Raw genomic sequence first — 119,314 nt, 5'->3', positions numbered from 1 at the left:
AACCTTGGTGGAGCTCAAAGAAAAATGAAGGAGGGCTTTGACCAAAAAGCTGAGACCCGGCTGTTTGAGCCAGGGGACCAGGTTCTGGCTTTGTTGCCTGTGATTGGTTCACCGTTTCAGGCAAGATTCAGTGGGCCTTACACAGTGAAAAGCAGGATCTCTGACCGGGACTATTTGATTGCCACACCCGAAAGGAGGAAGAAAGTACAGTGGTGTCATGTGAATTTGTTGAAACCCTTTTTGACTGCCTCTGCCATGACAGACAATGATACCCTTCCTGTAGGTGATGGTGTTAAGTCCGTGGTCACAATTGGTGCTGGGCCTTCGGATGATTTTGATGTTCCCTCTGAGGCCATTCTAACTGGAAAGCTTAAAAATTCTGAGTATTTTAACAGTCTTCCCAGTCAGTTTAGTTATCTTTCAGATACTCAACAGAAAGATCTGGTGAAACTGCTGCTGTCTCATTTGTCTCTCTTTTCAGATACACCATCACGTACTACTATGATCGAGCATGACATAGAGGTGGGGGATGCTCTGCCTGTGAGGCAGCGTGCTTACAGGCTGCCAGTGGAAAAGCGTCAGCGTATGGAGAAAGAGGTGGAGTATTTGTTGCAACATGGGTTGGCAGAACCATCAGGCTCAAGCTGGGCTTCTCCATGTCTGTTAGTAGATAAGGCGGATAGGTCAGACAGATTTTGCACAGATTTCAGGAAAGTTAATGCAGTCACCAGGCCTGACTGTTATCCACTCCCTCGCATTGAGGACTGCATTGATCAAGTGGGTGGTGCCAAATTTGTGACCAAACTGGATCTTTTGAAAGGTTATTGGCAGGTGCCACTGACAGCTAGGGCCAAGGAAATTTCATCATTTATTACACCATGGGGTTTGTTTTCTTATTCTGTCATGCCGTTTGGTCTTCGAAATGCTCTAGCAACCTTTCAGCGTCTCATGAACAAAGTGTTAGCTGGGTTAGCAGGGTGTTCAGCTTATTTGGACGACGTTGTGGTGTTCAGTGAGACGTGGGAATCTCATGTTCAACGTTTGTGTGCAGTGCTTGATCGGTTGACCCAGGCAAATTTAACTGTCGTGTGAGTTTGCTAAGGCAACTGTAACCTGTCTAGGTAAGGTGGTTGGTCAAGGTGAAGTTCGTCCAGTACAGGCTAAGGTGGAGGCCATTCTCAACTATCCAGTGCCAGCGTCCAAAAGAGAACTGATGCGGTTTCTTGGGTTGGTGGGGTATTATCGTAGCTTTTGCCCCAACTTCTCCACTGTGGTAGCTCCACTGACAAACCTACTTAAGAAGACTACGCCTTTTGACTGGTCTTCTCACTGTAATGCTGCATTTGAACGTGTAAAAAAATTGATATGCTCTGCTCCTGTGCTCTCAGCTCCAGTCTTCCACAAACCTTTTAAAATCCAGGTGGATGCTAGTGGAGTTGGTGCTGGGGCCGTCCTTCTGCAGGAAGGGGAGGGGGGAATTGACCATCCTGTATGTTTTTTCTCACGTAAGTTCAACTGTCACCAGCTGAATTATTCAGTGATTGAAAAAGAGACTCTAGCTTTGATTTGGGCCCTGAAATTTTTTGAAGTGTATGTTGGCCCCTCTCTGTCTGTGACCGTTTACACAGACCATAACCCTTTGACCTTCTTGAGCAGCATGCATAATGCCAACAGTAGGCTTATGAGGTGGTTGCTATTTCTACAGCCTTACACCCTGAACGTATATGTCACATCAAAGGTAGTGATAATGTTCTGGCTGATGCGCTCTCCCGTGCGCCCTGCTGATTTTGCACAAGACCCTGTTAGTGGGGTCTTGTGTTTATGGGGGGGGGTGTGATGGCCTCGGCCATGTTGTGTTCTGCTGGCCTCTCTGTGCTCCTCCCTTCCCAGGTTCTCCCTGCCTGTCTCCCTCCCATCTCGTCAGGGGATTCACCTCACCTGTGGCCTTGTCTATAAAGGCATGGCCATTCCAAGATGGCTCTCTCTCTCCTTCCTGGATGGCTGGGGCCTCCAGGTAACCCCAGCGTTGTTTGGTTTGGTTTGGGTTGTGTTACGTTGGCTCTTTTGGTTCCTTATGATTACACACATACACCTCATACATCCAACACCTCTCACCACACCACTGATTACTGATCTGCACTTAAATCTTATTCTTTAAATAAATTTTTGGTAAATCTAACTGGTTGCTGTGTGGTTCTCCCTCTTTTGTTGTGCTCTTAAACGAGCTGGGCATAACGACCTCTCCCCATATCTTCTATAGTAGTGTGCAGACATTGAGAAGAACCTGAGTCAGAGCCTTCCAGATGCCTTTTGGTATTTGCAGTCACCTAACCTAATGTTGACAGCTCAGATTGATCTTATCAGTTGCGTCAACATTTTACAGGTTTCCTGCATCACGTTTTTGTTCAGCTTTTGGACAACAATAGCATGTCATCGTATCACCTGCTTAGCCTATCACTAGAAGAAACAACTCACTATATTTACACTGTTAGGAAATCCTCTCTTCCTTGAGCTTCACAGAGGAAAGTCTGTCATTCTATGGCAAATGGAGTAACTGAGGAGGAGAGTGGGAGAGGATGAGGGAGGTTTAACAGGGTGTAATTGGTAAGGACTGTTAACTCAACTCTGTGCACGGTCCCCTGTAAAAACTACTCACCCTCACATCATTAATTACTCCTCACTATATATACACTGTAGTGCAAACCACATCCTTCTACTCCTCTGCAAAGCCTATGTGAAGCCTGCAATCTCCCTCACTTGGTTATTGACATGCTCTCTTCTGCACTGCCTCTTCAGGTGTGCTTTCTAATACCTTAGTATTCATTACAATTACACATGCTAAGTGGGCTGCCCTTTTGCACAACACACTTTACATTAGCCGCAATGCTTTTATATGGACTTGCCTTATAAGTGTCCTTAAGGGTCACTGTGTAGAATTTAAGGGGGATATATGAGCAGAGTATGGAATATAATAAATGTTTTCTTTAGTGTATAATCACTTGAAAAAAAGGCATTGTTGTGTTTTTGTTACCTTAGAATGTGCCACTAATACCTATATAATATCTGCACAGGCCATTCATGTTGGCCATCATAGTAGGGAGTGCCTCCGCAAAGAGCAGCGCCAGAGAAACACTTGTTTTTTAAAGTGACACTGCTTTATTCAGTGTTTTTACCACTTCAAATCACCAGATCCGTTTGTTTTGGAGAGAATGAGACCTGTGCTCAAATTTCAGCTCCAAGAAAGAACCTCCTGAGCATCTGGATCAGAAATAACCTGAATACAGATAAAAACAATAAAGGAATTCTAACCGGGAGACGTGTCAGCTGGTTGCAAAGTGCAGTCCACACTGATAGATGCCACTAAATCCCCCTAAATCCTGCATACTGTCCCTTTAATAAAGAGTGTGTTATTAATGTTCTGAAATTCTTATAATAAAAAATGCTAGCGTGAAAAATATTAACCCATAAATTTGACTTCCATTCATACCACCTTACACACCATCATCTCTCTAAATACCTCTCTATATTAAAAATTTACTGTCATATCTGCAGTTGTGTGCTTTTCCCAAGGGGAACTCCTCCTGCATACCGCAATCTTAAGTCAACCATCTGTCTTTCCATAAGCACGATACTACAATATATACTAAACCACAGTCACAACATTTGAAACTGACTTTACACTTAGGTCATATGGAATAACATTTGTGACTTTCCCTATGTTCTATCCTCCCACCCTCCCTCTCTACCCCTCTGTGTTTTTATGGGGTGACTGACTGCAGGAGAGAGAAGGAGGGCTTCCCCCTCTCCCTGACACCCCTGCTTTGAGAACATGTGGCCTGGGAATAATTGGGTTACAACTGCAGCAGTCCAACGAGTTGGCCTTGATTTGTAGAATGACTCCATTTACTTTTGTCTGACTGCCTGCTGCTTCCACAGCTGCAGCTTTTATCCTCCATTCAGGCTCAGGATTTTACTGTATAGGCCTGGCAGGCCGCCAGATGACAGAGTGGAACACAATCCGAGCATTAATATACTAACCCACATTCAGTGGGTGAGAAAAAAATGTAGTCTGATCGCCTTTCTTATGGTAGGACACCCATTAGTGTAAGAATTTATGTCGAGGCAAGACCTTCATTTTTCAAAAAATGTTTTCTTTACTTAAAAGACAGTATGAGGAAATGTTTTCACGTTGGCAGCTGTTGGCCTTTGTCCAGAGAAGGCCATATCCTGTGTCTCAGTTCTATGATATAAACTAAACAGGACACTCATGTAGAAAGTGCAATACTTTGACAGGTAAGATGGCGCTGATGTATGGTAACACTCTGCAAGCTTGTGTGTATATTGTCAACTGTGTGTTGTGTATATGTGGGAGTGCTTGGAGCAAAAGGGTTTTTTTTTTTAAACTTCGACATGAAAATGCACTAGTGGCATTTAAATGCACACGACTGCTAAGTTCCTCAACCTTGTGAGAACAACACAAAGGAGTTGGTGGTGGATTTTAGGAGACAGAGGATCTGTCTGATCCCAGTCACCATCAAGAGGACTGAGGTGGACATTGTGGATCATTAGATGATAGACAATAAGCTGACCAGGAAAAAAAAACAATGATGCTGTGTATAAGAAGAACAGAGCCACCTGTATTTTCTCAGGAGACTCGGATCTTTCAACGTCTGCAGAACTGTGTTGCAGATGTTTTATCACTCAGTGGTAGCCAGCATCATCTTCTACACTGTAGTGTGTAGGGGCAACAGAGTGAAAGCAGCTGATGCTAATAGACTCCATAAGCTCATCAGGAAAGCTGGTTCTGTCCTGGGAGTGGTACTGGAGTCTTTAGCAGAGGTGTCAGAGAGGAGGATGCTGAGAAAACTCCTCAGTATTCAGGACAACGCCTCTCACATCCTGTAAGCCAGTGTGGTCATATCAGAGCACATTCAGCTGTAGACTGAGACCACTGAGGAGCACCATGGAATGCCACAGGACCTTCTTGGCTGAATCCAAAAGTCTGCACTTGACCACACTTGCCGACTCACGGCGCATTTTTAGTAAGTCCGGGAGTTCTGAGTGCTGTCCAAATCCACAACTCAACAAGTCCACAAGGGGCCTGAAACAGACTTCCAGAGAGTCCGCCTGGGGTGCAGACTTCAGCAGACCTTATTGATTTATCAACCCACAGTTCATTGCAATACGGACGTGATGTTGTGGGGTTTTTTTTCAGCAGCCAAAAAAAAAAACCTTATGAATGTGCACAATAGTTACTGATAGTTAGGTTTATTGAAATGCTACTTGAATTGCGAAGGCCAGAAATAATATTCAACCACATCATGATAAAGGGATATGTATAAGTTTAGGCTGTACAGGGACTGACAGTGCATTTTATTTTTGTGGCCTAACAGGCTATGATGTGAGATAGGCTAAAAATTGGCTGGAAAACAACAAAAGAAGGTTTCTAATGTCAGTAATGTCCAATTTATTGAATTATAGTTAGAGATGTACTGATACCACTTTTTCCTTCCTGATACCGATTCCGATCCCTGAACCTTAGGTATCTGCCGATACCGAGTACCGATCCGATACCAGCGCGTAAAATAAAAATGGATGGGATATGAATTGTTGCATGTCTCAACTCCTTTTCCTTTTTATTATTATTATTATCCAGTGTTGACACAGATCAAGACACAGGTTAAAGTGCAGCCACACAATTTGGTAAAAAAGACATTTTAAAGGCTACAGTAGAATGCTTTTTAAACTCCGCTCCGTTTCCGTTTTGTTTGCCTGTAGCGTGCGTATGCGTAGTGACATGAGGCATTACGTGGTATCGGATTGGTCATAGGCTGTACTCGCCGATACCCGATACCGCATTTTAGGCAGTATCGGAGGCATTTCCGATACTGGTATAGGTATCGGTACAACTCTAATTATAGTCCTGTCCTTATTCACAAACATTTCTTTTTTTGAACATGTGTAGGCTGTTAGAGATGTAAATACAATTTTGTTTAGTCAAAGAAAAAGGCTATACAGGGGATTTATATCTTGTTATCTGCAGGGACAGATGAGTAGGTACTACTTATCAACTTATATGACATATGAATATGACAGCAGCGATAGTTGAAAGTTTCCACAGCAACGAGGAAAGCTGCTTGCAGTCTCTGGCCTGGCAGACTACGTAGGCCTACAACCGCAAGTCCAGAGGGTGGACATTTGGATTCAGCCCTTTTCTACCTGACTTCTATGATGTAGCCTACATTACTACTTTTCAAGATCTTGTGCAGTTTTGTCTCATGTGCAATATTACTTATCAATATCATGGTCACTTGTCAGGGCATTTCTCAATCATGGGCAATGCTACTTCTCATTGTTAGCCTATATTTTAATCAATATAACATTGATTATCAGGTGGAGTCTGTTGTCCCATTATTTTTATTTCATTTTTGAGTAACTCTTGTACTTATCTTACCCCTAGTGATACTCTATTAGGCACTGGTTTTGCTTTTACTCCTTGAAAACACTTCTTTCCCTGTATATTTGTATATTTTGCCAGATATTTAACACTTAGGCCTAACTGTTCTGAAATTTGCTCAAATAAATTCACTTTAAAAACACATTATGACAGGTGTATCCAATAGCGTTAATGGCCGTCAGTGAACAATTACATGGATTTCTCCCTAATTAACAGAATTAATCACACCTGTGCTTTCCCTGCTGGGCCTAAACTATCCATCAACTCGACACACAGACGACATTTTTGTATAAATTTCCCCATTTTTATAGGTTCGTTTTCAGTACAAGCATCAAACTCAAAACACGGTGGCCTATAACGAATTAGCTAACATTAGGTTAATGACATAGGCTAATTGGCTTTTACGGGAATTTGTAGACCTATAAGTGCACGTTCAAATTAAACTGTCATAACGGTTAGGCATATTAAAGCATTAGCATTAGCATTACTCCAAAAAATTAGCATTACTGAAACATGTCTTACTGGCAGGTGGGAGGAGAGGAGGCAGGTTTGCATTTGCCATGAGAGAATATGCCTTCAAGTAACTCCACAGTTCTCGTGTCTTCTTAGCTGACCACCTAAAAACCCTCACATACCTGGGTTTACTTCAAAGATGGATGCTGCTTTGAGCTGTGACCACGGTAACGGCAGGCCCTCAGGTGTGCGCGTGCCAGGGGCGGAGCTAATGAAACGGACCCATTCACAGAAGTGGCATCAAGATGCACACAGGAGAAGTTTCTAATAGTTTCTGGCAGGAATCTTTGAATTTTAACCCAAACCATGACCTTTTTCTTCAGCCTTACCAAGAAAGGCAAACTTCTCCCAATAGCTGATTTTAACAGATGCTGATTTAATCACAAACAGTTGATATTGGCTTGAAAAATCCCCCAAACAAAACTAAAAGCATAAGGCTACATTATTGTGGCACATGATGAAAGCATTGGATTTATTAGGTACACCTTGCTAGTACCAGCTTGGACCCCTTTTGCCTTCAGAACTGTCTTAATTCTTTGTGTCATACATTCAACAAGGTGCTGGAAATATTCCTCAGAGATTTTGGTCCATATTGACATGATAGCATCACACAGTTGCTGCAGATTTGTCGGCTGCACATCCATGATGTGAATCTCTTGTTCCACCACATCCCAAAGGTGCTCTATTGGATTGAGATCTGGTGACTGTGGAGGCCATTGGAATACAGTGAACTCATTGTCATGTTCAAGAAACCAGTTTGAGATGATTTGAGCTTTGTGACATGGTGTGTTATCCTGCTGGAAGTAGCCATCAGAAGATGGGTACACTGTGGTCATAAAGGGATGGACACGGTCAGCAACAATACTCAGGTAGGCTGTGGTGTTTAAACCATGCTCACCACCACCAGCCTGAACCATTGATACAAGGCAGGATGGATCCATGCTTTCATGTTGTTTACACCAAATTTTGACCCAAATGTCTGAATGTGGCAGCAGAAATCGAGACTCATCAGACCAGGCAACGTTTTTCCAATCTTCTATTGTCCAGTTTTGGTGAGCCTGTGTGAACTGTAGCCTCAGTTTCCTGTTGTTAGCTGACAGGAGTGGCACCTGGTGTGGTCCTCTGGTGCTGTAGCCCATCTGCTTCAAGGTTGGACGTGTTGTTCCTTCAGAGATGGTCTTCTGCATACCTTGGTTTTATCATCTTGAACCAGTCTGGCCATTCTCCTCTGACCTCTGGCATAAAAAAGGCATTTTCTCCCAGAGAACTGCCGCTCGCTGGATATTTTCTCTTTTTCGGCCCATCCTAAACCCCAGGAGCAAGGGATTTTTGTGCCTTTTAATCTGAGTGCTTTTGTATGTTGCACTTGCATGGTTGATCTAAAATTTGGATGTTATTTGTCTGCAAAATGAGCCGTTTTAGAGATGTTCAAATGGTTGCTGTGGGCAATCAGGAGACACTCAGTAGCACCGGTGAATATTGGGATTATGTCAGGTAATCTGTCCTCAACACAATCAAACACAAGTTACTGTTACTTATCAACCCTTCACTACCAAAAACCTTTAATCTGCTAATTATACTGCAATTATAATGACAATCACAATAATTACCATTATGCTATAATTTGTACAGAAAAGGCAAAAGAATAGAAGGAAAACACTAAGTTTGAATAATGAGTGAATAATTCTCACCCACTCATGTCACGCACATCCTTTGTTCAGACATGTCAAACAATATTTCTAGTTTGATGGTCCCAGAAAAATTAAATCTATTGTTCCAAACTCATAAAAATGCCTGTGTAGATGATGCTGGGTGAAATGGTCCTCGACAGCACATTTTCAGGCTGCTGTTGAAACAATAGTGGATGCACTGGTTGACCTTCCTTCAGGGCTATTACAGCAAAAGAGCTTACTTCCAGGGTCATCCTTGTTGTTTTGTAATCATGGCAACCGCTCAACAGTCCCTGACTGCTGATTGGCCTATCACACATGACTGACATCAGAGGTCAAAGTGCAGCAATTGGTCAGCAGACACCACTGGATTCTTTCAGCACGTCTCTTCCAGCAATGTGTACTTCATAAGCCAAGGTTGTGGCAAAATGTTTCCTCATGCAGTCTATCTTTCTTATCGGAAACTTCTCCACCAATCAAAATAGACCAAACCTCTCCCAACCCTCCTCCGGTTTTCCACTCGGAACACAGTAGCTATTAGTTTCTCCTCAGCTGGAAATAAGATAAAGGAGGGTCAAGGTCTGTGAACATTGTGGCATTATTCACTTTTGGACTGAGCAGTAACCGACTTTCTCTCAGTCAAATTCTCAGGGTCACTCAGACAATGAGGGCTCTTATCTCCCAACAAAGGCTCCTTGGTTAGTGAAGTAGGTGAACACCCTGACACGCCCAGCTAAGAGGCTCTTAGAGGAGGAAATGCCTGTAAGTACTGCATGTAATAAAAAATTAATGATAAAAACAGCCTTGGAGACATCGCTGACGTTAATGAAATAAACAGAAATTATTCCTGAAATGAAACATTAATTAAGTCTCTCAAAAACACTAATGTATAATCTAATTCAGGTTTGATGTGTTTCCACACCCAGCTTCAAAGCTGTGCCACCCATTATAACTTTTCACGGTCATTACCCAGCCTGAATCTCAAATGAATAAAATGGTCAAGTAAGCATTCGTGTCACTGCAGAACACAATAGGTCCAGTGTAGTCTCTGTCCAAAAAGGGAACCACTTTGACGCACAAACAGAACCTGCCGGAAAGTATTGTGTCATTGGGATTTCAGAGTAACGAGCCAGTGAATGAATTCATGTCCCAAACGTTCTCGCAGTGCACGGCAGGAATGAGACATTATGTAGCTCAGTAGGCCAAAGGGAACAGTCATTTAGACAAGCCCACACAAAATGCATGCACAAACACACATGCACATGCCCCAGTATATGCATGTTCATCTATGTAAATAGATGCACGTGCAGGCCCAGAACAAAAATATGTTCAATCAAAACACACACAGGCATACACACACGCCTCTTTTAAGCCCCCGCCATGGAAACCATGGAGATGCCAAGCAAACAAGTGCTGTCATTTGGCAGGCGGGCACCTCCCTGGCTTTGGTCTATGGGAACTGCTGCAGCAAGTTGCTGTGTCAGATGTATGATGGGACACCATAAAGGCCTGGCTCAGCCATTAAACTACAGTAAGGGTGGTGAGGTAACTGACATGGATATATTTGCCCTACATTAACTTCACTTTATGTGCCTGTTTGAAAAGCAAAAGATGAATGCCACACATTTAAAGCACGAGTTAAACAAATCGCCAACAGTAGCCCACTTGTGTTTTGATTCATAAAAATGTGTGAGCTGTGGTTGTAAGCTGTTTTGTATCCTGATCATGATAAGCTGATAAATAAAGTCAAGAATAGAATTTTAGGATTTTTGGACCTTAACATTGTCATTTTCCTAGAAACCATTATAAATACTGGCTGGTGATGCTGCGTGGGAATGTCTGGGCTTAGCATTAAAGTTTTGGATAGATTTTGATTGCTCACATACACGCAACACTGCGTTGCTTCCAACAGCCGCGGGCTTTAATAGATCTATTTTCATGCTGCATTATCTAATTTTAGCTGACAATGTGCTCACTTACATATAATACCACAGACCAAGATACTTGGCTTGTGCTAAGGAATAGTAGCATCCATTTTTTTGGCCATTTGAAGCATTTTTCTGCCCCATTATGGGCCTCAAGTTGTTTTTCTGATTGTCTGGTCTCAGCTGTGGAAAATGCTCTGCATCTTCGATCGCCAAACCAACACAGATGAGTGTTGTATCTTCCCGTTTGACTTATTTTCTCATAGTTGAGGCAGCTTGACTCGATGACTGAGGATGAAAAATTAGATATTATATCAAATGGACTCTAATTTTCGGTAATTTAACCAATGTCAGTGGCTTTTAGTAAATTGCATGGTCTCACAGAACCTCCACAATGGAAGATCTGTCTTTCTTTTAGTGATTACAGGAAAATATTGAATTTCTGGAATATGCGACTCATATTAATCAGATTGTATTCTTACCTGGTTCATATTTACTCATATTTTTCTAAGTAAAACATGATAAAATTGACTTTAAAATTTTTAAAATTCTACTTTCAGGAACACTTCACAGTCATGTCATTATCACTGTCAGTCCTGACAAATATCTAGATTGGTATCAGATACTTTTATGTCTATAGTGTAGAGCAGTGTGCTGACAGAAAGCAGAATTATAAACCTGAGCCATCAATAGATCCACTGAGGAGAGTTGAACACCTGCACCAGGGTCCAGTTGCACTGTAAAAACTAATGCTTCCTTAATTTTTAAAAAAAAAATGTGGCAAGAGTTTGCACCAATTTTATTTATTTAAATCAACATGTCTTGTTTTAAATAAAATGAATTCAAATGTCTGTATTTGAATGTGTTCACTAAATTTAAGTACTGGATAATTAGATTGGTGATGCAACTGAATCACTCAACTCAAATTAAGTAAATCCACTATTTTTTTTTTTTAATTTTTTAATTTTTAATTTTGTTTTATTTCATTTTTAGTTTAAAGCAACATCATTTTCAATATTTCTTTGTTTTGAATTAAGTTAATTTCATCATTAGGTATTTAATAGAAATTATGTACCAATGATTAGAGAAAAAATAGTTTTTCAATTACATCAACTTAATTCTGTATTTTGTGATGTGAAGAATAAGCATAATACAAAAAAACCTTCAAAACATTTATTCAAAGAGTCAGATCATGTAAAACAGAACAGCAACATGATCATATCACAAAATGGTTTTTGCTTTTTTACTGATCCACACTGATATTGACTCCCAGTGCATTTGGAAATATATCAAACACCACGGTCTCATGAAAATCACCAAATTTGATTAAAGTGCATCCAACATCACAAGTGTATACAGTACACGTGGCCCAAAAAAGTTCAGGAAGCTTCATCTGGATTAGGAAAGAGATTAGGAAATCCCATGTCTTGCTATCCAGGATCAGGTAATCCATTTTACTTTTGTGTCAGTTTTTCAAAGAGTCATTGCACTGGGTCACCCTGATCCAGACACAAGCTTTTCAAGATGACCAAAACCAGACAATAATGATCTTAATGGGAATATACTCCATCACAATGTAGGCTACTATGAGCCAGCCACATGTTCTCTTTGAAGAGACAGAAAACAGTATGGAGACTGTGTCATTGTTATAAAATGAGAGCACTTTGAACTGATATTAAAAGCTATTTGGGGAATTATTCTATGAGGATAACATCCTTTATTTATCTATTTTTACTTCATACTTAAAGGTTTAAAGTGTAATGTAAGTAATGTCTACTTTATCCACTCTACCACTGTAATGGCTGTAAGTTTTATTACATTTTGCTTCTGAAGTCCACCCTAAATCGGCCCCTCTGCTGGGATCAGGATAATCCTGATTCTTTTTGGATCAAAGTTATGCCAATCCTACTTAAAAGTTTTGATCATCACATACTGAGGGTTTGATCCAGCTGACAACCAAGACTGGATTACATGATCTAATCTGATTTCAGAATCCTCTTTTTCTTTCGAACAACCAAGATTTTATACTATCTGATAGCCAAAATCTAATCAGATTACTTCTCAACAACTGGGTCCAGTAGATTAACTGAGGCCTTTTTCAGATCCATTAGCAATTTTGAAATGGTTTATGTCCATGCATATAAAAATGCAAGTAGGGTCTCTGCTGTGGCACTGGATGTATCTGTACTGAGTGTATACTGCAATATTACTGCTGTGTCAAAGCTTTTGTCTCTTTCTTCCAGTTTACACATTGCTATTTATGGGCTTTGTCGCTCAGATGTCTTACAACACATCTGCTCGCCTGATCCCTGATCTATGATTTGTCACCCACTTCTCAGATTTGTTCTAATCTGCTTCCTTTGATGGATAGCACTTTATTCAGATGATTAAATCCCTTACACATCACCTTCCCCTCTGCATTGTGAAGTGCTGTATTTCACCAATAAATCACCTTTTGAAGTGAATATGACTTGAGGGAGAAAGACAGCAATACTGCAAGAATTTCTGTTTGTCTTTTCCAGACCATCAATCAGCAGCAGCAGAGTGTGTCGGTGCATCTGGGCCACAGATTCTGCTCCCACACATCTACGTTTATTGCCAGGGATCTGAATAGCTGGGTGAAACTGAAAGTTCACACCAGCATGATTTGCATATTGTGTAAATATATCAATATTTCCATGTAAATTGTTATAGAATGTCCAATTTACCGCAGCTGAAGCAATTGAACTTCGCACACATACAGCCTTGCAGTGTCTTTGTTGTGTGTCTGCAACAAATAATTTTACAGTCTCTGTTCCTGTTCAGTGGTTTTTAGTGTTTTAATTCATGCAAGATATTTCCCATAAAGATAAAAAAGATAAAGTTGCACAGACTGCCGACCCAGTTACTTGTGAACTCTCTGTACCTTAGTTAATGCCTAACCTGTTTTATTTGTTTTTATCTGAGCTTTTATCTGGGCCAAGTTCTGACAAGACCCACAGTTTGACATGTGAAGTCATTCGTCATTATTACAAACCCCCTTTATGCCTGATTTCAACATCCAACCCATCGGTACCTTTGAGCAATTTCACTAGAGAAACAAGACACAACATTAAAATCAAATTTCAACTGCTGTTCTTCCTCGAAGATATTTGTCTTGGTGGGGTGGGATGGCCTCTGAAATAACATTAAGATGAGGTAACATTAAACCTCTGCCCTGACAGTAATCAATATTAATGAAATTCTGTTGGCTGGGTGGCTGCCAGCTCCTCAGGGCAGGTTCAACAATGGCAACTCAATGATATTTGGAAAAACTGGTGAGCTTAATTGTATCCCTCGGTGAACCTGTGACTACTCACCCAAAGGTAATAAACATTGGTTAGACAGCATTTTGAAATAGTTTCTCGCATTTGCTTTAGACTGAGACATGCCTAAAAAGCACTTTAAAGTTAATTTGATACCCCTCTTATTTGACAACCTATGTGACACAATCCAGGCCTTCATGCTACACTGAGTCTCACCTACTTTTTACTCCAAGTAGGCTAATGGAGTTCCTTAGCTGCAAAACTCAATTTAATGTGGTGAACTGGAAGAAGAACATGAAATCTTCACTTTTGAATGCCCATTAATTGTCTTTTAAGCCCCAAGTTTGAGTCATAAGTCTGAATACGGAGATGAGATCATGTTTATAGTGACATGGTGAAGCTGCATGCTTTCATCTGGGCGGTCTGTAGAAAACCCCCGCACATCTGTGGGTGGATCGAACATTATGTCATATTAACACAACTATAATTACACAATCCCTATCATTTACACAAGGGGATTACTGTAACTTTGTGTGTGTGAGCGGGAGGTTTTGGTGTTCTCAGCGTACTTCTTTTTAATGAACTGCTCACATCGTGGTTGGTGACTTTGAGAACCACACTTTTCATCACGTTTTGCAGATGTACTTTGCAAGTTGTGAACACAGCACTGACATATCATCAGATTTAAAGTTGATACAGTGAACATCACTATTCTAAGAATCTAAGTTCAATATTTACTCTTTTTAAGATAGGCTCAAATCATCTATTTTACTGAAGCTATCACTGGAGTTGTAACAACAAGTTAAAAAAAATATGGAAGACAACATTTAAAAAAAAAAGAGTCTGGATTGAAAAAATTGTGATCTCTTAGAACAAAACCATAATAGGAAAAAAAAACCCTAGTCAGTCAAGTTGCACTTCCAGCACAAAAGCTCTATACTATCAGTATAGTATAGAGCTTGTGTATACTATCAGTACAGTTTCAAGATGGACGGATGGACATGTTCTTGAGATATCACGTTCACAAGAATGAGACAGACAAGATCATAGTGACCTTGACCCTTCACCTGTGACCACCAAAATTGAGTCAGTTCATCATTGAGTCTGAGTGGACGTTTAAACCAAATTTGAAGACATTCCCTTGATGCATTCTTGAGATATTGCATTCAAAAGTATGGGACAGACAAACAACCAAAAAATATAATGCCTCTGGCCATGGCCACACATTTTACAATACTCAAATTAACATAATACGACCTGTATTTCAGTGTGTTACAAAGCTAACTCAGAGGTGAAATGAATGCTAGCCTAGCCAGGTGATTACCAATTCACTACAGATAGTGTAATATTCAGTTTAAATGAGGTAGACCATGCTCTAAAATGATCCAAATATCAAATTATTACATTCTTGCAAGGCTGATCTCATGACATCTCATTTGTCTGTTGATATTGTATTATTTCTAATTCAATATCTCTTGCTGAGAGCAGTACAGCAGGAGTCCAGCTCTCAACAAACACTCTTAAAGGAATGCTTCACCCCCCGAAATGACTATTTGTACATCAATTACTCACCCCATGTTTTGTTGAATTCATTTGTTTTTTCTTGCATGCCTCCATGGTGAATGAAGAAATTGGAAATTGTCCTCCAAACTGAAATTGGAGGACATTCTTGATAAACTCACGGGGAGCGTATAACAACAGCAAAACTATATCAACACATCCCTTTACAAATTCTCTCACACAACTCGTGCAGTATTATCCAAGTCTCATTTACCCAGTTGTATGCTTAGTACGCCCAAACAGACCTTTCTGACAGTGAACTGAACTAAAGTGAACCTTGCCTATGCTCTCTTCAAAGCCAAACTCCATTGACGGAAATAACAATTTTACCTGGCTGAACATGCTGGTTTACCGCTGCCTCAATCATTTCGTTTGCTTGTGTTACTGACTTTGGCGTTTTGTTGGGTTTGTTCAGATTCACCAAAGTCACAAAGTAACACACACTAACTAACTGATCAAGTCAGTGGTAGACCAGCAGCTGCTGTGTTTAATGACGTAAAAGTACTTTTTTTGTCAATGGAGTCTGGCTTTGAATAGAGCATGGATAAATTTCCCTTTCAATTCAGTTCCTTGCTGTAAAAGTCCAGCACAAAAAAAAATGAAAAGTTTCATTTATATTTTATGTGGCATGAGTATTTATGTTTTTATAAAGATGACCACAGTGTTTTATTTGGTCAAAAAACTGTTTTGATTTTGGCAGCATGTTAGTCGGAGGAACCAGTCCATAACCCAGTGGTCCCAGGCTTCTGGCTGCCCTTTCGTTCTGACCTCTTGCTGAAAACTGTTTATGTCTCAGTGGGATATGAAGCAAAAAAAAAATGCGACACCGTAAGACAGAAATGGACTTGGTCAAAATTGTTTTCCAAAACTTTAACCAGTTTTAACTTTAACCAGACTCCTAGCTCTGAGTGTTTGTGCGATTCATACTGTATGGCCAAAGCCAGCAGTACAAATAACTCCAGTAGACAGGCTGGACCCACCTCTCTCCATCTCTCTGATAGAATTATGACTCTCTTTGCTCTATACTTAGACTCTCAGACGATTGTATCTCCAGCCTGCTTGCTTCATGAGGTCCAGACTGAGCTGTTTAGGAAAATAAAGCCCTTTTTCACTCAGTTAAAGATGTCGGGGAAGGATGAAAGACACAAAGGGGAAATAAAGAGAGAGAAGGAGAGCGAGCTGGCAGTCGTATCTCGCAGTGTTTGTCCTATAGTGCCAACCGCTGTGGGACTTTTCATACAGTCACTATGGTATCCGCTGGAACGCGTAGCTATTTCATCTTAGGGTATTGTCAGATGTAAAGAGGGGGTATGTAAAGAAAAGTGTGTGGGAATGTGTGTGCTTGAGTCATTAAAAGGAGTGCTAAAAAGCGCACAGGAGGAAATGAAGACAAGCAACTGAGGGGAATGTCCAAAAAAGAGAAAGACAGAGAAGGAGACAGAGAAAAAACAAGAGGTTGGCTTGTTGTGATTGGTTTAGCCTAATTGTTTCCTGTTTTCTGACAGTATCTCTCAAGCTTTGCCTTAATGTCCCAAGTTGAGAGCCTTGACAAAGAGCAGGTGTCCATATTATAATCTGAGGTACTGTTAAAGGTTGAAATTCCCAGTTTACCTGCAGTGCAGTAGTTGACAACCAAAATTGATAAGGAAATAGCTGTTGAGAAAGAGCAGCTTCTGGCAAATGGAAACAATTATTCAGTCATTATTAAATTACAGAAACAAAGATCAGAAGAGAAAACATTTTGTCAATTCTGCTATTGTATTAAAGTAAGACTGGGGAAACAACAAGCCTCTTTATGTAGTTTATATAGTTTATATAAATATATGATCATATAAAAATCCATTCATTGCTTCAATCTGTCATAACTTTGAGTTCAGTTTCCCTCATCCAGAGCCAGGTTTTGCTGAGCGCAGACATGCCTTTAAACACAAGCCATCTGTTTGCTTTTTACATCCACTTTCATTTAAACAGACTTGCGAGGGCAGAGATGTGTTGCATATGTCTCAAAACCAATAGACACCGTTGCAAGCTCTCTTTCGTGAGTAGATGAGTGGCCATTTATACTTTTTAGAGTAAACAAAAAACCTCAGCAGGGGATTTCTTTGCTGTGTTACACAGAATGTATCTTCTGTACGTCTTTAACGATGTCGTCAAGAATAAATATTGACTATAAAATAAGTCCTCTGACAGACACGTCTGCTCTTGTTTGTGCTTCTTTAGCAATGTGGATTCTGACGTGGGCTGAACCATTTGGCACACACTTTGAAACACAAATGGCATGTTGTCAACACAATTTCCAAACACATTATATTTATTCTCAGCAGAAATCATGACCCAGTTGGTGAAGATCATCCACAGACCTTGTTGTGAGCAGTTTCATGTAGGAAGTACTTTCTCTCTACCAAACTACACTTTCCAACAGTATCACTGCACTGATCCTCCACAGTTTAACATCTCGCGCTGTCACAAGCACGAGTCTCTCGTCCACAGTTTCTGGAAAGACACATTGCTGTTGAGTTTTTCGAATGTATTTTTTTCGAATGTGAGTGCCATCTAGTTGCATTACATTGGAGAGAAGTAGAACAACTCTACAGCCGATATCTTCAACACTCAGCAACTCAAACCAAAACTTTCTAGATTGATAAATAGCACTACAGGTATGAAAAACATGTTTTTGATTTTGGAGTGAACTTTCCCTTTAATAGTAGACCACTCTGATATGTTTGATCCTAGTTCAACATGGTGATAGACACCCATAACATACATGCACTCAATCATTTTTCATTCACGTTATTTTGTGAGAAGATTACAAAAGTGTTCAAAATGAATTACTTCCCTATTTGGCCCGAGATTCTAGATTCCAGCACCTTTAATTGAAATTGGTGAACATACATAATAGCTCAGGTTAGATCAGATTATGTGCTGAAAGACTTTCACTCAAAACAAAAACAACTAAATTCACAGCTGGAAATTCGTTGGCACATTTTTGCACATTGCACACTGTTATAAAGCCCCAGCAACAGTGGACCCCCTCAGTGTGGCAGCATCAGTGCCATTAAGAATTTATTGCTCCTCTGAGTGCTGCACAACTCTGAGGTCACCCTGTGGGTGTCCCAAGATCTGTGACTGTCCCTTTCTAAATCCCCTTTTAATGAGAATCAAAGCAAAGCTCAATCAAAGCTTCGTCCCTTCACAAGGCCAAACAAAACATCAGGAGGATAAAGGGGCTTCCAGTGATGTACACAAAAAATCCTTGCAAACAAACCACAGGGGTACTGTATATACACACACTGAGCACCTCTTCACAGTACACTTGTGTGTAGATTTTGTTGTCATATTTAATATAATAATACACACACATGTGCATCCAAAAATAAAGACAAAACAGAGCCACGTCAGCCTTCAGTCCATAGAGCTCTGCCAATGTTTGATTGAAAGAACCTGGAGTTATTTTTCCATGTAAGGAACACTTGTAATCTGCCTACACAGGGCCTAGTAACATTTCCACAACATTTTCTACATGATTCATAGCGTGAGTAAAAGCAGCCACATTCCTTCAACCTTACAAGGCTGTTAAATGTGATGATTTTGCATATTGTGTGCGGACGAATCATGACAGACAAGGAAATTATACTTTAAATGCTGCTTTTTCATCACAGAAATCATTTTGAAGCAGCAGATTTTGCTCTGAAGAAAGTTCTGCAGGCTACCCAAGAACAGTACGTTTGTTACAAAGGAAAAAAAAGTCTTGTGTGAAGTGAGTCGAGATTGAACTTTTCCACAACAGTCTATTACAACCAGCGGTATTGACACTGACTGACGACTTTAGACTGAACTAAACAAACTCAAAAAAGACTTGCAACTCAACTTGATCTTCTACACCTTTCTTTCGTGACTTCTAGGGCTTCCCCCTAATAGTCCACCAAACATTAGTCGACCCTTGTCAAAATAAAGCAAAACCTGTATGACTGGGAATTTAATCTGAAAGGGCAGACACAGGAAGAGGTCACGCTCAGGAGTCAGACAGGAGTCACGTTAATTTCCAGGGCCGGTACCTGCGGTTATTCCACAGGCTAGTTAATAACATGTCGGGCAGGAAATCCAAAGTGTGGGATCATTTTGAGAAGGTGAAGGACGAACCCAAGGTGATATGTAAACTCATCTTCATTGGTCGACTACAAACATGACGTATCATCTGAAACATGTCAGTAGCTACATGCCCATTAGCCACTTAGCACAATCATTACTGCTTTGCCAACAGCGTCATTAACAGGCGGCTCGCTCAGTGTGTGACCTCCACTTTATTGAGGATGGTTCATTAGTACAGTTTCGTATTTCTCTGTAATGTAGCATAGTGTTAACAATGATCAGCCACGAGAAGACCAAGGCCATGATCATCGGACAGGATCAACACCACCCACCACTCACTCTAGGCGAGTATGACATCGAGTACATTTAGAACTTCACCTATCTTGGCAGTAACATCTCGAGTACAGAAGACATGGAGAAATACGTACGAACAAGAATCTGCAAAGCTGCAGGAGTGTTCCAACGGCTCTGCAACATATGGTCGTCCAAAGCTATCACTATAACTATGGCCATCAAGCTACGCCTGTGTATGTCAGTGGTCATTCCAACAGCGACCTACACCTGCAATGAGTGGATGAGGACTGCCAGCATTACCATCATGTTGGATGTCTCCCACTGATCACGCCTCAGAACCATCTTGAGGATCTCATGGCGAGACCACATCACCAACGATAAGGTGATGAGAAGGGCAGGGTTGGCGCTACTGTCTGACATGGTCTCTGACAGGAGAAGAAGAATGGCTAGACACGTATTCCGACTGCCAAGAGAGAGACCAGCGAGTGTGGCAATGGACTGGGTGCCTGAGGGCGGCAAGAGGAAGAGAAGGAGGCCAAGGAAGACGTGGAGACAGACGTTTAAGGAATACCTAAGTGAGATGGGTGTCAGCTGGCATGGTGCAAGGAGGGCCACCAGGGACCGGAGCAGGTGGAAGGGACTCATTGCCCAATGTTCCAATAGGAACGGGAGGAACTAAGTCTAAGTAAGTAAGTTAACAATGATACTGATACTATTCTTTCTCAGACCTTGAACTCACATTGTGTTGCCCCACCCAAAATATATGATTTAATAATAAAATCAATATTGTAAACATGTGATATTAGGGAGTAATGGCCCTAAATGATGACTATTGGTTGACTAGGAAAATTCTTAGTCGGGGGCAGCCCTAGGGACTTCACTTTTGACCCAATCCCCAAAGATTGAAAAGTGTTATTCAAAAAGTGAGCAAATATTAAGCTTACATTATTACTATGCTGTTCAAATGGCATTACATTTGGTTTATGACTTGTATGGGACTCGAAACTCAAAGTTTAGAACTTGGGACTTGCCTTTCTTGAACCACCTATGACTTGCAAAACAATGTCTCGGCCCCATCTCTGACTATAACAGAGGAAGAACCCAGCAGTGTTACACACTCCATATCTGAGAGGTGCTACACTCACAGACTCTCCATGGTTCATAGCATGCATGCAGCAAGGTCATAATTTTCTCCCTCCTGTTGTGAGCTACGCACAGTAACTTTTTTGTAACATGTGAGGTCATCAAATCAATCAAAATTGCTTGCATTACTGCTTGAGTTACACCACAGCCATTAAGATGGAACTTGGTTACAAAACTGTCAGCCCTCTAATACACGCTAAATGGCCAGTGTTATTATAAAACTAAACAAGACAATTATTTCCAGACTCTTTCATCATCCACCAAATGCTCCTCTAACAGAGCTCCACGGTATCCCCTCTGAGGACCTTTACTGTAATAACTTAAGGTTTCGTGTGTTGCTTATATAGCACTTATAGGTCTTTTGAGTTATGGTACATGTCTTCAATTTACATCTAAGGAGGGGATGGCTAGATAGCTGCTCTGCTGTATGTAAAGTTCTTATATCAAGGTATAGCCGGCACTCATCCAGTAAGACTCTACAAATCATGACTGTCACAGACAACAGGTTGGTACCGTATGGCCTCACAGATCAGGAATGAACACTGAGCTCCATAAAGATAAGAGGTGCACGTATAAAACAGAGGAAATAGAGAGATCAGGTATGGTTGTTATTAACCCTTTGAAACCTGAGCAAATTAGCTTGATTTCTATAAAAACTTTAAAAACAAATAAACAAGGAAATGACCTGGGAAAGTGTTTAAAAATTATAATAATTCTGCACCTTTTCTTTCTGTAACTTTTTTATCCTGTTGGGGGTCACAGGAGGGCTGGAGCCTATCACAGCTGACATTAGGAGAGAGGCAGGGTACACCCTGGACAGGTCACCAGACTATCACAGGGCTGACACATAGAGACAGACAACCATTCACACTCACATTCACACCTACGGACAATTTAGAGTCACTAATTAACCTGCATGTCTTTGGACTGTGGGAGGAAGCAAGAGTACCTGGAGAAAACCCACGCTGACATGGGGAGAACATGCAAACTCCGCACAGAAGGGCTCCCCCACCCTGGGGTTCAAACCCCAAACTCTGGATTTGAACAGGGACCCACTTGCTGTGAGGCAACAATGCTGACCACTGCGCCACCGTGCCGCCCATCATTTGTACCATCATTTGAAACATAAATAAGAAATTAAAATTTTACTCTAAATACTTTTTAAAAATTGGGGGGAAAAGCTACAGAAAAAATATATTTACAGTTATTATTATTACATATTCATAATTCTGTGCCATATTTTTTAAATATAGTAGTTTTTTCTTTAAAAAAAAAAAATCTAAGTCTATTAATTCTTTGCAATTTGTGGGACATTTCTTACCAAGTTCATTCCTTTTCTTCCCCAATGTTTTTGAAAGAAATCACTCTAATTTGCTCAGGGTTCAAAGGTTTAAATACTTGCCAAAGGAGTCTGAAAGCAGCACAAGGAAAGTGATGTCGCTCCTGGTTTCAAAGGGTTAAACACAGAGAAGGTAAGACACTATCATAGTCTATTATTTGCAGATAGGTTATATGTGATATAAATATAATAATAGATGTACAGAGAGTAAGCAGGGCAGAGGTCAGAGGATAGATGAATGACAGATATAAAAAGAAGCAGTAGAGAAAGTGATGAGAATGAGAAATGACAGCTTGGTGTAAGCAGATCCCACATGATGGTTAGCTATATCAGCAGAAAGAACTGCTACACCCAAATCATGTCCTGGAGCAGCATACACAGTGTCAGCATGCTTACCTCTGAGAATGAAGAAAGTACATGCAAATAAGCAGACGGCCAGTGCTTTCACTTTTGTCTCAGCGACTTTTGAAATGGAGATAAGTTAAAGCAGAACTACAAGTGAAGCCTGCAAAAATATAAAGTTAAATTGATAAATATGATTTAAGTAGATTCCTTATCTAACTTTTCACAAGGTATTACTGCTCTGTTTAAAGCTAATGAGTTTCTAATGTGTCTGCAAGCATTGTTTCTTTACTTACAGGCCTGGCCATTAATGCATATTCCTTATAATCATTTTATTTCCTGGTCAAATTAGAGCACCTTTTTGTTATCGGCAACTTGCAAGATAACACATGCATGTGAACAGGAAACAAAGGTGTGGGTTTTTCTGGTGTGATTGCCAAGTGGCAACCTCTGAGGCTGGAAAATGAAGCCAATGCAAAATTCCAAAAACTGCAGTTCACCGGATGGCCACTTGAATGTGGCTCCAGGAGCAAGTCCATCCCCATGGCGACTCATGTTGAAATGCCCAACTTCACAGCAGAAATAAACATGTTAACATGTTTAACCATTTAAATTATATTAAGACTCAAAGTTACGAATAGTTAAGGGCGTAGCCGCTTTGAGTTAAGGCTGTCTGTGGGGCGTCTTCACAGTCCATGAGTCAGATCCACCCATCACTTTGCCACATCTTTAACCTCGCATTCAAACATGGTCACTTCTGGCTCCAAAAAAACAAGATGGTGGCGGCAAAATTGCCAAACTCAAAGCTTCCAAATATGAGTCCACAAACCAATGGATGATGTCACAGCGGCTGCATCCATTACTTTAATACAGACCATGGTGCATGTGTAAATAAGTCAGCGAAAGAGCAAGCCATATAGGTCACCTATTCATCTCTCCATACAGGCTGATGTGAAGAATTTGACCCCGGTTTGCTCGGGTGCTGGATTTGGAAGTGATACAGATACAGATACAGACAACTTTATTAATCCCACCAGGGGCAATTGGTTTGAACAGCTTGCATACATTATACAGACACACACACAATAGGATATAGTAGAGTGAAGGAAACTGCTTTGTCAGTGCTCATAGATGTGATGGACACTGCCCACAGTCACTGCAGTCTGCAGAGTTCTGTTTCTGTGCAACTTGAAGTGTTTATCTTTAAAGTGGACTCGGTGTTTATAGATGTGAGAGAGGCAGAATTCTTTCCATGCAGTAAAGTATCGCTTTCTCTCTCCCTGTATCTCTCATTGCCTCTGTTTTGCTTACACTTCACTGTGTGGCTCTGGTAAGTAAAGGTTTTCCACAGCAGATTTTTAGGTCATTTCGTTTCTTATGAGCAAGATATGAAAAAAAAACCTTACCCAAACACAAATAAATCAAGTTTTTAATATGTATTAAACTGAATACTGCTGATGAAGACAATAAAGAACATATCAAAGATAAATGTGCACATTCAGTGAGTCAAACTTTAAAAAACCCTCACACAGACCGTCTAAGCACTCTGCAATACGTTTGTGACTGACAGCCCAATACAACTGTCATGCACATGGGAAACATTAGCAAATGTGAGTAATGCTGATTACACAAAACACTTCAGAGGAGAAACTGTCGACCCAGACACCACCACCACAGTTTACTTCTCCCTCACTCTTGCTTTCTTTTCATGAAGGCCCCGTCTACAGTACCTCTCTCAGCATGATCTCTCTCATAGCTCACTTAAAATCTGTAGGCATTCACTACGGTTGTTGAATGAGTTATTACTGAAGGTGCAAAGTCATTTAATGGGGTATGAGGTGGCCTCTCTCGCCTCCTGGTTTTGATTACGAGAATTCCCTTGAATCTGTGCCATGTTCTGCAACTGTGCGTATCACAGAGTTGACATTCGGCTCTGTTGCTGATGCACATACAGCAATGTGAGAAGCCACAAACGTGCTGAAATTCAACACGTTTACAGTGCCATAAAGCATCACAACAAAGTGTGAGAATACTTAAACACTACAGTATTGGCCCATTTCCCAGACAGGCATTACGCTGACTGCTTGGTCAAAGTGCCCTCTTGAACCACATTAGCTCAAATTGGTTTTCTCTGATGGGGTTTGTAATGATATCATATGAAACCAAGCTTTATATACATCAATTATTGTTCCTGAAGAAAAACTGGAGTGACTGCAGAACTAAATGAGGGCTTAATTAAACCTCCTACAATGCAAGTTTGACTTAAGATCAATATCTGCAAGAACCCTTAACTGGACAAGTACTTATTAAAAAGAGCAACTATTTAATGATTCAGATTAAAAGTATGCTTTTTCTACTGTATAATTACCGGAGAAAAGGAATTGTTGTGTTTTCATTACCTTAGAATGAGCCGTGTTGATCTACATAGGAAGCAGGTTCTTGTCTACGGAGATTGCCATGTTGCACTACCATGTTTCTACAGTAGCCCAAAATGGATTAACCAAACACTGGCTCTAGACAGGGTCATTTGTGTTTCTGCGTTGGCCACGGTAGTCGGCAACCCGTCTGTGATGAGCCAAACAGTGTCAAAAAAGATAAATTAAACTACTTTATTCAGTGTTTTAAAGGAATAATACGACTTTATTTATTTTATTTTATTTTTATTTTATTATTTGCACACATAGTAAAAACTACATAGAATCCAGATAAATAATAGAAAAAAATAAGGATGTAACAGGAGAGGTCAAGAAGCTATAAGCTTATACAATGGACCTCCCCTCAACTTAAGATAGAAAACTATATGAACAAGAAAAAACAAAAGAAAAGAGAAAAGAAATATACCCCCCCCCCCCAAAAAAAAAACCCAAAATGAAACTAAACTAATATAGTTAAGCTAATCAAACAAAATAATAAATAGCAAAAACACATTAAGTAAATATAACACAAAAAACTAACCTACACGGAACAAAAACAACCACAAATACAAGAAACACAACAAGAAAAAGAAAAAAAAGTAGCCTATATATATATGTATATATATATATATATATATATATATATATGCAAACAACACATACACATAAGCAACAAAAAATAAAAAAACAAAAAATCGTGGATCAAATGTAACAACAATTTCTTTTTAAAATGAATCAAAGACAACGAGCTCTTCACTATATGTACCTTGGAGTTCCATATCTGTAAACTACGATATCTAAGAGAGTACTGGCCATGTTTTGCTTTATAAAAAGGAAGATGAAGATGGTCAGCTTATGAAACTGAGAATTGGATCTAAAAAAATTACTAAACGATGATGGTAAAGAAAAAGGTAGAAACATATTTATATATAAACACATATAGCTGACAAAAAATACAAATACTGACAAAATGTTCAGTTTTCTAAACAGGGGGGCAGACGCCTCAATAGAGTTTGATTAAGTTGTCAATCTAACAAAACATTTTTGTAATATGTAAAGCTAATGAAGATTAGAAGGATATGTGTTTGCCCAAACAATATTACCATAAATCAAATAGGGATAAATCAAAGAATAATATAAAGTCAGTAAACAAGTGACATTTTTAACGCTTCGTACTTTGCTGATGATCCCTAATGACTTCACAATTTTGTTATGAATAAAATGAACATGGGTTTTCCAATTTAAATTCTCATCAACTAAAATGCCTAAAAAACGTGTATGAGATACTTGGGAAATTTGTTTTCCATCAGCTACCACTCTAACATGACCTCTAATGTATTTCTTGCCCTTTCCTGCAAATATTATGAAATTCTCACTATTTCCTCATTTGTGTTATTTATTAGAGTGTGCAAGTCAGTATGTGATAAAATCATGTTGGTATCATCAGCAAACAAAATGGGAAAAGAAAATTTACAGACTAATGAGAAATCGTTAATATAAATTAGAAATAATAAGGGTCCTAGAATGGATCCTTGTGGTACACCACATGTTGTATGAACTGTATTTGAAACACAACCATTCATTAATACATACTGCTCTCTTTCACTCATATAATTAGTTAACCATTTTAATGTTCCACTAAAGACCTCCTGAACATTTGGATCTCAAGTTATCAGAGGAAAAAAGTGAGCAGTGAGCACACATTAAGTTATGTGCATGTAAGCATGTGCTGGACTAGCGGCCCATCATCAATTATTTGTACTGACTTTTTTATTTTGAGTTTTTACCCGTTTTAATCACCTTTTGTTTTAAGACCAATTTAGATCAACAATTCACGATGAGACAAAACCATTTTATAATGTTGCAGAGAAAAACTGCAGCGAACCGGCTGACCAAATTGCTGGCGGCTGGTTTAAGGATGCAAAGCATGTCACCTGTTTCAACAGCCAATCGGCTTGTAGTGAATTCCACTGGTCAAGTCAAAATGACCACAGATGGCGTGTTCGCTGCTGTCCCCGCCGAGCCCTCTGTCCGTCTTCATGGTGTGCCAGTGTCAGACAGGGGGTCACTGCTGCTGCTCCCTGTATGAGGTGATACACCATCCCATATAATTGCATTGAATTGGCAGGTTTTTACAACGTTGCAGAATGGTGCATTGCAAAGAGTTTCCTGTTTCAACTCGTCCCGTTGTGAATCCTTGGTCTGAACTGGGCTTTAGAGAGGAAAAGGCCTCTGCAAAAAGTTTGGCTGTAACTCTTTTGTATGCTGCTGTCTTGGCCAGGTCTGCCTTGTAGGATCGTTGATCTCAATGGGACTTACCTAGTTAAATATGGTCACATCTCATGAACAATGAAAGCTGAAGGAATCGTAACCAGAAGTTTGTGCTTGGCACATGGGAAAAGTTTCAGCTGGTTGCAATCTCCAATCCTCACCACTAGATGCCACTAAATCTGACCCTTTAATTCTCTTAAATTGTCAGTTTTTCCTTGTCTGATTCAGTCATGTCTTGGGCTTTTTAGATGCCATCCAGATTTTCTGAGCTTCATTAGGCCATCGCTGTCTGCACATACTCTCACAAATGAGGACTAAAAAGATGGGTGAAATCAGTCCAGGACTCCACCATCAGGAAGGCAACAATGTGTTTCAGATGTGTTTCAGGAAGCCACTTTTAAAACAAGGATTAGCCTTATTCCTGGTTTAATTTATACTATGTCCAGAGACAGGCCCCATTAGTTCTACTTTAATGATCACATGCAGACTGTGTGCATTACCTCACACCCTGGATTTTGAGAGAACTGAGATCTTAAGTTCAAAAACACACTTCATCTCGTGTTAAGGAAAAAAATACCTTGTCAAGACAAATTGAATCCCCTGTGTTTTTCACTGTGCAGCTCCGAAATCCTGCAGTTAATACCAGTAAAGAAAGGGAACAACTGTGTCATGGTAATGCACTTCTTATTTTATTTAGATCCTAGAAACAAAGAAGCTCCAGAACAAAAAAACAAAACAAAAACAAAAACGTGTTGGTAGAACAATAAGTTAAACACAAGAAGAAGATTTGTGTCAAGGAAATCATTTTAAAGACAAGGGGTATGCAAAGGCATGTGTGTAACATGTTACGCACTGTATGTTAAAGGAATCACGATTAAACAAATATGTACAATACCAAAGAAACGTGGTAGCAATATAATTTTCACATAATTTACAAGATAACTAGTATAGATGGCATACCAGCAGCTACACATCACCGTTGAGATCTAGAAAAGAACGAGCACTGCAAAATGTATTTTCTCATTTCAAATAAAAAAAAGTAGTTTTGTTAGAAACATTTCTATAATTAAGAATACGATCACTCTTCTCCAACCACTTTACTTCACTATTCACAATAAGCCAAGACTAATGGCCACATACTGGAGTCATAATGACACGCTTCTTTCTTCCACAAAGAATTTCTGTCAAGAAAATAAAATACATGCTGTCCTGTCATTTCTCTTTCTCGTCTCCCTCCCTTCGTGTTCCCCCTCTCTCTGAGGAAATGTAGAAGTATATTTCATTTGCTTCATGGACTTGGCTGTGAGCAGACAATTTGAGTTTATAGTAGGAGGGGAATACAGCTATGCATCCCTCCAACTTCTGTCTTTTTCTCTCTCCCAAAGAAGAACTGTAATGTATCTATGTTGTGGCTCCAAAAAGCTAAACAAGGTGAATATTACTCCCACATGTTGAAGGCTGTGGACAGTTTTCCACGGCCGTGTGTCCAGTCTCAAATGCACATGACCATTTTTTAAAAGTTGTCATGCGAGGCGAAGAGCATATTGGTGTCAAAATGGAGTGTTTTTGATAAACAGACCCCGTGAACCCCGTGCTCTTGTTTTTATGAACTGGAATTCTTCAGTGTGAACATGAGTGAGAGTTGAAATTCCTCTCACAGTCAGGTGCTGGAGAGCACTTCAGTTACAATCTTGTGTGGATGTGTATCAAAATGTCATCAATGCTTGCATGCACTGCATTAGGCGAAATCATGTCATCATTAAATTCTCGTTTCTTGCAATTAGTTGTTCATAAATTGAGGTTGTTGTGATTACATCTGGGAGAAATTCTTTTAACTGATTTTGACAATGTTCTATACACTCTTAGAAATAAAGTTGTTACCTAAAAGCATAGAAGTTCTTCAGCTTGTCCCCATAAGGGTTGTACCTAGAACCATCTGTGAAAGCTTCCATGCAGAAATCCCTATGAGAGGTTCTACAGAGACCCTTTCTATGGTATAATGGTTCCACCCAGAAACCTCTCTTGGGGTTCAGAACCTTCTAAGGGTGCTAACAAGAACCCACCCAAGGGTTTCTACTGAAAACCCTATTATATTCCAAGGGTTTTACCAAGAACTCGCCCAACAAGGCTCTAAAAACAGTAACTGACTACATTTCCCATAAATCTTTCTCCCACTAATGATGGTTTTAGTTAAACAGGTTAGTCTGGGGGCCAAAGGAACTGCGTCCATCTGCTTTGGGCTGATGTGGTCGAGCACAACCCACAACAGTCAGGGTTCATAATCATGTTTTTAGGGGGTGGAGATTTCGTGAGATCACAACTACTATAGCCTTTATTATTTCAGTGGTGCAGGGTTAGGAACCAAAACTGGGTTCCAAATTGGAACTGATTACAAAAGGCCAAGTACTGGGTACACATGGAAAATGGATTTCGCCAGACCATGCCATATTGTATGGCATAAAAAGATGGTGAAGATATCCACTATGGCAGAACACAAGTAAAATGAGTTGATTATGGGGATTCCAGATTTGAGTATAAGGATCTTTCAACAGTCCTTGAAGAAGTCTTTCTTTCAAAAAGGGCTCTTTGGATAAAAAGGCGCCTTAATGAAACCCTTAGTCTTACAAAGAACCCTTCTTCAACTTTCAACTGAAGCATTAGTCTCAGTAAGAACCCTTTTGGAACCCTTATTTCTAAGAGTGTAGTTCGTCACATGACTCTGAGGATGTCTCCTGCTGGGTTTTATTTACATTTCAGAGGGAAGTGCTTTGATAGCTGCATACGGAGGCGTTTACTATAACTTATAGTTCGGTAACCCCATTCACCAAGGCATACTGAAACACATTCCAGAAACTCACAATTACACTTGTTAAGAGATCTGCTTATAATGAATTATTGCTTATTGTTTCCCATAACTGAAAAGTAGGCAGAAAAAGTGTCTGTCAAACAGAAATGTTTGTAGAAATGAACATAGAAAGTCTGAAAAATGAACTGTATAGATGTAAATTACAAAATGCAGAAGTCCATCTGCAACAGGAGTATAATGTGTAACTGTAACATAGTTAAAAATACATTGAAACCTTTAAACCCTTAACTGAAACTAAAACAACATATCATTTGGCTGACTTGTAGTGTGGTTTGCTGAATGGGAAACTGTCCTTATAATAGTTAAATGAAAAAATAGAAGGTAGAAAAACCACTGACTTCTCTGCAAAGTTCATTACACTAATCAACTTAAAATTCTCTTGTGATAACTCATATCACACACACACACACTAGTGTAGTTATTTTAAGGCTTGAGTGAGGGTTGTCATGGGACGTTGAATATTATGCTGGTATTAAACTCATGTGCTGATTGTTACACAATCAGATAGCTGTGGTATACTGGTGTAGTCGTTTCAAACTGCAGAGACATCTTATTCTGTTATCTGTGCATTTCTTGTCTCGTGGAATATTCTAGTAATATTCTGTGCTTGTTATGTGGATTTCAAGGTCATATCTGAACATGACCTTAACTGCTGCAATATTTTTTACTCAGATGAAGACAATGTAAACACTGATTGAGAGATGAGGGCTGTAAAGTTGGGACATATAATGTCAGCTTTGTAATGGGTTTGAGTATTTCTGATATCTGTCAACATATTTCAGGCACTCAATATACCCATTTATCAAGACTGTCAGTGGAGACATGCTGATCTTGGATCACTGAAACACACATTTCATAGGGCTCTCTCAAAGGCAAAACTGATCCAAGATCGGCATTCCTGCTTGACAGAGCCTGATAAATGTAGGCCACAATACTCAGTAGCCCCTTCTCCCAGATTTTAGTTTCCCAGTTATATTAGCGTATAGCCAGCTTCTTCTCCGTCTCAGACGAGCTCCACCTTGGAGTTGGGGTAAACAGCAACAACGTCGTAACCCTCTGGGGGCTGGACGCGTGCCTTGGCGTGGGTCTCACAGTACAGATTGTCCTCAATGAAGAAGTAGCCTCTCTGCTTGAGGTTGATGCCGCAGTCATCGCACATAAAGCACTCGGGGTGGTAGAGCTTGTCTCTGGCCTTCACGATGGTGCCACTGGACGGGGAGATAAAAGATTGTTAGAAATGAAGCAGAGGGTGACCACAAAATGAAAAACAATTTAGTGAGACAAAAAGACATGAAACAGACTGGTTTGGTGCTAGCATAGGTCCAAGCCTTTCCCCTTTGATCCTATACACTGCCTGCTTGTCCCAAAGAGTTTTGCTTGGTGTTGATCATGATCTAAAGCAGCGGTTCCCAACTGGTCCAGCCATGGGATCCAGATTTCTACTTAGTGATTAGTTTAAAGTCATCACAGTTTAATGTATTCAGCGTCAAACTTGTGTTTGGCCATGTCGTTGAGCTAGTTTTCTGTCTCTGTCAAGAAGCTGTCTGTTAGTCGCTCACTCTACAGCAGGAAACGACACTTCAAATTAAAAGCTCTGTGCCAGAAATTCACTGTACTTCAATTTAAAGTGTGTGTTTTGTTTTTTTTTTACACAGTTTACACTTATGGTCCATTCAGAATGGACCCGCAACCCACTTTTGGACCACAACCTACCAGTTGGGAACCATTGATCTAAAGACCCAGGATTTAAAGGTCCAGCATGTAGGGTTTAGTGTCATCTAGCAGTGAGGTTGCAGAACTGAAACTTATTTTGTGTGCCAAGCACATAGGAGAACTATGATGGCTGAAATGAAAACACAAAAACACTATCTAAAGCCAGTGTCTGATTTGTCCGTTCTGGGCTACTGTCAAACAACATGGCGGACTCTCTGGGAGGGGACCCATTCCCTATGTAGATATAAACGGCTCATTCTAAGGTAACAAAAGCACAACAGTTCTTATTTTCAGGTGATTATAAACTAATAAAAATATTATATACAATTTCTGCCAATAGATGCCCCTAAATCCTCCACACTGGACCTTTAACTAGTCTGCTCCATGTGCTGTAGGACACTTTTTCCAAACATTATTTCCCATTATTTTACCAAGTATGATGCTCTTGACAGAGCAGCACATAAGGCTGGACTTGTTTATCGCACTGTATGATACTTTAGATCGAAATAAATTAATTTAAAGAAGCCATGTCAGGGTTTTGATTAATCCTTTCAATGGTATTGTGTGACAGTTTTCTGCCCTTAATCCCATGTCTAGCCTGAGGATCTGCAGACTTACATGCATGCTTAGTGCCAACAGATTTCTATTTATTATCTATTTCTCATATATTCCTCTTGTGGTTTCTCTTGGGACTGTTTTCTGCCGGATCCTGCGTCAGAATCTGGACTGTGTTTTTATTAACGCTGTGCAGGAGGAACACAGCCTTATATGTAGTGTAAGAGAGCAGACATTTTCCCAGTATGCATCAGTGGAACACTATAGAGTACTAAGAAGGATAAAAATGCATGAAAGCATGACTGGAAAATGATGCAATGACACAAACTGCAATATGCAGAGTGCCTTAAAAGGATAAGTGTAAGCAGTTTTTAGGGAAGTGCCATTATCGCAAAGGACAAAATATCAGGACACTTTAAAAGGAAGTGAGTGATGATGAAATGCTTCTGACTGACTCACAGTTGTCATTATCTATGCAAATCAATAATTATCATACTTTATAGCACCATGCAGGTATTTGAATATATTTCATCATATTTTAGAAAGGTTTTCTGAGAGCACATCCTGAGAGGAGTTTTAGGTGAACAGGAGGTCACACACATTCATACTGTCACACCTGGGAGCTTAGTAGTACATGTTTATTTTGCTGGCTACTGATGAATACTGTTGCATGTGGAAGTTCACTGCTTCACTCAGTCACACAGTGACGGCAGTTGTCAAGGGCGTTGTTCATTCACTGATCCCAATAAGACTTTCCCTTCTGGACTGGGGATTCGGGCCAGCAACCATTCAGTCATAGCCCGCTTCTTTTTTTAACCGCCTTCGCCATCTAACCACACGACTTGCTGGATAAACTCTTGACACAGTGCTCTACACTTGTTTAAAAGCTGTAAAATGCTCCCAGGTCATAACAGCCTTATTGTGCCCCGCAAGCTCCTACAATGTCCCCTTGTTAACGAGTAAAGTAAGCCGATGACATCACTGCTTACCTGCAGCTGCTTTTATAGAGGGGGGGATTACCGGTGCATGTAGATACTTTGGCAGAAAGGTGTATGTGCGAGTGCTCACGTTTGATGTTTAGCGCAAGTTTGTTTTTGTGCATGTGCGTGGGAAAGGGTGTGGAGGACGGCTTGGTTTAATCATTAAAATGATAAATGGGAAAAGCTTTTCCTGAGTACTTGTTAAAGGCCTGTTGGTGCAGGTAGATCTGCACAAGTTTAACCTCTTTGTTTCAGAGTCAGGAAGGAACCTTTACTCACCTCACACAGCTCAACTTTTAAACTTGATGACCACAGGCGGAGCAATAAAACCAGACAGAGACAAATAATTTCCAGATGGCGATTAAAATAGTCTATCTGATAATAAATCATTCATATTTTCAGCATCGTATTTACTGAATCTTCCGTAGTCTGTAATTGCAGACCACAGTAACCCTAACTTTTAAAACCATTAAGTTTCATGCTGGGGTATGTAATACTTTAAATTATAGAGTGACATTATACCTTAGTGTTGAAAACGAAAGCAAATTAATACTTTTAAATATTTATAAAACAAACATTTTGGTTGCATTGAGTGTTCTTTACACCTTAAGACAAAAAAAAAAGATTTACAGGCTTCTTTAAAAGGGGTCTCTGACCAATGAGACACGATCACATACATTATAACAAATAAACTACAATACTTACACAATGCCATTACAGCAGCGTGTGCACTGGGGTAACTTCTGCAGACTGGACATGGGGCTGGGGATGGGGCTTCCCAGTTTGGGAATTGGAGACCTGATTGGAGACTTTAAGTTTCTCATTCTCTCTGTTGGGGACACACCTAGAAAAGACAAAACAACCACAGAATAAATACAGGATCTTTGGAAACTGCACCATAAACCATTCACAAGACAGACCCTACAAATAAGCATATGCACAACTGAATACCAGGCACTGGCATAATATGAACAGTTCCTATACAGGCCTCTGGTAACCCAGGTAACCCATGCTCCAGGGGCCACTAGTTTCCAGGTAGTGCTTGTATGGTAAAAGGCAAAAAGCCATGCAGGGTCACGAGAGAGTGTGACTTTCACATACTAAGAAAAAGTAGACAAGAGCATGACAGGGTGGTAAATATTACAAGTTACGCACATAAATAAAAAATAATTTTTTAAAAAGAAATAAGTACTATCCATTTTCCTTTTTTCGAATCTGTACCTCTACTCTTTACTGCAGTATATCTTAAGCCAGTAATCTACTATTTACTTCACTACATTTGCCACATTTACAACCTTTACTACAATGAGTGTAGGGGGGAGAGCATGCAAGGAGCACCTCTACTGCAGATGCCAAGTTGCCAGCTGCCTGGAAGACAAAGAAGCACCATCTGCTTTTTCACTATAGACCCTTTTTACACAGAGATCCTGCTATAAGGTCAGTATGAAGTTCCTTCTTTTTGCCACCTTTGCATTTTTACGCAGAATCAAACAACGGCGGCATCACACAGACCCAGTGTGTGACTTTGGACAGCATGCTGGCATCCAGGGAGGCTTGATGGGCATGACATAGAACACGACAGCATCGGCCTCTAGTGTGTGACACAACTTACACATCAGCAGCCCTTTATGAACAATAACAATGGCTTAAAGTGGCAATAACAATCATTCACTGTTTCTGTGATATGGCGACTGATCTCATCCTCTGCTTGGAGGGTAATGAGCTCACGCACCTTGTACAGTTTTGGCTGCTATTCTTCTTCCCTGAGTAAGCCGCTAACTGCTTTTTAATCTCCCACGGTCAGTCAAACACATAACACATTGTCAAACTGGAACACACCCGTGCCTCCCATGATTCTGTCCTGCCAGCTGTCCGTTTAATACAGACCTTGTTTCAGCACTGTTACTACCTCCGATTAAAGGCGAGACAACTCTGTCATCCCATTCCATGACTGTACCTTTTATACAGAACGTGGAGGTGGAATACCCACGCGAAATTCCTGCCTTGAAAGGGCAGTGAGAAAGGGGCTTATGATGCAATGATGACTGTACAAAACCCAGAGCAAGAGGCAGTTTCTGGCGACCATCCCAGGCCACATCTGGCTTGTGTGACACTTTTTATATCAAAATGTAAAAAGGAGAACCGTTACGTGATCAAGAGCTTGCTGTGTCTCCCAAAACAGTAAGTTGCACATACTGCAGGTGAAAATGTACTTAGTGAGCTAATGTTAGCCATGTTCAGTTTTCATGTGTAATGTTTATTGTAATGATAATAACAATACGCAAACAACAAAAATAAAAATAAATAATAATAATAATAAAATTGTAAATTAATAAGGCAAAATAATTAAAGTTTCTCTGTGTTCCTGTATTGTTATATTCATGCTATACGTGCATTGCTTGTACATTGTGTCAAACTCAAAGACATAGTTCTCATGGAAGGACACCATTAAGTATTAAAAGGAGTTCAAATAGTTCAGGCAACTCCATTTGTCTTTGTCATTTTGCCTGTAATGCTGCATTATTGCATCATACTTACGACAAATTGCAGGCTATCTCCTGTTAGAGGTCGTTGCATGGTTAGAGTTAATGTTCATGTGACTTAAGATCATATTTCACATTAGCCGTGTTGCTGATTTCACAAACAGGATGTTGCTACTTGTCCCCTTCCCCAGCCTCTCCACTGCATTGGTCCACGTGATGATTTAGAAGAGATTTATGCTTTCACTTTCATGAAATACATCCAAGTGTAATGATTCATTGATGTGAAAATGCTTTGCAAAGCACATTTAAGTATCGTTTTAGCCACAGAATAAAAAATCTGTGTTAACTTATAAGAGGATACTCCGTGTCCCTGAACTTCTTCTTGTCGTCCTCCCTCTCATACACCTTCCCCTGTCTTTGACCTCTCTGTGTCTCTCGCTCCTTCCTGTGTGCTCCGTTCAAGAGTCTAAAGTGCCACTTCCTAGTAGGAATTCATCAGTCAGCCTGGATAGACACTTGGCGAGGAAAACATCCCATGTTACATCATCAATCTTTAACCATCGCGCCGATATGCTACAATCGCACGGTAACTGTGAACGACACAAGATGAGGTTGCGATGACATTCATCATAAAGTAGACAGCAGTTAAACACATCGTCTTAGCTGAATGTAAATATCTGGCCAAATGAAAAATGACAACACCTTGAGGGGATTTTATTTCAAATTTAGCACAGATATTGCTCTGTTGCTTTTTTGAGAGTGTTAAGTATAAAGCCAACTCAACCAGCTACACCAGCACCACATGTGATGCAATAATGTTAGATAAAAAGTCTATATTTAAAACTAAAGGTTGCTGCTTTCCCATGAATAGCATTTTTTATTAAGAGCGATCAAATCCAATCATCAAGCGTTTAGTTATGCCTGGCTGGAATGCATGAAAGGGACATACTTAGTGCTGGATATCTGGAGCCACTGTGGTGGTTACGAGTGCACCAGGGGTAGAGGGTAGGTCAGTGGGGCACAGCCGTGAACTGCATTAAATGACTTCCCTTTACTGATGATGTGCCAGCAGAGTCTATTCAGGCCAACAGGCCACCTATCACTGCCACTAACCACAGTCTAATTAACTCGCATCAGGCACCTGACTGAAAGCACAAGTCACAGTTAGCCTCTGACTGCTCCATGGTGTGTTTAAGAGCTGACATTAGCAGCTGGGTATGTTATTTCTGGGATTAATGTCTCTATTAGCTAATGATTCACTCTAATGGAAAACCTTTTATGTGCAGCACTCTGGTGACTTTCTCACAGAGGGGGAGGTTGACTAATAAAAGTCCTCAGACCACAGTCAGGAATAGATGCAAAAAGCAGAATGAATGAGTGCTTGTTTAGTCTTGCTTCGACATTTTTTAAATAGCCAGACTACTTTGGCCCTGATTTTTTTTTTTTTTTTAACCAAATGCGGCCAGACAGACACCATATTTTATTTGACACATAGTGACAGGTCAGCCCATTACAACACATATCTCACCACACGCAACATTTACGGCACAATGTGTGTCCTTCACTGTGACTAATATCAACCAGACGTACTGTAAAACAGCCCCCGTCCTAACTCAAACCTGTCAAGTGCAGAATGTGAGGCCTCGGGGAATTTAAGGGAATCACAGTGTCAAAAGATAAATAAACAGCTGTAATAATATCATTTCAGACAGCTATTATGGCACATGGTATCAACTTTTCAACAATGGCAAAACAAAACAAAACAAAACTTCATTTGTTCTTGCTCCAAGGGGTTTAAAAAGGGTTTTATCAAGATTACATGACAAGAAGGATCATCGAAAAATGGGATAATGTTCAGCTGAAATGTTTCAAAAGGCAAACTTTTTAATTTCTGGGGCCACACATGCACTCAGAGAGGATAAACATTTAAGAAAAATGCTGGAAAACAGAAAACAGACAGAAAGTGCTGACAAAATTGACAAATTTGATAATATGAAGTAAAACTACAGATTTATTTTTGTTTTTGTTTGTTTCAGATCACTCTAAACCGAGCACTTCAATGTCTCTCCACTGTAGTTCATTCAAATAAAACAATGACTTCACTTTTGGCAGTGGGAGCTAATGATGGGCGTGTTTTGTGCATTTATAGAGAAGCAAATGAAATGAAAAGCTATAATGGTTGCTAGTCTATAGTGCTGTCAAAACAACAACTCCCCTGTGCCAACAGATGGTTAAGCTCCTCACCACTGGCATCGCATGTTTACCCCCACTGGACTAGAAATCTTGCGAGGGCTTTAAATCTTGTATCTTTTCAGCTCTGACTTGATCCCTGTGGAACAACAATTTCAGTGGAATGCTCCCTCTATTTTTCCACAGAACGTCACGGGAGGACATGACTGATGTATTTGTGTTGGTCCCAAATACGGACGATTCTAATCAGATTGTTCAAATAAAATAAAAGATACATTCATTTAAAATCTCATTAAACCTTTGAGGCAAGATAAAAGTGACAAATTCTACTACTAAATTCTCTACACAGCGGTGATGGTGGTCTTACTCTGAGACAGGACACAGCCTGCCTCCCTCCTGAGGACTTCACATGCACTGAAACTGCGTTTTGTGACCATCATTCATCATATTGTGACGAGCTATCTGCTGAAAACACACCCCGGCAAGCTGATGTACAGTAAAGCCACTTTAGTGGAAACACATAATGTAAAGAATGGTTAGGAATGTGATATTTTTCAGGAAATTCTTTCAACAAATAACCCTGGATTTTAAGGAATGGATGAGGTTTCAGAGAGATCACTGGAATTTTGTTTATTTCCTTTTCCAACTGTTAAAGAAACACTCCCCCATCACGTCATCTTCTGTCTGTCCTCCCACTAAATTCACTCAAATTAATTAAAGTGAAAAATAAAAAATAGATCTCATCAGCAACAGAAAAGTCTTCACGCTCAACAGTAAACAAGCTTAATGACTGCATTTCTTTTTAACATACAGAAACAGTTCTGTCTGTAAAGGCTTATTTGTTAACATATAAGGTACTGTTTGTTACTTGTAATAGGGGAGGCACTTTAAACAATTGTTTTAAGCATTAGGGAGAGAGTTATGTTTTTTGATTTGGCTTAGGGGAGGGACATCAAACTTTGAATGGTTGTATTTTGTATTTATTTCAACTCAGAATCCCTCTGTTCTGTTTGCTCGTTGCATTGGCTCCATACCTTTGTTTGGGGTGAATCCACAAAAACATGGTTATTTATGGGGGAGGGAGGGTCATGCATTCTCCCCAAGTTACTCAGGGAGGCTCAAAGAAAAATATATGTACCTCCAGGGCGGGTCAAGATAAAATAAACAACCCCAGCAACCTCCTCCTCTCATAAGTAAAGTCCAGACCCTAACGAAATAAAACCATGCAAACCATGCTATGGAATAAACAGACCTGGAACAACAGGTGCAACTTTCTATCATCTACAAACCTTAGGTAGTATTGCTTCAAACACAACTTAACACCAGTATTTCGCAGTCACTCCACCCCTCTTCCATCCACACTGCCATCCAATCATGGCAGAGTCTGAGGAATTCTGGGTAAACTGACACTCTTGTTTGCTTTAACTTTAAAAGCCCCTGAAAGTCAACATGGCCTCTGCAGGGGCTTTCGCCTTCAAAAGGGGACCAACTACTGTGATTTAAAAGCCTGACGCAAAGGTATGCATCGGAAAACAGGATGATTTGACTTTAACCTGAGAGTAGAACGTTTGCAATTGTTAATCTGACTTGTTTCTTCTTTATTGCACTATTAAAAAACAACAGAGGGGGAAACTTTAGCAACATCTGTGGCAGGATTTCACACTCTCACACAGATTAAATGACAAACATCAACAAAGAGACAGGTAGCTTTTAAAATGATCCCAATGTAAACTGTCTTTCTGTTTCATCGGGGGCTTAGCCTGTCAGTCAACCTGTCAGTCTCCCAAACTGAAAGACAGCAGACAAAAGGCGTCCCCTTTAAATCTCTTTAATCCATCACCAGTGACTCTCTCCCCCCAACCCTCTTTCTTTAGCTCTACCTCTCTTTCGTTGCTTTGAGTGTAACGGTAAGTGCTAAATTAAGGAAACAGTATGCTCTGGCCTCGCTCCAGGCCTCACTGCAGGAGCAGTCAGCGTTGTTCCTTGTGCTGTGGATTATCCTGTCAGCTCTCACATCAAAGGTAGATGCAGAGATAGGGTAACCAAGCGGGAAGACTTTACTCTTGTCCTGAGATAATAATCTTAGGTAAAATCAGTGACTGATTTATTTTGAAATATGACAGACTGAGGCTTTTCCATGTCAGTGGCTTTATTCTATGTATTGGCCAATGTTTGATCAATACAGTATGTCATTCCAGTGTACATTATCTATTGACGTTTTACTTATTCATTCTTAAAAATTAATTTTCAAATAAGTCAGTGTTATATTACCACTATCAAGGATATGACACACAGCATTATTATGCTATTATTCTGGGTTTCAGAAGATCGTTTTGGCTATATTTTTTCTAATATCATACCCTTTTGGCCTGAACATAAGACAATGTAAGACAGTTACACTAGCCAGCTCCGACAGAGAGTTCTGCATTATGGGTCATTTGTAGCCTTGATGATGCGAGTGAGGGAAGAATGGAGCGTGAGATGGATCGGCGGTTGGGTGCAGCCTCTGCAGTGATGCGGGCGCTGTGCAAAGCTTTCGATTTACTGGTCCATCTACGTCCCAACCCTCACGTATGGTCATGAACTCTGGGCTGAAATGAGTTTCCTCCGTGGGGCGGCTGGGCGCAGCCTTGGAGATAGGGTGAGGAGCTCGGACATGTGAACGGAGCTTTTTTGTGTTGGAAGGGGTCAGTTGAGGTGGTTCGGGCATCTGATCAAGATGCCTCCTGTTTGAGGTGTTCTGGGCACGTCCCACTGGTAGGAGGCCCAGAACATGCTGGAGGGACTACATATCTCACCTGGCCTAGGAGCGCCTTGGGGTCCCCCAGGAGGAGCTGGAAAGCGTTGCTGGAGAAAGAGACATCTGGGGTGCTTTGCTTGGTCGTTGCCCCTGCGACCCGGCCCCAGATAAGCGGATGAAAATGGATGGATGGATGTAGCCTTGATGTTGCTAGGCTAGCGGTTACTTCAAGTAGGTTGTTTGTCTTAAAAGTTGGTCAGCCCTAAAAGTGTTTAGTTGGCTCAATGTAATCTATGGTCGCTGTGGCAGCTTGTGTAAACATTTTGGAGGAAATCAACTCCTGATTCGTGAAAATTTTGAACTGTCTCCCCACCTCTTAACTGAAGATATAGATATATATTATAGCTATTGATATATATTCTCTAATTTAACTGAGAATTCAGAGTTCACATGAATGACTGTGAGCAAAAACACATACCATACATATATTAAAAACCATTATTTACCTATGGAAAACATTACTGACTATCCGTGCTGACTCTGACACTGAAGATTTATACATTCACAGCTGGTAACACTCCACTAATAGTAATAAGGATTAAGGGTCTTTTCTCAAGGACGCCTCAGTGTTCCTGAGGTTGAGAAAAACATTCATCACAGAGAATCCGTGCTAACAGTTCATAAGCCCACTGCTCTGAGGTCCAGGCTATTTCCGCTTTGACATACCAACACTTGGCCCATAACTACGACTTTCACAACATTAGCCCTGCTTTAGTGGTAAACATGGAACCTGAAAAGAATGTTTTAGTTCAGAGGATTAGCTCTCCTCTGCTGCTGTCAGCATCACATGACTCCTCCTCAAAAGCTGGAATGCTGAGCGGTCAGAAGGCAGACAGGAAAACCATATTTCTCACTTTATTGCCCTTTGTGAAGTTGTTTTTGCAGTAAATTGCCAAACCAAAACTTCCCTCCCCTGTTCATCCGTGTGTGAGCTATTTAAAGCTCTTCATCTTTTTCCTGCTCCCTGCGTCTCTTGCTTTCTCCTGTTTACGCGCACTCTCTCTCACACGCTTCCTCTCCATCCCTGAACCTCACTGTCTTTCTATAAAAGGAAAACTATGCCAGTAAGACAGAGCAGATCAAAACAGTGAGAGGGGAGCTGCCTGAGCAAGGCAAGATGTTCCTTTGGCTGGAACCACGAGTCTGATTTACACAGGAGGAAATATTTACTCAGAGACTTCAACCAAAAGTACCTGACTTGAGAAAATACTTTGTGAGAATTGCACAGATTCACACAGGCATACCCTGATGCTCGCCACATTGTAGCTGTCTCAGTTTGTACTAGGGCAGGGCGGTATGGCAAAAAATATTATCATAATAATTTTCCCTGTATTGATCAATATAGATATTTATCACAATTTATGATTTGATAATGCTGCGAGTTTGAAAAGTATCCTGATAATGTTTGACACCAGAACAAACCAAATGATTTTCCAGCTTCCCAACAACACTCCTCGTAAAGCTGGGGTAGAGCAGTTTGAGAAAATAATTTCCTGCCTGGGAGCTCGCACCTGCAGTCTAGCACTTTAATTAATTTCTTGAACAAAATCTTTCTCCACAGTGTTCATGGGCATCATGTCTTCTGCTAGTATGACACTGCGTCTCTGCTCCTTTTTGATCGCTTCTCAGGGTTACGCCGGCAAAAGACAACACTATTGATTGGTGTTTTGGTACAGCCCCGCTAGGGTGTTGATCAACACTTGTTGGTGGACCTACTGCAGTTTTGGCCCCGATTTACATGCTCTCAGTGTAGTCACTGGGATGCCACCTTTTCAGGTGATGGAAAAGGTTTGTTGTGTTTCCTGGTCCATCCATATTGAGTAAAAATGACTTTAGTTTACCATCGTCATCGACACATATTTTATTGCGATACTGTATCAAGATCGTTTTATTGCCCAGCCTTATTTTGTACCTCCGCAGTAATATTGGTCATTTCAACATTTTATAGCCTGCTGACACTGGAGCAGTCAAGTGTATCAAAGTCACAACACATTATATCACTGCAGATGTTTTTGTTTTTTTCTTTGTCACACGCGATGCATCATTTTTTTTACAAGATACAGCCTTGAATATGGTAGTATCCCAGATTATTGAGAAAAAACAAATATTTTCTTACTTGATTAACCCATGTTAATGTCATTTTTTTTGAGCAAATATGCCAAAGAGAAACAGCTTTCAGTCTTTTATTAAATGAAATATTCGAATTTTGGACTGCTGGTCGGCCACTGAAGCAATATGAATTTTCTACTTTGCCCCGAGGACACTGTTATTAGACAATTCGACTATTTCCTGACATTTTAACATTAAACAATTAATCATGACTGAGAAAAGAACTGACAGATGAAATGCTAATGAAAATAGTTGTTAGCTGCAGCGCTATGGCTCATGTATAGCCTTGTAAAAGCTGCTTTCACCATCAGGTCAGTTAAGCCCCATTTCCAGCAAGCAGTATGGTATAGTTCAGTTCCTTATGCTTTTTTTCCATTTCCACTGTGAAGAGTTGCTGTTCTATTTTGCTCTGATAATGTTGGTGTGCAGCCTCGTTCTGTGGACGATAAATGAGGTGCAGACTTGCATCTGTGTCACCGGTAATGAGGAAATACAGTGAGTGCTGGATGGAGCAGCGAGTGACAACAACCCCACCCATATTTATGAGTACTGTTTGTGGTGGAAACACTAGAGTCTAGGTACCACGTCTGAAGGATTTCTTTTGGTTCCAAAAGTACCGTATTGAAAGTGTTGGTAGAAACGGGACTTCAGTGTCATATTGTCAACATGACACCACAGCATCAGTTACAGTAATCTCCCTGCTCCTGGGAAAAGTATGACACCACTATAAACGTTGGTTGCAGTGCACGCTGTATTTTCCCTTCACCTTCACACATGTCAACGTTCACACAGATTCCCCTACCTCCATCCTCAGCCTCCAGGATTCCCTGCAGGTATTTGAAGGAGCCAGACTGTTTAGGTGCAGAGGCAGGCTCCTCGTAGTCCTGCAGCATCTTGTAGACGTCTGAGTGTGGGTCGAAACCATTACGGCCCACAGGGGAGTGTGTTGGAGGCTCTGGGCTGAAGGAGACGAGGGAGGGAAGATACAGTGTTACTGTGCTGCAATTTAATCAATGATGATTAAATGACAGGTGACAAAAAACATTAAATTCTCTCAGTCAAGACAACAAAGAAGCTGAGCGTTTTTTTTTCTGGTATCAAATGTGGCCACTGTATTTTTTGTCTTTTATCAGCTGGTGCCCTGATGTGATGTTTGAGCAAGGGACGAATGGAAGGAGCTGGAGTAGCCTAAACAAAAAGATTAAAGAACAGATGGCAGTTGCCGGACCACCAAAGGAAGGAAAGAAAACTCGACAAACTGAGACAGCAGAGATGGAAGCACGGAGGGGAAAACAGAGGTGAACACGTTACACTCTACATGTGATTCCACAGGCATGAAGTCTTAATCACAACAGCTCCGTGCTATGGATCTGCATGTTCACTCATCCATCAAGTTGTTCCCAAAGCTAACAGGATGGATCCTGTTCACTTGATACATTCAACTGGTCGAGCCGCTGGGAGATGAGCAGGGCTGCTGACAGATGTGCTCAAACCCTGACACACTTAGCTGCTTGTTTGTCTCCAGACTCCCCTCCAGGAGTCTGAAGGAAGCGCTTCACTGCAGCTTGAGTGTGTGTGTATGTTTGTGTGTCTGTGTGTGTGTGTGAGAAAAAGCCTGCGCTGGTGAAAGTGAGACTGAGTGAGAGACAGGAAAAAGAAAGAGAGGAGAGTTTAAAGAAATTGTGCAATAAAAAAATTAGAGAGTGTGTGTCTCATAATGTGTGTGTGGGCCTGATCAGAGTTAACAGTCCCGTCCTGGGGAGCTCTAGGAGTGCTGGAGAGGATGTTCAGTGGGAGACTAAACACACACATTTATTGCCCGCTCGAGGGGATGCACCACAACAAATTGTTTCTCCAGTCCACATGGCCATCTGTGCAGGTGAGTCAAGAGACCTTTAAAGTGTGTCTGTTTCTGTGTTTCTGCTATGTGTTAGGGGAGTCAGCACATTAAAAAGCTGCATCTGGGAAATGTCAAAATACAACGTAGGTGCATTTTTTTTTAACAATCTGACTTTGTGATGCTTTAATGGAAAGTTAATGGATTTTAGAAGCAGACATTTGAATCTCACTACTATTTCCTTGTGTGATTTTCACACAAAATTGGTGTTGAGTGACAGACTCTGAGAAAAGTCAGGGAGACTCAGGCTGATAATGAGACAATGGGCCCCTGGGCACAGGTATTCAAAAGGCCCCATGACCTCTCTTACACTGACTGTGTAGTGGTTGTAGTTGTTTTGTGTCTTTTTGAGGCATTGGTTGTTGTGTGTCTATTTGTATTTCTGTAGCATCTCTTTGTGGTCGTTTCATGCCTCTTTGAGGTATATTTGTGTCTTTCTTGGTCATTTTTCTGACTGCTTGTAGTCGTTTAGCTTCTCTTTGTAGTCCCTTTGCATCTCTTTGTGGTTGTTTTATGTCTCTTTGAGGTCATTTTTGCGTCCCTTTGAGGTATATGTGTGTCTTCTTTGGTAAGTTCGTGTCTCTGTATGAGGTATATTTGTATCTTTCTTGGTCATTTTGTTTTCTGTGTTGTCTTAGTTCCTTTGCATCTCTTTGGGGTCATTGTGTGTGTCTTTGGGGTAGATGTGTGGTCATTTTGTGACTGTAGTTGTTTTGTGTCTTTTGTGGGTTTATTTGCGTCTTTTTTTGGACATTCTGCGCATTTTTTTTTTAAGTAGTTTTTTGTCTCCCTGTAGTTCCCCTGCATCACAGTATGCTTTAAATTTGTGTAACCTCTTGCAGGTGAAGGCCGGGGGGCGACCCTGTGACTTTGGGCCCCTGGGCCTGTTAAGTAATTCATCTATGTATGGAGCGACAAGCCGATACGTCTAATGTTGATGGCTCTGAATTTTTTTTTCTGGTAGTAAAAAAGGGTAAAAAATGAGGTAAAGTTTGCAACTATCAGTTAATACAGATTACTTATCCTGACAAAACTGAAAGCTGTGGTAGGTTTTAGGACCCATTTGTCTATATTTTACTTTCTGTGCCTTTCTATGCAGCAAACACTTTGATCACCTCACCTATGTGTGGCGCTGAGGCTAAGGCCTCCCATCTTGCTTGGCAGAGATCTGTCTCCGTTGCTGCCGTTGTGGGAATAAAGTCCCGCTGGGTTGTTGTATTGAGCGTGTCCGGTTCCATTTCCGTATCCATAGCTGTGGCCGTTGTTGGGTCTGGCGTGTCCGTTATTCAGGTGAGTGGGCTGGGGAGCCTGCGGGGAATGGGGAACCTGCTGATACTGAGGAGCCTGTGGGCTCTGGGGTTCAGGGGTGTATGAAGGTTTGCGACTGGAGCCAACATATCCACTGGTGATGGGACGGAAATTCTACAAAGAAAGGGGAAAAAAAACATTTAAGAAATTTTAAAGAAGCAAAGAAAACATTACAAGATATCTGCTGTTAATAGTACGGAGATTATGCAAAACCACAAAAGCATGGACACAATGGTGAAAGAGAAAGAGCAGGTTACATCAGAGAAATAATTAATAATGTTAGGAGGAAGAAAAAAGGGTAATGGACCCATTACAGAATGCACCATTATGTTTTAGCTCAGGAAATGAGAGTAAAGACAGAAAACAAGCCCAGTGGTGCCCTGAATAGAAAGCCACAATTCTTCAAAGGCAGAAAAAGCGGTTGTTCCTAAATGAGGCTTCACAGCAGTGAGGATTTGAGAGAAAAGCTTTTTTCCACATCATTTCTGCTTTCCCCTCTTTAATAGTAAGGCTTATTAAGAAGGAGCTTGACTTAGATTTCCTGCAGATGTTTCTGTCAAAACAAATTAACTTGTGTAGAGTAAATATTGAAAAAATGTTTAGTTTTTTCCTCCCTGGCTCCTTCTTCTATGGATTGAGGAGTTTATAGAAGCTGACAGAGCTGAGATACTGTAAAAGATTAAATTATCATCTTTCTGACGTGCTGCAGCACACTTTCCACATTCTTGCCCCATGGTTGCTCCACTGGAGCTGTTTGGAAGAAATCTGCTGGACTAATGCAGGACAGATGCACAGACACCTACACTTACACCACTGTATACTCAGTGTGTTTATGCAGAGGTCAACGCCCTTTTCATGGATTTACACAAACCCCACAGTGACATCAGCGAGCCTTTCAGTGTTTACCACAGCTATCAGCGCACTTCAGTGATAGCGCTCACTGCCAGCCCGGCTCGTCCGTCTCGGACACTGAACTGTACAGATAAAGTTTTATTGCATGGCTTGCGATGATGTCACCACCCCTGATAGTGTTTTAGTGTTTTGAATTTCAGAGATAGGCAGCTTATAAACATTTTAGCTGAAACAAAATGACTTGTTTACAAGTTAAGCAACGCAGTAGGATGAGAGACAGTCGGACTGTTGTAATGGTGAGCCACTGGAATGAGTGTCCGAGCATGTGTGTGAGATTGTGCGTGACCATGTGTGTTTTGGGCAAGTTTAAAGTGCCTTACCCACAGGAGGTGGAGCTTCACAGCTTCTCCAGACAGGACCCCCCGTCACTTCAACAGATGGGTCTGCTGGATGTCATCCTGTCCTCAACCCTCACCAGGACCACACATACACTCACACACATACACTCACACACCCAAACACTCACAGGTCTTTTGTAATCAGCACTTTTCAGTCCGCCTCTCCTCTACACCAACAAGCCCACAACTTGGAAAAGCGGCTCTGTCATTGCCATGCCTCCTGTAGTTAAGACTGATGGCTTTCAAGAAATTTAAAACCACCTCTTCCTACTCTCCCCAAAACCTCGGACAGTAAAGATGGATGAATCCCGAAACCCTCCGAACAAAACACTAGCAGACAGCCATTCATGGTTAAAGTTCGGAGAAGCAGGCAGGGGAGTCAGCACTCCATGCAACTTCTCTCCCAGAGGCCAAACCCTGTTTGGGCAGGATGTCAGAAACACCCAGCTCTCTGTGGCTCCCTCTCCAAGTAAACCAGACACTCTGAAGCCTGGTGCTCACCGCAGAAACAAACAGGCCAAACCAGATCTTACTCGTTATCTTTAGCCCTATTTGTACAGATGGCGGATCTCATATGATTTTAATCAAAGGTTCCCTTAACTTTCACATCTGTGAATATACAAGGATTAATGACATTTAATGAAATCACAGATGCCCCCCCCACCATCCACACTATAGTAGAATGAGAGTTCAAATGAACATGTGGCCCTAATGCTGAATTAGACACACCATTTGTTTTGACCTGGGACTTACATTTTAATGCTGCTTTCTGTACCACTCTCCTGCCCAAAACATCTCCACCCTTTCTTTGAAAGATCAATTTTTAAAGCATTTCAACAGTAAAAGAAAACGGATGGAAGGATTTTACCCCAAGTGCCCTTTTGAACCTAGAATTCCTTTATTTCACAGTTCAATTAATCCTACGTCTTTCATTTTCTGAGATCATATCCACAACTGGAAGGGTGAAAGTTCTTCGGAACAAATCACCGTCTCAACATGTGTTTTGAGTTTTAATGAAAAGCCATTATTCATTTCTCAAATTTAGACAGGGGCTAAATCTGCAGATCACAATCAGTACAATAACTAAATGACTGTCAGGCGAGCTTATTCATGCCTGTGCTCAGAGAATAAAGGAGGTAGTGGGGGTAAATCCCTAGGTGTGTATTATGTTACACGCTCCTGCAGTGGCATGACAGTTAAGATATTACCTTTATGACTCCTAATCTGTACAAACATGACATGTAAAGGAGGACAAGTAATCACATGCTAACATATATGATGATATAAAGACAAGAAAAAACGACATTTCCACCTTCCTTCGATGCCTGAAGGTGAAACTACTCTAAAGAAGATCTCGTCGGTTATATTTACATAGCCCGTAATTAAAAATTGTCACAGATGTACTCGACAATCTGTCTATCCTTAAGTGTCTCAATCGCCAGAATAAGTGTTGGCACTGTACGTTTCTGGAAACCACTTGGTTACGGTTCGGAAAAGATCAAGTTTTGGTTCAGAACATCCAGTTTTGGTGCCACAGTCATGGCATAAAATGTCGCTGATCCTTGTTAAAAAACAGCCGGTTTTGTTGTTTGTTGGTCTCGAAAAGATGTCTTCAGCGCTCTGCTGCTTGGCTTTGGTGACAAAGAAAGCTCATAAGCATGAAATAGGAACCATGTCACATTTGGAAAGTTGATGTTTCATGGGTATGAACCATACAAATGGAACACATCCATAGTTTGCAGTAACTTTGGACCAGTCATATTTCTTATGTTGTACCGCTATCATTGCTTTCGAATGCCCTTTTGCCCTTGAAGAACAAAGTTGTGAGGGTTACTGGTTAAAATCTTCCCTTATGAAGAGGGACAACCCTTCAAGACCCTGATGCGTCATCAGTTGCCGTTGATGGTGTTTACATAAATGGACAAAACCATGGCAATAATGGTGTTATCACAATGACATTTGCCATTTATCTCTTGGAAAAAGAGCAATTCATTCATAACTTAAGTTTCACGCTAATCGATCAAACAAGTCAGGCTAATGTTAGCAACCCGTGCTCTTGCTGTGCCAGTCTGCACTGATATCACAGGAGTGGAAACGTGCAGCAACTTTGCCAGACTTCTGCTAAATTCCAGACATCATATGCCATCAAAGGGCGGTAATGCTGCATGTAAATATATCAGAATGCAGTACTATCATGCACAAATCCGCAATAACAATGTAAAGTTAGCTAGCTAGCTAGCTAGCTGCTTAGCTACTGAGACATCAGCATACTACGAGCAATTTTCTGTCTTATGCTTGTTGTAATGAAAATATTTATAAAATATTTAAATACAGTTGTAGATTTCTTTTGTTGTTTGTGCAGCCATCTTGCCGATGATTTCTCATAACACTCGTTTTGGATTGTTATGAGACTCTAATAAACCTCCTTTTGGAGGGCCATGTAGCCCTAACACTTTGCAATATCTCTCAATCCCAACAAGAACTGGGGCAATCTACACCGAGATGTGAACGTGCAAAACGAAGGGATAAGGGCTGAGTGGTAGGGGCAAGGGGTGTAACGGGACTAAGCCGTACAATGCCAATACTTTCTTCTGGGGACTGGCCTGCTTTATGCCCTTAATTCAGATAAGGGAAAATCTGTACAGAGCCCTTAAAAAACTGTGGGTTTATTTCCCTGTTATCGGCAGCACGTACATGTTTACCCATTTTCACCCTCACACTCCTGCATGACATGGTGTGACTCCTGTTTCAACTGAACTAAACCCCCTCCCCAACCATTCCTTTTGTCTTTCTTTCCCGTAACACTCTTTCCTCGCATGCCTGTTGCAAAGATATTTGCTTTGGGTGGATGGCAGATTTATAAGGCAGCACATCTGGTGCTTGCCTTATAAAAATGCCAGTTTGGTAACATTCAGGACCTGTAAGTGCTTTCAAGTTGCTCTGAAGGTATGGTGGCTTGGTTTCCTTTTATTACACAGAAATCTGCTGTAAGCCAACTTTCCCATTAAAAAGATTTATTCTACCTTTTCACGTCTGGACAACATATAGGTTTAATGGGGATTTTGTCTTAAGGTGACAGTCCCGTTAATTTGGTGAGTGCCTTATCACCCTAATTCCCTTGGAAACCTTATCTTGTTTTCCCAGTGTAGTCAAAACAGTTTAGAGTTAATATGAGCAGCTCCACTTTTATCTCCAACAGAAACTCAACATAACAAGACTGTTGAAAAAGGCCATCTGTGAGATCATCTATTTCCTAATTTCTCTCTCTTGAGCATCGCTACTCTTTCATTTTCTCCCAAATCTTGACTGCATTCCTCCTGGCTCGAAAGAAGAAAAACTTTGAAAGGGGGAAGAAAGTCAGAGAAAGGAGGCAAAAGAGATCTAAATGCAGTAACTATTTATGAGAAGCAGCAATGTCTACTTCTATGTGGACATAAATCCAGGCTGCCATCTGATTTCACTGACCTGTTTTACAATTGTAACCAAGCATGGCTAATGGCTCAGGATGAACCGATGCCAAAGACGGAAAGAAAGAAAGACAGAAAGAGAAAGAAAGTTTGCTTTTGCCGGCATGTGCATTTACCTCCATATAAGCTCATATAAACTGCATTGTGTTTAGCATTCAGCCAAGAGGCACCATGTTCCTCCATTCATCAACCTGACTGAAAGTTACCCTGATTAATAAGGTCTTGAATGAGAGAAGACTGCAGTTTCAGCTCTAGTACCTCAGTCCACAACCACAGTTTGTTCAGGGAGGGATAGATGGATGAGAGGAGGAGGGGATGAGGAGAAAAAGGTGGAGGACCTTAATTGAAATCATATGTCTGTCTTTAACTGAGGACCGAGACCTTAGCCTGCCTGCCTCACTAGACACACATACCCAAATTCACGATAACACACACACACATACATACACCACCTCCTTTTCTGCCTCCTGCATGGTTTAATCCCCCTGGACCTTCGAAATTAAGCTTTTCACATGGCGCTCTGCACCACTAACCAAACACAAACCAGCCCTTTATGGCTCCCTGGGCCTGGCCCTGGGAGCCTCTCTGGGAGGACAGACAGACGGGCTAGAGAGGAGGTTGCAGAGAGCTGAGGTTGCGGGTGGTGGGGGGACCAGAAAATAGTAGAGTTTTTAGGGCCTCTGGCAGTGAGCCTGTCTGAGAAGGAAGAAATGCTCCAGGGAAGATGGATGTAGCATTAGAATCCATTTAAAATGTGATGCCTTTTATCAATTTCCTCTATTAAATAAAGCCATTAAAAAACTGTTACTGACCATGCCAAGTCACCACTGGGTTGAATTAAATTCTTTGCAATTCAGCCAGTTACGGCATTACAATGCAGCCTGAATATTTTCAGGTGAAAAAAAAATTGATACGATTTTAATGTTTGAATTTGTGAGCTGTCAGTTAGCAAGCACAGACTGTAGAAAATAAGCAGACATAGCCACTGTAATGTCACGTATTGGTTTATGGCTGCTGTTCTGAAGCCGCGAGTTGGGGATTTTAGCCATTGCCATATTGTTTTGTTTTGTGAGCCATTAATGAGAGAGTGAAGCTGTGAATGAATGAGAAGTCAAGGACACCGCTGTGGTAGCGGCTGTCATGCCCTAAAGCATACCCTGCTTTATCGTCTGTTTTACTCTAGATGGGACTATATTGTGCAAAATGAACATTGTACTGTATTGAAGAAGAGTTTAAACTAGCGATAAAGACCATAAACACATAAGGAAAATGTCTACCGAAGTAACAAATCAGGTGAGAAGTAGGGACATTTTGTTATAGAGTTGCACACACTTCGACTTCTTTTGCAACCAATGGAGTCGCCCCCTGCTGGCCATTAGAAAGAATGCAGGTTTAAGGCACTTTGGCAGTGGCTTCACTTTTCAGATCCGGAGGTTGCTGCTTGCTAGCAAACCAGTTTGTTTGATTGCTGATGCCAATAATTTTTAAATCTTTCATTCAAAAGACACAATCGTACTATTGACCCGTGTCTCATAAATGTTTAAGTTTATAATCAGAGGAGGGTTTAATACACAGGATGGTGCAACACAGCAAATAAGCTGCAATACCTTTATCCAGTTTGGACTTTTTCTCTCTCAGCGATTCAGAATCAAGACCAGAGAAACACGCTTATTCTAAATCTTCTTGATCTAAATGAACGTGGATGGCTGCCGTCTGTCCGGACCTCCTCACCCCGGCAGAGAGTGCTCTCAATGACCCCGTCCACTCCCCAGAATGCTGACAGCCAAGCAGAGCAGGGAGGGCTCCATTAGGAAAACCCAAAGACTGATTTGGACATTTCTGGGGATTACTGGCTGATTAGTGAACACAAACAACCAAATAAGTGGGGTCAGAGGTCCGTGATCTAAAAGGCCTCCTGTGTGAATGAATGTGGAGCTGTTAAAAAGACTTCCCAGCAATGTTAAACTGCTCTAAGATTCCCTGGCAGGGGATTAAGCATCAGTGGATCCAGTAAACATATTTTGGCAGCCTATGAGAGTACTCTAGACCCTTTAATGGCCCTGTATTGTTTCGTATTCAGGGTCTCTATGGTGTAAATGTTTATCCAGTTTTTGCAGGGAGTCCATCATTCTAACTGGCCTCACTATCGATCATTCCTCAGCATCTTTGACAAATTAAGTTTACAACCCTTGAAACTAAAGTTTTCAACGTATTAGTATTTTGTGTTTTTAGAAGGCAAATGATTCTTAATGACAGATATTGGAAAGCCTCTACCTTGTTCCATTCATAAAACAAATTTGCATCAAGCACATATTTTCTTTGTCTGGAGTAAAATTCAATTCTAAGCACTGAGGGAATTACGGTTTGTAAGTCATGCAAGGAATCCGTCTGTCAGCTCCTATTAATGTTAGCTCAGAGAATTCGACTTCAGCTGCCAGCTCCTGCACTGAGACTGGAAGCCTCGGTGACGTGTGATCCAGACCTTTCAGCTTCCGCATTGTGAGGCCTCATTCTTTCCACAAGGCCATAGTGCTCGGCCACAATAGCTTTCACTTTAATAATAGGGTAGCCACCATGAATGGCATTCTGATGTTACTTGCCAAAGGAATACCATTTGGCTTTTACATTGACCAATAGGCTATTCCCACCAACTCAAAACTGCCACTGTGTAATGTAAGGAAAGAATTTTTAAAAACCTGAAATGTCAGTAACTGGTGGTGTCACTTTACTTCTGCGTAACCGTTCCAAGAGCAGGGCCAACAGATGTACAATGGGATAACCATTTACAAGGCAGAGAGGCATTTTCTCTCTAAAACTGTCTTTCTCATTGGAAAAAGGTTCAGATTTAAGGCATGTGATGAGATTTTTATGTTGTTTTTTTTGCATGGGGTTGTGTTACAGCAGAATCTATGCTTAAGCCACTAGACATAATTTAATTTTAGGGCATCTCACAAAACCTGATGTAATTTCCATCTTGAAGTGATAATTTGCGTATCTGACCGCTCAAATTTTAATACCAGATGAGGATCAGATGAGGTCAGGAGGGCATGACAGACCTGTCACAGCAAAGGAAGTGATGCAGCTGTGTAAAAGTACTGCTGGTCTTTGATTTTGAGGCCTAGTCCACACATACACAGGTATTTTTTAAAACGCTGCCTCTTATATGCAATTTGGCCTCATGAAAATTGTGTTTTTGGTCACTGATGATGGACTTTTGTAAAACTCCATGAAGATTTTCAGAAACGTAATTTTCAGTGTTGACACGTAGACAGGAAAAATTGAGTTTGGGCTTGTACCGTGTAGAGAGTGCATTGTTATCTCTTTTCTTGGGGTTTTCATCGTCCAACATCTTTTTCTTATTCTTCTTTGCGTGGATTAGGGTTATATCATCACCTGCTGGTTTGGCATGCTCTTAAAAGTGCTTCAGCTGTGCCTTAATTTGCACAGTGATTTTTTAAAAACAGCGCTTGTGTGGACAGGATTTTCTTAAATGAAGAAGGGAATAATCAGGTTTTCAAAATACCCATGTACATGTGGACTAGACCTGAAAACGTGTTAGCCATCTGGTGTTAAGCATCTTTTTTTTCCAGCTTCCAAAAGTTGGCATTGCAGAAAAAGTGACAATATCACCAGCAAAACTGAAAGCCAACCCCAGTTTTGTCTGCTTGACATTTCACCACACTGTCTGCAATATTTACAGCTTTGTCTTGGCTGCATTGCTGCTTACTGTCTGGCACCTTGTCACTACCATTTTATAAAATCCCAACCTCACCTGCATGCTGTGCCCAAGAACATCGGGAAAAAAGCAAAATCAGAAGAAATTAAGGAAATACAAGCAGAGGGCAGGGTCTGTGGAGTGCACACACTAGTGGGTCATAAGTGATGACTGAGAGGGATTACTTTTATATGTGTCTATACATTGCTTTATAGGAAAATCCTTCGTCAAACACCTTTAGCATCCTCTCTCTCAAGGGCACCCCATTGTTTGCATGGAGTTTGGAAGCTGTGCGAAACATCTGATTACAACTAATTTGTCTTCCCAGAACTACACGGTGAACCTTCCATCCAACAATATATTTCCAACTGCTTATCCTTAGCCTGGTCGTCGGGGCAGCAGGCTGAGCAAAGTATTCCAGATGACTCCTACCTACATCCAACGCTTTCCAGCTCCTCCTGGGGGACCCTGAGGTGTTTCCAGGCCAGATGAGATATGTATTCCCTCCAGCGTGTTCTAGGCCTGCCCTGGGGCCTCCTACCAGAACACCTCTAACTGGAAGCACCCAGGAGACATCCTGATCAGATGCCCGAACCACCTCAACTGACCCCTTTCAACACAAAGGAGCAGCGGCTCTACTCCGAGCTCCCTGCAGCTGTCCGAGCTCCTTCCTCTATCTCTAAGGCTGAGCCCAGCCACCCCACGGAGGAAACTCATTTCAGCCGCTTGTATCTGCAAACTCATTCTTTCGGTCACTTCCCATAGCTCATGACCATAGGTAAGGGCTGGGACGTCAATGGACCAGCAAATCGAAAGCTTCACCTTCCGGCTCAGCTCTGTCTTCAACGCGATGGTCCAACACAGCATCCGCATCCCTGCAGACACTGCGCCAAACCGCCAATCCATCTCACACTCCATTCTACCCTCACTCCTGAACAAGACGCCGAGATACTTCTGCAAATTGGTTTGCCAAACCTTTACATGCACTTGCTGTTTGCTTACTGCATGACACGGCATCATTACCTCATCCCTGCCACCCTTTGTTATCAAATTATTTCTATTTCAGGAAGTTGTGTGTGACATCCGGTAGTCTGGGGACAGTCTTGCCAATAGAAACACATCATACAGCTCCACTGAATTTCCCAAAGAAACACCCCAAAAGCCACCGCAAAAAGTCACGTCAACAGTATCCCATCACACACTTACTTATATCCAACAATACAGCATTTCCTCACTGACTTTTATGAGACTCTCCCATGTTCACAAGGTGAAAGGAAACACCTCACAGCTTCCATGTGTCACTTCCTGCTCAGTAGCTTATTCCCACAAGCGGGACTGGAATTTCCAACAAAGCCAGTGGTCAAGAACAAGGACTCCATAAATAAAAAGGGAAATGTTGAACACAGAATGTCCCGAAGAGTGCTGTCATTGGATTTGTAATCATTAGGAAGCAGTTTATGGGGCTCAAGTGGTAGCACTTTGCCACAAAAAAAAAGATGTTCTCTCTGTAATATTCTTAGTTAATGGAGTCAGTCTGCAGAGTAAAAACACCAATGAATGCCTGTGTTGACCAGTAAAAATGTGTGGTCATTTTTCCAAGCAACTGTTTCCTTTATACATGAGCTGAAGTGTCCTGGCATGTCTCAGTTTTTACCCTAATGGCCAAATTGAACTGCTTCAGCAAGAGTCCTAATGTAGCAGATCACGACACATCGCTGTAGGTAAATTGTGGATGACAGACACATCTTCAAAACTTTGCCAGCACAATCAGAAACTGTGTTGTCATCCTCATCCAGTGATTTGATTCAGTTAATTTTTGCTCACGCTGTCCAAACTAGCTCATCATTAGTGTAACTGTGGGCCAAAGGTATCACATAGCTCAGCTTGGATTTGGTTCTGCTGGTGTGACAGAGGCCATGGTGCATATATTGTTTCCACTGAGGAACAACTGGCATTGTTATGTGTCAGTGTGGAGAAAGAAAAAGAGAGCCTTGGTCTTTTATGTGACCCCAGGGAGCGGATGTTTCTTCTTTTCATCCTCAGAGGAATCCACCTGAGCGTGACGGTAAAGTGGCCCTGACTTGGCAGTTTCCAACTGTCCAGGTTCACTTCATTAAAAGAGACGCCAGGGAACATTTTTAGACTTCAGTGATGGAGAGGAAGGACTGGATAAGATGTTACAGAGATACTGAGAGAGTAAGCACTGAGAGCAAAGAGCATGAGCGAGACAGTTTTGCTCCACTCGAATTACCCACATGCAAACCCCTCCTGTCATTCATTACTGTGTTTATATAAACAGTTGTTGCGGATGGTTCCTGTCTCATTCAGGTTTGATATTTCCTCATGTTAATCAAAGCAAGACCCGTCTGGTGCTGAGATTGTGAGATGAAAACGTTGCAGCAGATTTCTGCCCATTTTTGGAACATGGAAGCTCGCTTACAGGCTATTAAAAGTGAATTTATACCTCATATCATACAGTTTTACATCCACATTCATCCAACTATTGCAGTCTGGTTTATGATTAAGGCAGTGCATGTTGACATTTGTTTGGGGGAGGGGTTCCAATATAATGGAACTAAATGGCTTGTGGTGCTCAAAGCACCAGAAAAATACATCTGAAAAACTCAACAACAATATCTCTTTCCAGATATCATGACTCCGTTACTCAAGATAATCCGCAGTTTCATGTCAAAACTATTTTTTTTCTACCAGATAACATCCGCCAACCGTATCATCGCACAGAAGGAAGCGTGCATCTACTCATGGATGAGAGGCTTTTGTTTATGACAGCACAATATGTAAACATTAATGGCATCCTCGGCTGAGCTGTTACGCTAGCTAGCACTAGTGCTAGGTGAGCTAGCAGTAGATGCATGCTTCCTTCTGCACAGTGATGTGGTTGGTAGGTGTAGTTAGGTAGAAAGAAAATAGTTCCTGCATAGAATCTTGAATAAGCCTGTGGTGGTAGAACACTGGTTACTGAATTCCTGTCACTGCGCACTAAATCTTTGTTTGAGATGTCCTGTTATACAGTTTTGCTGGTCTCCTGCCAATCAGAAAGTAGCTTCTGTGGCCATAGTACAGTATAAGATACACTAAAATACTCAGCGGTGCAACACATCAATTACTAGATGGCAATTTCAAAATGAAAGTCGCTGGGGAGGTGCTGTTATTCATAACGTTACAGAAATCATCTGACAGCCCAGATGAATACATTCACTTAATCTTCTTTCACTTTTGTCTCTGCCACTGAAAACAATACCTTCCTGTAAAGGCATCAAAAACTCCCACTGATGAATGGACAGATAGATTTCACTTCAGCTCTTTGTGCGTCTGTTCCACCCTTCTTTAGACAAGGAGACCCTGCCACAGCGAGGCCTGAGAGATACGCAGATCTGTCCTGACTTCACAACTACCACAACACAATACATGACGAATGGACACTCACATTTCCGAGCCACAATATGCTCATTGTCTGTCTGTTTCAGTCACATGGTCTCCGCACTCACAACACATGTGCGCATGTACACACACACACACACACACACACACACACACACACCTCCTATTCTCTCTGTGCTCAGAAACCTGTTGGCTTGCCAGCACTGGAAAACTTGGAAAAGATCATCTGCTAGAGTTCATCATGCCTTGAATGTCCGTTTGGCAGCTCGTAGGGTTGGAGAACAATCAAGATACTATTTCAAAACCATTCCAGTGAACAGTGGGTTGCATTATCTCATTTATAATCATGTGAATGATAGTGTACATGCAATTTTCAGATCATGTGTTGTGTCTGTTTCCATGGATTCTGTTTATGACATAAACAGACTGAGAAGACTTGGGTCTCACACCCAGAGAACTGTACTGTTAAGTTATGACCCCAGATGTGAATTATCCACTCTTGCAACTGATGGGGTAAGTAGCAAAGGGCCCTAATCCAAAGCAGTAGATTTCAAAGTACAAACCAGGGTTTGACAAAAATCAGACCAGAGCAATGTGCAGCTGAGTCACCACCACCAGCCACCTTTTATACTAAGGTGGTTAGTAGAAGTGCTTATGTACAGCATTAAATATGCAAAGTTAAGAATTTAAGGTGATGTTTCATTCAGAGTTACTCAACACTGAGTGATATATGTGGGTCTAAAGGGTCCTGTTCATAGTTCCATGAACTATGAACACCTAATATCGTCTATCAGCAGTTTTCTTTCTAGCTGTCTAAAGCCACTTGAGATCTAAACCTATGGAGTTGTGAGGTGGGAAGAGCAATATCAGGTGCCCCTGGTTTTGAAAGTAAAAGTCCAATTCAGTTTCCCAAAGATAATATTACATGCAAGTTGGAGCACTCCCATGGCTTAGGTGGGTATGCCATTATCCCTGTTTAATCTCCAGTGCACTAGAAGAACAACTGTTTTAGAAAAACAAAAATTTTTTTGAGAAAACTTTAAAGGGGGGGCAACTACAGCTACTAGTGGGGCTGCAGGTGAGAGCTAAAGTTTACAGTGTTGCGGATACTGACAGGCATCTGCAGCTTCAATCGATGCACTTTTGGATTCAGGGCAAATTTTGGATGAATTTAATAATGGTGCTGCATTTTATTCACAAATTTTTACATTTGGGATGAATCTGATATGCGCCTCTGTCTCACTTCTTCTCCATGGTAATGCTGACTGAGACTCATGGGTATTTTAGTATTTAGACATATCCGTGTTTCTTAGAAACAAAGTTAGAATTGTTAAAACTAGCAGTCGTTAGTAATTTCCCCTGTGATGATTAGGGTGGCAAAACAGCACTACATGTGGTATTACCGCCACTTTTTGTTTGTCTTTGTTACAGGCTATTTATCCCCACTATTTCTCCACTGTGATTGGAGGGATGGGTAAAAGTGACAGTGATGAGCGACTGGAAAATGAAGCCAACACGGGAGTGCCAAAAACTAGTCCCCACAGACCTCAATGTTAAAATGCCCAACTCTACAGCAGAAATAAGCATGTTTACAGCCTAGTACAAAAACAGTTTTGTTCTCGTTAGCTAATTTCCTTCTTCATGACAACTGTACAGGGGGTGAATTTTAATATAACTCAGCTGTAAATGTTATTAAGGCTTAACATTATACGTAATTAAGGGCTGCCCACTTTGAGTGTCAGGCCATCTGCTGATACTATCCTCTGCTTCTCAGTCAGATCAACCCCTCGCTCTTCCACACTGCCAGCCTCTCGTCCAAATATGGTCACTTCTGGCTCCAAAACACCAAGATGGCAACTGCCACAATGCCAAACTCAAGGCTTCAAAACAGGAGTCCACAAACCAATCGATGATGTCATGGTAGCTACGTCCATTATTTTCACAGTCTGTTTTCAACATACATACGAGACCTGCTTGTTCCACCACTGGGCCAGAGACAGACAAGAATATAAAATGGAGGTCAAAGAGCCAACCAAAGACCTCACTGTCTAACTACATCGATTAGTTCTTTCTCTCATTTGTGGTCTGGTGAGTCATTTAAGACTACTTTTCCAGCCAAGACCTGACTGAATCTGAGAACTGAAACTCTGTGTTGGCAGCATAAGAAATTCAAGCAGATCGTTTTTGACAGCATCCCATGTGGGTGTGAGCCTAAATCTGAAGAAACCCTTGTTTCTTGTGCTACGGTAAATCCAGAGTAAACAGTGGTTACCTGTGAGTCAGGCTCCATGTAAGGGCTTGTCTTGCCATCTTCACTAACTGTTGGCGACCACACTCTGTCTCCTGATCCCGACCTGAAAGACAATACCCATGAGAGAGAGAGAGAGAAAGAAAAAGTCAGGTAAGTTGTGCCATAGAACACCCAGAGCGTTCAAGCATGCAGTCATTTCTGCTGAGAGGTATGAATTTTTCTTCGCTGACAGGTTTTCCACAGAAGATCCAGTATATATGGTGTCATTATTTCTCAAGGGTAATGTTTGAAATAGAAACTGAAAAAAGAAGTGAAAGCAAAGACACTGTTCACCTAAATCCTCTTAGAAGTACTGTAAGCTGGGAAAGATGACGACTTTAATGTCACATGATATACCACTAACTGCTGTCCCCTTTAGGTGCCAAAACACTCACATAGCTTCAGTTAACTTAATCATACACTGCACTGGTAGCTTTGTGAGTATATGTATTGATGTGTGTGTGAAGATGTGGATTTATTTTGCAGGTATTCACATTAGGAATAGGATACAGCTACATTCCAGCCTCCTCCCACTGGTACAAAGATAAAGTCATCATCACATCATAACTCCACTCTATGAACTATTATGTTTTTGGAAAAACCCATTGCATTTTGGGCCATGGGTTTTTCAAAAGTAGTGATAACTGAATTACTGGCATCTAAAGACTTCCCCCTCTCCTGTTCAGATTACAGGTAATTGGCTCCAGTTGCATTTTCTGACCAAAAAAGTACACGACTTACTGACTTGCAGCAATGATAAAATACATTATTTACAGCACTGCTAAATCTGCCTTCTGTGCATGGATAAGCAGGGGTTATGAGAATTTATTTCCAAGAATTAAATGCTTTGGTGACATTAATGGCGTGCAACTCGTTTCTCAAGCTGATAAAACACTGCGATTACTCTCCAATGGCGCTACTCAACGGTTCACTTCCAGTCCCCTTTTACTTTCAAGTTAAGTGTTGAAGTAGCAGCACTTTGCATATCTCATAAATAATACTAAAAAAAAATCTGAAGGGGCTTCTTTGGTTCTTCAGGTTGGGAGGTGTTTGTTGCCATGGCGTTGGCTGTTCAGTGGGAAAGCATCCAGCTCACCAAAGGGTAACACCAGGACACCATGCAGAGTGACTAAAGGACACCGCTTGTCTTTGTGTGGGTGCTTCCCTTCAACCATCCTCCCTCTATTCTTTCACACCTCCATCCACAGAGACATGAAAACTATTAACTTCAAGTGTGTGCATGCCTGTGCATGGATTTGTCACCCCCACAGCGAGGGAGAGTTGATGCCTAAAGAGGTGAGGTCATCAGGCTGCAGCTGGCACCAGACGTTGGCTGAGCTGAGGCAATGCTTCAGATATGAACCACGGAGGTGTTGCTATCAAGGACGCTCTTATGAGGCGGCAAGTGTCTGGTGGACTGCGTAGGATGACACCCCCCTCCTCTCCCCCTCCAGAAAGTCTTCATGTTTTCAGATTGTTTGGTTTCGATGGTTACCACACAAACAGCCTATTGAAACGAGTGAAAGTTCAGTCTTGAGTGGCCTATTTGAATTGACATTTTGGAAGTGCGAGAAAGAAACATGGAATTTAGCATCCATCCATAATAATGTAGATGTGAATGCCGAGAAGTGAGTGGAAACTGTGAGAGGCAGAACAGCATGGGATTTACAGCATTTCGCTGCTGCACTCATACTGCAGGTCAGTCTGAAGAGGGTTGTCAGTTTTGTACTTGAAATTTAAAATATATTCCACTTGGCTGTTGTTTCTGTTATTCGGCTTCATGGTTACAACTGGATGTAATCTCACACTTCAAATATTGAGCAACGGACAAACTCTTCTGGAGTATCGTAAATGTAATGTAACATCAGAAGCAGCACAGCAGACAGAAACAATCTGTTGCACACCAGTTTGGTCAGGGACAATGAACTGTATTGTTATTTTCTGTTTAGTCAATCTGAAGGAAGAGGATCCTGCTGATGCTACACATTCATCAACCTGTGGATAATCTTCTGTACTTTCATTCATGTCTCCCTGTTTCACTTTTCTGCTCTCCTCTGTCTGTTTATCTGTCTTATCCAAGGTAAAAGCTCCTTCCTAGCCTGGAAATACCTTTTCAGATTTGATGATATATTAACCAGATCAGCTGCAGACTGAATGGCTTTATCCCGCTTTACTTCTACCTCCTCTGTCTGGCTGCACTTTCTTACAAATACAGATTCACAATGATAAATAGTATAGAGGTGAATAGTTCCACGCTCATTTTTTAAATGTCGTCTTTGATTTTCACCCACCAGCTCCCCTTCTGCTCTTAAGTGTATACATCAACACAATTGAAAACAGACAAATGGGAAGAAAAGTGACAAAAAGGAAAGTCAGAGAAGACATTTCTGAAATATTGAAGATCCACGTGTTCTCATTTTGGTAACAAATATGTTAAAGGGACAGAAAAACACATTTATTTCTCCTCTTACCTGTAGTGCCATTTATCAATGTGGATTATTTTACTGTGAGTTGCTGTGAGTTGGAAATATCAGCCGTAGAGATGTCTGCCTTCTCTCCAAAGATGGCACTCAACAGCAATGTCTCTTTCCAGAAATAAGGATGCAATTACTCAACGTAATCCAGAGACCTTGCTGTGACTAGATTCATGTAGGAACTATTTTCTTTCTACCGAACAACCCCCGCCAACCATATCACTGCACAGAAGGAAGTGTGTATCTACAGCTAGCTCACTTAGCATCCAGAGGTGGGTAGTAAGTAGTTACATTTACTCAGTTACATTTACTTGAGTAACTTTTTGGATAAATTGTACTTTTCAGAGTAGTTTTAATGCAAAATACTTTTTATTTTTACTTGAGTTATATTGTTTTAAAGCAACAATACTCTTACTTGAGTACAATATTTAGCTACTCTACCCACCTCTGAGTACATATATACATATATATATATATATATATATATATATATATATATATATATACCCACCTCTATATATATATACCCACCTCTATATATATATATATATATATATATATATATGTACAGTATATATAAGAATATATTTGTGTTTCTTGTGCCTTGATTTATGTTATGTTTGTAAAGATTTAATTTATTTTGTTTTAGTTAAAGGGGTATCGTTTCAAATACGTGAATTTGCAGATTATTATTTTTGATTGATTGATTACGTTCATGTTCTTATTTTACAAATAAATCAGGCGTTACTCAACAGTTACTCAGTACTTGAGTAGTTTTTTCACCAAATACTCTTTTACTCTTACTCAAGTAATTATTTGGATGACTACTTTTTACTTTTACTTGAGTAATATTGTTTTAAAGTATCAGTACTCTTACTTGAGTACAATTTTTGGCTACTCTACCCACCTCTGTTAGCATCACTAAGCTAGCTAATGTAACAACTCAGCCAAGGGAATACCATTATGTTTACATACTGTATTGCGCAGTCACAAGCACAAGCCTAAAGTAGATGCACACTTCCTTCTGCGTATTGTTACAGTTGGCAAGTGTGGTTCGGTAGAAAGAAAACAGCTCTACATGTACATGAAACTGCTCACAACAATCTGTGGATTATCTTTAGTAACCAGGTCATGATTTCAGGAAAGAGACATTGCTGTTGAGCTTTCAAGTCTCTCAGAACCACAAACCGAGTGCCATATGGTTCCATGTATTCGAGTGAAGGCCGACATCTCCAACATTCAGCAACTCACAACAAACCAATCTAGACTGATAAATGACACTACAGGTACTAGGAAAAATATGTATTTTGATTTTGGGGTGAACTGTCCCTCTAATTTACTTGTTTTTGTTTTCAATGGCCACAATTTATTTGATATTCCTCAGTCATAAGAAACAGGTCAGCCACATAAGACTGGATGGGTAAAAGACAAAAAGAGACAAAAGTAAAGGGGGAAAGAAAGAACAACACATGCAGAAGCACAAGAGAAAGACGAAAGTCTCAGGTCATCACAACGACTTTCCTTTTCTTTCCTTTGGTCATATTTTCCCTTGCCTGACCTCCCCCTGCCAGGTTTAATTTCCTGATTGAGGAGATCTGGTTTTTGGAGCGGTGGATGAGTTTACTTTGGCTGCACAGGATCGCCATGTTCGAGGAGGAGCACGAGAGACAGACGGCTAAAAAACCAAGTGCCCTCAAATTAAGATGCGGCTGATCACGGAACATTTTAGGGTTCATTGAAGAGTCTTGCCTCGTTGCCTCGCTCTGTCAAATCCATCAAAAAAAGAATGGTTTTCAGCCCTCTGATACATCAGACACCACTGAGGCACTCCCTCTGTTATTTTGTAATGTTAGAAGAGTATAAATGCTTTCCGTTTTGGGAGTCAAGGGAGACGATCACCTTTTAAATATGAGTTCTGGGGTTTTTATCTGCAGACCTGAGGGTGGTCACTAGGAGGGATCTACATCTGGGTGATGACAAGATCAATGCAAGAGAGCAAAAGGGAGGGAGGTTTGTGGTCCCCCATCCTCCCATTCCACCACACAGCCTCTCTAACTCCATTGATGTTGTGTTTATAACCACCACAAAAAAGAGACCTTGGGAGAGCGTGAGAGGATTGATGCGATGAAGGGAAGGAGGAGAAGGCAGCGGTGCTGGTCGCGGAGGGGTGTGTGAGTTGGGTTCTTTGGAGGTTTCTTTTTGTCTTTGTCCCAGCTGGAGTCCTGTGTTCCTTTGGTCCCATGCAGCCTTGTGCATAATTCTTCAGCTGTGAGTCACAGGTCCTCGAGTCAAAGCGAGGCAGCAGGGGCAAATCCTCCACAAATCCTCCATGATCTGACTCTCTGTCTTTTCTCTGCCTGTTTTCTCTGATTCATCCTGAACCCTCTGCTCTTGCTTTGAGTTTGTCCTCCAGATCATGATCAAATTCGTATTTCTCTCTCCGCAGGACTCAGATATGCACTCATACCACATACATTACATATCACCTAAATGCCTTATCCATGCCTTACCCCTCGTTACTGCATGTCCTCGATTCAAATCCCAACCAACTGTACAAACTGATCTTGTATTTCTTAAAAAAATATTTATCTATATTTCCCACTGACAGTGACGTGAGCATTCTCGTCACTACAGCATAGTCAACATTTCTAATTCAACTCAAAGGTCCACTTACTAGCTTTTTCGCGGCATTTGCTCAGTCAGTGGCGGCCAGAGACAGTTCAAGGAGGCCATTCCAGTGCAACAACAATGACCATCTATGTGATCTCTTACAGCCACCTGCTATCTCTTGACCCAGTCCTTACACCTACATGTCCTTAGTGCAAAACACTCTGAAACATGCCAGTTTTTCAGAGTAAACTGCAGTTTAAGAAGATTGTTAGATGCAGTTGAAAGCTCTGAAAAGCCAGGAGGTGAACTTTTGGACCTATTATTTGACCACCACTTTTGTTGCATTTATTTTTCTGGTTTACTGATGGCAAAGATAACAAACTCAAGTAAAGAAATACAAGATAAAAGATCTTCCAATGACATCATTCACTCCAAGATTTTTAAGATTCAGTTCAGGCAAGCAGTTCCACTGGACTGAATAGGCGCCACTTTGGCATCCTGAATCTAGTTATTATTATTTATCTATGGTGGTTGGCCAGATGGGTTTGTTTTTGTGCCCAAAGATTAATAAGATTATGTATTTCGTATTCTGCTGAGACCAGTGGATGTGTTGGCTACTGTTTTCTAAATTTGTCATTGTTTTGAACAGCATGAATGAAATTTAATTCACTCCCACTGTATATGAGTGGAAGCAAAAAAGGAACTTTTTCATAGAGCGCCTCATTTTGTTGTGTCCACACTGTTAGAAATAGGAATGATCATAGTTCTTAGAATGCTGATTTTATTAGCTCCCATTTCAGAGTAGATACTCACCCAGCACAAGAGGAACTATTAGCAATGCAAGTGTACGTTGCTTGGTCGAACACAGCCAATGCAGCACGGACAACAACCATATTTTTAACATCTGTTAGTCGCGTAAACGACACAAAACAACAGCTCTTAACAAAAAATGGACTGACGGTGATGTCCAGGTTTTACGAAGCATATATGTGAGGGTAGAAATACAACTCGGTTTTGACACCTCTAAGCAAAACTGTTGGCGATATACCAACCACCGGCCATCTCAAAGCACATCCCTTCAGTGTTCCTATTGGCGGCGTGAATGCAAACAGAGAAAAATCCCTTGAAGCCATGAACTTCTCAGCAGAGGCTCCCAGTGGGCAGTTCATCTCAGGGAGTCCCCAGAATTGTGTGGTCCGATAACACCTTATGTATGTTTATACATATGTTTTTGTGTTATTTGGGGTAAACTGAGTGTTAAACTCTAAACCATCTGCAGCACAAATGTACCTAATCCTACATTTTCCTTTCAACAGTAAGTAAAATTGAAATAAAGACAGCAGGGTGTCCTTACTTCACTCGAATGCCAGAGCAAGACACAGAGTCAGAAAAACACACACAGCTCAGGCATCATGACTCATTTCTCAGCACATTTAACTTGCCACCCCTGCAGGAGTCTTTCCGAACTGCCTGACCAGCGGTGAAAACACACATCCAAACCACCATCATCTGTCACTCAGGCCTCCATGACCACATGGCTTTCTCCAATAAGCTTTGGCACAAGGAGGGGAACTGCAGGGAGGTGAAGGCAGGGTGGAAGAGATGGAATAGAAAGACATGATGAGGAGATATAAAAATAAGAAATAGTGGATGAATGAATTGGGAATTAGGTTTGGACAGGGAGATGGTGATTGGTACATGGAGGTCAGAGATGATGAGGAGGTCAACGGAAGAGCGTGAAAAGAAGAAAAGAGAGATACTGAAGGAGAGAGGTTTCCTCCACAGCTGGATCCTGTATTCAAAGACTGTTTAGATCTCAGGATATGAAAGCCAAGCAAGGCAGACATGACACACTCCAATATGGGCCCAGTGTGTCTCTCCAGGTCCTCTGACATTACAATGAACTCTGGACAGTATGAGTGGCGGGGGTGGCGGCCATTTTTCCTCCTCAGTGAGACGACACAGCTCCATTTGATCACCAATGCCAGGAACTAACAGAAACTCGCAAAGGGTGTTACACCTCACACTGGAGCGATGACAGGCCTGCATCAGTGGGGAGGCCTGATGGAAAATGGAAAGCTGTGGTAAAGGGGTGACCTAGAGCACTTTTGTCCTCGTCTTACCTTCTTTATTTTCTCTTTCATTCCTTCCTTTTTTCAATACCTATAGACACCCATGTTAAAACACCAAACTTTACAACAGAAATGAACATGTTTACAGCCTGGTAAAAATAATTTCCACCTTCATGACAACTGCACAGGCGGTGAATTTTTATATAACTTACTCTTATAACTACATTTTATTAAGGCTTAAAATTACGCGCAATTAAGGGCAGGCCGCTTCAGTGACTCTTCCACAGCTCCACCCTCTCATCCTAATACTGTATGGTCACTCTAAATATCCAAGATGGCCACAGCCAAAATGCTAAACAAGACCTCAAAATAGGAGTCCACAAACCAATGGGTGTTGTCATGGTAGCTACATCCATTTTTTATACAGTCTGTTATGATTACAAACCACAGTATTGAACAAATTAAAAATCTGATTTGATGATGATCGAAATTATTACAATTAATCCTGAGAGGAAGACACAAATGTCTGCTGCAAATTTCATCGCAATCTATCCAATAGTCGTCAAGACATTTCACTCACTACCACAAATGTCAACCTGATGGTGGTGCTACAGGTAAACGTCAGGAGATCTACAAAGTCAGTAGGAATCTGGAAATCATGTATATCTGTACAAAATCTGGTGATAATCCATCCAAGAATCGTTGAAATATTTAATTCTGGAACAAAGTGGTAGACAGGCTACCTGATGCCATCCCTACAGCCATGCCGATAGCATGACCAACTGCTTTCAACAAATGTTATAATATAATAAATCTTAAAATAAAAGAGCAACAGCTTATAGAATTACATGGAAAAAATCATATCCATCTCTACGTGTAGTAACTGTATCCCCCTCAGCCTCAGTTCGCCAGACTTTAATGCAGCTGCAAGATGTGTTTTGATTCAGCATATGACATAAAACGCAAGTGAATGTAGGAAGCTCAGACAGATTTCCTGGGGTTACTACTGAAACATATTTTTGGAACGATCACCGTCTGCAGTAAAAATACAACAATGCAGTTAATCACAACAAAAATAGATTCTGGAAAACACAGATTAAGGACATCTAAAAATATCTGGTTGAATTTTCCTTTAACAGCAGCATTTTTTGAGGAAAAAACAACTCCAGCTGCCTCCAAATCTTCATGAAGCCTTTTTATTACCTACTCTGCTTGCATGAGCCTCCCGAGGCACCTTACCTGAAACCCCCCTCGATGCAGAGCGCTTTTCAAAATGCTCCATAATAGGAATAATGAAAAACGGGGGTTATGAAAGTAATAAATGTGGAGACGTTACAAAGAAGCATTCTTGTATTGCACAAGACCTCAAGCTCAGATGCATCCAGTGTACTGTAATTTTGGTTCACAGCAGACGTGTAGACTCATATATTTGTCCATCGGCAGCAACACAAAATTACAGGGTCTCCTGTTTCTCCCTCTTTGACTCTCTGTGACTGTTTGGAGTATTTTATGGTGTCTTTTAATGAGGGCTGAGAACTGGTGTCCTCTGAAATATTATTTTTTAGTGAGTCAGCGTGAGCTTTTCGAGTCACTCCCAATTTTTCTCTTTTTTTTTGTGACTCCAGAATCAATGGTTGCAATTAAATAATCCTCAGTTATTCCTGTAGCCCACAACTGAATGTTTCCAATTAACTCAAAATCCCATATTTGAAATCCCCTTCAGTAAATAACACAAGTGCTCTCTACTCTTTAACATATGACCATGGCATCGCCATTGTCTGAATAATTAATAACCAACCGGAGAACAGACTACCAGGGGACTTCTGGGAGAACAGTTGCTGTCTTTTATTTATGCATTTTATTATTTCCATTTTATTTTGGTGGTTAATTAGCAGCAGCCTAAACTGTGGCCTCTTTTATCCTGTTGTTGAAGTTTGAGTTTATTTGTGGCGCTTTGTTTTGTTTGCCTGCTCAGTCATAGAGACCGTTGCTGTTTACCAACACAACTTCCTGTGCAGCATTTTTCCTGGGAAAACGCCTCACACAAGGTGTTCAGAGCACATAATGTAATGCTTTAATCACCTGGCGATATGTTGAAAATAACTGCTTGGGAAAACTGGAGTATGAGACTTTGCCAATACTCGGCCTCAAAAGGGTTGTTTAAATGTACATATGGAGCAGGTCCTCTTCCATGGAGTCCATGGATGTTGTTTCTACAGTAGCCCATAACAGACAAATCAAACACTGGCTCTCAATTCAGCCATTTGCATTTTCGAGTTTTTGCATCGACCACCTTAGTTCTCCTACACGCTTGGCACAAAGTAGAAGTTTCAGTTCTGCAACCTCACCCCTAGTTGCCACTAAATCCTACACACTGGACCTTTAATTTATGTTTGACTTCAGAGAGGGTGTGAAAAAAAGTTGACCCTTCATCCCACTTCCGTAATGTCCAGCAGAATTATTCAAAGATTATTTCAAAAACTCATCGTGATGCATGCCCTGTATCTCAGGGAGAGAAATCCAACTCTGAGCTTCACTGCGCTGTCTTTGTAATTGAATTTCCAGCAACGCACCCAGCAGAAAACGTTGGCTGTAAAACAGCAATCGAGGCAGAGAAGAGCCCAGATGGATTTCTCACTTGCTCCCTCTGATTCACCACTCCTCTACTTGGCTTTAACCTCCCTCTCTCTGTCCATCATTGTTATATTTCCCTTTTTCTCATCATTTCCCACCTTTTTCCAGCCACCCCTTTTTTTATAAACACAGCTATTTGTCTGCCCTTTTAATCTATTTGACCAAACAACCCTAAAGCTTCATATCCATGTTTAAATTTTCCTCTTTTTCCAGCTGGAGCCCCTGACACTCTGTCTTAACTGCCCTTCACCAGCAGTTCATTTCAGCCCTGTGCACTGGAGCCAAAGGTGCGTGCCTATCTCTCAGACATGCCCTCATCCTCCTCATGTCCAGCAGCAGGCCGGTTAAGACCGTAATTATTCAGGCAATATACTGCAGAAAGGTCACATACCAGCAGCTGGCCTTGTTCTACCTCTGCTGTGTTGCTATCTTGTCTGTTTCAATGGGAAATTAAAGGGTGATTGATGAATACCATAACTATGTCTAGTGGTTCACTTGTGGTTATAATTTAGAGAAATACATTTTAAGTATAAACACTAGTTAGAGCTTAATGAGAGTGAAATATCTATGCTAATATCATGGCAATGTCAGCTTTAGATTTCTTTACATTTTTTCTACCTGCATTTTACCTTCATATATATATGGTACACCTAAAGCCATTGAATTCTACCTGATTTTGACTGGCAAAAAATTGTTTTTGGGGGAATTAAATAACGAAGAATGAAATACCTTACTCAAATGGGGAATCCATATCAATCACTAAAATGATTTAACCTCTTTAAAGCCATTACATCAGTTGAAATTATGGTCAAGATCCAAGAAATCCCCCAAAACACCAAGTATGTACACCTAAAACTACATAGAAAACGTGTACATTTTTCCACTTGGGTGCATTCATTAAAAAATATATAAAAAAATATATATCAGTATATTTGTGATAGAGCTCCAGTAAAATGCAGGTTAAGAATTTATGTGAAGCATCAGCTAATGGAATCACATGATATCCATCACTTTACATCGCTCCTGTGTTTCATCACACTTAATTACTTCTTACAATGTGTTCAAATACTTGGACTTCTCACAGGGAAATTGATGTTGAATTTAGGTACATTAGGGTGCAAGTGTTTGAGCACGGGAGTGCCCTTTCTGTGCTCCTGCAGCTGCAGAGGAGCTCCCCAGGCCTTTACTCTGAATACTACTTTATGCATCCTTAAATAAATTTACTATCCCTATGTGGACAAACCACTTCACGCTCAGCCGCTCAGCATGATATATGTATGGCTTCAGCTTCAGGCTGTGGGGAAGGGGAGGGCTGTTGCATGCTAGAGTGCAAACTATAAAACACAAACAGTGCAGCGAGGGAGGTTAAAAAAAACCGAGTGCTTCTCCGTCTGAATATGGAGTTCTGCATGTGTGAATCTTTGCTTATCTGACGGGTCTGATTACTCAGAGACTGATTCTTATTTCCACTGCATCTGCAAGTCATGCTCCAAACCATTACAGGAGAGAGACTGTGTTGTCTGCTGCCCTATAAGGAGAGAGCCGAAGCACTAGTTGGCAGCTGTCACTTGTAACTGAGGCTGAAACCACACAGTGTTCTTCATCTGAGAGGACGGGATTCAGAGGTCGCCAGATTCTCTCTGCACTTTCCAGCTCTCTGGCAACCCCAAGTAATCATCTAATAGAAATGTGGGAAGCAACTGACATTTCAGTTTTTCCTTAGTTATCCCCCATCTCCCACCCTGCTCTCGCTCTCTCTGTCATTAACTGTTTAGATGGATGATTTCCGCTCTGCTATGCTGACAGAAACACACTGCTCCTGTCCTGCGTTTAAGGCCAAATCATCCATCTTCACATGCTCACTTTAAAAATGATGCTGAGGAGCTGAAGCTAATTTTCCACCTCATGAGCTGGAAAAACGCACAATATCGACCTGTGAAGTCCATTTCAAAAGGTCAGCGTCTGACTCACTGTATGAACAAGCCTCATTGACTTTGACGGCGCGCTATAGGAGCAGAGAGTCGATCATTTAAACAGTCGTAAACCTGTCATCTGTCCGTATGACTCGACTGTGCCAAGCTGAGCAGACCCGCCAGAAATAGAAACAATATGTGCTCGTGGACGAGAGGCAGTAAATGACCTTGGTCATAAAAAATAACTCAAGTTTTTCAACTCGATTCACTTAATGAGCCTAAAAGCAAAAACCATGAGCAGCCCCGCTGAGGGTCACAGCAGTGACGACTGATTAGCAAGTGACTAATGTTTGCAACATTTCCTGATATCCAATTATTCTGAACGTCATAGTTCCCCTCAGTCATCCTCCGTGGAAAACGGGCTGAATATACAGTATGTCACATATTCTGAAGAAAAAAGGGCTCATAAATTATGAAATCTGCAAGCAATTACAGGAAACATACAGTAAACTACATTCTGGTGACGTGGCAAACTAAATAAATCATGCAAGGTAGCTTTGCCTCAAATACACAAAGGATATGATTTTGAGTATAAACAAATACAGTATATGTCCATTTGGATTTCTTTTTACGTGTGTGTCTGTGTCCTTTCAATCCTCATACCTCACAACAAACAAGGTTGTTGCTCAATTCCAAAACTTCCCATATGACGAAATACAAAAATTGGCTGTATGAGCTTTTCCTGATCTGCCAAACTCTAAACACACTATGGGCCATTCCATTCGACAGCAGCTGTTGCCAGGTTGCTATTGGCAACTGGCAACTAATTCTTCACCTAATGGCAACCACTTTTTTAACATATAAAAACTAGGGACAGCAAACTGCAAAACCTACATCCCAAAATCAGATATTTAAATATAGCTGTCAAATTCTGAACCAGACAACGCTGCACGTGCACTGGTGCATTTACTTGCACGTGCACAGGCATCTGTTTTAGAGACAATAGAGAAGCAAATTAAGTTGTTTTACTGTGGGGTGAAAGGTTCGACTAACTCGTCAACATCATAGAGGAATGTGCAAATTGATTCAGCTGACAAATAACTGGATAAACATGAACAAAAAAAGAAATTTGTGAAGTCTTGAGAGGCAAAGTAACCTGTCATCTTTGGGGTGGATGGAAAATCATACTGCAAAGCAAGTTTAACACACGTAAAGTACAAAGAACTGCGTTTGAGCTTTCAAACATTCTATTATGTGATATTTTCATTATTAAGCTTAATTATAACTGTGTAATATCTTAATAATTCAAACTATAAGGTGACTAAAAATGACAGCCAGCCTGGCAACCACATTATGGTTTGGTCAGATGACTAATGCAGTCTGGTAAGGAGAAACAAGTTTCCATACCTGCTGATGTTAAGTGTGAGCTGCTGAGTGCAGGTTTTGATCCTGTTCTGAGCCTCCATGTGTGTCATGAGCTCTGTGCTGTCACCATTGATGGCCAAGATGGTGTCGCCTGGACACAGGTCACCTTGGGCTGCCTTGCTGCCTGGTGTTACCTGGAGGAAGCATTCACACACATACGCACACATAAACACACACAGCAATACAAGCACACAAAAAAAGAAAAAGGAAAGGACTATTATAAGTGGTGTCAAACTGTCAGATAAAAGAAAGAAGGAAAAGAAAAAGTATTAGCCCAGGAGTGTCAACACGGAGGCCAACTTCAACAACAAGCAGTCCTCTTTTGATTTATGTAATATTGCTTTGGGCAGCACTCTGGGTTTACATTTTCAAACGCCAGTAACAACGACATGGGGAAGTGAGAGGCCACTCAGAGTTTTGGAGGTGGTGAAATACTCGGAAAAACTGGAACATTTTTACGTGCCTGGCCTTTTGAAATGCAGGAGTGAGAGTTTGCGTCTGAATCATAACAATGGTTTCTGTGGAAGGTATGATTTATTTCAGACATCTGCTCGATATGCTCTTGTAGCTTTTCTTGATTTGTCACTTGGATGGTATTGATCTTGTAAAACATCTGTCCACATCGCTTCAATTTTAAAGGTTATCGTTGAGCTGCTGGACAGTGAGCAGGTTCCTCTCTGTGATCCTTCATTCTAGAAACACACCGATCTGTGGACATTTAAGCTCCACAGGGAGGTGGAGGCGATGAAGAGGGCAGAAGGAATGGGGGAGGTGGGTGTCCCCCTGGGTATGTTTCACCTTCACAGACACACTAAGTAACATATGATAACAATTTTCCATTATTACACACACACATACGCACACACAAATGTCCCTGCTATTTCCAGGCTGCCTCTGACTGGTCGTATGGTTTTGGCCGACATAAATAAGAAGAAACTACCAATCAAATCCTCCATCATCACACCAAGACATGCACAGTAAAACAGTCGCTGTCATATGGCAGCAAGCTGCACAGGAAAAATATTCTTTACTCGCAATGAAAACAAAAGTGTAATGAAATGCGAACAATTGTCATCGTGTCTCCGGTCGTCTCTGTGCATTCCATGTGCTGTCAAACTATGACATGTATGAGTTTAGTTTGACTGTATTTTTCCAACCATTAAATGTGAGGAGCTTTTCAACAGCTGGATGCAATTGCTACAGTCACAATGTTTTTGAGGGAATCTTAGGCAATAATCTGTGACATTTTTTTATATTGCCAAAGTAAGAGTTGGGTTTGCTACTCACAATCACAATAGGGACTTAATATTCATAAACTGCTCTAAACACATTGCCATGAGTATGTTTACATATCTATCAGTAGCCACAGCTGTTGGCAGATGGCAAATGGCTGAAAGTCAGAAAGAAGAAAGAAAAGAAAACCATCTAGCAGGGCTGCGCCAGTTGTTTTTATTATTGATTTATGGCCTGATTATTTTCTTAATAAATTGTTTCATCTATAAAATGGTGAAAAACGATAAACCAGAGCCTAGAAAATGTCTTCAGATTGATTGTTTTGTTGAAACAAAGGTCCAATAGTCGAAGAAATTCAAATTTTAGTGTCCTTACACATCAAAAGCTGACACTCTCGGTACCCCTCTTGCGTCAGTTTTAAATGCAGAGGTACAGCGTGTCAATTCACACTTGTTACATGCATTTTTGTCTTTTAAAATAAACTTCTGCTTTCACAGGAATTGTACAGTTTCTGGTCATTATCTGCAAACAGTCTCTTTTTCGAAATAAATTTATAATGTATGTTTTATGTATGGGTTTTATTCAGTCATCACCATCACATACAACATAAGAACATACACAGATTTTCACAACAACAACAACAATAATAATCATAAATATAAACATTCTAGGTAACACAAAAAATGCTAATTAATATATGATGGTAATGACTGAAAAGGTATAGGCTGAAGCATAATGCTTATTTTTGCCTACCCTTACATAAATCCTAAATTAAGCTACCCATCAAACATCATTTATAAGAAAAAAAGAAAAAAAAAAACTATTCCAATTTATAACTCTCAAAAAAAGCCTTAACAACCATTTGTTTAAAAATCAACAATGAGTTACATATTCGTAAATTTAAGTCAGCATCATTCCAAAATCTAACCCCAAAAATAGAAATACATCTCCTTTTAATTCCCTTCTTAGCTTTTGGGACAGTAAACTTAGAAACATCTCTTAAACCATATTTCCCCTCCCACACAGAAAAGAATCTTTGTACTGTATCCGGCAGTGACTTCGTTTTTACTCTGTACATTATTTGCATTATTTTAAAATAAACCAAATCACTGAATTTCAAAACATGTGATTTCATCATAATAACCAGCCTTATTGATAAGACGAATAGCTCATTTTTGTAACACAATTACTGAGTTGATAGCTGTTTTAAAAGTTGATCCCCACAGTTCTACACAGTACAACATATATGGAAGTATACAAGTAAGTGAACAATAAATAATATAGAAACATTTATAATTTAGTATATCCTTAGATTTATACAGGATTGCTACTGATTTTGATATTTTACTTTTTATATAATCAATATGTTGTCTCCATGTTACTTCATCATCTACCACTACCCCGAGGAACTCAGTCTCAAAAACTCTTTCAATTTTATCATTACAAATCTTTAACTCAATGTCCCCATCTCTTTTTGTTCTATTTCCAAAAACTACAAATTTAGTTTTCTTTATATTAAGAGACAATTTATTTACATCAAACCAACATTTTAAAATCTCAAGCTCCCTCTCTACAGCAAACAAAAGTTCCTTTAAATGTTTTCCAGAGCAAAATAAATTTGTGTCACAAACATACCTTTACTTCATTTTTAGGTTTATGTCCTTAGATTTAGGCAGTAAAAGCACATGGTTAGGTGTGATGTTACGTTATTCTACACATACTAGCACACTAGGTAATAATATACATTAAAATAAGGTGACTGACTTTTGGTTTCACACCAGACATGAACACAGATCTGGTGAAAGTCCAAAGCTTGTTTGACCTATTCACATCCCTTCCGATCCACCCTGTGCAGACTTTCTTGCTCTTAAAGCAGTTACTTGGAGCGTCAAAAAAATGCATGGTGCATTTCATATCGCTGCTAAAGGGTGCCTTGGTGTATCTGTATCTGATGCCCGGGGCCACTGACCAAACGTCTGTATATGATTAGTTCGGAGTGAGACTGGGTTTGAGAAATGCATCTCGTTTGAGAGGTTGAAATTCTCAAATGTTTGACTTTTATGCCATAAAAAATTCAGTCATTATAGCTGCAGATTAATTTTCCCTTAATCATCAGACTATTACTGTCGACTTATTGTTTCATCTATTGGCAAATAGACACCAAATATATCACCAAATAAATTAAAAAAAGCAAATTATCAGATTTTTCTAACAAATCTGAACCAGGTAGGCGCTCAGATTCCAGCACTTTTAACATGCCTGAGGGCTAAAAGGCTAAAACGACTACCTGTATCCATAAATACACAAGGAACATAAGCTTTAGGATGATTTCCCTGTTAATGAACCCTTTGCATGTCAAGTGTCAGTGATTAATCTTTTTAAAGTGGATACCTCTCTTAGAGCGCCCACTGCCTGACCCCAAAAAAATCTTGCAAAGCATATTACCTTGACAGCTGCACATTAAGATGTATTGTTTTTGGAACGGTGAAACCTTGTGTTGAAATAACGCTTGAAATAACAATTACTGTCACAACTAACAGATATTAGTAATCTAATCCGAGACAAATTAAGATAAGACTGTGCAGAGTAATGGCCTGAACCCAGAAAAAAGACAGCGAGGATTTGCTTGTTTGAGAGAAGCAGTCTCGCTAACTAAGAAGAGCATTTTAAGAGCAAAGACACACAAGTTCACGCTCCATGAAGTGCTAATAGCTGAGTCGTGTGGTTCAGATGTGGAATTCCTAATTTACAGCCTCTGACCGCCCAAAAGTCCCTGACTCAGATCCGGTAAACTGTGAGGTCAGGGGGCATGCTTAGAAATGTGTGTAAATGTTTGTGTGTGTGTGAGTCATAGGAAAGTAAAATCACCTAAAATCACTTTATTCATGTACTGCTTTGGTGGAAATCTGACATAAACTACACAGCTGAGCAGGCATAATCTACGGGAAATTAAAGACTGAGTCTTTCAAAGAGGCAAAGGCATGGGGGCTGGGAAGTGAGTTTTATGTGAGTGCATTTGTTGACAGTCACTAACTGGAGGTTATAGTTTACCCACACCATTCAGCACAACCACCCTGGCGAGAATGCGTTTGAAATGTTTGTGTGTGTGTGTGTGTGTGTGTGTGTGTGTCTTGGGTTTGTGCCTGGGTTGTGTCATAGTGGACCAAAGTTCATGCACCCTCCAAACACACACACAGGAGTGAGTTATATCACCTCAGGGTCAGGCCATGAATAGCATGAATCACACACAAATATACAAGAACACACATACACTTGCCCGTGCGCGCACACACACACACACACACACACACACACACACACACACACACACACACACACACACAGTGGTATGCCGAGTGCCACAATGGCATGACTGAGGTTGTTACTAGGGGACAAACATTCCCATCTGCAAGGATGCAAGGAAATGTAAGGAGGGTACAGAGTTATGTGGTTCAAACATAATCATGATCTGCTATTTTTACACAGCAGATACAGTGTGATGTTATGATGTAAATCTTCAGAGCTTTAGAGATGAATGTAAATTTCTAATTAGCTTTATACTCTATGGCCTGGGCAAATGGCTTTGAAGACCATATCAACTTTTTCCCTTTTTTTTATCATTAAGGTTTTATTTTTGTCTTCTTACTCACATGAAACCACTGGTAGTAACAAAATCTGAATGCTCCACTTCTACCAGCTTCATGTTGTTGGCCTAAATAAAGAATAAAACTCAAAAATGAGGTGTGACTGTCGTCTTAAAACAAACAGTGTGTGTGTGTGACTGCAGATAATAAAGAGTTATCTTGGCCGAGGCAGAGGATGGAACCAAAGCTGTTGTGAATGATGAAAAGTGGTTTGGGAGGGGAGAGGAAAGACAATAAATTCTACTAAATGATTCAACTTTGCTAGAAATAGCAACTTAAGATCATATGGTATGAATTCAATCCAATTTTCACCCAATAAACCTGCTTTCAGCTGCAGCAGATATTTGTGGCAACAAAAGGGGATATTTTTGTTACTCTGGAAAAAATCAAATTATCTACATTAATCTTGCTGCGAACAGAAAAATGAATCACTTAATGTACTCAGTTTTGATAAGGTCACGTAAGATGTGACCACGATGGATTCGATGGTGACGGTGCAGACAGCATCCTAACTGGTTGTTGGGTAATCTAAGCAGTCTCAGTGTTTCCATAAGGGGCTGCTCAACAAACAGTGACCTAGTTAATTGCTAACAGATCGAGTGGTTAGCAAATGACAGCCTCATGTCACACAGAGTCATCATGTGGCACGCTGAGGCCTGATGAATGTGTGCTGGATTGTGGTTTCACTGTGGCCGCTCGTGTTTTTCTGTGTGTTTGAGCGTGAAACGGAAGACGTAAAGAGGAGAATGAATGTTTGTGTAAGCGTGTGTATGTAGTGTATGTGACTAAGCTGCATCGAGTGTGACGTCAGCCTCAGGGAAAAGTGTTCTGTCATGTTATCAGTGTCTATGTTGGAGATATAAGCCATAAAATTTAAAATGCCTATGTTCGTTCCTCAAAAATCTACCTCTGCGTGGTTTCTTTTCTGTAACAGTTGTATGTTATCCACATATTTAATCCAGGATGGCTATCTAATATTCTCAGCTTCTGTTCAGCATAGATATTTCAGCAAGGGCACTTTTAATTAGCACAGTAACTTCAATATTAGATAAGTAGAAACTCTTGTGGTCGTAGAATAAGTCAGCATTAATTTAATGCAAGGGAATTTTCCTCTCTTTTGGCACTTGTATAGCGCCTTTCTAGTCTTCAGACCACCCAAAGCACTTCTTACATTACCAGTCACATTCACCCATTCACACACTGGTGGCCAAGGCTACTGTACAAGGTGCCACCTTCTTCTCAGATTTAACGCTCACATCGATGGATTTTGGGGTTCAGTATCTTGCTCAAGGATACTTTGACATGCTGGCTGGAGGAGCCAGAGATCTAACCTTCTGATTAGTGGGCAAGCCACTCTGAGCCACACCTTCTGAGCCACAGCTGCCAACAATGTAGATCCATACACACACATACAGCATCCTCCATAGGTATATTGCATATCTGTGGTGTCAGAGAGCAAGTTTGCAAGTCATGAGACATCTAGATATCTAGGTTTAAACTAAATTTAATTGGAAAGTCAACATTTTTTAGCTTTAAGATTCAATACTTTTTTTTGGAGAACTTTTTAATGACTACATCTGACTTGAATTACATCTGCCTATTATTGTAAGGCAGCAATACTTGTGAAGCTCCTGAGCCCAAGACAAATTTCCCTATGGGGACAATGAAGTATGTTGTATCATATCATATCGTATCGTATCGTAAATTGAATTATTGCCAATTTAATACAACTAAAACAACACTTCTGAGAAAGGGTGCAACGATACACCAATCTGGATCTATATATCAATTAAATGATCAAAATCCAATATGATGCAAAGAGAAAGCATTGATACATATCTATGTATTTTGAAATTCCTATGACACGTCTATGTCACTGTTTCCTTCCAAACACACCTCTTTCCTAAACATTCAAACAGTGCTAATGGCCTAGCACCAGGCAGCAAATGCTAAGCAGCAAAGACAAAAACAAAGAGGACATTTAATGGTATCTGAATTGAATCTAATCAAAAACATTTCATGGCAGACGTGACATCAGCAAATATTGTATCATTGTCCAAAGAATCAATATAATATCGTACCGTGATGAAAGTTATGATTTATATCCCTAGTTCTGAGTAACCTGGACATCTAGATGTCTTTTGACAGTAAAACCTCCAAATCAAGACTTACTGCTTGGTTATTTATTAGCTTAATGGAAGAAGAACCTGTCACCGTCACGTTTTTCTCAGGAATCCCACAGAGAAGCTCTCTGCTCGACGGGATCACTGCGTCACACGTCTCAGCAGCGGAGAGAATAATTCCTGGCAATGTGTCAAAAGCCTTTGTTTGCTTGTTTTGACCTGCGATAACCATAACCATGGATATGACCTTGGTGACGCTCTGGAAAGCCATTATATAGCCTGGGGGTGTAAGGTTCTGACTGGTATGTGATAATCACACTGAAACAAAGAGACTGAACCTGCCAAGACCAATAAGCAACAATGCAGCTGCTGATTAAAGATGTGTGGTTTAAAGAGAGCACAAGGAAATGGGAGAGTCACTTGACATTAGTTACAGCCTTTGATGCATTTGTGTACGTCTAGAATGAGCGTGATATTACTCATCAAATTTGATTTGTAATCAGATTAGTAATAAGTCTCACTTTTTCTTGCACGTGGGATCGTCTTTCCCTGAGGAGCTTCCTTTCTTCCTCACAATGTCATGCTTCAGTGTGTTGGGCATGATCATAAGAGCATCCATGATATAAATACTCAGCAGTCCTTGCCGCAAATACATTGAAACAAACACGTGTTTGTGGGAATGTCGACTAAAATGAAATGAAAGCTTAAAACTAAAAAGCACAAGACTTAACACTCATTTCATACAGCAAGAGAAGGTCTACAGACAAACTGCAGGAAGCTTAATTAAATGCAGCACATATAAAAAGAACATAAACTTGTTTTCCACATGGTCTCCTTGTGTTGAAGCAAGTTCATCTGCTATAACTATAACAGCTATGCTCCTTAGTGATGTTTCTTCCAACCTTTCAGTTAAAAAGTCATCCTCAGGGCACTGCTCACACATATCCATATTAACATCCATCATGGAGACTCAGTTTTATACACCAGATAACCAGATGAGCAGGAAAAGCTCAGCAATAACCCAAGGACTTGCATTGTTCTCCAGCCCATACTGTTTCCAGTGTGGGTTGTCAGCTTCACTGACAACAGGAAATTCTTTGAGAGTACCATCTGTTATCTTTTGCTCAGTCTGTTGTGGAGATGCAGCTTGCAGCATCTATAATTCTAGCCTGGAGAAAAGAGCGGCCTGAAGCTGACTATTATAACCAGCAGCGTCAGAGAAACAACCCATGTGGCGTCAGGTCACATGTCCCGCTTCTGGTATGTGGCGGATAAACGTACGCTGGGAGATTAAAGGGTACAAAGGACGTGGAGTTCGTTGGATGTATAACTGCTGATGTAATCTAAGTTATACTTGTTCTTGTGATTCCAGTGCCCTTGTAAAATCAGCTTAGCAAACATGAAACTGTTTGACTTGATATGACTTAAGGTTTTTCTCTTAACTACAAATTCCAGAACTTCCATAACCAGGAGAAAATTTGAATAAGTGGGAACTTACAGGTGTGATAGATGTCAAGGAATATACTGATTCTGCATGACTCTGGCTTACTCTATCCCATCTATTTACCTCAAGCTTGTCTTAAGACAGTGCATTGGAAAAGTTTTTGATTTCTGTAATTGTTCTTATTAGCTGTGAAGAGATCCCTTCATCAGTGTCATTTGAATAGCGTACAGAAGGGATCTCTTTGAGGCCTCTTTATGGCATGATTACAATGGAGTAACCACTAATCCCTTATATCTAGATATGGGCGTGTCAGTATCATTTTAAGACAGATTCCACTTTATGCCTCTCTGATATTGTATCAGTCTAAGGTTCAACTTAGATCCTATTCAGATGGAAACAAAAGAAGACACACAGAAAGCAGTAAAATAATGTAAGTTGATAATTAACTGTAGCTACATCACTTTTAAACTACAGCGACTGATTAATCATTAAAGTCATTTTTCAAGTAAAACTGCCAAACATTCCCTGGTTTCAGTTTCTAAAGTGTGGTGATCTGTTTTTTTGCTTTGTCTTGTGTGATAATAAACTGAACGTATTTGACTGAAGACTGTTAGACATCTAACTGGGCTTTGGGAAAAATATAATCTACATTCCTTACGTTTTATAGACACAGCGATTAAGTTGAACAATATTGTCGACTGTGGCTCAGCAAGAAGAGCGGGTCGTTCGCTAATCAGAAGATCAGTACTTCGATCCCTGGCTCCGCCAATCCACATGTCGAAGTATCCTTGAGCAAGATACTGAACCCCTAATTGTTCCTTATGGGTATTACATCAGTGTGTTAAAACTGAGTAGCAGATGGCACCTTGTACAGTGTGTGAATGTGTGTGAATGGGTGAATGTGACTTGTAGTGTTGAAAGTGCTTTGAGAGGCGCTATACTGTACAAGTGCAGGTCCATTTACCATTACCATTTAGTGGCAAGATTTTGGTTAAACCATAAACTGATGTGTATGTATTATGGATTTGCCACCAATACTTTAGTGTACTTTAGTATTTTTTAAAAATCAGACTACTTCTAAGACATTGAAGTGAATGATATTGATTATCATTTGGACCATAAGTTGGACAAAACAAGCACTTTAAAGATCTAACCTTTGGGTTTGGGAACTTGGGATGGACATTTTTCACTTTTCTTAATATTTAATAAACTAAATGATCAATCAAAAAAAAATATGATCAACATACAAAAATTAACAAATTGCAAGTTCAAAAATGTGGCCTGTGCAAAACAAACCCTCTACCCGCACTGACAGTACTTGTCTGAAAGCTGCACAGACAACATCCCATCACACATGGACAGACTAAACAGACCACACAGCAGCATGCACAGTATAAAGGTGTCAGACGGGAAGCTAGATAGTGATTCTGCACACTGCTCAGGCCATTATTTACCAAACACTTAGTTGTGAATTCCAGTCCACAAGATGACTGTTTGCCAGTTGGCGGGAATGACAAGTGTCCTGCGTCACCTTCTGCCTCAACGTTGGTTTGACACAGATTTACAAAAGGGCTTATAGCACAGCTGCCATATTCAACGTCTCTTCTCTAAATGCTTCTGCAGTTAAATCAGTGATTTTACTACGTTTCTGTCTCTCTGCCACTTGCTCTTTCTCATGCACACAAAACTATTTAACAAGCTACCACTACACACACACACACACACACACACACACTCACTCACTATCAGGGCAAATGTTTCCAGAGTCAAGTAGACACGTCATTAACTGGCTGGAGTCTTAATGGGCTGGCAGTGGACTAATAGGCTTATCCTGGGACATTATCACCTTAAGGGAAAAAGCAGCTGCTGCCATCACAACTTGTTGTCTGGTATTTACAACTTTCATTGTCTCCAAGTGCAGGTGTTTCATGGCGTTCACTTTTATATATGCAGAAGGACGTGGAGGAAGAGGGGAGGAGATCTTTCAGTCGTGCAAAGTAGAAATGTAATGGGAAGGATTGCGTTAAATACAGCAAAACTCTCAACCAAATATGAGGTCTAAACTGTATCTTCTCTAAATTATTTTGAGGTTTGCATGATACCAAAATGCCCCCCAAAGAGGCATTTTGGATAAAGTACAACATAAACTACCTTTCTCTGAATGGCTCTCACAAACACACTCTGTCTCTCCCTCTGTGTATTTCTTTCTGGGTCACCATTCAACACATCGTAATTGCCGTCTTGGGCATGCACTGTACAGCAAGAATGCAGCAAGCATGTGATGAATTGCAAGTTTAGGAGATACTCCAGTATATCAGCAGCAATGAATCACGCTGTGCTCCAAACTCAGGATGCAACCAGCTCCCATGAGGTGAGGCGAGAGGATTCCTTTCCCACCATGTCTATTTTTCAATCACTTTTCCCCTGAATCTAACTCTGATTTATTCACTTGTGTAAAACCAGCGTGCTCGACACCAGGATTAAACAATCATCGCGTTCTGCCAATAAAACACATTCTGTGCTGTCAGCTGATGTTTCAGAGCATGTGACGTCAACTGGACACTGAACTGCTCTGTACTGGCTGGTAGAAAGCAAAGTCTTCAGGAGATAGTGTAATGCTGGGTCTGGCTGCCAAAACACAGTGTGTATTTATGCCTCTGACATTACATATTTTGATAAATATGCTTGCATCTCACCAGCTGCTTCCTTCTCTAATTTTCCAGCCAAGATTTAGGAATTAGCCGAAACTCCCCGATCTACTCCTGCAAGCAGCTATTCCGTGTCAGCGTTGGGTTTTATTGCCACCTCTGCTACGCAAATGTCTGTAAAGTGCAACCTGTAATTATTTTTTACTGATGCCATCATCACTGAGTTACGCAATGTTCACAATGCAATGTTCCCCGTGCATGCCATGGTTTTCACATTGGCAGTCATGCAAGTATGCAGAAACTGAGATGGCAGAATTCAGAAATTGTCAAATCACTGTTGTTAAAACCGCAACTTGAATACTGTGCGAATGCTTAAAGAAGTTAGTAAGGTATGCATCCCAAAACCTCAGATGCCCTGGAGCTGCACCAGATTTTGACTTTGAATTCAGCACAGAACACAAGAGAGCTGCCTGTGGTGTGGATTTTTCCTTTTTCCAAATGAATTCGAGTCTTGGCCATGATCTCGAATTGGAAACTCTACTCCATGCACATGAAGACAATTTCAAGCATGAAGCATGAAGTGAGTGCTCTGTCCACAGAAATTTCTCTGAAGTTGCAAAATTAAGTTATGTTTCACTGTGACATGGTGAAGCACGTGCCAAGCAATAAGCCACTCTTTCATGCACATACAACTGTCAAGACTTTTGACTTTGCACACACGTAAAGTCAAAGTTCACCTTATCATTGCATCACAACTCTTTTTAGGGATCCAGTGGTGCGTTTGAAAACAGAGAGCACTTCAGGTGACCTTCAGGGGTTCGTCTGCTTCTCTCAAAGTCGTTAATCGCCCACCGTAAATCTAAAAATTACACCTCTGGTTTGAAGTGCTAGGGCCCTGTAGTTAAAGGGTCGGTTTGGGGCTGGTGATACAGCTGAGCACAACACCTGGAATCCCTCAGCAGCACCAATGAGCTCTGATGAAAAACAAATGTCAGCAACCCCCTCCTCGCTCCCCCCTTTCCTTCTCCTGCAAGCCCTGCAGCAGGACCGGGCTGTGTTTACCCTGGCCGGGATGAACTATTGGCTACTGCCAGATCCACTGCCAGCACACTGACTCTTGACCCATATTCTGAGGGTCAGGAAAGTTCATGAATACTACCTCTACTTTTATCCACGATGATCAACAGTAAGATTAACAATGAACAGTAATCATGATTATAATACATCTGTTTAAAAAGATCTAGCCTGTCTGACTACAACCATGGGCGGACTGAGACAAGGGGCCCCTGGGCACAGACATGTCAAAGGCCCCACCACCTCTCCTGCACCAGGACTGGAAACACACACAAACACACAGACTTAATGGTGATTTTGCCTCTTTTTTGTTGTATCTTTTTGGTTGTATTGACCCCTTTGTAGTTATTTTGTGTCTCTCTGGGGTACTTTTGTGTTTTGTTTTGTTTTTTAAGTAATTTTGTGTCATTTTTGGTCATTTTATGTCTCTTTGTGGTCATTATGTGTCTCTTTTGGTTGTTTTGTCCCCTTTTGTAATTATTTGTGTCTCCTTTAAGGTATTTTTTGTATCTCCTGGTAATTTTGTGTCTCTTTTTGGTTGTTTTTCCCCTGTTGTAAGTATTTGTGTCTCTTTAAAGATCATTTTGTATCTTTTCTGGTAATTTTGTGTCTCTTTTTAGTTGGTTTGCCTTTTTTGCCATTATTTGTGTCTCTTTTAAGATCATTTTTGTTTTCTTCTGGTAATTTTGTGTCTTTTTATGGTTGTTTTGCCCGTTTTTGTAATTATTTGTGTCATTTTGTGTTTTTTCTGATCATTTTGTTTCTCTTTTAGGTTGTTTTGTCCCTTTCTGTAATTATTTGTGTTATTTTTATGTCTTTTCTGGTCATTTTGTTTCTCTTTTTAGTTGTTTTGCCCGTTTTTGTAATTATTTGTGTCTCTTTTAAGGTCATTTTTGTTTTCTTCTGGTAATTTTGTGTCTCTTTATGGTTGTTTTGCCCCTTTTTGTAATTATTTGTGTCATTTTGTGTCTTATCTGGTCATTTTGTGTCCTTTTTGGTTGTTTTGTCCCTTTTTGTAATTATTTGTGTCTCTTTTGCAGTCATTATTGTGTCTTTTTTGGTCATTTTGTGTCCATTTTTGGTTGTTTTACCTTTTCTATCATTATTTGTTTCTCCTATAAGGTCACTGTTTGTGTTTCCTGGTCATTTTGTGTCTCTTTTTGGTTATTCTGCCCTTTTTTGTAATTATTTGTGTCTCTTTTAAGGTAATTTTTGTGTCTTCTCTGGTCATTTTGTGTCTCTTTGCATTTGTTTTGCCACTTTTGTAGTTATCTTGCATCTTTTTGCAAGTACTTTGCATCTCTTTGTAGTCTTTTTGTGTGTCCTCCTGCTCTACAGATGTTAATTTGAGTGACATTTTGCAGGTGACGGTCGGGGGGGGGCCTTGGCACTGATTAATAATCCATCCATCACTACACCTGAAGTCACTTTAGCATTATTTATACATTAAAATATATTTCATACATTATATAATGATACAGTTTTATTCAAATCAGTAAACATTTTAAAATAAAACTATTCTGCGTATTATTGTGACGCTGATAGTGAGAGCCTATGATCTATGGACACTGACTCACTAAGCTGTACTGGCACCTTCAGCTGCCAGAGATTAGACGGCACCGTCTGTCAGCTCTAAGTGTAAAGCTCCTCTTCATGCACTTAATAGGCTACAGCTCTTAGAGGTAATAGACCTTGACGACCTCTTTAGATTAATTGATTGGACAAGTGTTCCTCAGACTGCCCCTGTATCCAGTAAACTACTGTCATGCCTGTGAGTCAGTACTCAGGATGGACATGACGGTGTCTGATAACGTAACGGTCCTGCCAAGCTCCACTTTGCGCACGGCTAAATGAATGGATTCACACAGAAGCGACAGACAGCAAAGTTTCCACCTACCCTGGAGATGGTTAACGGTGTGCTGAAGTCCCGTCCTCCCACCAGCCGAAAGCCCCACGGAGAGGGTCCCTTTAGTGTCACGGTCTGGGTCATGTTTGTCAGTATGGACTGCGAGAGGGCGACAGAGAGGGGAGATATCCGCTCTTCCTCGATATGCGGGTGACTGTATAAAGGCAAGTAGCAGGAGTCCTCTGCCCAGCTGCTAGGCAACGCTGTCCCGTCTGAGAAAACTTTCCTCCTCTCTTGATTCAAGTTTAAATAACGAAGCCGCCTGTGACGTGGGATGACGGGTTGTCCTGCCCGCCTTCCCTCAGCCGGTCTGTGCAGAGTGGGAGGGGACGGAGCTGTGCTGGTGGAACCAGCCCGCAGGGTGCTGCTGTGACATGTCAGCTCTGAGTCCCTGAAGTCAGCATGTTGCTCAGTGCTGCAGGTATAAATCAGAGAAGGTATGTTCAGGTGTATATTCCACCATCAGGTGAGTAGATGGGTGGTGTATGTTTTTCTATATGACTTGTCTTTTATTTCATTTTCCTCCAGTTCCTCCTGCTCTTGCTGCAAAATCAGTGAACATACAGGTAAGGTTTATTCATCGACTTCCTTTGCTTGTAAGTTAATCACTTAACTACTTTTATATAAATCTAAACTGAATTTGAAGAATATATCAAACTTAAAACTCTTAAAAATATATATAAAACTGTAAAACTGTACGCTGAATTCTCTGAAGGAGAAGAATGTTAATTATTTTTCCTATTGTAATTCTATATTATTGAAGTTTTTTATTCCAATTCAATTTTTCAATGATCACTGTTTTTTAATTTATTTATTTAAATTTGTATTCTTGTTTCTCTGTACCTTTATAAGGTTGAAAGAAAAGAAAAATACTATACATGTAAATCAGCTGTATTCACATGGAGGCAGCAGTAGCTCAGTCCATAGGGACCTGGGTTGGGAACCATCTTAAGTCCCCATCTGGACTTGGCAGCTGGAGAGGTGCCAGCCAGCCTCCTGCGTACTGCCAAAGTGCTCTTGAGCAAGGCACCGAACCCCCAACTCCTCAGGGGGCCCATCTAGGCAGCCCCCTCGCTCTGACATCTCTCCATTTAATGCATGTATAGGTCCTGTTTGCATATGTTTGTGTATTTTGGGCCTGTGTGTATATGACAACAGGGTATCTTCATCTTCTTCACATACATTTAATTGAAAACTATTATGTCTAAACAAAATTAAACAAAAAAAAAATCTGTGTATTTAAATTGTCAGTTTAAAAGGTCAATCTGACAGCTTTGAACCCTGAAGAATACAGTCATACTGTTTAGTATTTTAATTCCCCCATGAATAAATCATATATCTATAGCTCTTATACCTTTATCACAGAGAGCAATGATAAAGGTATAAGAGCTATAAATCATATATCTATAGCTCTTATACCTTTATCATTGCTCTCTGTGATTGCTGTAAGTTTTTTATGTTTGACATGTCAGTTAATTTAGAGGTTATAGGGTAAAAAATGTGCTTTGGGTTTCTGTCAGGGGCTAGTTGCTCTACCTTCAAAACTCTTAGAAAAGAAACAGGATTAAACTAAGAGTAGTGATGCCCCCATTATTTTTCAGGATGGCACAACAAAACCAAAAGCCGTAACTGAATTTCAAGAAGGCTGTTATGCTGCTGTAGTATATACGCTGGTTGAAACTATGTCAATATGAGAGTAAAGGAATCACATTTTTTTCAATATTTATTTTATAGGTATTCTTACTAATTACCTGATGTGCATAGACTAAAAAATCGAGTTAACATTTTTAGTTCCACAACAATTCTCTCTTGATGTGTTATGTATCTATACAGGGTGGAATGGTGGTTAGCGTTGTTGCCTCACAGCAAGACGGTTCCGGTTTCAAATGTGCCAGCCAGATGGGACTGTTCTGTACGGAGTTTGCATGTTCTCCCCATGCCAGCATGGGTTTTCTCCGTGTTCTCTGGCTTCCCCCCACAGTCCAAAGATTGATGACTGTAAATTGCCCATTGGTGTGAATGTTAATGCAAATGGTTGTCTTTCTCTATGTCTCAGCCCTGTCGTAGTCCGATGAACTGTCCAGTGTGCACAATGTCAGCTGGGATATGAGATAACCTCCCCTCCCATGACCCTAAATAGGATGAGCAGGTAGATAATGGATATTTAATGTATCTATACATGTTAGGTGATACGTTGTATCTATTGTATATGTTGCTTGTCCTTTTGCTTGCATTGTAAGGATCAAAACATTTACCATGAACAGCCTACTGAACTTTATTAACACCACACAGAGGCCTCCAATTATTGTCAATTATTTTCAGGATGGAGGGCCAGTGGTGTTGGGCAGCAATTGCCCAATTGTTTCCCATGGTATTAGCATGCTAACATTTGCTAAGTAGCACTTATCACACTGTGCCACTGAGGCCTTTTGGAATGTCATTAATTTTGCAGGTGCTTGTTCATAAACCAAAGTCTGTCCATTCATTTTCAGCCACTTATCCAGGGTCAGGTCACGGGGACAGCAGACTGAGCAAGGTACTCCAGGTGTCGCTCTCCCAAGCCACACTTTCCAGCTCCTCCTGGAGATCCTGAGACATTCCCAGGGCTGATGGGATACATAATCCCTCCAGGATATTGTGGGTCTACCCCACAGCCTCCTAGCAGTTGGATGTGCCTCGAAAACCTCTAATGGGAGGTGCTCAGGATAAGTTGCCCAAACCACCTCAACTGGCCCTGTTGATGTGAAGGAGCAGCAGCTCTATTCTAGCTCCCCCCAGATAAAAACAAAAACCATGAACCATCAACAAAAGTATGAAAAGTATTAAAATTTCATCTTCATGACGGTGCCAGATGAAATGTCGGGCTCATCAGAGTTGTTACAGTTCATCCTATGGAAGACATGAATATCTGTACTAAATTTCATGTCATTCCTCTCAACAGTCGTCAAGACATTTCTTTAAAAAACTAACAGACTGACAGACAGAGTTTGCCATCCACAGAGCCACACTGCTTGCGTGACTAAAGATAAACGAAACCAGAAATATTCTGGCCTTTGGGGCTTGTATGTGGACATTCACTTTAAACCAAGGCCAGTAAAAAAAAAGCTCACTGATCAGGGGCTTAAGCAAAAATCCGCAACACCTGAGTATCATCTTCAACAAAGAAGATGTTGTGCTGTAATTTGGATGCCTCACTGGCAGAAAAGACCTCTCCCATTTGTCAGTGGATATCCTAGTATCCTCTCCGCCCCACTTCTTGAATCTTTCATTTCCCCAGCCAATTACAGAGTGAGTCACTGAGCCGAGTGTGATTTTTCTACTGCAGAGGGAATGATCTCATCGTAGACATTCCTGGGAATCTGCTTTTCAGACAACTGCAGGCATGTGGAGCTCTGTCTGAAGGCCTGAGTCAATTTGAGTCAGACTCTAACCTATACCAGTTACCGTGTAACACCAGTGGCACTGATGTCAAACCTCAGGTGTCATCGGCAGTGCATCATGAGTGACACTGCTTTTGAAGTCTTGTATAAACTTTGCTCAATGAGCTGCTGTGACGCAGCAGAGAACGCAAAGAAAATAACAAATGATGTAATGATGCAAACTGTGTGATCACTTTACAGGATGAAAACAAACACGTTAGAGAATGTGAGTCAGATGATGTCTCTCCAAAGTCGCTGTGGTGTAGTCAGATCGATTCGTTGTACACAAACCTAGAACTCTCCTTTCAGGACTTTGGATCCAGGCAAATTAACTGACAAATAATCAATCAACAATAAAAGTTGAGGAAGAACATTGAATAGCTAAAAAACACACACATGACACATAAACAAAACCAGTGATCATGTTTCAGAAGGTGTCACCAGACAGTATTTACAGACTGCTCCTTTAGTTGTTAGCCAGGGTACATCAAAGGATGAATAACCACAGAACAAGAAAGGGTAAGGGGGCTGTGGTCTGCACTGGAGATTTATTGAGCAGATGAACAGGCTGACGTTTTGGATATGCGTCTTCTTCAAAGCATGTTCCCAATAAATCTGAGTCTAACTACAGAGAGCTCCCAATCCTCTGTTCTTTTTCCCCGGATGGTCATCATTCGACAAACCCCAGGCAGCTTCTGAGAGGCCCTTTTAAATCCCTACAAATCTATCGACTCTCTGATTTTGCCTCTGTGTTACGTAGCCAAGAGGAACCTGAGGGGAAGCAGGTAAGACAAGCGGTGTTGTAATCATGAGCTGTCTGACTCTGTCTGGACTGTCTCTGCTGTGTGGGAGAGTGATGTCATCTAAACGGTTGCACAATCGTTGATTCCTCAGATCTGTCATCGAGAATGAAGAGAGTCTAATAATTATTAATGTAGTCATACAATGTCAAGTAATCAGATGGGACCAAGTCATTGTTTTGCAGGTCACAACTAAAGCCCTGTGTCCACCAAGCAGTACGGTACAGTTCAGTTCGTAATGCATTTTGTCCGTTTCCACTGTGAAAAGTTGTGGATGGTACCAATGGAACCGTTCTGTACCGTCCCCATTTTTGGTCACCCTTCTGTCAGGGTACCTAGCACACAGATCTGGTATTAAGAGGTGGAGCTGTGAACACTGCAGTCTGTTGATTGGTCAATAATGGACAGTCAGACTGCTCAGGGCTGAGTTGTGGCTTGTTTTTGAAGATTGTGTAACCACTGTTCATACTATGGAGAGTTTCACATATAGTAAACTATAACTTTAAAATGAAAGGATGTTTCTCAGCTTCTTGCAGCAGTTGTAGTCTGAAAAAATTCGCTGGGCCAACTGCCAGCGACTTTTAAGGTGGAACATTTACCTGTTATGTTGCTCAGTGTATGAGTTGCCGACGTGAATCCATCAACACCTCAAATTTCAATGTAGCAACTTCAACAATTCCATTAGATTTATTGTCTCTCTTGTATGACAAGTGTTCAAGTGTTTAAAAGTATATATTAATGTCGACTGGATTATGTGAACTGCATATATTGCAATCCTCACTTGAAGACATACAAGCATCACAGAGAGTCATGCTTTTGGGTTGCAGCAACACTAAACCCCTGAGCTTGCCTGAGAAGGACTAAATGCACAAACCCACTATTTTTGAATATCCCATGGAGAGAGACTCTCACTGCAAACTGTTTTATTTTGTTCTGAAAACGTTAGCGTGCAACCCTGTTCATGAAAGAGTACTGTTTGCGGTATAAACACTGGGGTCTAGGTACCATGTCTGAAGGGTTACTATTGGTTCTGAAGGTACCATACTGAATGTGTTTGGGCTTAAGTCTCAAGTTGTTGCATTTAAGTCAAGTCCATAGTAAAATCCAGCAAGTCCAGAGTCAAGTCCCAAGCCCTAAACTTTGAGGTTCAAGTCCTAAATCATGAATGCTGTTTAAAATTTGCACTTATTTGTCAGAACATGCTTGTACAGTACGAGCAAGAGGGTTCCTGGTTCAATCCCAGGAGGGAGCCCTTCTGTGCGGAGTTTGCATGTTCTCCCCGCGTCAGCATGGGTTTTCACCAGGTACTCCAGCTTCCTCCAAAGACATGCAGGTTGATTGGTGACTCTAAGTTGTCCGTAGATGTGAATGTGAATGGTTGTCTGTCTCTATGTGTCAGCCCTGTGATAGTCTGGCGTCCTGTCCAGGGTGAGCCCTGCCTCTCACCCAGTGTCAGCTGGGATAGGCTCCAGCCCCCCACGACCCTCAAGAGGATAAGCAGTTACAAAAATGGATGGATGGATGTTTGTACACAAAAACTATCTTTGGTATAATTTTTTTCGGCTGGCTCTCAGAAATATAATGTTTGTGGCTGGTTCACTCCTGCTGTCGGACTGGTTCAATCAAAGTGGGTCTGAGGAATTAAGTGTCGACTTGCTGAGAATGAGTAGTGTTAATGTTAGAAGATTCTGGAAATGAAGGGAAATAATTTTATTTGTGGCACACAAAAAACATGCTTTCTAATCTCTGGGTCTGGGGGAAGGTTTTGTCAAATTGAGTCTAAAGTCATTAAATTTGAGATTCAAGTCTGATCCAAGGCCAATTCATGTGATTGGAGTCAGCACCTCTGCCACTAAAGTTGGACACATGACTCAACATAAATTCTATGTTGCTAAAGGTCTGACAGATATGTGTAAATAATTGACACTTTAACCACAACAAGCTGATAATGTGTCAGTATTTTAGTGTCAGAATCCCATTAGGTGCAGAGTTTAGAATCACTACCATAACTTTGAGTCGGGTCCAAAAGTCTGCTGTGGGCTAATCTAGCAGCAGATGTAACTCCCGATTGGTAACATCTTTGCCGCATTAACAACAAAACAAAGCTTCTTAACGCTGTTTTTCAACTCAAAGGACATTTGGTAGCTTTATGTCCCCTACATCGAAAGTGGTTAGATGTTTGTAATGGCACAGGCTGAAAACAATGGTGCCACTTACAGCGCTTTGCCTGGAGCGCCCCATGGAGAAGCAAATAGTTGTAGGGAAATCATGAAGCTTAATTTATGTGGTTGCAATATTGCTGAGTCAGAAATGAAAAACAGATGATTTCATGGCATAAGACCACCGCAGGCCCTAAGCTATCTCATAAGAATGCAGACAAACCATCTGCAAGTTGATGTGATTATAAATAATTGATAGAGAAGAACAATTGATACCAGAGGAAATACTTATCTTTATCTGAGCAGTATGTGTCCATTTCTTCCACAGTTATCTCTAAATCAGACTTTTAGTCCGTAAATGTTCCAGTCAAGTTGCTAACAGGCATCTGCTGTGGTTAATGTGTTTCTACTGAACAACTCCTACAGATGAACCCCAAATAATTTGTGAATGTACATAGGTAAACTGCGTCTCAAAAGTTTCTGTATGCTCAGTAAATGTCAGGTTAAAAGCATCATTAACTGCACAAACATTTACGCATTTCAATAACTGCTTAAAAAACCATCCTTAACACAGTTATCCAACATCAGACTTGTAATTGAATGGCTACGTTTCCTGGCCACACACAGAGACGCACATGTACACTGACCAGATGCTGGCAATGAATATTTAATGTGTTGCTGAAGCAATACTGTTTTTGGAATAACAAACAGATGTGAATGGGTCTCGAAGTGCAGTCTATAAATATGAAATACAATCTAATAAGAATAATATATTCACTCACTGTTGAGCCAGTGTGCTGACATGAAAGTGTAAGACAGAGTGTGTGTGTAGTTAGACAAAACACCGTTGAGTTAAATGTTGAAATACTTTTATTTCATTGTGTTTCATGAAATATTACTGTATGATTTGATGCCCGAATGTGATGGATTCTTGTATGATTGAATTTGCACAGGCATGCACCCAAAGTTTAAATGGACAGTTCTCAACAAAATAAAAATACATATTTTTCTTCTAACCTGTAGTGCCATTTATTATCAGTCTAGATTGATTTGGTGTGAGTTGCCGAGTGTTGGACATATCAGTCATAGAGAAGTCTGCCAACTCAAGAATATACTGGCACTAAATGGCACTTTGATGTGCTCAAAGCACCAGAAAAAATTATTTATGTGGGAACAATTTTCTTTTTCCACTACTTGTATTACTGTGCAGAGGGAAGCATGCATGTACCGCCAGCTCACCTTAGCACTTCTGAGCTAGCTAATGTTACAGCTTAGCCAAGCAGGGCACCATTATTGTTTCCATCTCTTGCTGTCACAGGTACGAGATGCACGCTTCCCTCTGCACTGGTTGGTATGGTGAAAAAAAAAAAAGTCACCTACATGAAACTACTCACAACAATGTCTTTGGATTATCTTGAGTAACTGTGTCACGATTTCTGTAAAGACACATTGCTGTTGAGATTTCCACATGTACTTTTTGGTGTTCTGAGCACCACAAGCCGAGTGCCATATAGTTCTATTGTATTTGAGAGAAGGCAGACATCTCTACAGCCAATATGTCCAACACTCGACAACTCACACCAAAACAATCTAGACTGATAAATAGCACTACATGTATAAGCAAAAATATGTATTTTTAATTTTGGCTTGAACTGTTCATCTGTGACTAAGCTTTTCTTACTCAACATTTGATCACTGATTGAAACATTACCTGGGCGTACAGGTGACTACAGCAGTCACAAATAAAACTGCAAAACAACCACAGACATAGACTGATCTCTCTCAGTGTTTGGACAGAGGAACAGGGACCAGATCTTCTCATTAGGTATGGATAACAGATTTTTCCTATAATTAGAGAATAACATTTTCCAGGCATATGCTTGTCATAAAGAAGCATGAATAGGTACAGCGCTGTAGGTGGTATGTGAAGACATGTGTTCCCAGCATGTTTACATGTATCTATAATGTGCTGTTATGTAGTTTGCTATGCGTCTCATTAAGCCGACCTAAATAAGAACTTCACAGGCAATGGTAATTTTAAAACCATATAGTGTAATAAACAACATAATGTAATAATCAACCACGCTGTTTAGACGCAGCGTGTTGTTGATTCAATCTAACTTGTATCCTGAAATGTATTTGGGTTACATTGCATACCATAAGTACATGGACACCCATTCATTTTCTTCTGTGTTGGCACTGTATACAACAACATAATTTTTACAGCGAAGCAGTGACTGACTTTCAACTTTAAATTTGTCTGAGGGTGTTTACATACATGTTGGGTGAGCCATGTTGACCTTTTTCTGAGACGGTCTCTCCAATTAACAACAGCAAATGGCTTAATTCAAGTAACAAAGAAGCTACAATGACTCTTGTCTGTTGGAGGAAGGAGGAAGTAGTGCAACGTTTTTACAGAGCCACAAACATAAATTGGATTAAAACAGGAGATTGCTTTCTTGCTTGTTTCCAACTAACAGTCAAAACTGTTTTTTCCCAATCCTGTCATTCCCCTACCTCAACTAAGTGTTTTTACTGTAGCCATGACAACGACACGCCCCTAACCTTAAAGGGAAAGTTTGCCACTTTTTATGTGGATGGCCAGTTAGTACTGATGGTGAATGTACTCAACTGAAGCAATAAATTCCTCAGTGCATGCTATATCGACCGAGAAAGCTGAGTTCACAGCTGCAAAATTTTTGTGCACCCAGCACTGTTATGTGACGTGACAGTGACGTAGTTGGAGGCAAAGAAGAACAGTCTTAGCTTTTGTTGCGAACTAGTTACGTGTCCCAAAATATAAGTGCAGAGGATGTTATGGACAAGGATACATTTTCACATTTTAGCTGACTTGGATATCCAGCCATATTTATTCAAGCCAGAGAACATGGCCGAAGATATGCAGCAGAGACAGACCAAGGCTGCGGCTGCATTAGCCGTGCGAGAGGATATGGACAACAGGGATCCTCCAAAATCTGAGCTGCTGAGAGCAAACACCAACTGGTGGTACCTTTGCTCAAACTGGGTGCAAGAGGGTAGTTATACGCACATCACGTAGGTGCAAGGCCGGCACAAAAACATGAATGAAAAAGAGGTAGAGCCTGCATACTTACTCCATGCCACAAACTTTAATAAGCAAACAACATTTCGATCCCAGAGGGATCTTCGTCAGGTCTGAATGTTAGAAAGTTTAAACACACACCTCTATTTATAACGTCATGTGCAACAGGTGTGATTAATCATCCAAAACCGTCTGGGTTTTTTAAAAACATCGACCAGAAAAAACAAACAACAAATTCAATCCAGGGTAACAATTCAATACAAGTACATCAAAAACACTATGAAAAAAAATATATATTAGAAAATTTCATCAGAAACAGGACCTACAGTTCAAAAACATCTCCTGCTGAAAAATTAGACTTAACAGATGATCTGTTAATTCTAATTTTATCTTGTTGGAGAGACTAATATGTTGATTAATTGAATATAATGCATTTAATATGGTTGCTGCTGAGATGTTTTTGATGTTTTTGAACTGTAGGTCCTGTTTCTGATGAAATTTTCTAATATATATATATTTTTTTTTCATACTGTTTTTGATGTACTTGTATTGAATTGTTACCCTGGGTTGAATTTGTTTGTTGTTTGTTTGTTTTTTTCTGGTCGATGTTTTTAAAAAAAACAGACAGTTTTTAATGATTAACCACACCTGTTGCACCTGACGTTATAAATAGAGGTGTGTGTTTCCACTTTCTAACATTCAGACCTGATGAAGATCCCTCTGGGATCGAAATGTTGTTTGCTTATTAAAGTTTGTGGCATGGAGTAAGTGGGCAGGCTCTACCTCTTTTTCATTCACCTTTGCTCAAACTGCCATCTAATGCCAACAGAAACTAAATCATTCTGTTGCAATGAATTTCAGCGCAGGCAGTTCTTGTTGGATGCTGTCGCCAATGCCAACCTCCAGAGAGCCCATTAAATTTTACTCCTTGCTTGGACAGAGGTATGCCCCAAAGATAAACTGGAAAAGACAACCAAGACCAGCAGGGTGGAGGAGGCAGATGACCATTAGGTAGTGTTTTTGTCACTTAAAGCTAAGATATGAAACTCGTATGCAGTGCATCTTGGTATGAATAGGCACTGCTGGCACGGCTCTGTGAGTAGCTCAGTGTTCTTGGTCAGCGTATGGAAATGCATTTTTTCAACAGTAACAGTTTTGGAACGCCCCTTCTGATAGGAGCGTCAGATCAGGAAACACTGTGTTCTTTTAGAGGGCAGGGACAAACATTTAACGTATACTGTGCTTTAATTTGGAGGACTTGCTGCTTCTTATAGTTTTATAGTTCTTAAACCCAACCTAATGCTTCCAGAGTGTTACAGTGAGAAGTTCAATTTGTGCACCCAAAGCAACTTAAATGCTTCTTGAGTGGCAAATGTGATGACATTTTATGACTGACTTCTATTTAATTTTATCTGTGGGGAAACTGTGACATCTCCACTCTTTTCTCACGCTTTTCATCTCTCCTCTCTATCTCTCTTACAGCCACTCTCTCCTTCTAATTCCTTCTCTCACACAGGGTATGTAATTAAGCTCACCAGGATGAATCATCAAACCATTGCCACCAAACCATCCATTTAAACCTAAACGAGCTATAGTGAGCTCCTTTCTGGAGTCACAAACAAAAACCCTAATTGACGCCAAGCCCCCTCATTATACTGAGAATGAGACAATCTGATGCTGTGACGAAGGCTTTAAACCAGGCAGTGTGGTGCTCGCCCGTAAACAATCCAGGTAATAAGAGCAATCATTGAAAAGGCCCACAGCAGCTGAAGTGGCACGAGGAATGTATATGGGCACTGTTTAATTTGAATTAAATATCCAGGGGGTGGTTGAACAAAAGTCGGTTAGACTTATGTCATATATTGACTCTGTGGGAAATGTCAGTACTAGAAGCAACACAACCACTACAATTATAGTCACAATTACAGTTAATGGTTATGACGACTCCAGGTTTACACACGAACACTGACGTTTTTTGGATGGATTCCAAATCAGAAGAAAGTCTTTATGTACAAGAGGGGAAAGTCACATTTCATATATTCCATTTCCTGTTTTCTGTCCTGTCTTTTGCTCAATTTATCTCAGCCGAGTCCCTGGAGGGAGTCCGTTGGGTCTTAATTTACCAGATTAGATAGCAAGGTGGTGCTGATGAAACAGTCAAGAGTATGTATTGGTGTGCAACTAAAGAACCTATACAAAAGTTAGCTGTCTACAGCTTGGTTATATGTAGACTCACAAGTCAGTCTTTAGACGCTTTGCTTAACTAAAGACTGATGACTTTCTCCCTGATTTTGTGTTTAGATGGGCGGATACAATTTCAGAGTTTAAAAAACTCCCTACGTTGCAGAACCAATAGTAAATCTGCAGGGCGGTCCTTCGGTGGCTCGCTGAACTCTTGTGCTTGTAAACATAGTCCCACTAGAAACACGTGTAGCGGTACAAAATGGCTCAGCCGTGCTTGCAGAGAACGCCGTCAAAGTTAGTGGATGTTTGTCGCGTTTGTGGCAACACATTCTCGCCAACTAAAAGAAAGAAACATAATCTTTTACAAGGCCATGACTCATCCGTCCGGCCGGACTATAAAGGGATTCGCCTTGTTGTTTACAAATACTTCCGGGTAGAAAACCAGCAGAGCTTTTAGCTATATATATAGCCTATGTATCACATTTTTCACATCACTGTATCACCGTTTGGACTAATCCGATGTTTGTAAAGTCTATAAACACAATGATTGAACAAACATTCCTATTTCTGTGTGCACGTTTAGCTGGGCTAACCGTTAGCTGTTAGCCCTGTTAGCCGTTAGCAGTGTCTGTAATAGGTAATAACTCATTAAACGGTCCGTGAAAAAAAAAAATCTTTTCCAGCGGATATCTTAGTTACAACATGATTGAGCTAGCAAAGCAGTTTTGTGTTGCTATGTGTGGTATTTATTCAGTTTTAGGAAATCACGATGTCTAGAAAGCATCAGTGGCTGCAGCTGACAGGGACAGCTAACAGCAGCAGCAAAGCTAACATCAGGACATCATCTGTTAAAAGCCTCCCGTTGTCGGATATGACATGAAACTACTCCAGTTAGCTCAATAATGTTGTAACTAAGACATCCGCTGGAAAAAATATTTTCTTCACGGATGAGCACACGTTTGATAAAACAGAGTTAAATCCCTCGGCATCCATTTTCAAGCTCTCTGTGTGTCTGTTTCCTTGTGGACAAGAAAAGGAGGAGCGCACGTTTCCGAGAAGGCGTGTCCTTTTCAAAAATGCAAGAGGCGTTGCTTTGTTGCCAGCCGTTTTCGCCAGTGTGTTAAACACACTTTAGAAAGGAGTGTCCCCAGACTATCAGAAGCCGGAGATCTCTGATTGTCTGGTGGCGAGACTAGGTTATATGAGCCAGGGTAAAGGTCTGTCTATGCAGCCAGTCTTAGGGTGGATATGTCTGAATCAAATTCATCCTCCCATCCATTTTCATCCGCTTATCCAACAAAGCAAAGCACCCCAGACCCAGTTCCTCTTTCCAGCAGCTTTCCAACTCCTCCTGGGGGATCCCAAGCCGTTCCCAAGCCAGATGAGTTATGTAGTCCCTCCAGCATGTTCTGGGTCTACCCCAGGGCCTCCTAGTGGTACATACCTGGAACACCTCCAACAGGAGGCACCCAGGAGGCATCCTGATCAGACACCCGAACCACCTCAACTGATCCCTTTACCCCTTTCCATGCGAAGGAGCAGCAGCTCTACTCCGAGCTCCCTCTGGTTAATCGAGCTCTTTACCCTATATCCAAGGCTGAGCCCAGCCACTCCACGGAGGAAACTTATTTTGGCTGCTTGTGCGATCTCATTCTTACACTTCACTACCCAGAGCTCATGACCAGAGGTGAGGGTTGGACCAGTAAATCGAAAAGCTTCGCCTTTTGGCGCACCTCACCGCATCACTGCAGAAGCCACACCAAACCGCCAATCCATCTCACTCTCCATTCTGCCATCATTCATGAACAAGATCCTGAGATACTTTAAGTCCCTCCCTTGAGGCAGTAACTCTCTCCCAACCCAGAGGGGGCAATCCATTTTCCCAGCAGAGATGGCCTTAGATTTGGAGGTGCTGACTTTCATTCTGACTGCTTCAAACTTGGCTGTAAACTGCCCAAACAGAACCACATCATCTGCCAAAAGCAGCGATGCAGTTCTGAGATTCCCAAACCCCTTTCTCCCCTGACTGCGCCTTGAGATCCTGTCCATAAATATCACAAACAGGACCAGTGACAAGGGACAACCCTGGCAGAGGCCAACACCCACCAGAATAAAATTCACCTGAGTTGTGATGAAATGACTTTGTGATGACAAATTATGACAATTTGCATCTCGATTTTTAGATTTTATCTGCCAGTCAAATAACTGATTGCAACTGTGCCCGCTTTATGAACAAAAAAAAAAACTGTAGGCACTGCTCCTCATTTGCTTCACAGACTAAAAAAAGAATGAAATAAATTGATACCAGGCAGTGAACCCGTTCTGGTGAGCATAAAGATAATTGAAATGAAGGGAGTTTATGCTCCAGGCCCCGAGTTTGGCTTTGGAATCATCTGATCTCGATTCAGATTTAAATTTAATTATTACTGATTAAAATAAAGCTCCCCACAGACACATATTACACCAGATCAACTTTGTAACAATGCATTCTTTGTCCTCATGTGCTGGATGATTCTGACCTGGGAAAGACAAACAAATGTTTCCCACGTGTTGACAACTGAGTTCAGCACATTCACAGCTTCATTTGTGTTTATAGTCAGTGTACAATACCACAGAGTTGACTGCCACCAATATTCATGCCAGCTGGAGGGCTTACGCCTGTGTTTGCCTGCCTGTCTATATTTGGTAAGCCTGTTGTTGATACACATCGTATACATACCCATGTAACATAAATATAATACACATACAGTACAGGCCAAAAGTTTGGACACACCTTCTCATTCAATGCGTTTTCTTTATTTTCATGACTATTTACATTGTAGATTCTCACTGAAGGCATCAAAACTATGAATGAACACATGTGGAGTTATGTACTTAACAAAAAAAGGTGAAATAACTGAAAACATGTTTTATATTCTAGTTTCTTCAAAATAGCCACCCTTTGCTCTGATTACTGCTTTGCACACTCTTGGCATTCTCTCCATGAGCTTCAAGAGGTAGTCACCTGAAATGGTTTCCACTTCACAGGTGTGCCTTATCAGGGTTAATTAGTGGAATTTCTTGCTTTATCAATGGGGTTGGGACCATCAGTTGTGTTGTGCAGAAGTCAGGTTAATACACAGCCGACAGCCCTATTGGACAACTGTTAAAATTCATATTATGGCAAGAACCAATCAGCTAACTAAAGAAAAACGAGTGGCCATCATTACTTTAAGAAATGAAGGTCAGTCAGTCCGGAAAATTGCAAAAACTTTAAATGTGTCCCCAAGTGGAGTCGTAAAAACCATCAAGCGCTACAACGAAACTGGCACACATGAGGACCGACCCAGGAAAGGAAGACCAAGAGTCACCTCTGCTTCTGAGGATAAGTTCATCCAAGTCACCAGCCTCAGAAATCGCAAGTTAACAGCAGCTCAGATCAGAGACCAGATGAATGCCACACAGAGTTCTAGCAGCAGACCCATCTCTAGAACAACTGTTAAGAGGAGACTGCGCCAATCAGGCCTTCATGGTCAAATAGCTGCTAGGAAACCACTGCTAAGGAGAGGCAACAAGCAGAAGAGATTTGTTTGGGCCAAGAAACACAAGGAATGGACATTAGACCAGTGGAAATCTGTGCTTTGGTCTGATGAGTCCAAATTTGAGATCTTTGGTTCCAACCGCCGTGTCTTTGTGAGACGCAGAAAAGGTGAACGGATGGATTCCACATGCCTGGTTCCCACTGTGAAGCATGGAGGAGGAGGTGTGATGGTGTGGGGGTGTTTTGTTGGTGACACTGTTGGGGATTTATTCAAAATTGAAGGCACACTGAATCATCATGGCTACGACAGCATCCTGCAGCGACATGCCATCCCATCCGGTTTGCGTTTAGTTGGACGATCATTTATTTTTCAACAGGACAATGACCCCAAACATACCTCCAGGCTGTGTAAGGGCTATTTGACCAAGAAGGAGAGTGATGGAGCGCTGCGGCAGATGACCTTGCCTCCACAGTCACCGGACCTGAACCCAATCGAGATGGTTTGGGGTGAGCTGGACCGCAGAGTGAAGGCAAAGGGGCCAACAAGTGCTAAACACCTCTGGGAACTCCTTCAAGACTGTTGGAAAACCATTTCAGGTGACTACCTCTTGAAGCTCATGGAGAGAATGCCAAGAGTGTGCAAAGCAGTAATCAGAGCAAAGGGTGGCTATTTTGAAGAAACTAGAATATAAAACATGTTTTCAGTTATTTCACCTTTTTTTTTTAAGTACATAACTCCACATGTGTTCATTCATAGTTTTGATGCCTTCAGTGAGAATCTACAATGTAAATAGTCATGAAAATAAAGAAAACGCATTGAATGAGAAGGTGTGTCCAAACTTTTGGCCTGTACTGTATAACATCATCATAATGTTATAAACAATCTACAGCAAAAGCATGAATGAATTTAAATCAATGACCCAACTGTTGCATGCGTTTAAATAGAAAGTTTGCACAGTGATAAAACCAAGCACATTAATTTGTTAATTTCTTCACAAGCCACAGGTTTAAACCCGACCAATATGTACTTACTGGGAATGATACTATGCAATGGTTCACAAAATTCACGGTACGGTTGATTAGATTTGATACAGTGGTGTTACGGTTCAGTATGTTTTCAGTACAGCAAAAAGTAGAAATGCCAGAGAAATTTCCAAAGTACATCATAAAATATGACTTTTTTTAAACTTCAAACAATGATGCAGTGACCCATCTTCTGTGGTGTCTTCGTGACAGCATATACAACAAAAACAGGTCAGAATATAATATGACATGTAGTATTTTAGTTGTACATAAATACAAGCAAAAGAAACCGTTCTATTTCTGAAATGTCAGAAAAAATGTCCTTGTTTTATAACTTACATCATTTGGGCTTTTTGTTTTTGGCACAAAGCAGGACTTAATGTCTAGTTGAAATGGGAAAAATGTAATGGGGTTCAGTTACATTAAGCATGTTCGTCAAGCCTGTGTTTTTCTCTTCAAAATAGGGTCTCATATCTACAGTAATAAATGTAATGTTACCAAACCCTGCAGTTATTTCTTTTGCTCCGTTTGTATCTGTTTGGAATGGCTGTCTGAATGCTGTGGGGAAAACGTAAGCTCTTTCCACCAATTGACCTGTGGCTAAGCCACGCCCCCCTCCACTCACTCGGACAAAATATCAACATTCAGTGCCCAGCGCTATGGCAGGTGTTACAGTACACGGCATTTGGCAGGAGGCAATTGATGATTTTTAGAGACATAATGATCAAATTTTAAGGTTTTTGGCTCAGAATATGAGAAAAGGATAACGGCTCCAGAAGTTAACGTTAGCTTAACTAGAGCCCTTTGGACCACAGCTAACAATGATGTACGATCATCAAAGTACAAAACTAGAACAAAATAGGCTAATGAACTCCCAGCAAACAAGGTGACATGATGAACAATGCAGCTAGGAGCTAATGTTAGGCTAACTAGCTAACATTAGCTAGAGATGTTAAAGATAACTTTATATTTCTTTCCAGCAAAGTGACAATATGTTGCCTCAAACACAATGTTGACTTACCTTAGAACAGGTGTAGATATCATTGTTAATATTATTCACGTTGAGTTGATGTTGTGGTCTAACGTTACCACACAACTTTATCCAAAGGAGACACTTTTCTTGGTTGAGATGTGGTTTAAAGTGTAAAAAATACACCTGGTCGCCCAGCCTCTCAGGATACCTTGTGTTGGAGCTGCATGTACCCCATGCACACCGTTTGACCATTTTTAAACTCCAAATCTCAGAAAAAGCTCATAAAACCGAACAAAACTGACTTTCTGTAATGCATTTCAATGGACGTCCAGGCAGAGAATGTCAGAGTGTATGGGAAAGGATATACGCACTGTGATTGGCTCATCGCGTTTGAGGGCGGGGCTTAGCCATAGGTCAATTGATACACTGGGGTTACCTGTCAGCGTAACATTAAATGAGCTGACATGTTTGAAGTATTCTCACTAATGTAACCTACTGTCATGTAGCAGATGTCACATACTGTTGTTTCTTTATCCACCACTGTCGCCCCATCGTCCTCATAATTCACAGCAAGACCAAAGTGGCTCTAGGCCCCGGACCTGTAAGTTATCGGAGGATCTTCTGTTTCTGGTGTAGTAATGGTAACCATATTGCAACGAGCTGGCTGAGTGTAGCATGCCCCCCAGCAAGTCTCAATGGAGTATCATGTTTTGGTGTGGGAGTGGGAGGGGCAGACAGCATGTTGCCTGTTACATGGTGTGGGCTGCCTTGTTGAGCGCAGTGGCACTGGGAATATTACCTTACCTCCTGTGGTATCCACAAATACAGGGAGTTAATTAATTAGTCCAGTTTTCAGGATGTCAGTCTGAGATTTTCGCCTCCACCCAAATACAACGGGTTATCTACTGAGAGCAGTTTTCTTAAAGACTGTTTCTTTGGTAGAAAATAGTTCCAGTGCAAGGTGTCCACAACATTTTTCAGTGCAGTGATCACCACAAGTGCAGCTCCATTTACTTGCACTGAATTGGGGTGGAGGCAGAAATCGCTGAGACATTATCTCAAAACCTGGACCAGTAACCAAACCATGTGGCTAAATACTATGAGGGGTAAGAAAGAAAATGTGTTATTCATTTCATTATGGTGAGCTGAAGCAATAAGGGTGCAGGACTTTCCTTGCATTTGTTTTGCTCTTTTCACTTAAGCACTTCTTTCACAACTTCATAATGTAGTGGTGTCATTGCATGAGGTATTTAACAGTAGCTGTGCGTTCGTAATCCTTGGAAGTAAATGGGCTTTAGGGGATTTAACAAGGGCAATGCTGTGTGATCCCTCTGTCTGTTAATTGTGGTAAGTAATTGGAAACTTCTTTGTTAGTTATGGGAATGTTACAGAGCTCACTCTGTAGCTTTGTACTGTAAACTGGGGATTCTCATCTGCCTGTAAAACTGCTGAATTATCAACAAGCACACAGTGTTGTGCAGTGTTTACCTCAAAATAAAGAAAAGGAAAGTGGTTTGTTTTTACTCTGAAACAGCGCGCACCCCGCAGTGGTCTGTTTCAAAACCACATCAGTGTTTCACTTCTCTTCACTTCAAAGGGCGATCGCAAACCACCAAACATCACTATCTCTGCCTCTGAGGCCTCACACGAGGAACAGGTGTTGTGAAGCAGAGCTTACAGATTACACACATCATAAACCAGAGGGGAAGTCCCTGATAGGTGAGTCCATCTGAGTTCATTTCAGCCATACAAGGCAAGCATGAATACAGCAGGAGGAGCAGGGGCTGCCTGAAGCCACAATCTGTGGTGGCCAAGAAGAGTGGATCATTAAACATAACACTTTTATAGTATGCTATTGGAGCTTAAGTAGTTGCTTCTCTTCTCCTTTTCTAAACTGTCCAGATGGCTAATGTATCCAAATGCCTTATTTTATGCTATCACATGTAATGTCTAGACTAATAAAAAAATAAACAAATAACAGGTCACAAGAGGACAACTATACTGTGAATTTGGATGTATTAAAACACATTATGTGACCACAGAAAGCAGGAGGGGACTGAAAGGATGTGTGTAGCCTGCGCAGTCACAGTGAAGTTAATCCATCTTTCTGTCTTTCTGTTCCAGTGCTTAGCAAATTTTTGTTGTTTGCCAACTATTAGGAGAGGGACGGTGAAGAGATTTTTGCATTTTTAAAAAAAATATTGTTCAAATGCTGCCTTAAAATTTAAAGGGCTTAATGCGGACAGCCAAATATGGGCTATAGAGCTGTGACACAAAGTAGTTCTTAGGCTGGATCTGACCCAGCATCTTGGAAATCTGGTATATCGTTCACTTAACATGTTACATGAGACCTATCGCAAATCATGCCTCTTCTCAAGTCATACAAGCTAAGCTTCCTCTTTCATACCAATTTCATGAGCACTGAATTTGTTGCTGTTGCTTTTGATCTTTATTGTTCGGTTGCCCACTCAGAAAACTGAACACTTCCTCTCAACTTAACCACCAGGAGAGTCTGATGTTAACACAATACTGGTACAGCTCAGCCACCTGCAGACACATGGTCACCCACAACACACATGCCTACACTTTACATATACACATAATACAAGGCATCTGCATCATGGCTTCTTGTTGGACATGTGTAGTCCTGAATTTGAGATACTTACCAATAAGACCAGCAGGGAGGAGCAAGAATTTCACAGGAACAGGTCTGCTACTGCTCACGCACACACACACACACACACACACACACACACACACACACACACACACACGTTTACTTATGTCAGTTTTGGGAAGTTAGATAGGTTACATTACTTTTCTGGAGACTTACCCTAACCTGAACCACTGACCCAAAAATCAGCCTTTTCCAAATTGGGGACACAGTTGTTTGGACAAAAAACCCACTAACACCCACAGACATCTGGATTTTATATTTAATAGGCTTGGTTACAATTGCATTTATTCCAAGGACAAATGACTCTGCAGTAGTCACACGTATTTATCGACTCCAGCTCCGATCAGTGGTGATGGAAACATCACCACTGATCGGAGCACGATGCAATGACGCACCGCCACAAATTCAGTCCATCTTCATCCAAGCAGCTCTCAAACATTGTTCCAAATTAATTTGCACTGAGTCTGAAAGAGACTGAACAGATATAAAACAGTAGTAACAACTGCAATATTTTCCACTGGCTTCCATGCTGCTTTCTACTGTTTATTAACCTGTTTTCTGGTGGGTTCCTGAAGTTGTTACCAGTAAAGAAAAACTGTCTTATAAACTTGAATTGAAACAAAACTATCCTCAGATTGGGTTTTGGGTCAATCACTGAACTATGATAGTTAGTTACAGTAGTAGTTTACTTTCTAACACATTTTAACACAAATTCAAATCAAAAGCAATGTGTATTTATTTTTGGACGCAAATTCCTGAGAAGATCCCTTTTTGGTTGGTAGTAGTTACAGTGTGTGTGTCCATGTCTGTGTCACAGAGTCTGAAACTGAACTCTGGCTTAACCTTTTTTGGGCCTGTGGTAGAAACCAGACTGAAGCACGAGTGATCCCACAAGGCTTGTAAATAACTTGGATTTTAAGGTGCGCAGTCACTGGTACGTTCAGCAGGCCAGTGTCCAAATTTTGGGATCACAGTGTTCTTGCATGAGGAGCACTGGAACCTGGGATAAATTATAGCTACTGGTCAGCAGCTGCTTCAACGCTTCCCCCCCCCACACACACACCTACACAGACTAACAAGGACACTAAACACACTGACGAGCAGACCAATTAAAACTCTCTGGGGGTTCTTGTTTAGACAGTGTGTAATGTCACAGTTAAGAAGTTTGGGCTTCCTTTGAAAACTATCCTAACAAAACCATGTGAAGAGAATTTGTGAAAAAAAAGTTTACGTAAATATAACTACATAAACAACTCTATTTTTTCCTTTGTATATCCCTTATCCCTCTTGCTGCCCTCCTCTGTTTCTCCCTTCATCCTCTCTAAATACTTTGGTCTAGCCCTGTACAGGAATGCCAAACAGCACTTGTGAGAAACAAATACAAAAGGGACTACCAAAAACTACACACACACACACACACACACACACACACACACGCACACACACACACACACACAGCCCCACCTACTCACACAAACTTCAACAGCCACCCACTCACACACTCAGGAAATTACCCCGTGTCTGGCTTTTGTTTCATTTCATTTCTTGAAAGCTTGAGTATCTGCTCTCCTCTCTTTGCACCAAAAGCATCAGCTGAACTAAACCAGGCCGACCATGCATAGTTAGCCCCTCCAAGGGCTTGACTATCAATGTGAAAAATATTATACACACATTGCAGTGGGATCACTGGGAAAAAATTATTTCTTCCAGGCACAGTTGGTGAAGAGATCCTTTATGTGATTTATCATTTTCGGAGGAACATGGTGGCATGATGTCATCAGTAGAAATGCATAATTATATACAGAAATCTTAAAAAGCATACTTGACAAAGAACCGAAAAAACTCAAATGATTGTTTCTCTCTCCAAAATGTGTTTGGATAAAATCCATTTGAGAAAACTCACTGTCTAGAACTTCACTTTCATCATGCAGAAAAATGTGTTTTTACGCAGCAATTATTGTATATTTAGTACAATTAAAGTCATCAAACACAATGAAAAACAGACTGGCTGTATCCCCTTATCTTTTCACTATTACCAGCTGTCTCTTCACTGATGCTGGATGTGTGTTTGTGTGTTGTTTTGGATGAGGCAAGCTGAACATTTCTGAGACATTCATGAAGAATGCTTTTAGAACCTGTTTACAGCCTGTTGGGGGCTTCAGGGACTTCAGTGGCTTTAGGGTGATTAAAAGAGGGAGAGTTTAACCTTCTTTACATGATGACTTCCAGACTATCGCGTGTTGCTTCTCTTTTAAGCTGCATACCCTTGTCAAGGTCCATCATCGAGTTTATCCCTCTATGAAACTAACTTTTTATGGCATGGATTAAGGGTTTGACTGATTTACATCTCAGACCAAAAAATGCACTGAGCCAAAATGAGACATTCATACAACTTTTATGGTGATGTTTGCTTCCATGGTGGAGCAACAAACAAACACAAATATGTCAATGAAAATGTGGTGGAGTGCAGAGTTATAGATGGGAAAAGGGGTGTAGAGATTTGAATCTTATGTGCAAGTGAATACCTAATTGTGAACCTTAATTGTCCCTTTGCTAAGTCCCCCCTCGGATGCAGACTGGCCAATCATAACGTAGCATCAAGCCGGCTCAGACCAGGGTCCGACAACAACACAGCTGTGCTCCATTGACTCTAATGCAATCGTTTCAGATTTCCTTAATTTTCAGGCTGGTTTTGTGGATGTGGAGCTAAATGTTGTGCCTGGGGCACGTCGTGTATTAATGATACTCGTTACCTGGAGAGGTTGGAAAAAGATATACATTTCTTCCCTGTTCCAAAACCAAAATCAAACCCTGAAAAGTGTAGGGTTAGCTAGCTAGCTACTGAAGATATAGCCTACTGAATGTATACACATGCTGCTTTTGCTTTGTAATGATTATACTGAAAAAAGACTGACCTTGCTGTACAGGAACCAGTGAAGGGAAGCAGGGAAACTTTGCTGATATTCAACCAGCTCTGTGTCATTACATTGTGCATGGATGATTGTTGTTAGACTTCCCCCAGAGATCCCTGCCTGTCCGGCAGTGGAAGTCTGGGTGCTGGCAGTGGCCAAACATCATTCATCTGCACACACTGCAATGCCACACAGCTGGTTCAATATCAGCAAAGTTTCCCTTTATATTCATTGTCTTGTGTGGCGATCAGCAGTGATGTGGTGGTTCACTTTTACACTGTGATCTGTAGCCTGTAGTTCGGCTTTAGCTTCTAACTATCTTTGTCTTTTTAACCTGTTGTTGCTGCTGAGTCAGTTTGACATCCTGGATATATCCTTCAAACACAGACTGTAGACCCCTCTGTCTCCTTCTCTCTGGAATCACTCTTTCATTTTTCCAACAATATGATAACAATATGATTCTTCAGGGAGTGCAGTTAGTTACAGTGTGGGCTCCATGCTTACTCTGACAGCTTGTCGGACCATCACAAAGGGGCGGGGCTTAGTCAAAGGTCAATTGAAAATCAAATCCAACTTACTGTGAGAGATTTTGGACAGAAAATTCAAGTGTTCAGTATTCTAAAAAAACTACATTGCTCAAAAAGTTGAGTCAGGGAATTGAGACACAAAAATTCAATTTAAGCTACAGTGTGCTATCAAGTCATGGATGGCTGGTTTTTAGATTCAAATATATCAATGCTATGAACTCAGGGCTATTTAGATTTTCACATCAAGTGTAATGTGCAGGGTTTGTTTTCTTTCCACTGAAAAGGTCAGCACTTTGTCGGGAGCTAAAATGGGTCAGCTGATTTTGGCTTTGGTGGTGGATCACCCACCTGCCAAGAGTAACAACATGTTTTCATTACACTAGCTCCCAGTAGAGACAACATTTCTCAAATTTAGGTCAGCTCCAGTCGCGTCAAATGTATTTCCAAGGGACTTCGGGGGTTTTTTTTTTTGCCCTTACAAAATAGGTTTATTGCAGAAGTGCTTCGTACAAGAACACGGACAGAAATAGATCTATTCAACAAGAAAGACTGAAAACATTCAGGAAACCTCTCAGTAGCTGAACTCCAACAATCCGGCCACTGTGGGCCCATTACCGTCACTAACCAGGCTTCTGCTGAGACCTAATCATGTAATTGAATCTCCACTCCCTCTACCTTGAAGAGATAATTTGATTACAGGTGCACCAATGTTTTTCTTAGCTACTTTAGATGGCCCTGCTGATGTCAGTGACATCATGTCTGGTCTGGACATGTTTTAAATCTCTTCCTTATAAACACAAAAGAAACAAAGATAGCTGTTATATTTTTGGTTTTGTTTTCTAACAGTGTACATGCACAGATCCAGATCAGTAGAAAGTACCCAAAATATAAATAACTGAAAATACTGTGTCATATCTGATAGGCATGGATCAGCGCTTTTGTTTTTCTTTCTCTTTCTCTGTCTTTGTCATTCTCCCAGGAATCAGCTTCACTTCCTTCAACAGGCTGGGGTTTTTTGAGATGCATGCGGTTTTTGGCCTGAAGGGAACAAGTGCGATTCAGTATGAAATGGGGAGAAGACAAGGGGCCTGCACTCTCTCTCTCTCTCTCTCTCTCTCTCTCTCTCTCTCTCTCTGCCTAAGCTCCTATTTGAAAGCTTACCATCCTCCCTTGGCTCCCTGATTGCTTCAGCACATGTCTGAGGGAGTGTATTTTTCTATGCCTCCCTGTGCTGTTACCAGTCAACCACCCTTTCCAAATGAGAACAAAGTGCTCTGGATGTCAATGTAATTTGACAGCCAGCAGCAGTACTACAAACCCAAGGTCACGCAAAACTATGTTTTTGTGGATTTGGTGGGCTCATAATTTACACAGCGAAGATGATTTGACCTCCTTCCTGAGTGGGAACCTTCTGACTGCCAAGCTGTGAGTCAGGTTTAGTCGTGTAGCCCTAAATCACAGTGGTGGCCTCATAGGACTTTTAAGCTCTCGCATTAAGACTAGATGCACAATAAAATAAAAATAAAACAAATAGAAACCGCATAAACACATTTATAATGCATGGTAACAAATCCAACTGGGTCATCTATCCTTCAGAAGAGAGAAAGTAAAGGACTCAGTCAGCCAGTGTCTGCTAATCTGCCTTTCTCATTCACATCATTTATTGCTGTGGGAACCACTGTAACAGCAGACAGGAGGGAGGTTTCCAGTTCTTGTGCGGTATGAAGTCCACAACCACCACGGCCCTCCCTGGACCGAGACTAGCTCTCTCTGGAGACACAGCCCTCTGGGTCGTGTTCGTGAAGTTCTTGTACTCGCTTGGTCTTTCCCTTGAGTGACTGCTGTCTTGTTTGTGTTATAAACCAACTTGGGGCGAATTCTTGGAAAAGAGGGTGTTGGTTTTAGTGACTTTCAGACCATATTAGATGATGTATAGGTAGAGGTGACTTCGTCAGTGATCCTGGACTCAGGACTCAGACTTCAGTACATCAAGTGAAAATAAACTCTAAAAGCTGAAGCAGCAGATGTCATTTATTCTACCTTTTTCTTTTTTTATGTATTACAGGGCTGCAACAAGTGATGAAAAAGTGGTGAAAAATGCCAATCACAATTTCTAAGAGCCTAAGATTAAGTCTCCAAATCGGCGGCAATGCCAGTGAAAGCCATTTCTTGGAAGACTGACTGTACATAAAGATGGACAACGCATCTCCACTTCCTCCCACTGTGCAAAAATGAAGCCAAAATATCTGTGCAGTGGCGATCTCTGGGGTATTAAGTTCCTGTGGTCCAATTAATCGCAAGCAGTGCCATTGTTTAAAAGCACTCAGTTGGCACACACAGCTGTCAATCATCACATTAACAGCCTTTTTATAGCATCACATACCTAGTTCTAACCACATTTTTCATAAAAAATCAAACCTTAAACACACATCAGTGTGATAATAGTCTCGCTCACCAGACCTTTGTCAAGAAAAGAAAGGTCTGGCTGGGCCGACTCTCACTTTGAGATTGGAGAAAAAAACGCCCCGGCTGCTTGTATTTCTTTCACCCAATCACAATCGTTCTGGGCGGTGCCACAGCAATGGTGCGCTTGCAAAAGTATTGCTGGGGGGAAACAGGATTTGGTGTAACACGCCCACAAAAATATTGCCTACAGGACGCGAACCATGGCAGAAAAATGTCTACATCCCCGCAAGATCAAACACTGCAAAAGTTAGTAAAGGATGTCTTGAAAACGGTTGAAAACTGCTACACAACCGGAGGTGGTAGGGCGGGACTTCAGCGGGTGGCTCGTTCCACCCAATGAGAGGCTGATCTATGCAGCGAACTTCCGCCCGCTCAGACTAGTGTGATAAGAACTACCTCAAATGACAGAAACCATCTTTGGGAAAAAAAAATATTTGATGCATACTTTCTTTCTTTTTTTTTTTTTCTTTGACCTGTGTCCCCTCCGCTAACATGGAAGTGGTGGGCTTTACTACATGTACTGCAGCCAGCCACCAGGGGGTGAATTAGATGCTTCACTTTTGGGAAGCTGTCATGTCGTCCATCTTTTTTGTAAAGTTACTGGGAAGATGATGATGAATGAAATGACTGATTATCAAAAAAAATAATAATTTAAATTTGGAGTTTTCAAAATGTTCAAAGATATAATCACTCTTGCTTTTATGCATCTCTAAACCTTAAAAAAAAAGTGTTCATTGTAGTTACAGGCAAAAGACCACATGAAAATAGAAGCCAAAGGTTTTTTTGTTTGTCTGCTTTCAGCTTACATACAGAGACAACTCTATTCTCTCATGTTAACAACATAATTTAGCTGAAATTTTGATCATTTTAGCACTGATTTTGAAACATTCATTTCAGTTTTTAGGTGTAATTTCCCTTTACTGTAAGTGTAAAAACGTTGTACAGTATCACATGCACCATCAAAGGATGTTTCAAGCTTTCATTAAGACAAATGACCAGCTTGGGCTTGGCAGGTCATCAAGCCAGCCTCGAACGCTTCTTCTGTATTTCACAACCATAATAGGCTGTGACCTGTTCATGCATCTGCTCAACCTGCCTGCTATTTCACCAGAAAGAGCTGTGTCAATATTAGTTAAGCCATAACTCACTGATACGTTGAATGGCTAGGTAATGCCTCTGTGACAGGAGCCTTTAGTCAAATGAGGTGTGTGCAAACAGATACACTTCCGCACAATCGCTCACAAACACATGTACTCACATGTCTGTACACTACACACAATAAAAGAAGGGCAAATGCTGAAATGAAAAGAGACATAGAAGAAGGAGAAATTCAATGTTATGCTATTTGTTTTAAACTACAGCGGTAACCTCAAGTAATCAGAGGGAAAAAAATAAATAAATAATTCGGGGTTCACCTTGAAAATGTGAGGACAATGTGTGTTTGTCTTGTTATGGCTTGTCAAGATTATTCCTGAATTTCCAGAATTATTCCAGACTCACAGAGGTGGTTTCAAGGTTACATCTGACTTTTTCCATTATACATGACTTTTTACTGTGGCTCCCAGCTTTTTTAGGTTTAGGTTATTTTCTGAATCCATAGCTCATTTCTGGCTTTTCAGAGTTATTACCAGTTTTTCATTGTCATTCCAAACTTTTAGGGGTATTTCCCAGATTGTACTCTAATGTTCCATGTTTGTCAGACTTTTCAGCATTCCTCTGGGCTTTTTTTGGGCCTTAAAGAAACACTCCACCCACAAAATGACTATTTGTAAATCAATAGTTATGTCGTCTTTCATTGACTTTGTAAAGGAAACTTTGTTTTTCTCCCACGTCTCAATGGAAAACAGCAAACGTATCGATTTATTGATTGATTGGAGAGCATTTTCAACTACAACTAAACGTTTTCACACATCTCGAGCAGTGAAATCCAAGTCTCATTTATCCAGTCGTTTGCTCAGTGCTTCCTAAACACATGCATTTTTGCTAAAATCTTACTATTTAAAACCAAATTGATAGTAAAATGTACCTATGCCTTTTTTAAAGCCAGACTCCAATACCAAGGTTTTTTAGTAAAATGTGTGTGTTGGGAAGAACTGAGCATACAGCAGGATAAATCCCCCCATGGAGTCCAGACACCGGTGGTGGTGGTGTTGGCTGCTGACTGCTGAGGCTGCTGACTGCTGAGGCAGATGAGGCTGATGAATCTGTAAAGAGTAGGTGGTGATGGGTAACACGACTAATAGATATATAATTGATAATGATGATTTAAATAGTCATTTTATTGGTGAGGTATCCCTTAATGGATTTAACCCTAAAATGTCTGAACTAATGGTTTAATTTTCTCATCACTTATGGTTGATTATTTCATTATCATCCATTGGCAAACATGTGAATCTGAATTTCTATCATCCTCAGACTGGAAGGCCTTGTGACTCAGCCGTAAGCACAATCAACACATGCAAACTCCTCACAGAAAGGTGGAGGTGAGATGAATTGGTGGCTCCAAATTGCCCGTGGCTGTGAATGAGCGTGTGAAAGGTTGTCTGTTTACATGTGTCAGCCCTGTGATAAACTGGGATTTGTCCAAGGTGTAAGTCTCGCCCAGGTAAGCCTCCTGCGACCCTGAACGTGATAAGTGGGTAAAGAAAATGGATGAATTAGCATGCTGTCAGTAAAGTTGTCAATAACACACCAACAAGCTTACTCCACAATACATTCCTGTGATTTCTGAAGGTATCTGGTGTCAAACACCACCCATTTGGGAGTCCAACCCCCCCGAAACAAATGTGAAGGATTACTTCTAAATACTATTCAACATCAGAGCAGTGTGAACAACACTTTGTCTCTTCTGTCCCGAGGGGGCTCATTTTGTCTGTGCTGACAGACAGCTCATGTAACCCAATCCTCCAGTACTGCAGCCGGCCCCGAGTCTTTACTACTACTCTGGAGTCACACAAACACACCCACAGACCACAAGAAAACATGCCATGTGTGCTATACAAAAATGTTAATGCTTTATTTGAATCCACAAACGGTTTAAGGGCATGTTAGGTCGGAACAAAAAGCTGCGTTTTTACCTGATAGGACAGAAACATGGGAATGCTCCCGCTCACACAGCAGACTACATGATCCCTCCTTTGTGCTTTTAGTGGCTTTTTTCTGCCTCATTACCTGGTTGGAGTCACTGGACCAGACACACACACTGAATTGTTTTCTCTGTGTCTTGCTGTGTTGTTTAAACTCCCACCAGGGTGGAATAAATAGCACTAAGGCTGGAGTCACTGTCAAGTCCCGGAGCTCAGTTGATGAGGTCTGATTAAAGTGGCTGAAACCCCAAACCTGCTCCGTGTGGGTTCGCTCTCAATCACACAGGCTCACACAAGCAAAAGGTCACCAACTCACATACACATGTACTACACTGTCTCCCCTGTGTGTGTGTGTCCTGTCTAAATCCTCCCTGCAAAACAAGGAGAGCATCTCTGACCTTGTGACCTTTCCGACTTACCAGCCTGAGCCGAGCACAGGATGAGGCTTAACGTAAGGACGCACTTGAAACATCTGGAAAACTTTAACCCAAATGAATGGGTGGAAGTAGACGCTTGGTTTTCTGTCATCATGTGACACCCCACAACCTGATGCCGCTGACTCCAGACGGAGCCAGAAAACATATTTTGTGCACTGACGTCACATTCACAAGACAATGTCTCCAACACTATACATTAAAGATGGATGACGCATTCCTCAGCTGTGCTTTACGATTTGTTTTTAACTCTGGGATTGGTTTCTTTGTGTCAGGATGTGTTGCACGCCAGACATTCAGTTTTCTACGCGTAATTACTAAATCACAGTTTCAGCTTTAGCACAAAGCCTCTGCTCAGGTGTGACAATTACCTGATGGTTGGCATGTTATTCCTCAACCCTGACAGCAAGGAAAACAAAATACCTTTGTGTTTAGCTAAGAACAGAGACGCCCCGTTGTGTCAGCAAGGCCAGATTTATGATAGGATTCATTATTGTGCCCTGTTGTGTTACCTGTGGGAAAGGCGGCTTACCACAACTGCACATATGCTACAAACAATCAGATAAGCTGTTTCATCTGTGTTTTACTGTATGTCATGTATTAAATGTGACATAATATGAGACAGTGATCATATTCAATGTAATATAAAGTGCCACAGTTTGAAATGTGCAGTGGGCAAAGAGTGACACCTGGTGACCAAAGTATGAACAGCATGAAAACAGTTTGTGGGTCACTCTTTTGTTTCTTGTACGTCAGGGGTTTCCCAAACTTTTTGGCTTGTAACTCTCTAAAAAACAACAGAAAAATAATCTACTAATTATTAATAATAATAATATACACATATGCACACATTTCATATATTAAACCACTCTTTCACATACATTAATTTATTTAATCATACAGATGCATGCAGTGCATTTGCTGAGCCCGTCTGTCTCTCTGTTTATCAGACGGCTAATGAGACAATACTTAGCCAACTCACCACCCCACAGTCTCTCCACCTCGCTCCCCGCCATTGTGGACTGCTTACCCAGAAGGAGAGCAGGTAGTAGCTCAGTAAATAGACATTTGGTTGGTGGCTTTAGCTGCTTGAATTTAGCCAACACACGTCCCCTAGTGCTGGGTGTCACAGCGGCCCAGTGGCCAGTCGCAGCTCCGAATATAACCTATGAAACAGCTACCACAGAAATTTAGCTGATCCAGGGTTGCTCAGTCCCCTGGTGCTGGGGTTCACGCTAGCTGGATTCGGGATGCTGCGGTCGCTGACTGGGGTTCTGTCCCTGGAGCTGCTGCCCACTCTCCTCACGGTGAGGTGGTCCGTAGTGGCAGGGAGTGAGGCGGAGGACATGCTATGATTCAAAGCTCTTATTAGATGATGTATAGGTAGAGGTGACTTTGTCAGTTATCCTGGACTCAGGACTCAGACTTCAGTACATCAAGTGAAAATAAACTCTAAAAGCTGAAGTAGCAGATGTCATTTATTCTACCTTTTTCTTGGCTAAGTATTGTCTCATTAGCCGTCTGATAAACAGAGAGACAGACGGGCTCAGCAAATGCACTGCATGCATCTGTATGATTGCTGCCCACTCTCCTCACGGTGAGGTGGTCCGTAGTGGCAGGGAGTGAGGCGGAGGACATGCTGTGATTCAAAGCTCTTGCTAACATAAGCTAGATAAACATGAACTTAAAGCCACGAGCCTTTAGTTCTGGTTAGCAATAGGCTAAACCAGAAGCACATTTTCTCACCATCTCTGAAACAATTGCCAATATTGACATGGTTCTTTTTGTTTATTGTCAGACTCTCTTTTTGATAAGTTTGTCTTCTCTTCGTTTTTTTGGGTTGCTCTGCAGTGAAAGCAGTTGTTGTCAATACAATAGCAACTTTCTCTGCAGGATTCTCCACCACTGAATCAGGCTTTTACCAAAGGTATGTGCATGTGCATCTGCATTTGTAGCACAGCCAACAGGAACACTGTCTCTCTAAAGCACAGAGCATTAAATGTTACTACAATCAAAAGATTTTAAAGAGTGTCCTTTTTCCATGGTATTCTGCTGACGCTTAGTGGACATGAGTGAACAGTGCAACTATATTGTTCCTCAGCAGCAGTTAAAATCACATGATAGATAGATAGATAGATAGATAGATAGATAGTAATTCTAATCAAATAAGGGCCAGTTATAGAGTATCTAGTGTTAGTCAATCGAAGTGTAAAATGACTCAAGGTCTCCAGAACTTCAGACAGAACATTAGGGTTAGCTTTGTGTAAAACCGTGTGGTTTGATAAAACCACCAACATATTAGTACATGTACAACATTTTAGCAGCGTCTGCTCTTTCTCTTAAAAAAGAATTTGCCTCCTGGTCTGAGTCATGATGAGTCATCGTGATGTGAAAGACATCAGGCAAGCACATTTGAGCCTTGAAGGAAATATGGCATGGACCGTAAAAAGGAACTGTAACTTTACATTACATCAGTTTACATATAGAAATATAAAGACTGGACACCAAGGATGATGAAGTTAATGCTTCTCCATACAAGAGCTGATT

At 40.9% G+C, this 119,314-nt stretch overlaps 1 protein-coding gene across 1 annotated transcript; it reads right to left on the bottom strand.

Moving 5' to 3' along the window:
• Positions 1-27,968: 27,968 nt before the first annotated feature.
• On the bottom strand, positions 27,969-87,769 carry pdlim4 (PDZ and LIM domain 4). Its single transcript, XM_033644534.2, has 7 exons — positions 87,518-87,769; positions 73,437-73,588; positions 60,309-60,390; positions 46,015-46,316; positions 43,800-43,957; positions 34,121-34,259; positions 27,969-31,375 (listed from the first exon to the last, which is right to left on the bottom strand). The coding sequence occupies exons 1-7, from the start codon at positions 87,608-87,610 to the stop codon at positions 31,171-31,173; spliced, it is 1,131 nt and encodes a 376-aa protein (XP_033500425.1). The 5' UTR covers positions 87,611-87,769; the 3' UTR covers positions 27,969-31,170.
• Between the last annotated feature and the right edge of the window lie 31,545 nt (positions 87,770-119,314).

This window comes from Epinephelus lanceolatus, chromosome 11 (assembly GCF_041903045.1).
Source record: "Epinephelus lanceolatus isolate andai-2023 chromosome 11, ASM4190304v1, whole genome shotgun sequence".
NCBI classification, from domain to species: Eukaryota; Metazoa; Chordata; class Actinopteri; order Perciformes; family Serranidae; genus Epinephelus; species Epinephelus lanceolatus.
The sequence above is the reverse complement of the archived record's forward strand: the minus strand, read 5'-3'. Positions and strand labels throughout refer to the sequence as shown.

Excerpts from the sequence above, each read along its gene's own strand:
- pdlim4 (XM_033644534.2), bottom strand. The coding sequence starts at position 87,610 with ATGACCCAGACCGTGACACTAAAGGGACCCTCTCCGTGGGGCTTTCGG. Across the intron at positions 46,317-60,308 it reads ACATGGAGCCTGACTCACAG|AATTTCCGTCCCATCACCAG; the intron begins GTAACCACTGTT and ends CTTTCTTTGTAG. Across the intron at positions 34,260-43,799 it reads CCTGGAGGCTGAGGATGGAG|GTGTGTCCCCAACAGAGAGA; the intron begins GTAGGGGAATCT and ends TGTCTTTTCTAG.